Source organism: Cyprinus carpio, chromosome B18 (genome assembly GCF_018340385.1).
Source record: "Cyprinus carpio isolate SPL01 chromosome B18, ASM1834038v1, whole genome shotgun sequence".
Classification (NCBI taxonomy): domain Eukaryota; kingdom Metazoa; phylum Chordata; class Actinopteri; order Cypriniformes; family Cyprinidae; genus Cyprinus; species Cyprinus carpio.
Window position 1 is genome coordinate 9,689,791 of NC_056614.1, and position 144,179 is coordinate 9,833,969.

General features: G+C 36.9%; 1 protein-coding gene across 1 annotated transcript; it reads right to left on the reverse strand.

Annotated features, from left to right (window-relative positions):
- Positions 1-4,288: 4,288 nt before the first annotated feature.
- On the reverse strand, positions 4,289-119,086 carry LOC109109243 (transcription factor Maf-like). Its single transcript, XM_042743775.1, has 3 exons — positions 117,566-119,086; positions 111,968-112,034; positions 4,289-4,741 (listed from the first exon to the last, which is right to left on the reverse strand). The coding sequence occupies exons 1-2, from the start codon at positions 118,537-118,539 to the stop codon at positions 112,007-112,009; spliced, it is 1,002 nt and encodes a 333-aa protein (XP_042599709.1). The 5' UTR covers positions 118,540-119,086; the 3' UTR covers positions 4,289-4,741; positions 111,968-112,006.
- Positions 119,087-144,179: the final 25,093 nt, after the last annotated feature.

Here is a 144,179-nt window from a genome sequence, read left to right on the forward strand (position 1 = left end):
ATTAATGAGCTCCTCTGGCCTGACAGCTTGAATGTCTGTGAAGGAGAGAGGAGTGGCCCAATGCTTGATTAAATCGAGGGGCGTGCATGTTTTTGTATGAGTGGGCAATGGAGTGATCTGGACTCGTGCAGTGATAGAGAGAGTATACAAAAATGGAAAGGTAAATCTGAATTTGGACAATGCATCTAGAATTCATTCCCTGCCATCAGGATATCCATCATTTTAATCTACTTCAGCTTGGGATATAAGGGTAATATTTCTTGACCTGTGATTACACTAACAGCCTATTGTTTCCACAGTGAACAATACCATTATGTAGTCTGTTTGTTTACGTGATGTTTAGCTACAGTGCCACACTATATATATATATATATATATATATATATATATATATATATATATATATATATATATATATATATATTTAAGAGCACGTTTAATTTTTGTTCTACTTGGTATTTTACCGAAAAGCCTGGTAAAAATATATTTTTCAATTCAAGAGCATTCCTTAAACATTACTGATGATGCCATGAAGTTACAGGTCATTTAGCTAATAAAGATAATAATAATAAAACATAAGATAAAATACATATAGAATAAAAAATAAATCTGTATAAATTTAGTAAAATTCCATAATAACAGAATTTGAGTTGGATAGATTTTATAGTATTTTTTTTTTTTTTTTTATGTCACACAAACAGGAAAGATATGTTCTTCTAATGATGTGTTCTTTCATGCATTGTTGCAATCATCATAAGAATACGGATTTTGAATCTTTTGTAAATTAACAATTGGGCAGTATTAAATTCCCATCTGGATCATGTCCAGTATAGTAAGGTACAGGTCTGGATCATAGATGTTTTTGTGATATAGAATGGTCAAAGCTGTGAATTCGAACACCTCCAATATGTTGATTCCCTGCAGCCCAGTGTGGAGACTGAGCATTCACTCTCAAAGCGAACTAGCTGGCATTAGCAAGTGACTCATTGAGATGTATAAATCCCTTGTGACACCAGAAAAATAGATTGCTTTTGGCAAGCTGCCCCACACCATTTTGTGTGCTACTGGTTAATTGGAATGCCCCACTTCACATTTCCTATGTGCTGTTAGGAGAGGCTACATGAAATCTAGAATGCAGTTTTTGCCTTTGACCAATCTTTCAGTACTCTTTCAGCTATGCATCAGCATGCAGATAGCTATTGGTAATAGTTTACATTATGTACACAACCAAAACTCTTTGTTTCCAATCTCCTCTATCATTTAAGTAAGCTGTGGTTCCAGCCAAATCATTATCAGTTCAGTCGAAGTGTAAATTTGTGTGGTGTGTGTGGGCTCATGCTAGTGGATTGGCTGGGGTGGTCTTTGAAAGATATGTAATTCACAAAAAGGAAAGAGATGATGTTGGAGATGATGAAGGTCCTCGGAAAGTTGTCTACGTGTTTGCGTGCACTTCATGCATCTTCAAACACACCACGTCTGCAGAACAAGCCAAGTTTTTTGTTATGCTTGTGTATACTCCAATGTAATCCTTTACAGAATTGGGCTGTGTTGCTTAAACTCAGAAAGGATGATCATCCATTCCCCAGCATTGGCCACTGTCCCAGAGATGAGTGAATTCAGATTGTTTTTGAAGGATTTTCCTCCAGGAGGTCCAAAATCACCCACATCCTGCTAATGCAGGGTAATGGGTCAATCATAGAGTCATGGAGGGCCACACAAAAGCTCTCTAATTTTTTCACATGCAAAAGGATGAGAGTTTTATGAAGACAGGAGGAAAGAAAGAAAGAAAGAAAGAAAGAAAGAAAGAAAGAAAGAAAGAAAGCATACATGTATATAATTTCTACTTTTACAAATGCATAAAAAAATTAAATGTCTTGACCTGATGTGTAAGGAAAACAATTGATAGCAATAGTTTACGTTGAAAATAGATGCTAAAGAGGTATCCAGTGAATTGCAAAGTGACAATTGACCTTGTTTAAAGTTTGTGTTATATAAGTAACCCAATGGTTTAAGTGAATAAAATATGAAATCTGTATCTCTTTTTTATCTTTTTTTTCTTTCTTTTCTTAGCCTCTGTCATAACCCTAAAGGTTTAGCTCAACCCCCAGAACAACTTGAGGGTGAGTAAATGACAGCAGAATATTTGGGTAACTTAAATTAATTTTATTCATTGCAATGCCGTGAAAAGGTTTTTGGCCCCCTCCTGTTTTAATTTTTTTTTTCTTTTTTTTACATATTTGTCACACTTGAAAGATTCAGATCATCAAACAAATTTTAATATTACACAAATATAATGCAAGTAAATAAAAAATGCAGTGTTTAAATGATGATTTCATTTATTAAGAGAAAAAAGCAGTCCAAATCCAGGTTGGCCGTACGTGAAAAATTAAATGTGATGGTTAGAAAGCCATTTCTAAGGCTTTGGGACTCCAGCGAACCACGGTCAGAGCCATTATCCACAAATGGAGAAAACTTGGAACAGCAGTGAACCTTCCCAGGAGTGGCCGGCCAACCGAAATTGCTCCAAGAGTTCAATGGCGACTCATCCAGGAGGTCATAAAAGAACCCAGAACAATATCTAAATAACTGCAGGCCTCACTTGCCTCAATTAAGGTCAGTGTTCATGATTCAACAATAAGAAAGAGACTGGGAAAAAAAAAAAAATGGCATCCATGAGAGAGTTCCAAGGCTAAAGCCATTGCTGACCAAAAAGAACAAAAAGGCTTGTCTCACATTTGCCAAAAAAAAATATCTTGATTATCCCCAAGACTTTTGGGCAAATATTCTGTGGACTGATATGACAACAGTAACATTTTGGAAGGTGTGTGTCCCGTTGCATCTGGCGTAAAACTAACACAGCATTTCATAAAAAGAACATCAAACCAACAGTCAAACATGGTGGTGGTAGTGTGATGATCTGGGGCTGCTTTGCTGCTTCAGGACCTGGATGTCTTGCCATAATTGATGGAAACATGAATTCTGCACTCTATCAGAAAATCTGGCCATCAGTTTGTGACCTCAAGCTCAAGCGCACTTGGGCTATGCAACAGGACAATGATCCCAAACACACCAGCAAGTCCACCTCTGAATGGCTAAAGAAAAACAAAATTAAGGTTTTGGAGTAGCCAAATCAAAGTCCAGACTTAAATCCGATTGAGATGCTGTGGCATGACCTTAAACAGTCCATTCATTGTTAAACCCTCCAATGTAGCTGAATTAAAACAATTCTGCAAAGAAGAGTAGGCCAAAAATTCCTCCACAGCAATGTGAAAAACTCATTGCCAGTTATCGCAAATGCTAGATTGCAGTTGCTGCTGCAAAATGTGGCCCAACCAGTTATTAGATTTAGGGGAAATTACTTTTTTCACGTAGTGCCAGGTAGGTTTGGACAACTTGTTTCCCTTAATAAATGGCATTATTATTTCAAAACTGCATTTTGTAATTACTCAGGTTATCTTTGTGTAATATTAAAATTTGTTTGATGATCTGAATCATTCAAGAGTGACAAATATGCAAAAAATAAAAACAGGAAGGGGGCAAAAACTTTTGAACAGCACTGTATGTTCAATTATATTTAGTCACTTATTTCCAAACTTCCTGTGATTTCTACAGCTTATTTAGTAATTTAATCAGGTAGGATATCTATATTTTAGTATTAAGTTCGTCTTCCCATTCAGACCTGCTAGATAATGGTAAACAAACTTGGCTTGCTGTCCTCAAAGGAGGCTCAAACCCGAGGCTTGGCTACAATCCCCCCATGATTGTATGGTTTGGAGGAGAACTGAAGGAAATAGAGGAGGAGAAGGGGAAACAGAGGGATGCTGGAAGAATTGTCGCTGGTATGGCACAATGACTGCTACTTATATACACTCGTAGTGATGATTGACAGGACTGAATGTTTAAGCTCCTCCCAATCCTGCGTTTGAAACTTCATATAGTGGACATCAGGTGTGTACATGAAGCAATTATTTACTCTCAAAAATAAAACTACTTTGATTGACTGAGAACCAGTCCATTTTCAGTTCCAATTTTTGTTCAAATTTGCTATATCCCTATAGATTTACAAGCTTTAATTAAACTATCTACATAACATGATTGGGATAGGAAAAAGATTTGAAGGGGAACAAAAATAAAAAAAAATTATATATACATATATGTATATATATATATATATAGATATATATATATATATATATATATATATTAATTCTTACCAGTTTTGAAACATATATTTATTTATTTATTTTAACTCATTAATTTGCTTGAAATCATGGAACTCATGAAAAAATAATTTTCAGCCTATACCTACTTGCGATAATAACAATATTGGAAGAAAGTAATCTACAAAGATGCTGAGTGTGGCCCTAGTAAAGCAATGTCTGCTGATCACTTATCACAACATGCACTGATTTTTTTTTTCTTTCTTTCTCTTTTCACCTGAAAAGAAAAGTGTTTCCAACAGCAGAATAACATCCTTTCTACAAGGTTGGCCATTTTCAGATTTAAGGTTTGCTTTCACATTTCCATTTTTCTTCCATTTGATATGTTTAGTTGTAGAAAAAAAGAAGCTGCAGGTGCAGTCGAAGAAAAGGGATCTTATCAAAGGACTCAGCTCCTTAAGAACAGCGCCATGGAAAGAGAGGGAATTATGGTTTTGATTCTCGTTGCATCGTCTTCAGAGAGTTTGAGGTCTTGTGCTTTGTGGAAGGCCATGTCATCTCATCAACTGCCACCTTGATATCTGCAGCAAGAGAAAATAAGGAGTGTAAAAATAAGGAAGAAGAGAGGAAGAGACATACTGTAGATGAGTAATTCTTTGTGTGTGAGACACAGGAGACACTCTATGAAGTGAGATTGCCAGTGATGTAAAATGAGTCATGGCTGTTTAGGTTTTCGTTTGTTCAGAAGAAACCAAAATTAGGGTGACCACCCTGTGAGTGTGAGTGGGCCATCATCCATGCCAAGATTAGGAGCGACAGTGTTCACTGCTTGGGGTAACACCATTTTCAGATTAAATTAAATCCACACCACTGGAGAACACTCATCAGCATTGTGATTAATGGTCACTACCTAAAATCCTTCACAAACACTTCTCAAACAATCAATGCCAAAAGCAATTTATACATGCATGATAATATTATTTTCAACATTATGACCTACAAAACATCTTTGTATTCATCCATTTAATGTGGTAAAATATTTTCTGTCATTTCTTTTCTAATTTTAAGCGCTTTAACATATAGTATTTCTCCATTAGTAATGGCGGATATTTCTCTCTGACATTGAATCATGTTCAAAATAAATTATACTGATGGAAAGGATCCAAAATTAACACTAAAAATCAAACACATTGCCATTGGTGTCACTTAGTTTAAAAAAAAAAAAAAAAAAGAAGATGAGCAAAACATGTTTACAGTGTGTTTTGTCCATTCTTATTTTACCCTCCTTAGGCAGATTCAGACCCTTAATTGAATGAAATGTATATATTTAGTATAGTTTATCTTAACAATTTAAAGGTGACATATCATGAAAATCTGACTTTTTTAGGTTTTAAGTGCTATAATAAGGTCCCTAGTGCATCTACCAACCAAGAAAACGTGAAATAGGTTAACCCAGTAACTTTGTTTTGGTAAACCTTTTTTCTGCAAGGGTCTGATAAAACAAGTGTGTCTGATTTCGCTCCCTTGGTGATGTAGCAAAGGGATCTCATTATAATATTACCACCCCTTAACCTGTAAACTTCCACCCACGGTGCTGTCATTTTAATCTTGCCAGCGACAGCGGTGTACCAGCTCTACTGCCATGGCGAAAGTATGAGCAAAACATGCTAACTGTTCTGTCAATGGCTGCACAGACGAGCACAGAACACTGTTTAGAGTCCCAGCCTCAGAGGAGACAAGAGATCAGTGGAATTATTTATTTATTTACTGTATATATTAATGCTGCCACACAGATCTAAAACCTTCACAGACATAACCAACTGTTTTTTTTAACTCATGTGTTTTTAACATAAACTTGTGTGAATAAGAACTTAGTTTAGTACTTTCATGCTGTGACAGTTGCTTTCTGTCCATGTGCCTCAGATGTGTGCACTCAGAAAACCCTATATCAGAAGCTTAAACTAATATGGTTTAAAACGCATGATTTCAGTGTGATAAACATGATAATCAGAACCAAAACAGATGTTTTTAGCAGGTCCAAGCTGTAATGACTCAGCTCTATTCTGGAAAAGGGGGTGGGGAGCAGCAGCACATTTGCATTTAAAGAGACAGGCATGAAAAACCACGTGTTTCTGCTTCCACTCAAAATAGGCATCTTTACAGAGCCTGAGAAATCACCTGTAGGAGAAATAAATAAATCTATGCCGATGGTTTTGCAATCCATCCCCTCAGTTTATAAACCGTACTCACAAATTCTTAAACTGTTCCCTCGGTTTAACAAATGTAACCACAAATTCATCATCCGTGTGCATGCTTTCGCAGCCCGTTCCTTCGGGTTTGTAAACCGTACTCACAGATTCATGCAGCAAGCTCCTAGGTAGCCTATGTGTTAACAAATCATATTGTATATTGTTTTATTGAATATTATTATGTGGAATAGGCCTACAGCAAAGTGTCGTAAGTGATTCTCTATCAATTGTAGTACAAGGTGGAATATTTGATTTAATAAGAAAAAATGTGCATCAAAATTTTGTTTAATTTGTGATGATCTTCAGTGGCGGCTAGTGGGTTTAAAAAAAAAAAAAAGAGGAGGCATATTAATTGTATTGGTCTGGGATCCCTGCCGATTATTATTATTATTATTTGCTTAACCACTTTAAAATGGCTTTTTGGTTGCTTTTAGTCAGAAAACGTAAAGAAAACGACACACATACTACAATATAATATAATTTCACTTACCTGTCCTATCACCTGAAGCAAACATCCATCCCTTCTTAAAAGTTTGTGTTAATAGAGAGCTGCCTGTTGTGCTGTTTAATTAAGCCGACTGTTGTAGCCTATATCCAGCTTAGAGGTTTTTTTTTATTTAATTTGTATATACACTGTCTGAATGACAGCTTGGCAAATCTGTTGGCGATCAAATATTCAATATCGCTGCTCATCATAATTACTTGGTGCCTTATCAGTGCAGCGCGAGACATTCAAACCTCAAACTAATATCACGTAATTTTCGTCTCTATGATGATTGGTTGATATACCAGAAGGGAGGCTAGCCTCCTCTACGAGGTTTCTTTTCTCAACACTCATCAGCGCTGAAAGTGAACACTCAATGCTGATTGGCTAATTCAGTTTGTTTATTTATTTATGTATTGAACAGAGTGCTAGTTTTGAAGCATAACTGCCACTAGTAGTTCAGAACAGTATTACAGTCTAAACACTGTATGCTTTGAATTCAGTCATATTGCATCCAAAAAGGCATGTCTGGGAATGATGAAGGATACAGATGGATGATTCATGCTTCCCCACACTTTCCTGCATGTGGGTGGGCCATTAAGTAAAAACTATTAATTTTGCTTGGCATGTACAGTATGTGCTACTTTAAGAAAACAAGATTTCGGTGTACAAAAAAAAAAAAAAAGTCCCATATGAATCAATCAATTTGCAAGAGGGTTTGAATGCATGCAACACACACCGGTCTGTTAATCTCCTGTCTGGTTTGAACAGCACCAGAGTATAATAATCACCTTCTGCTATATAAAGTGGGGTGCAAGTTTTTCAGCCTGGTTCTCATAAGAGCACTTGGAGATTTGGTTGGTCATCACACCGCATATAGTGTAAACCAGGGTTCCTTAATTAGTTTTCACTGAGGGCCAAATTCTGCCAACAATACAAAGCCAAGGGCCACTGACCTATATATATATATATATATATATGCCACTATATATATATATATATATATATATATAAATTATTATTATTATTATTATTATTACAATTATTATATTATTGTTGCTTTTGGTAAAATAATAAAAAGATGGTCACAAGATAAATATTCAGATTTTTTCCACAAGTAGTTGGTTTTATTCAAAGAATTATGAACATTTTTGCATTTAGATACAGAACAACTTTGCCTGTTGAATATTAAAAACAAATGAACTAACAAAAAATCTGGACCTCAGTGTCTGCCATGCAAATCAACTGTTCCTGCTCATCTTAGACTAGATCTCTTCTCTCCACTTTCCCTAATTGCAGATTCAATTATTAGATCTGTCAGCATTAATATTTTTATACTTAAATTTTTTGAGACGTGATGCGACGTGATAAAAAGTATCTTTTCCATGTAGATTTTGTCCTAACACCCGCAACAGCAAAATGTGACAATAAGAAACACGGAATTCTATTTTAGAAATGTTTTTTATTTTCTGCGATGTCGTGGCAGGAACAGCATACAAAATATGACAGTGATAACCTCAGGTAATGATTATGTGCTTTATTCAATGTTAAAAGTGTCTAATGTGAGTTTGAATATTATTTTGCATGATCTTTATAGCCATAGTGAAAGCAACAACAGATATTTTATCTCAGATCTTGAAAACTAATTGGGCTAAATCAAACTTACGTTAAAACTGTGAACTCACTGCGAACCAACATCCATAACAAAGATGGTATCACTCACTCAGAACTGTTCAGTCCATTCACATTTGAATCATCTATTTTCAGTGTCCACTTTTCTATACTTCACACTTGCCATGTTTTTGCTGTCACATCGTATATCTACACTGGACGCGACAGAGCATTGCAAATAATTTGAACTTTGTGTCAGCACGTCATAAATAGAATGAGTCAGCAGTTTTCTGTCGGGGATTTGTCGCACTGCGCTGTGCCGCATCCAGTGTAGACAGCATCACTGATTATAATAAGTTATATTGTATTTTGTTGCATCGCGCTGCGCCGCTCGTGTCCGATGTAGACACAATGTAAGTTAATGTTGCTTTCTGATGGTGCGTTTGAATTTTCATGCCACATTATTTGAAATTACCAGTCACCTATTGAGGAACCCTGGTGTAAACCCATGCTGGGTTTAGCATTGCAGATTGAAGAGCATCAGTGAATGAAATGTCACAGTTCCCTAACTTTCGGTCACTGCGAGTTATGTTGTGACAACATTAGGGGATTCACTTGGGAGCCCCAGTCATCTCTGACTTCCAGAGAAAACGCCAATGAAATTTGGGTAGTGGATTTTGCATACCTGAGCCACCCCCATCTTGGTTGTGGTCTTTACCTGTCTTCTAAAGATGAACACGATCGTTGTCTTCAGTGTATGAGCATCCAACACGCTGAAGCTGCGTTCGTGGATGACTCATGTGCCTGTTGTGGGCGTATGAGCATGGCTTCGCTGCGATCTAGCCTCTCCTTTTTAAAACTGCTATGCCGCCACTTGGAGTAATTGTCCGCATCTCCTGTCCAAAGCCTTTAGGCTGACGGCTGCTTTTGAGACCAAAGATTACAGTGCTGCAGGCCAGGCCGCCCCTGCCAAGCATGCCATGACTCTCCTGCAGGTCCACCATGCCAAGGCAATGAAACAAATGCACAAGGGTAGCACCGACCCAAGGTTGATGCAAGAGCTGCACTCTCCGACTGACTTCACCTCCATGCGACAAAAGTCATGGCACGGTCCCTCAGGAAGGCGATGTCCACTCTGGTGGTCCACGAGTGCCATCTCTGGCTCAACCTGGCAGAGATGAAGGTAGTCAACAAAGCACGCTTTCTCGATGCTCCCATCTCCCAGGCTGTGCTGTTCGGGGACACTGTCGAGGGCTTTGCCCAGCAGTTCTCGCCATTGCCCGCATGATGCACCACCATCCACCTTTGCCCCGCAGGCCAGGCCTCAATCTGCTCGTCGCTGTGGGTGCCCTCTTGCATCCTCTAGAGCCACTCCGCCCTGTGCTGAATTGACACCTAGGCCGCTGCCCAGTCCATCTCGCAGGCTCAATCCCACAATTAGATGCAGCTATGTGATTCAGTTCACTAGGCAACCTCCCAAGTTCAGCGGCGTTACACACCTGTCTTGCACAAGGAGATTGCTGTCCTCCTGGAAAATGATACAATCGAGCCAGTCCCTCCAGCTGAGATGAGGCAGGGGTTTTACAGCCCCTACTTTATTGTATCCAAGAAAGGCGGTGGCCTTCGGACAATCCTGGATCTGCGAGTCTTGAATCAGGCCCTTTCCAAGCTCCCATTCAAGATGCTAATGCAGAAGCGCATTATCAGATGCATCCAACCCCAGGATTGGTTTGCAGCGGTCGACCTGAATGACACTTACTTTCATGTCTCGATTCTCCACTGACACAGACCGTTCCCACGGTTTGCGTTCGGGGGTCAGGCATGACTGTACAGGGTCCTCCCCTTCGGGCTTTCCTGTCCCCCCGTTCTGGCTACTGTTGCTAGGCACTGCTGCTGCTTGGTCTGCACGGACAACACTGCAGCTGTCTCATACATCAAACGACAAGGAGGTCTACCATCACGTCGCATGTCGCAGCTTGTCCATCATCTCCTCCTCAGGAGTAAGATACAGCTGAAGTCACTGCGGGCTGTCCACATCCCAGGGAGCTCAATCATGCAGCAGACGCACACTCATGACAGCTCACATTCCCTGGAGAATGGGGAATCCATCCCGAGATGATCCGGCTGATCTGGAGTCAATTCGGGGAAGCCTAGGTATACCTGAGTCCTTCCACTGCCAGCTGTATAACTCCCTGACTGAGGCCCCCCTTGGCACTGACGGGCTGGCACACAGCTGGCCTTAGGCTCTACGTAAGTATACATTTCCCCAAGTAAGTATACATTTCCCCACTTACTACGTAAGTATACATTTCCCCACTGTGCACGGTCAGGAAGGATGAGGAACAGGTCCTGCTGGTTGCGCCGTACTGGCCCACCCGGACCTGGTTTCCGGAACTCATGCTCCTTGTGACAGCCCCTCCCTGGCACATCCCTCTGAGGAAGGACCTCTTTTCTCAGGGGCTTGGCACCATGTGGCACCCGTGTCCAGATCTGTGGACTTGAGTGGTCTCCCACAATCAGGCTAGAGTTCCCTCGACAAGGCAAGCCTATGCCCTGAAGTGGAGTATGTTCGCAGACTGGTGTTCTTCTCACAGAGAAGACCCTCGGAAATGCACAATTGGATTAGTACTTTCTTTCCTGCAAGAAAGGTTGGAGCATATGCTGTCACCCTCCACCTTGAAAGTGTATGTGACTGCTATCGCAGCACATCAAGATGCAGTGGACGGCCGGTCCCCCGGGAAAGCTCAATCTCATCGTCAGTCGGCTGGACTTCAGAGAGGTCCCTTTGAGCTTCTCGATTCAGTTGAATTTAAGTTCCTGTCTGCTAAGACAGAGCTCCTGACCGTGGTCACTTCCATCAAGAGGGTTAGGGACCTTTTGGTGCGCGAAGAGGGCTGTGTGTTTGGGCCAGCCTACTTTCACATTGTCATGAGACCCCAACCTGGTTACATGCCAAAGGGTCCCACCATTTTTTATTTCATAATCAGTTGGTGAACCTGCAAGCACTGCCCTTGGAGGAGGCAGATCAAGCCTTGGCGTTGCTGTGTCCCATAAGAGCCAGAGATAGGCACTCGAGTTAGTGACTCGGAGTCACACTCGAGTCACATTTTTTTGACTTCTGAGTTGACTCAGACTCGACCTGAAATTACTTCAGACTTGACTTGACTCTAGGAAAAGGACTAGTGAATATTTTAAAAGCAACTTGAGTCTTTTATCCTTAAATACTTGTATAACTGATATTAAAAAGTCAGACTGCATCCGAACCCGACATCGATCCGGGCCGCGAGCCGTAACACAGCACTATTTTGTGAGCAGCGCACATAACAAGTGCTCAGGGTCATTTATGGTAAATATCTTTCACCGCTAGCCTGTATCTTCTAGTATTTTTATCAAAAGCCATGTGCTTTCTCTCTATCCAGACGTGCACCAGCGCCAAGTTTAGAGCTGCGGATAACGCAGTTATTTTAACAAAAACAAAACACAGCAGAAAACAACAATGCTGCAAATATAGTTATTTTTCATACTATCTATTCATCTATCTATAACCTATGACTGTTCAAACCAGATGTGACAAGATGTTTCTGATCTACATTTAGCATTATTAATCTGTAGGCTTAGAACATTTCAGAAAAATCATATAATTGGTAAAATTGTTGTTAGGATAGACTCAATGTCACAACCTCGAACCATTGCTGGTGGCCAGGGACAAGTTCTCGGCTCCTTAGCATTTAGAGTGGATGCACCAGTTGCCCATTTATACCTGTATGCACAGGAGGTGGGTCAGGTATGCAAAATCCACTAGCCAAATTTCAGTGGCATTTTCTCTTAAAGTCAGCGATGACTGGGGGTCCCAAGTGAATTCCCTAACGTTGTCACAACATAACGTCTCCGTTCCCTCTATCAGGGAATGAGGGTTATGTATTAACAGCTGCCCTTACAAAAAAGATGTTTATTCAAGTGTGCTATTAGTATACTTCTTTTAAACTAATAATAGGAAAGTGTACTTTCAGTCTACTATTTATCTACTTCTCAGAAATATACTTAAAATGACATTTAACTCTTTCCCCGCCAGCATTTTTGAAAAAAGTTGCCAGCCACCATCAGCGATTTTGATGATTTTCATTCAAATTTGATGGCCTCCAGTATATTTGGCTGTATGAATATTTGTAGAGAGCCTCTACTTTTAAACAATCAAAACGAACAAAAAAAATCTGTTTTATTCTAGCTTAAAGGTTTTTATTTTTTATTTTTTTTTTTTATCAACACCTCAATATAAGTAGGTTTCATAAAAATATATAGTTTTGAGCAAAAAGGTGCGAAAATCACATTTTTATCAAAAACTACATCTGGATATTATTCAGTATGATTATCAACGCATAAATCCAGAAAATCACTTCCATCAACACCTCCAAAGCTTGCACAGACATATACCACTTCCTGGATCAACATTTTACTCCATAACATTATGCAGTTTTCATTTATATGCTGTCTATTGCTGATGATCAGGGTTTTTATATATATATATATATATATATATATATATATATATATATATATATATGCATCTGTATAAATGAGAGATCGCTCATTTCTCCGTGTGTTTTTGTTCGGGAGATTTTGTACAGGTCAGAAGATGTGTTATATCGCCCCCATGTGTATAACAGTGAAAACATAAAATGGCGTAAAAACACGTCTTTGGCGGGGAAGCGTTGCCTTCTAAAAGGCGAGATGGCGGGAAAAGAGTTAAGTATACTTGACTTATACTTAGAAACAGTATACATTTATTTGAGCTATAGCCTACTTGCGCTCCCATAATATTTACATTGATATACGGTAGGGGGCGCTATTACACATCTTCTGTACAGAAACCAAAAAACAACTGATGCTTTCAAATGTAATCTAACATGATCAGCAGACATAAAACAGCATCAAAATTGTGTAACATTGTGGAATATATTTTGACCCATGAAGAGGTAATAATGATTGTCAATCTTTTGGACTCCATGTACATTTTGTTTATATATATACGTAATATTGTTGTTAATAAATGTTGTTTATTTGTTTATTTATTATTTATTTAGTGTTCTTTCTTTGATGATTTGTGTGTTCAGATATTCATATAGCAAAATATATAAACATTCATAAATATAGGGACATAGTAGTATACTTAAGGTATGATGTAAAGTTCACTTAAAGAACTGACAAGTACACTGTACTTGCAGTATAAAACTAATAAACTATTAGTTTACTAAGACTATTCTTCAAAGTGCACTAAAGATGCTACAAGTATCTTATTAGTAAACTATCAGTATACCGTTAAGTTCACTTTTAGTATAGGTGCAGTACAAACTAAAAACATAGAGGTAAACTAGTTATACTTAAAGTATACTTAAAAGTATATTTTTGTATACTAGAATGTGGGCCAATTTAGTCTCAAGGAGGATTGAAATAGCACACTTACAAGTATACTACTAGTACACTGATATTTGTATACTTATAAGGTATACTTAAAATATACTTGAACTTTACTTAACATATACTTAATAAAATAAACTTAAAGTATACTTCTTTTTGGTAAGGTTGTCAACCATGTTGGTATACAAATGAGCTGTCTGAACTTATTTACACAGCACATTTTTAATTTTAGTCATGCATGTGCACTTGCAAACCACTTACAGTACATGCAACATGCATCTAATGCATCAGCATCAGCATCCGCTGAGAGCTGTGTGCTACTGCTGCCAGTCTCTCATTCTGAATGTGGGTGTGTATGCCAAGCAACACAATCAAAATGTTTATTATATTAATTTTGGTGTTGTTTGTGGTGTCTTAAGAGTCAATAAAATGGCAATAATGTGAAGTGTCTGCAAATCTGCAAAACAAAACATACCTTGAAATAAGTGTCAAATAACCAAATGTTAGTGTCTTGACTGTTTTCTTTGGCTCACTGTGACTTCAATAATTTATATAGAATATTTTATACTGACGTATGTTCCACGTGTGTGTTTTAGCCAGCGTTGGGGAAAGTTACTTTTAAAAGTAATGCCTTACAATATTGCGTTACTCCCTAAAAAAGTAACTAAATACGTTACTTAGTTACTTTTTATGGAAAGTAATGTGTTACATTACTTTTGCGTTACTTTCACGTTACTTTTTAAATATGAGCAGGGCTTGATTGTTTTTAATATAAGAAGTTCTATTTATAGCAAATGTAAAAGTCCTTTCACACCAAAAAGTGTAATGAATAAACCTCAGGCTGAAGGAAAAGTAAATTCACGTCTGTACAGTAGAACACAGGAGAAGAAGGTTCAACACTCTTCAGCAATAAAAAAAAAAACAATGAAGCACAACTGTTAGTTTATCTAAAGTAATTTTTGATTATTAGTATGGTTGAACTGGATCATTAAAGGTCAGCAGCAAAGACACTGTTAATAAAATGGGAATAGATACATTTGTGTTATTTAATATATTTAGTTATTGCAGGTTTGCGTCATATTCTAAGTTTGCATTTCACTGTTTTGATTAATTTTGATGAATACTAAATCTGTTTTGTTTTTTGTTTTTTTGTGAGTAGGATGAATTAATGCACATTCACATTTAGTCTAGAACTACAGTAACATCATGTTCACACAGCGCAAACAACGCCTCCATACTTCCGATTTCTCCCAATATGGGAACAGGAGGCTTGTCAGTCAAAAAATGGGAATACAAAGTAACTGGCGTTACTTTTTTGAAAAAGTAACTCAGATATTTTCTTGTAAATTAAAAAGTAATGCGTTACTTTACTAGTTACTTGAAAAAAGTAATCTGATTACGTAACTCGCGTTACTTGTAATGCGTTACCCCCAACACTGGTTTTAGCCTGTAGATTTTGTAACTTGCTAACTGTAACACCCACTAGCTGGAGTGCCCTCGGATGAAGGTCATAGGGCACTCCAGCTAGTGGGTGTAACACTAACATGTGACATGGGGTGCTTCTCAATATCCCTCCTCATTTCCTCACTCCTCCGTCCTCCATCCTATGACCCGGAAACCGATCGAGCTCAGGACATCTCAATTCTCTAATTGCATCACGAGGAGGCGAGGATTGAGGAGTGAGGAGGCTTCCTGAGGAGTCATGAGCGAGGATACACAGGTGTATCCTTTGCGGAAGTGTTTTTCATCGAAAAACCTGATGCACGTATAAATTATCCTCCCCCTTCACATCTTCTGTAATAATTTTAATATATATTTTAACTTTTCAGTTTAAATAAAGCATACATGTGTATATTTCAAACAGGGCATCTTGCTTTATTAATATTTATTATGAATGTCTTAAATAACAAACTTTAACAACATAAGGGCAGATCCTTTTAGCGCAGCTGATGATGCTTTGAAGTGACACTAAAAGGAGCGAGGAAATATCATTACACTTGATTCACCCCCTCCGTCCTTGCGTCTTTTCCTTGCATCCTTCCCTCACATCCTGAAGGGGCGGAGCTAAGACGCTAGGTAAGGAAGCAAGGAGAGGAAATGAGGATGCACAAATAAGAATTGAGAAGCACCCATGTTGTCTCTCTTGTGTGCTTGACTTTATGTCTGCTGCCTGTGTCATACATGAAACAACCGATTTAAAATGTTCTTTATTGACAGGAACTTTGTTAACAGAAACGCTAGATAAAGTACTTTCTTCTTCTTCTTCTTCTACTCCTCCTCCTTCTTCTTCTTCAAATGTGAAGTGGTGAAATGTGTATACCACAATGCAAATGTGTAGTTGGTGGTTGTCAGAATGTTGCAAAAGAGATCAGAATGGTTTCCAGCACCTCATTATGGTTGCTAATGCCCAGTGAAAAAGAACCCACAACCAAGTCTCTAGAAATGTTATTCTAGTATCTAAATATGTCTCGGGTCAATCTTTCAGCATATCTTTAGAGCTTATTTATTTATTTAACCTAGAAAAATAATAGCACACCTCTCCTCAGTAAGCCAAATGATTTGACAACTTGTTGCTCACGTTTCATTTAGTACTTCTTTGAACATATCCCATAAAACTATGCTTTAGCAAACATAATTAGATAATAAGTGAGATATTTATTTATTGCTTTTTTGCATGCATCCATTCACAACTATTTCTCTCAGCTTCATTTTCCACCTTTGATCGATTGATTGATTGAGTTTTCCCACAAAGCACTTGGGAATTTTTGCGGTTTCCCTAAAATTTAACCACCTACAATTGACAGCCTTTGCATACGAGTCTGTTTATGGTGCCTAAAAATGCAGATAGGCCACTCATTAGGATTTGAGACAAAGAACAGTATTATACCATTATTTTGTTCAGTGAAAGTAGACAATGAGTTTCAAATGCACTTAAGAACCACATAAGATTATGTCTGTTCTAACAGATGCACCATTATATCTGTGTAAAAGGTAACCAAAAATACTAATCACCCATGTTATCCACAGGGATCTGGTTAAATGTATCTCGTTTAGAGTTAGAAACGAGCTGAGCTTCTTTTAGCCCTAATGCTTTTATGACCATACATATCTCAGAGCAGCCCCAGATCTGAAATTGAATACGAGACATTCAGGACAGTTTCCATGTCCAGAATGTATTCATCTACAGAGGTATCTATGTAACGCTGAACTCAGTTAGTGTCCTCTGTGACTACAAATTCAAGCTTTTCAATGTGACCCATGGACAGGATACTGTATTACTATTAAAGTGGGAATTTTGTTTTTATCACTAGCAATGAAGAGTGCAATGTAATGGATGAGATAGCTCTCTGAGAAGCTTCTAACCCATGTGCTAGCATTTGAGCTTGCTGTCTCATCAATAATTGACAGCATAAAACCAATCAGAACAATTTGCTCACCACAAAGCGAAGTGCTAGAGCAGGCTGGATGTGCTTAATCATTAATGAGGCAATTAGCTGAAACTGTTACACCTGGCCTGAGTCGTTTGCCGAGTGTCCGCTTGTCTGACGCTACACCAGAGGACTCTGGGATATCAACTGACAGGAGTCCTAGCGGGGTCATCTACTGACAAGAAGAGTGGCGCCTAATATCTCTACAAAACATTTCCCTTAACTCACTTGTATGGTTTTTACTAGAATTGGGAAGAGAGACAGTCTTGCAGAGAAGATGATGCAGCTTGGTAGTGCCTTAAAATGAATCCAATGGAGGCATCATGTTTGTGGACAGACAAAACATTGATCTAAGACTGATGTAACTGCACTTTAAAAAAAAAAAAAAAACCTTAAAAGTCCTGCTGAAAAAGAAAACATCATATTGAGGGACAGTCCAAAAATCTTACCTTTATCGCCTACATTACTAAATTACTGAAAGAGTTGTTACCTGTAGCAGAAAAACCGCTTCTCAATATTATTAACTCGTCGTTATCTTTAGGTCACGTCCCAAAACCATTCAAGCTGGCGGTTATTAAGCCTCTTATTAAGAAACCACAACTAGATCCTAGTGAACTGGCAAATTACAGACCCATTTCAAATCTTTCATTTATGTATAAATTTAAGAAAAAGTTGTGTCTGCTCAATTGTGCTCCGATCGCTACCACTTTGTTTATCTAAATGGGGAGTCATCTCATTTATCACCAGTAAAATATGGAGTGCCACAAGGATCTGTCCTAGGTCATCTGCTATTTTCAATATACATGTTGCCCCTTGGTAATATGATTAGAAAATACAGGATTAGTTTCCACTGTAATGCTGATGATACTCAACTATATATCTCAACAAGACCAGGTGAAACTTCAAAATTATCTAAGCTAACAGAGTGTGTTAAAAATGTAAAAGATTGGATGACCAATAATTCTCCTATTAAATTCAGATAAGACAGAGATATTACTTATTGGACCCGAAAACATTAAACAGAATCTCGTACATTACAGTTTGCAACTAGACGGATGTACTGTTACTTCCTCTACTGTCAAAAATCTGGGTGTTATATTAGACGGTAACTTGTCTTTTGAAAATCATATTTCCCATGTTACAAAAACAGCATTCTTCCATCTTAGAAACATTGCCAAGCTACGAAACATGTTACCTGTTCCTGATGCAGAAAAGCTTGTTCATGCATTCATGACCTCTAGACTGGACTATTGTAATGCACTGCTAGGTGGTTGTCCTGCATCCTCAATAAACAAGCTACAAGTAGTCCAAAATGCAGCGGCTAGAGTCCTTACCAGGTCAAGAAAATATGATCATATTACCCCAATTATACAGTCTCTGCACTGGCTACCTATTAAGTTCCGTATGAGTTACAAAATATTATTACTTATAAGGCCCTTAATGGCTTAGCTCCTGCGTACCTAACTAGTCTTCTACCACGCTACAACCCATCACGCTCCCTAAGGTCAAAAAACGCTGGACTTTTGATAGTACCTAGGATAGCAAAGTCCACTAAAGGAGGTAGAGTTTTTTCGCATTTGGCTCCCAAACTCTGGAATAGCCTTCCTGATAATGTTCGGGGTTCAAACACACTTCCTCTGTTTAAATATAGATTAAAAACACACCTCTTTGGCCAAGCATTCAAATAATGCATCTCATAATTTTGGACTGCAGTTATATCTGATCATATGCGCATTATTATTCTTTAGCTTGGGTTAAACTAATTACATCCGTGGTAACTAGGATTTACACAAGCTCCAGTCTGGATCCAGAACACCTGAGAAGAGATGATGCCAACCCCTCAGAGGACCTCAGAGACAACATACAGAACTACCACATTTTGCTATAAGTTTGATTGCATAATTGCTGTTAATAGTGTTAATCGTGTTAATCGTCTGTTTGTTTAGGTCTTTTATTGATTTTTCTGAACATTTCTGCCATATGTACATGAACTGACAGTCTCCACTGATAAGCTACTACTAAATATTGTAGAAACTTAATTTTCTGTAAAGTTCCTTTGCAATGATTTGTATCGTAAAAAAGCGCTATACAAATAAACTTGAATTGAATTGAACTTGAATCGGCATAAATATTATTTAAATTATTTAAAATAATATTTAAATGATTTTTTTTGTTATGTAATATTGATGAAAGAATACATAGTATTGTTATGTTTTTAAATCATACATTTATTTGTTGTTATATTTGTATGTATAATTGTATATTTGATTATCTCTTAGGGAAGCAAAATGCACTGATTTTGTGGAATGACCCACTAAAGGTTTTTTTTTTTCACTTGTCCAGATGTGATATTTGCAGTTGTGACGACATTATGGACAGATACAGAGTGTTTAATGATCACTGCTCAGGTTTATAACTCTCTATGGAATGGATAGAAAATAAATATTTGCTCTGTAGAAATGTGGCACCCCACTTTACTCAGCGCTAAAATCAGTACCAATGTGAATTTTAAAAGGCAAATCAATATGTATTAAGTTCTACAGCAAAATCAATGAAAATGTGAGCTTTGAAAACAAATATACAAGAGTTAAGTGGGGGAAGTGTGAAATTTAAAACAGATGTTTTAGATTCCTATAGTATCTATGTGCTTAAATAAATGTTATTAGTCAGACTTCACTGCCAGTGTACATTTTATGAGAACTGTCTATTCGATATGGTATGCACAGTTATAATAGACTATTTCAAGGGCCCTCTGGCACACTGGGCCATCCTTAGGTTCTGGTCCAGATTGTTCTTATTGGCGTATTTGTGCACATTTTTGAATGTATAAACAAACATATAACAACATTTTAAAATTAAATTCCAAAACCTTTTAGGGAAAAAAGTCATTGGTCACTGTTGAAAGGGGTAGTCCCTGCATCACCATGAACGGATGCACCACACCTCCAATGCAAATAGACAGTTTCGAACATTCTGGTAGAGCACACGCCCGAAAAAAAAAAAAAAAAAAAAAAAAAAAAAAAAAAAAAAAAAAAAACCTTGAATAAAGTTTAATGTATGAAACAAGTTTATTTTGAATGTGCGACCAGAAGTACCTGCACATTGACTGTATTATTTTTTTTTTTTACACAAGCCCCAGGTGCTTGTTGCTCACTTTTAGCACCCCTAAAGAAACTATCGCCCACGTTATCACAGAGTTGCCACCTTTAAACAGACAAGTGCTGAAATGATCGCCAAGTTGGAGCTTTGCACCCAACAGGTAGGAAAGTAAAAGGAAATAGCTAAATGTTCAACGGAACAAAAGAATTGAGGTGTCTGGAAAATTGTAGATGACATTCTTTTAGAGTGACACTTTTGCTGCTTTCTCTGGGTGTAGTTTTAACTCCGCTCTGTTGGAGAATCAGATGTGTGGGTGAAAAGCACCTCATGCCCTTACAGCTTAAGACGTTCTTCTAATGCCTAAGTTTCAGTGAACTTCGACAGAATATCTACCCTTGAAGAAAAAAATAGTGCAGCACCAAGTTCACTTTAGCTTTGAAGGAATGAATGTTGGGTGTGTTTGCGTGTGTGTGTGCATTAATGTGCATTAATGTACAGTGACTTAAAATGTATTTGAACACTTAAAATGTATTTGAACACTGTTGTAGCCGTAATGCTGTATGGAGAGACAATGGCACGTTTCAAGAAAAGCTGTATGGGAAAGGAGGAACCCTGCACATATTTTCTTCCTGCTTTTGTGGTATTTTAAAAGTAATGCTCTTGAGATGTCTGCTTCTGTTCCTTATCCACACAGCCTGTGACTGTTGCTGTTAGAGACAGATTGCTCAATCAGAACCTGATATTAATAGAATTCTTCATATTCTCCAAGTGCTGGTTTGCCTGTGTAATCTGTCCATACAATGACTGAGTATATTATTTTGTTGGAAATTATTGTACTATGTAGTCATTCATTTTTGAAAATAAATTTACATGACCACATGAGTTCAAAGGTTTCTTGGTCACAGTTTATATATTTCATAATGAAACTATGTTAACTTCAATTTCCAATGTAGATTCGAGTAAATGTGTCAGTGGACACATTAGTCACATATGATTCAGCCACAATCCGACTGTCTGTATCTGTAAATGAAATGCAATTCTCATCAAGGAAACACTCAAATGTTAAAACAGTTACATAACCATGTGTATAACTGTGTGAACTACACAGAATTTTAGCTGAACATGCTGTAGCAAGTAAAAATGTGGCATTGATATCTTTAGGACTAAATTTTATATTTTATGTATTTATTTATTTGTTTATTTTTTAGAAATCTGTGATTATGAATATGCTAATTTAGAAAATAGCTTTTTTTATTATAAAAACATTTTATGATCATTATCATCATTATAGTATGGTTTGCCTTTGTACTCCAGGTAACTGTGGTCTGTACTTTCAGCACATTTTCATATTGGTTTGTGTTGTGAGCATTTTTAGCATGTTTCAATATTTGGTTGTGCATTTGCAGTATGTTTTTGTATTTGGTTGTGGTGCGAGAATTTGCAGCACGTGCTGTCAAACTGATGAAGATGTTTTCTTCTTGCTGGTGCTTTTTTCTCTCTGCATGTGTTTTCTTAAGTTGCAACGTGTTGAGCTCTCTCGGCCACTGTGGAATATGCTGCAAATATTCTGCAAACATTTTTACATTTTAAACATATTTAAATCATTTAGGTTGTAATTAGTTCGAGATCACACATCCAGAGATAAGAAAAAAAGAGAAAATGTTTAGAGGGATTTCTGCAGCTCAACTAGTAGAACATGACACTAACAAGACACTAACCAAGGCCATATTTTTTATTTCAATAAAACCAAATGAGTAAAAACAGATGTAATGAAAATTTGCAATAAGAAAGAAAGAAAGAAAGAAAGAAAACACTCTTGTTTAGGTGTGTTTGTTTATCATGCTTGAAACATACACGACCAAAGCAACAGCAACAATAAGAGAGAGAGAGAGAGAGAGAGAGAGAGAGAGAGAGAGAGAGAGAGAGAGAGAGAATACACTGCAGGGACTTTATAAAGACAAAAAAGACTCGACAGATAAAGAAGCAAAAGACAAAAAGTGTGTGTGTGTTATGGTAACCCTTGAAGAGGAGACAGCAGTGTGTGGCTGTAATGAAACTTTTATAATATGTCTTGCTCTGCTCTGCTGAGCTCACTGAGCACTCACTGTAATCGCACTGGCAGGGCAAGAGGCAAGGGCAGTGTGAACGCATGTTAGTGTTCGTTGGAGGGAAGAGACAGAGTGAGTCTCTCAGCAACAACCCATGTCAAGAAACACTGCTGCCCGACATGTAATCCTGACCTCAGCAGTCAAAGAGCTAAATCCATAAAATCTCTGCAGTCTACTGATGGTAAGAGGTAGAGTAAACACATCCAATAAATGACAATCAAACAAAATGAGACACATTCTATCTCAGCAGGAGAGTTTCTAAATAATAATAATAATAAGTATTATTATTGATACTGTCATAATGTGTAATGTGAGGCAGACAGGGAATCCGAAATAGTAATCCACAGACAGTTCTAAATCCAAAAGGCACAGGCAAGCAGAACAGATGGAAAAAAATCAACCAAGGTAGACAGGAACTAAAGAATACAAACTAAAAGTCCATGAAACTGAAACTAACTGAACATAGTGTATCTGTGACATTAAACCCCCACCCCCTCCCCCCCATGAAGGTGCAACATTGTGCCGCAACAACACCAAATAAACAAATAGATGAGAAGGGGCAGTGGGGACCTACAGTAGTAGGAGGGAAAGGAGATGTCAAAGTGATGGCAACAGGAGCAGGCGGAGGGATGGCGTTATCAAGTGGTGGAGCACTAGAACAGGGAGACTACAATGAAGCCCCAATGGCAGCATCAGTGATAATGAAAGATGCCCGCTGCACCGGACTTGAAGCAAAGCATGGATGATAGCCCAAGGCTGACGACACTAGGAGGCAAACTGATGGAGACAAAACCAACAGAGTAATAGCCTGGGGTGGAGACAAAGAGTTGAAGAGCCAAAGCAGAGTAACTAGCTCATGTGACTGAGGTAAAGGTGGGGACTCGGAGGACTGCGGTGGAGCCTGAACAACTAAGGACCAAGGAGGAACCGGAGGGAAGGAGGAGCCAGATGGATCCAGAGGGATGGAGGGATGAGGCAAAGCTAGAGGAGTGGAATGCCATAGTGGAGGATGGTCACAGACTGACGAAGGTGGAGCCGGAAGGGTAAGGGAGCCCAGTGGACCCAGTAGGATGAGAGGCCTTGGTAGAGATGAGGAAGCAAGGACCCAAAGAGGAGCAGATGGGTTAGAGGGCCAAGGTGAAGTCCAGGAGCAGGGGATCCTCATGCCAAAGCAGAATTGGAGACTGGAAGACCCGAGGTGAGACAAGGTGCCTGGATGATGCTGACTGAGGGTAGACTGAGAGGCTGACAGAAATCACCAGAGACAGAACTAAGCATTATTTTTGCATGTTGTATAAAGATAAACTGGAAAATTGTTTATTTTTGGTCACATAATGCATGTAAATAATTATTATTTTATAGTTAAACTGTCACTTTACTTTTTCAAACACGTATTGTGCAATATGTGTCACACTATGGTTAACCCATAAAAATAAAAATAAAGCCTGTTGCTATGATCCAGCCCACCATAACAGTAAATATATTCACAGTATTGTATTGCTCATTCTTTAGGGGCTGCTGTATTAAAAAAAAAAAAAGAAATAAAAAAAAAAAAAAAAGTTATGTAAACAAATGTAGGAGGTGGTACTTCTTGTGGTTTGATAGGGTTAAATCTTGAGTTCTATTTAGTTATTAAAGCACTAGGGGCTTTTCTCTGGATCTTTAGAAACTGAAAGGCTTTTCACATGAGTTGCTCATCAATGCTTTAGCATTTCTCCTCATTACTTGTTCCACAATCAACTCAGGAATAGTTTACCTGTGTAATTATATGGCATTATACCACACCAATCACACTGATAAGAATGCTGAATGAACAACCATTTGAATTCTGTTCATTTAATTCTAGTCAAAAGGATACATACACATACTGAAGCAGGAATATTCTGTGCTCTCTCTTGCTGACTGTGGCCATCTGGACTCAATAAAGTTTTTCTTTCTAAATTAGCAGCTGTCAGAATGACAAAAAACTAGGCTTTCTCTTTTCTCCTGAAACTTTCACTCTAATGGTCAGTTTGTTTTATATTTTTTTTTTTATTTTTTTTTTTCCCCCACTCTTTTATGGCAGGGCTTATACAATTTGACACAAAAGCTCAAAGAGGCCTTGAGTTATTTATTTATTGTCTGCCTTGTTTTCTCATGACCCAAATTTAATAATACTAGAATAATGCATTGCCTCTTAGGGGTTCCATAGTTTGGACCTTGTAAAACAAATAAATTGTGTTCTTTGACAATACAGATAAATTATGTCTTAGTTTGGTGTTAGTGAGCACATAACAGCAGCCAATGCAAAATTTGTTCATGTTAAGATGAATTTAGACCTGTGATAGTTATCAATGATGTTTTCTAAGACAAGCCTCACTCTAGTATACTCATACTTAGATTTATTTATTAATATATAATTAAATTTAATTGATTGTTTTAATAAAACTAAACTAAAATTCAATTATACAAATTATTTTTAAAGTTATTGTAAAGTTAGTTAAAGTGAACAGACAGCTTAAATAAAAGTTAAAGTTTCAGATAAGTATTATATATATATATATATATATATATATATATATATATATATATATCATATATATATATATATATATATATATATTTGTTTGTTGTTGTTGTTGTTCTTTTTCATTAGCTGCAGCACTTTCTTTTACTTGTTAAAAAACCTTTCCTTATACTTGTTCTTGTTCTCTTTCTGTTGACTGAGGAGTTGTTTCTCTCACTCAGTCTGTCTGTGGACTGATTTTCTGTGGATGGTTAACATCAGTCAACCTGTGAAAACCAGTGAAATAAGTGGAGAGAGTTGTGCTAACAGCCATCTGTTCCTCCATCAAATGCTCATCTTGAGCAGTTCTCCTTCTTTCAAGATCTTGCAGTTTGTTTTGTGTTATAAAGTGATTCTTAAAATAGTATTTAAAGGAACAACATTTTAAGGTTTTTGTGGCTTGAGATTAAACTATTTGAAAATACACTTTTAAAATTAATTAGTTATTTTCTACTAACATTGTCCAGTGGTGACTATACAGTACAGCACATGAGTTGTAAGAGAATACTGTATTTTTTTTTTTTTTTTACTTAATGTAATGTCCAGTGCACTGTATGCATTGAAAGTTATAAGAATTAAATATTTTATATTTTATGTTTGTGTGTGTGTGTGTGTGTGTTAAATGAGTCCTTTGTCTTGCTAAGATTAATTTAGCTAACATTTAATAATAATAATAATAATAATAAATTATTATTATTATTATTTAGTTAGTTAAATTATTATTATTATTATTATTATTATTATTTATTTTTATTTTTTTATAGCTTGACAGGAAATGTCACATCTAATAGGTAATTTAACATTAAGTTGGTTCTTCACTGCCATTACTGTCGGTACACTAATCTTTGTTAAAATGTCATTCATTTGAATAATTTAATCACAGTAATTTATGGATATAATAAATGAGTGAGTAATTAGTTAATAACCAGTTTTTCCTCAAGTAAAAAAAATAAATAAAACCAATAAATAAACTAACTAGGCCTATCAAAACTGAATGGAATGTAAAGAAAAACAGTAATATTGTAGACACCTGGAGATATCTGAACATTTAGATATGTTTAGTTAAATATTTAATTTTATTTCAGTTTAAACCAGGAGGTCTGTGTGGCCCACCCTTGTTGTTTTTCTCTGGTCCAAATCATTCTGCAGTGACCACAAAAGTTTTTTCTTCGAGAAAAGAACAGGTAATTTGTTTGTTCCAGGCTTGTTGTAGTGATGATTATTTGTTATTGTTTTTTGGAATTATTTTCTCTTTCTCCTTAAATAGTTCTTGACTGTGTTAAGTGTGTGAATAATATTTAAAAGTATTTCACAAAGCAAATAAAGTACTACCGATAGCATCTGGTTATTATCAGTGTGTGTCAATGATTTAACATGGTCATTTTTAACATTGTAAGAATCTCAAAGAAGGCCTGCCTTTTACAGTACATTGCATAAACACACACACACACACACACACACACACACACACACACACACACACAATGGAAGAAGCCAAACTGCCCCACCTCTCAAAGAAAACAGATCTTGAGTTTCTGAACCTGGATTTGGTATTTTAATATATAATAATAAAATCTTAATAAAAACAATATGCTTGGCCTCTCAGCACAGCGTTCAAGTGGGGCGTTTTGATACAAAGCCAAACGCTTCACTCACGGCCTCTCTGTTTCACCGTCAAGAGGTGATATCAGAACAGACGCTGCTTTGACACAGTAAAGTGTTCAGCAAACAAACATACATCCACGCTCTGCCAGGGCAGAACGGCGTGTTAAACTGCAGCTGTACCACGGGTGTGTGTGTGTGTGTGTGTGTGTGTCGTTTCGGGTGCATGTTATTGGTTTGTCAGTCACCTCCACTCTCTTTCTTTCTCACACCAGCTATCCAAATCTGGTGATTGGCGGGTGATTATCTCACTGTCGATGCACTCCTCTATCTCACACATCTACAGTCAACGCGTGACAGAGTCAGCCAAAACCAAGCGCATAAGGGGGCACCCAGGGGCACAGATGCATGGAAGCGTACGCACATGTGCAGCCACAGGTCATTTCGGCAACATAATACATCCTCCAAGGAAAATTTTCCATGAACTGCACGCTTGCACGCATGGTGTGAATGGTGGTCAACCTGACATAGCGATATAAAATAAACTGAATGTGCCTGTGGCCACAAGAGGGCTGAGATTATATTTCTGACAGCATGATTGTCTATAAGTGCTTATTTCTATCTGCGGTCATAATTAATGTCATTTCAGCATCAGTTGAGTGGTTGCCCTGCCTCTGCTAATGGACCAAAATACAGAGCAGAAGATGAATTTCAGCATGAAGAGTGTGAACAGATTCAAGTCTGTGTACAGAATGGAAGGCTTACTGCGTACAGAAGGTGATATACACTAATGTTTTAGTGTTTCAAACTGTAGTATACTACAGCTGACAGTCAAATGTTTAGGCAAACTGAATTTGTTTCTTACGATATAACGAATATATATATATATATATATATATATTATATATATATATTTTTTTTTTTTTATTTAAAGAGGGCTAGTGTATTGCAAACTTGATATTTATAGACAAAAATCAATTGTTACCATAAGCATTTCTGTGAAGACATCGCATTAATGTGTCCAGAGTGTCCAGAATACTGCATACATTTGTTTAAAAAAGGTATCACATCTCAAGATGGTTGAGAGAATCTACCTTTTCTTCCTATATGCCTTATACATTTATATACCTTTAAAGGCATATACCTTTCCATATAGCTTTTTCCCCCTCCATGCTTCCATTTGTGATATTTGCGTAATTTCATAGTTTTGTCTGGTTATGATAAAGAATGATTTGGTGACTTTTGTCTGATTGATTGACTGATTTATTGATTTCTAATAAACACTTTTAAAACAATAGTTTGTTTGATTACTTTTTTTAATGACTTTGCAGCAGCAAAGTTGAATAACTCAAGTGATAAATATTACTGTAATGGGACTAGTTTTTTACCCGTTATACTCACTACTGTACATATGAAACTTGTAACAACTACTCATTCCAGAAAAGCTCTAAACCTTTAAATTTAAAGCAGAATGTGTGAAATATGGAGAATAAAAAGGGAGAGAGACTAAAAGTTAAAGGTTGTCTCTAAACTGTTGCCAAACTGTCTCCCAGCAGAGAAATGCAAACGAGCCAATCTGTTTGTCTGTTTATGTGAGAGCAGAACAGAAGCCGTCTGGTGCAGAGAGAGAGCGGACCTGCCACCCGACTCTGTCATAGGAAGCTACTCTGCCACGACAATGGATACCTAATGACTCGATTTATACCAAACGATTCACCACTCCTCCTAATGATCCTTTCCATATGCACTTCAAACACACACACACACACACACACACACACGCACACGCACACACACACATACCCACTCACAGTCCTTATGTCCTCACTCAGGAAAGACTGTGTCTGAGCAAGCTTTTTTTTTTTTTTTTTTTGTCACCTATTTTATATATTTATATATTTTGTCATGGTTACTGTATAATGTCAAATGCAAGTTATTTCCCCGAAATACAATATATACTGTATTTTATGTGTTGCTTTTTTCTGTGGCTGTGGGGAGGAACACAGGAGAAGTCCATTAACAGTCTTTTATTATAATCCACAAAGCAAACACAAGGAATCAAGGAGCTGGGATAGCACAACATGTAGACCAAAATAATAGCAGACAAAGGACCAGGGGAGAATGCTGGACTTAAATGCTGGAGACAAATGAGATAAATCAGACACAGGTGGAAACGAATGAACTAATCAGGTAACACAGGAAAAATAGGTCATGGGGAACACAACAGAACACAACAGATACTTGACATTTTGCCCCCTCCCAGACCAGTGCATCTTTGCCAAGGGAGGGTGGGGGTTTAGGAGGTGGGCGTGGGGCAGGTGAGGGGCAGGCAATAGGAAGGGGGCATAGTTCATAGGGCCAGGGCGGAGTAGTTGGAGGGAGGAGCCCGGAGCAGGAGGAGCCAGGTGGAGATCCAGAGGCAAGCCAGGATAGCGGCCCACAGTGGAGTCGACGGCGGGAGGAGCCATGGTGGAGAAGGGGTCGACAAAACCATGGGGCCGACTGAAGGAGACTGAGCCGGTGGAGGTGGAGACCCAGATGGAGCTGAGCAGACAGAGAGCCAGGGCGACACAAAGGATCCGGAGGGCCAAGGCGGAGCTGAAGGCTCAGGCGACCAAGGCAGAGACAGAGACGGTGATCCAGAAGACCGCGGCGGAGCCAGAGCGACCGAGGACGAAGGGGGAACTGAAGGGAAGGAAGAGCCTGACAGAGCCGGAGGGACAGAGTGACGAACCATGTAGACCAAAATAATAGCAGACAAAGGACCAGGAGTCTCATTTATAAAACTCTCCGTAGATTTCATCCTAAAAGTGTACATAAGCACAAAAGGTAGATTTTGCATATGCACAAAAGTTTTCAGATTTATAAAACCATGCGTACGGCAGAACCTGCACAAAAATCCCTTTATAAATTCCAGTCAGGGGAAGATTGTGCGTACGTGCGTCTCCACCTCGTCTCCTCCCCAAAATAACCATATATGGAGCTTACAACGCCTTGTTTGACTATGCATAACCTCATCTGCATATCATTTCCATGCATAGTCCCATGCACATGACACAATGTTTAACACCGAGACATTAAGGAAATATGAGATGGGGACTATAATGCTATTTGTGCCATACACATTAATTTTTATTGCTAAAAATTATCCAGTATCCTTGTTATGTTTTATAATAAATATATGCAAATATCCATAAAAACAAAATGGTTTAAAGTTGTTCTCAGATATATTTTTGATTAGAGTTGATCTCATTCTTTTACACTGGCCAAATAGTATTTCAATTGTTTTAAACAATTCAAATCAATTAAATGTATGCAGTTTTGCTGATGAACATCTTTTAGTGGAAACAGATAGGCCCATATTTATTGCAGTGTAAATAAAATTGTTTGATTCGGCTCGTCACTGACAAAGTATTTTAAAAAGGGAACGTGCAAATCTTACCGTTTTCTCCTAGTTATATCCTTCAAATATAGTGGTATTTTTTTATTATGTTGTGGAGATGCCTTCACCTGACATCAACACCTCCGTGCAGCTGTGCTTGTACAGTAAATTATTATCATCGGTCCTATACCGTTCGACCACTGAATCCAGCAGTGTCCACTGTAATATCGAAATCAGTGCACATCATTGATCATTGTTCTTGCTAAAACATTTCTCATGACATGTGATCTGTAGCTTAGCTTAAAGATGAATTGTTGTGCACCTATAGCACTCCTCGCTGTCATTAAAACATAGCATACCACAGGAAAATTATTTAGCCTATTGTTAATAAAATTATGCAATTATGTTTTTTTGTAAAATTATGTAATTTCAGTGTTTATCTCCATTAATGAGTATTTAATGTAAATGTGTATATCGACATGAAAACAGAGTTTAAAATTGCTGTTTACTTAATTACTTTTCTCACTCCAGGAAAAAGAGTTTGCATGGTCTAGAATGTCCATACAGTGTGTACATATTTACGCAAGTTTAGTTTTATAAATCACGATATGTGCATGGAAAATTGCGTACGCATGTGTTTATGCCCATTTTGTGCATACGCAACGTTTAGAAATGAGACGCCAGGGCTTAACACAGGACTTAAATACTGAAGACAAACGAGATAACAAATCAGACACAGGTGGAAATGAATGAACTAATCAGGGAACACAGGAAAACTAGGTCATGGGGAGCAAAGCAAAAACAACAGAAACGTGACTATTTAATACACACAATTCAATTAATTTTAGATTTAGAATTGTTAAGTTGTTAAAGTGTTTGTCAGTTATTGTTAGGGAACTAAAAAAACCAAGTAGTATAATGTTTGGCTTGTCCAGAGCTTAGGTTTATAGGAAATAAAACGAGAAGTAAAGGATATAACATAAATAGATTTGAGGAAAGAAGTTATTCACAAGTTATGCAAATTTCCAGCATTCAAATCAGAAACTCACTTTCAACACAGATGAATTTGACACGTACATTAATTTTCCTTCTAGCCAAAAACCTGCTTTCAAAGACTTCATTACTATTATTGTCATGAGGGGTCCTGGAAGGATATGAGTGGAGTGGTAAATAATAAAAGTGATAAAAACACAACAAAATAAAAACAAAAAACAACAGAAATATTAAGAATTATAAAAATATAATGAATGTAGAAAACCATAGCTAGGAACAACTGAAATTTTCTCATAAACAAAGTCAAGCATGTAAGCATTTAGATTAAAAAGGTTTTAAAAGAGTGAGAAATATGTTTGTTCAGCTAAATGTTTGGGGGATTTAATGACTGTTTTTAAAACACACTGATAATATGAGGTGTCATCTTGGGCTGCTATCCATGTCATTTCCTTTAAGTGAATGAACTAAAGCTTCAGTATAGATCAGCTCAGCACTAGCACAGCACCTCCATGTATTCATAATTCACTTGGCAAACACAGTGCACAGTGGACCGTGCAAAAGCAGCTTACATTTAGATTTATGACGGAAGAAAAGAACTTAACTGGCAACATTATTCAGAGAAATTTTGACTTTGTAGATTTGTGATTATTATTTTGTTTTAGGATGCGTAATGAGTTTGAACAATGCTGGTAATGGGATTATTGGCAGGCCACCAGCATTTGCTTTCTTATTCGAGGCTGATAGCATTTTTTTTTTGACCAATAAATCACTCCAGTGCACACAGCAATATTCAGACGTATGTTATTAAAAGTGTTAGAACAACAATATCAGATTTATGTTTGGGTTTTTTGATGGATTCATCATAGTGCGTTGTGGTCTCTGAGTGGAGTGATTTAATCTGTTTTAATTATTAGCATGTGCATTGGAACAAGAATGATAGAGGGTGACTGACTAGATTTTAGAATTAGATTAGGCTACATATTAATCTGTTATGTCTCTTTCTTTCTAAGAAATAGAACATTCAGCAAATAGTACTTGCATGACGTGTGTGCAGATATATACTTAGTGGATATGCACTGCATGATTAAAATATTTTTAGCAGTGTGAAAATACATCTAATATGGTAAATGCACAAATACTTCACATGCAGTTCACACGCATTTACAAGATCTAAATACAGTAGCTCCAAAATGTATGTGGACATGTAGGCCCATCTTGAAAAAAGTATACTATAATTATCACTATTAGCCAAGAAAATATGAAAGCAAGTGTCATTTATTTTAAAGAATGCAAATTTTTCAAGCAAACATTTTTTTTCACAAAAAGTGTTTTGGTAGGTTTTTAATAATTAAACAGATATAGATAGAATGAATAGCTTAGCTATGTGTTTTTCACTTGTAGTTACTTTGCTCGGTCATCAACGTGAACTTGAGGAAAATACTTGAAGCCTCTAAATGCCATGTGAAATTTTCACTTTTAAAAAAAGAGTAGTTATCCAGATTTATACTTTAAAAGGATATTAATATATAATGTTTTTGGAAACCTAATTGCATGTTAATTGAAACTATATGAGAATGTATTATAGTAATCTGATCATTTTGACCCACTTAAATTTGACTTAAGTAAATTTTTCATATTTAATTTTTTAATTATTTCTATTGTATTTGAAATATGGTGTATTGCCAAATGTATTGACAAGCATTTATGGTAAACTAAATTATACTTTGTAATTTGTCATTTTTATTGAAACTTGTATGCCATGTGTTTACATATTTGTGATTACACATTTGTGTGTTGTTGTCATTTGGTACATTTGAATATATTAACCTTATATGTAATATGGACACGCTACAGTTAAAACTATAATTTTATTTACAAATAAATATAAAATGTAAATTATATAAATTCTTTACATTTACATGTTTTAGTATGTTAGACAACACATCAAAGTGTACTTCTTTAAATCACAAAAAAAAAAAAAAAAAATAATAATAATAATAATGATTTTGCATTCTCTCTGCACTGCTGGTAAAGCAGTCACCAGTGAGTGTCTCTGTGAGTGGCTGGTATGTTTTACCAGGGCATACCTGCAGTACGCTGTGAAAGCTCTACATTCCTCTGCAATAGTGATGGGGAATTATGCTCAGCTCACAGCCATGACACTATTGAAATTCCAATTGAGTTTTCCTGTGCCACACGTACGAGTGACTGTTCAATAACAGATGCAGTACCATGAGAGTTGTTACCAGATTGCCTTAGTGCTCATGTCAGCAAACATACACTCTGCAACGTGCAAATGGGTGGACGAAGAAGAAAAGATGAAAGTAAATGGAAGGGGGGTGTTTGAAAATGATGCCTACTGGGAGCCATCGCAAGTGATATTACACTGGTGCCTTTCTCTGAAAGTTGGCCTTCTTGGCCCCCAGCCTCGTGTACAGCCGTGGAGCCATATTGGACGTTTCTGCATGGAGGGGCCCCAGCAGCTGCGTTCAGCAGAAAAATAAATAAACAAACACATAACCACATAAAAAAAAACAACAACAAAAAAAAACCCTCTTTTTCTGTCCCTAACAAATGCTGCGATAAGAAGTTTTTTATTTTTTGTTTTTGCCATCTGCACAAAGCAGGCGCAGGTTGTGCCGTACTGGTATAAATGTGTCATAAAAGGCTTGTTCTCACATATCGCGCACAGATATGAAGGACAGAAGTGCAAAAATGATGCTCTTTAGGTCGTTAAGGTTTTGCGAAACACTCTACTTGTTAGACACTCAGCTGTTTGATGGATATTATGCAAATAGCAGTGAGACATGTTGTTAAAGGGCGATGCTTAAAGAGCAAACAGTTTCTGTACCATCAAAGGCTGCTTGTGTGCAAACAATTGCCACTTAGAGTTCCCCAGAAATGTGCCGCCGGTAACAGAGGTGTTTGATTACACAAATGTGTCATGATAAGGGATGCTTGATGCTTGAGTGAGTTAAGCAGCTGTTCATTTGAAGATATTCTGTCATGTTTGTTCTAAGCAGTTCTGAACTTAGCACGAAAATATCAGATGTCTGTGATGCAAATCATTGCTTAATTACAACATCTCATTTAGTTTGTAGTAGGCACTTTAGAAAAACTATTTTATGAAAATAAATGCAACTTACACTTGCACAGTAGCCGCAATATATTTGTACACCCAAGCCACATAACATATATATGGAATTCATTGCATTAGGGTACAATAACAATTGCATCTGGAAAAAAGGTGATGCTAGGGCTTTAAAGAAAGAAAAAAAGAAAACGTGTCAAATCTTTCTTTGCAAAATAAATAGGAAATATGTAAATTGTTCACAAACAAGCTGTACAACATTTTATTTATTTATTTTCTTTTGTTCTCAATTTGAAAAACAAAAAAAAAAACAAATCTAATGTTTGATTAGTAACAAAGCAGATACAAACACACACACACACACACTAGATAAAACACACACACACACACACACACACACACACACATACAAACACACACACACACACACTATTGCTATAAAACTATTTCATACTATTTATTTATTTCACATAAATAGTATTTATATAACAGCATCTGAGTCCTTATAGCCATCTTCAAGAATCGGCTCAAAACACATCTCTTCAATCTTTATTTAACGCTCTAATGCTAGCACTCTCTATTCTAATTTTATTCTTTAAAAAAGCCCCTTTTAGACTTGAACTCTATTAATCTACTATCCGCTTGTTTCTTTCTAACTAAATCTAACTAGCTTCTCTAATCTTTTTGTATTCTAGCATTTTTTTTTTTTAATTATACTAGTTTAAATTCTTTATTTATTATACTAGTTACAAAAATCAAATTAAGACCTCTAACACTATATATATATATATATATATATATATATATATATATATATATATATATATATATAAATATACACAGTACACGTGCATACATAATGTAAACAAAAACTTTTGTTTTGGATGTGATAATAGTTTGACAACACTAATATGTATGTACGTATGTATGTATGTATATATGTACATCCTAAAGGTGACCTGCTGGATTTCATTTCTGAAGTTTGATCTGTCCATGAAAAAGTATCCCAAATGGTCAGGTCCGATAACAAACACCTTTCAAGGGGCGATCAGCGGACGCGAGTGCTCGTCCTGTTTATCTATCCAACCTCGTTTGACTTGGTCTGTAACCTCTACTTCAGGACAATGAGAATTCACTAAATACATTTCTAATTCCAACTGTGCTAACACTTACAATAGTAATGACTTGTTTAACGACTTGCGATTAAATTTAATATGTTATAATATGCTTTTGTAATTTACATAGATAGATAGATAATAGACCTAATCTGAGCCATTTGCATTTCACTGCTGTGATTTAGTTTTACATTTTGTCATGCTCATGTTTTAGATAGTTGGTATTGTTATCTTAATAAAAACAAAAAAAAAGTCGCTCTTCATTTGCATAAAGGTGAAGGATTCTGAACTTTGTCGCTGGACATGCTCTGTCTGTCAGCAATGGCCGCTGTCGCTCATGTCACCAGAAATCAGCAGCTTTCCATTGAAATGAATGGGATCGTGTTGCTTTTGTTGTTGCGTGTCGCTTGTAGTGTGAACAGGGCTTAAGGTTCTTTTATAAATCTTTGCAAATCGCCTTTCCTACTTTGCTAGTTAGCAAGTTCTGCGGCTAAAGTAAACAGTCTCATAAGAATGGCTCATCACACCACGGAAGAGAGGGGTGAGGGCGGGGTGAACAGAGCTCATTAGCATTTATAGGAACATGAAACAGAGCTGATTTTGACAAGGTAAAAAAAAGGGTGTTGTTTTACACTACCAGTGCAAATTTTTAACCAAAGTATGTTATAGACTTTTCATTCAGGCCCTAAAAATTATATCGACTTGGAAATGGGCATCCGATGACCCCTTTAAATTTGGGTCTGTAGCTGTTATGGTTATTGTTTATATATACTTTATTATTATTATTATTATTATTATTATTATTATTATTATTATTATTATTATTATTATTATTGTTATTTTATTATTCTTTTTATTTTATTTTATTATTGTTTTTTAGAGAGAGAGCTTTAGGGTTTTGTTGCATGGAAAAGAGAACTTTAGACACTCTGCTACTGAGGTTTTGAGTGACATGAGGGTGAGTAAATGATGGCAGATTTTTCTACTCTCACAGTATTCTCACGGGGATGACAGCTGTAAAATTACTATGGAAAGTGCAGTTAACTGCCGTCATTTCCCCTCATTCATTTACATGCCTTCGCTAGCATCAGATACTGGATCACCAGAGCTCACATCATAAACATGCCAAGGTTGTTCTGCATGACAAAGACTGCTGGTGAAGTCTGCCACATCCTCAAAACCTAGAAAGAGCATGCATTCTGTTTTTTTTCATTCTGAGGACTAGAAGAATAAATTGACTGAACTAACTTCTAAAATTTAGCACACAACTTGTAGCCCTGTGGCATTTGACAAAAGACTTGCCGCATTTCCTTGACAGATGATAAAAAAAAGGAATAATAATAAAAAAAAGATACATATTTAGATACAGAATGTCAATGAGGCCATTTCTTTATTTTGCATGTTTTCATCAGTGAGTGACTACAAATACTTTTCTGTTTTGTGTTATAAGTGAGTAATTGAATTAATTTGTGCCAAAAATGCAACAGATTTTATTATACTAATGGCCTAATGGTTAGAGAGTTGGACTTGTAACCCGCAGGTCGCAGGTTCGAGTCTGGGTGCTGGCAGGAGTTGTAGGTGGGAGGGAGTGAATGAACAGCGCTCTCTTCCACCCTCAATACCCATGGCTGAAGTGCCCTTGAGCAAGGCACTGAACCCACAGTTGCTCCCCGGGCGCTGGATATAGCCCACTGCTCCGGGTGTGTGTTCACGGTGTGTTCACATCTCACTGCTGTGTGTGTGCACTTGGATGGGTTAAATGCAGAGCACCAATTCTGAGTATGGGTTACCATACTTGGCAAATGTCACGACTTTCACTTTTTTTTTTCACTTTTAACATTTGCATACAACAAAGACATTAATAATAAAAAAGTGTGATTCTATATCATTTTTGTTTGCTTGCAATGATTTGTCAATTTCATTAGTTACATTTACACATATATAATGCATTCATTGTGTGAAGGAGAATAACTCATGGTGAATTGTTTACACAAATATTAGTTAGTGGGTCTAAACCAGATATATGCTCCTTCAAAGTCCACACTCATGTTATGCCCAAACTCTCTTTGAGTCTCATTCACGTTGTTTGAGACATGCAAACTTGTAACAGAATACCCCCCTTTGATAGGTTTAAAAGTGTATCATGGTCATTTCAAAATGTGAAAAAAGGGGGAAAAATGCAGTTTCTTTTATTCAATATAACCTGTGGTACTTTTGGGGCCTGGAGAAGTTTTGTCATGCCCTGACATTTGTGCTTTTTTCAGTTTCTTATAAATATCTAAATGGCTAAAGTCTATCTCACTGTAATCAGCACAAACTAGGCTATAATAATATGTGAGCAGCATGTATGTACATTATTGTGTTTTTGGGAAAAAAAAAAAATGTTATGCGTGGTTAGTGAAAAACTAAAAATGTTAAATCACTTGAATAAGGCAATAAAACACATAAAGCACATTGGTTCCCAGGACTTTTGAGAACTGGAGCTTGTAGCCTAGAATTTTTCTTTCTAAATGATGTGAAAATCATCTTGTTTACTCACTTACAGAAAACAATATATTGATATAAATTTTCTAAGACACTTTTTGTTGGTAAAAGTCATATGCGAGTAGGCGTCAACTATCATGAATACCATTGTGATTTACACCTGAGAAGACAAAGACCCACATAATGAGCTGCATAATGAGCCATTCAGTCATCTGTGTCACTGAGAGGGGAAGAGTTACAAGAAAGAATGTGAGGACAAAATAAATGTATATAATTTTATGTTTGTACTTTATTTAGAATATATTTAATTATCCCACAACATAATTTAATATTCACTTGCGAGTGCAGATAAACAGTTTATTAGGAACAATCAAAGCTGACTTTCAAACTGATTTTTTTGCATCATTACTCCAGTCACACAATCCTTCAGAAATCCTTTTAACAATCTTATTTTCTACTAAAAAAAAAAAAAAAAAACATTTACTGTTATCATTATCATTATTATAATTAATGTTGAAAAGAGCTGAGAATATTTTTTTCAGGTTTTTTAGGGGGGATAAATTGAAAGAACAGCAATGTTTGTTACATTTGTTACAGTTACATTTATTTGTTACATTTATATTATTTACATCAAGCTTTTGAATGATAGTATTGTATATTGTTATTGAAACTTCATAATATTTCAAGCTTTAGTGAAACATTAGAATTTGAATAGCGCGCTCGGCGCGTGGGCGTGGTCGCATTAGAAGATAATAAAGGGAGACGTGAAAAACGGACATCGCGTTGTTTTCATATGGATTACTTTATCACAGGATATTTGTTTTCGGCAGCACTTGTTTAGTTTAAAAGTAGACATGTCAGGCTTTCTATAGATATCTTTCTCATGTCTCTGTGTTGAGTATTCACTGAGTTACAGTTCATTTTAATGACGCGTTTGTAAATGAACATCAGCGCAGACAAAGGCTGCAGACAGCACTCCTTGTTTGTTATCTTCATTTTATAAGTGCACAAAGTTTTGTTGTTATTATGTCTGTATACAAAAAAAAGTAGACCCTTTACAGTTGCGATTGATGTATTGCTCTTATCTGTACGATCAAAACTAAAAGTGTAATTTAAGTTCTTTTCGGGGTTATCAGGAGAAAATGCCTCATAACGCGTATACGCGTTAATCGACTTCAGAGGGTTAATTTACTGTTACTCTAGTGCAGGGTGCCACAAATCTTGTCCTGGAGGGCCAATGTATTGCAGAGTTTAGCTCCAACCCTAATCAAACTCACCTACCTGTGATTTTCTAGTGATCTTGAAGACATTGATAAGCATGCTCAGGTGTGTTTGATTAGGGTTAGAGCTAAATGTCTCAAGGTTACGTATGGGACCATGGTTCCCCAAAGGGAATGAGACGCTGCATTGAACACTTTGGGAATGCCCTGGATGCAGAGAGTATGGCAGGGAGACGCAGCATCTTGTTCCCTTCGGGGAACCATGGTTACATATGTAACCTCGAGACATTCCCCTTCAGGAACTCAAGCTGCGTTGAATGCTTTGGGAACAAAAATACCCACTGCGCCATTCGAGCAAGTCCCTGTGGGGACATTATGTACATACCCGGGTGTCATGTAAAGGAATGCCCTAGCCATGCCCGGGACAAACTCTAGGCACTCTTCAGCAAGGATATAGTGAGCAAGAAGATTGTCTTAAGCATGAGAGTGTCTTTAATGGGTTTGAAGTGAGCTTTGCACAGAGCCTCCAGAGCAACTGTCAGGTCCCATGAGGGCACCTTCCCATTCCTTCCCATTCCTTCCCATTCCTATCCGGAATGCTGAATCCCTGGCAATTTTCAAGAGACAGCTGAAAACTCATCTGTTACGATGCTACTTGACTTCATCCTTAATTAAAACTTACCTTAATTACTTCTCTTTCTAGCATGTATTTATTTGAACAATGCCTAAAACTTGGTATGATCCCTTGCTGTGTCTGTTTGCCTCTTTAAGAAGAATCACTTTATGTATTCCCCAATTTTCACTTTGAATAAAAGCATCTGCAAAATGACTAAATGTAAATGTAACTAACGGGTGTCTACTCAAAGACTGACCACCCTGAGGGGCGAGGTAAGCAGCTATGGCCACCACATAAACCTTCAGAGTGGAGGGAGATAACCCTGTGGAGAATTGCTCCTGCAGAAACTCCAGAACTGAATCAATGGGCAGTTGACTGGTTCTTGCAGTCGCTGTCCGCACCAAGAAGTTAAAAGTTTCAACTTCAAGGTGTACAGTGTTCTCGTGGCGGGAGCTCTGGACTGGAGTATGGTCTCAACAACCTTAGTTGAAAGACCGGATGCTATGAGCTGTGCCCCCTCAGGGGCCATGCCCACAGCTTCCATAACTCCGGTTGGGGGTGAAGGATGGTGCGGAGATTGTGTCATTTCCTGCGAAGCAAATAGATCCACTTCCGCCTGACCAAACTCTCTCCAGAGGAGCTCCACCACCTCTGGGTGGAGCCTCCTTTCCCCAGGCCTCAGCCCCTGTCTTGACAGGATATCTGCTCCCTGTTTGAGATGCCCGGGGATGTAGACTACTCGGAGTGAGAGACGCTTTCCCTGGGACCACAGGAGGATCTGATTGGCCAGCCTGTAAAGGGGGCGCGAGAGCAGACCCCCCTGCCGGTTGATGTAGGAGACCACCGATGTGTTGTCTGTGCAGACAAGCACACAATGTCCTCTTAGGTCTGAAATTTAGTGTTTTAGATCTCGAAACACGGGCAACATCTCTGATACAGTTTATGTGCCACATGAGATGATGGCCTTCCCACAGATTTTGGGCAGAGTGGCCATACATGACCGCTCCCCAACCCATGAGGGAGGCGTCCATTGTTAGCGTTACACAATGATAAGTACCCCCCCAGCGATGGGCCTCGAGACAGGAACAAAGGTTTCTTCCACTGTCTAATGCACGTAAGCATTGCTGCGTTACCTTGATAGTGCAAAGCGGGTTCCGCCTCAGGGAAAACCCCTTTGTCCTGAGCCACCACTGCAAGGGTGTCAAAGCAGCTTTACAGTATCAAATAGGAAATTAGTGTCAATAAAATAAATAAATAAATAAAATTATCTCTTTGTTGATCTCGGATGGTATAAAAAGCTCCATAGTAATCTACTTCTTTAATTCAAGGGTGTCATTGTGTTGTACATTCACATTGCTTAATTGTGGTCAGTGTGAAATGCCTTTGCTCACAAGACATTCACAATAAAAGGAAACGTGCAGTGTGCCTTCATGACTTGAGTTTCAGATTACATTGTGTTTCATTCATAGAGTTTATTCATGGTGGCTACACAGACTCACCACTGCTCTGTAGTAGTTTCAAATAGGTTGATTAAAATGACACTCTTCCTTGTGCATATCTAGAATCTCATGAATCAGTCTATTATTTGGTAAAATTCCTTATTATTTTCTTATTATTTTAATCACTATTCATTCATTTCCAAATAATGTTTTTAGCTTCAGGCACATCCCAATGTTCATCAGTGTTGGGAAGCAGAGCTTGAGTTAAGGTTATGTATATTTAGTGGCAGTTTTCACAATTGTTGGGCATTGTTTCAATGGTCCTGATTCCAGGATCAAAATTTCTGGCATTCTGATTCCTGTTCACACAGATTGCTTCCAGGTGTTTTTTTTTTTTTTTTTTTTTTTTTAAGGCCTTTCTGTAGATGTGAATTACAAAATTGGTAAAGGTGATACCACACCTACCAGATCCCCAAAGAACATATTCAGAAAAAAAAGGGACTAACCTGCGGCAAGTCTGAGCTCATTCCATGCTTCATTGTGACATTCTGTGACATTTAGCATAGTTAAAGGTTTAAGCACCAGAGCCACTGTAAGATTTATCTTGCTCCTTAGCCATATGAACAAGGAGTTAAAAAAAAATGGAATTACAATTAAATTAAATTAAATTAAATTGAATTAAATTAACCACCAATATAAGTGTGCCAGAAATATGTGCATTTATGCATTTAGCAGACACTTTTATCCAAAGCAACTTGCATTCAGTGTACTGGATTAACTAAAATGCAATAGCATTTGTATTGCACAGGATTAGGAATGGTAGGAGGCTTGCATTTAGAATGTGCAATATCCCAAAATATTATTAACATATTAATATCCTAAAGAAAATATCAGTGTTTTCACTGTAGCAACATGGCTTTTCTAAAATATTATGCTAAACACCACATTTTAAAAATAAGAGCACCTGCTATTAAGAAATCGTCCTCTTGGAGTGACATACAGCTAAGCAACTAAAGTACAGGCTGTTATGGCTCCTTTGGACAGTCCAAACAGCTAATATTCCTATATATATATATATATATATATATATATATATATATATATATATATATATATATATATATATATATATATATATATATATATATATATAATTTTTTTTTTTTTTTTTTATAATTTAATAAACCTTGTTTGATTTTTATCATCTTTGTCTTCCTTGGGTTAATTTGTGATGGCAACATTCCTTTCCTACTTTAATGTGAGCACAACTGTCCCTTTTGAACATGTACAAAATGATGAGAACCAATGGGGAGCTGACACATCAGTGAGAATGTACAGAGAAGGCGGACAAATTGCATGTTTGCAAAAAAACAAACAAAAAAAAAAACAACAACAACAACAACAAAAAAAAAATTCCTACAAATGTTTACAGCTTTATATATTCATGACAGCTGTAATTGTAGTCACAATTATTTTTCCAGTTAATTGTTCAGTTCAAATGGCATGCTTGCCACAACACTGGGATGTCAGAAACTGGGTTGTTTTAAAAGGCTGATGATACACATCTCTACGCGTCTGTCCTCCCATTCATACCCACTGCATGCACATCGCAGGCATGAGTGCAGTCAAAGACAGAGCCACCACAGGTCTTTGTGCTGATGGGCAAATCGATAGCCGCCACTAGCTCTACTCTGTCCTACCACCAGTACCCTCCCCCTGGGACTGAGTAATTGGATTCTGGCAATGGCAGTGTAACATCTGGATCACAGTTATGTGTTAATATTGGCTTTTAATATTGGATGAAGCTGCTTTTTATTTTATTATGTGTTGTCCCTTGTGCATTGTTGCATGTGTTCCCTTGGCTATATAATGTATGCCTATGATGCATTAATTGTTAAACACACAATTATCAACATTAAATTGCAAGATTAACTTTAGATTTTTTCATAGCATATGCCTAGACATTAAGAAATAAATATTATGTTACACACATTTATTTGTATTATTTATAATGTATAAATGTGTAAGTTGATAAATTATTCATATTAAGGTCATACTAAATACTTAATGCATGTAAATAATACTTGCCCTATGTGTGCTCAAACAAGAACAAGCTGCAGTGGAAACTGCTGGGATGAATTTATCACGCTGCAGGTGCTAAACTGTGTTTTTGTATGTTTTGACAAGGCAAGAGTATGAATTTGACAAAGGCACATATATATGAGGATGCCACTCAATGGTCAGGATCTGTAGCGAGGGGTCTTTAGGTCTGACCTGGACTTGTCATAGCAAAGTAGGACATCTGTTCCCCAAAGAGGTTTATTCTGACAAAGGTCAAGGAAGGGCCAAAGTCCATCCTGTAACAGGCTGGAAGACTGGCTGAGACAGGGTCAACATCTGAGCATGAAAGTCAGTGTGTTTGTGCATATGGGTTTCCAACTTTCCTTTTGTCCTCAAAACATTTAACACTTTGATCTGACACCAGTTTTTGTTTTTTTAAAAAGGTGTTACAGTAAGTAAAGACTGTGATTCTTAATACATGAATGAATGAATGAATGAATGAATGAACAAACAAACAAAAAAATGTAAGTCTCACCTCCCTCGCACCAGATCGATGCTTTATATTTCCTGTTTCCTGTGTTTCTATTAACATATTTTCAGAACTCATAATGTAACATTAAATCTATGAAAAAAAAAAACAAAAAAAAAAAAACATTGGTTTAAAATCACAATGTCACAGTGACATCTTTCTCCAGTGACTCACTTGTCAAAGTTTAATGAGTGGCTAGATGACATGAAGCGGCCCAATATTATCTGTGTTGCAAACACATGCTTAAAAGCAGTTTAGCTTTAATTCAGTGTGGTGTTAGTCCAATTATGAAGGAAACTGTCACATGTAGGACCCCTGTAGACCTTCAACTATTTGCCAGGGTAAGTACTTAATAATACCAGATACTTTGAACTTTTTTGTGGCAAAGCAAAGGTTAGATCAGTTCAGTTTTGTCATTTCAAATTAGTAGTCAAGATGTGTACACTGTATTGAACAAGGAAGATATTTAATCACTTTTTATATACAACACCATTTGACTTTCACACTGTAAATGACCCAAGCAATGCTTATTCATTCCCCTGTTTATCAGAGTTCCCAACTTTTAAAGGATTGTCCAGGCACTTTCCAAATGAAAGTCATATGCAACTATTAAAGCACTCTCAAGGAATCTGAGAGTGCATAAAGGTTTGCTTAGCAATTTACAGAGCATGGTTTGATACTGATGTTATCATTTAATGGCCATTTACAGCTGGTTTGGTTATCTGTGAGCAAAACCATGCAAGGCGACTGCAAACCGTAATTGTAGACTAAATATGAACACTATAGAATCAAACTGCCTTTAGTTCTCACTCTCTTGGTCTCAGTCCCTTGTTTCTCTTTTTGTCGTTCTCTCTCTCTCTTTTGCTCTCGCTTGCGCTCGCTCTGTATTCATTCACATTTAATTTTTCTTTCCCCTAGTAATGGGCTGTAATGAGATAGTCTTTACAGTATGTCCATTAGGCAGCTGAATAGCCGGATATTGGCAGGTACTGTATGGAGAAAGCATTTCAGAAGTGAAATACTGACCAGTTAAAATGATGGCATCCTTGACAGTAAGTGGCTGTTGTATGCTGCTGCCTAACGACATGTAGCATAGTACAGTACTTTACTATAATTTAGCACTTCAATTTACAAGGGCTTGTCAAAACAAAGGAAACACCTTGCAATATATTCATATGAAGATGCAAGGGCCACCTTTTGCCAGGAGAACTTGAGTTATTCTTCTAATATTGTCAAAAAATACTTGAGACAGTACATTAGACATTATAGTTAAATGAGTTGTGAAGCTGTTTAATTTTGGTGACTGGTGTGATTTGAGTTCATCTTGGTACTGAACCGACCACTTGAAATTGTTTTGCAGAGTATTTAGGGTCATCACTGCATAAGGGAACATCACAAGGGCACAGTGTTTGTTGGTGTTTATAGTCTTTTAAAATATATTTATTTGTCATGGCCATCATACAAGGACATCGTTTATTTGGACATAATGACTGCAGTTTTCTCCATTTTTTATTTTATATTATTTTATTTTATTTTATTTTATTTTATTTTATTTTATTTTATTTTGAATTGTAGGCTCATTTTGAGCACAGAGTATGCACTTTCTCTGTTTATAATAATGTTTAGGTATGCTACAATAACAGACTGGTGTGCTGTATCAGACCATCAATACTTTTGTGTTACCTACACATATTAGCTGCCACAGATATTCCCTTCTAAGTAGTAGTAGAAGTACTTCACCTGATCTTCCATTATAGATGTGAGAGGACACAAAACTAATACTATTAAATCACTCAAGAATCCAAAGAGTTGGGCAAGCTTGTTAAATACTTTTCCTGTATCTCATGGGTATTGAGGTGAACACATCTGAGACACACAAGTGTATCAAACAAAGCACTTTTTTATTTTTTTTTTTATTCAGTGTTTAGTTGCTCCTCAGAAGCACTTATTGCTGCAGTCCCGGAACTTGTAAACACAACTTTTGCTGCCTGGCAGACGGTTAAAGATTGCAGCACACTAGGCTCACTGAAAACATGTAGAAGTCAGCCAATGAGATTTTGAGTCTTTGTCTTTGCAAAAGTGTTTCCACTTTAGTGTGCATCTGGGTGCAGATATTCAACGAACGACGTGTGAGCATAATGTCTGAGGTAGAGAATAAAGTTGTGTCCCAAATGACATACTTTATACACTATGCACTTATACTATACACTATGTACTTAATCAGACATTATGTACTTAACTATTGATTTCCAGGGCATATTTTGCTTTTATAAAGAGCAACATTTTCTAACCTTATTAAATGTTAGTGTCGTCTTTCTTTAATTCATTAATTAATATCATTAAGTTACTATATAAATAAGTTTACTTTTTATGTTTTTACATTTTTACATTTAATTTAATTTAATTTAATTTAATTTATTATTATTATTATTATTATTATTATTATTTTTACAAGTATGAATGCAATTAAAAATACAATGAGACCTTTACATATGAAATTAAACTGCCATTAGGTGGCGGCAAGTGTTTTAATGTGTGAGTCATTGAGTCATTCATTTAACCGAATCATATAAATGGCTGTTTATTCAAGCGATGAAGCAAATTAGTCTTTATGAATGGGTCATTGAAGTATTTACTCACTCATTTCAAAAATGCTGGATCGTTCAGTGATGAAACAATAGGTGCGTTTACATGGACACTTTTTGCTTCCATCGGAATGAATTCATTCTGATTGACGAATCCAAACGTAGTGTTTACATGAATGCTAAATAAAGTGATCGGGTTGATATGCGCGTTTATATGTCACAAGCTTCTGATCGGATTTACTCTTTTGACATGTGCACACTGCATGGATATACAGAGTTTACCGCTGCTGTCGCATACTGTTTTAAAAGCACATGTGATATTTATCTACTTCGGGTCCTAATTAGGCGACGACCAGCACATGAACTGTTGCGCTGCTTAACGTTACTTTGAAAAACTAAAAAAGTAGTACAAGTGCCCCTTCCCGCACCCAAAACTAGTCGTCTGTTGATGAGAGTCTTAAACAAGGACTGGTGGGGCGTGGTCCTGTTCCACTTCACATACGCTGAGTGAAAGGGGAGGTTTATAATGACAGGACACTTATTTATGACACTTTATTCGCCTGGAAGAACAGCTCGTTCTGTGCGTCATACGTCATTACGCTATTTCTACTTTCCAGTTTCGGTTTTCAGTCCGATGAAGTGTTTACATGTCCTCTCGTTCGGATTACAAAAGGAATAAACCACCCCTTACAATCCGATAGAAATTTTAGTCGGATCTGGCCAATTCAATCCAATTGACGTGTTTACATGTGACTTTTTTATTCTGATTGTGTCTCTAGTCCTATTACGATCGTATTAGTAGGGTCCATGTAAATGCAGTTAATGTGTTGCTTGGAGATACATATTGTGACCTTTGTTTGGAACTATTCCCGGCAGTCAATGTTGTTTCTAAAATGTTAGTCACTAAATATTAATTGCTTGTTTATTGGACTGTTGTAGGCCAAAAAAAAAAAAAAAAAAAAAAACCACCTACAAAAAAAAAAAAAAAAAACAATGTCACATTTGCTTTGTCTTTCTGATGTTCGGGAAAACAGCACTCTTGGTCTTGTGGTGTTGCTTGTATGTTATAAATACAAACTCAACATTTTACATTTTTACTGCATTATGTTTGTTCATATTTGCTTCTTCATGTGTGCTGTTGCACTGATTTGTATTGATTTCTCCATGAGTCTCTCTCACACACAGACAGGCTGCATGAGCCTCAAGTGGTGCAACTTTGTTACTGTCAACATAATCCGTTATCATTCACCATTTACACTGAATGTAATAAAATCAGATTATTTCTTCCCAATGTTTCTGTGCATCACAAGTTATTTTTAATATTGTTGCTTTAATACTTGTCTAGTCGACATGTGAAATTCACATTTAAATTTGATTGTCCTGGACAAGTGTTAATGTCGAGCCTTGTTTAAAAAGTTATTTTGTCATCCAAAATCAGAGTCTGATGGCTCCCTTCTCTGGATGCATAAGGACAGCTGCGACAATTAAGTTCGACATTCCAAACTTTTGGTTTTTGGGGGATAAATAAAGTAGCGGCATGCGACAAAATAATCTGTGTAGCTCACAGCTCCCTCTGTTGGTGAGAATAATCACTACATGATTGGTCTGGTAACCAGCAGACTATGTTGGTCAGGCTCATTTGAAGGTGTTTAAACCTGAGGGCTATTGTCAGGTTAAAATTACATTTATAAAATAAATAAATAGTGTCAGTTCTTGAAGTATTTACCTGAAAATCATATATATGTGAATATGTGACCCCAATGGCAAAAAAACAAAAACGAAAACAAAAACAAAACAAGATGGCACATGTAGAGTCACTGTGGGAAAATTGTGTACAGGAAACACAAAAACTAGGGGTGCAAGGATTGTTTAGAAAGTACACCAAAAAAGAAGATGAAAAATAAATGATGAGAATTATGAGAAATACAGCATTAAGAGTGATTAGAGGATTTACAAATGTAAAGTTAGGCCTGAACAGTACTTTTACAGGCCCTGTACTGATTGCTCAATCTGTGTCCACTCTCATCTTAGTCTGTGTCTCATAGATTCTAATTTATTATAGTGCTCCATCATGTTAACGATTCTTTCCTCCTGGGTGCGATTTTCAGCTTTGGCAAACTATCAACAGATATCTTGCCTTTCTTCACCAGACTGCCAAGCAAGAGCAATAAAGGCTTTCTGAGAGGAATGGCTCTGTACAATGATGTGGAGACTAAATAGTTTCCTGAGCTGTTCTGAGAGTAAGACAGAGATAGACTAAAGAAGAACAAGCTGCAAGCAAATAGATAAGAGAGATTAACAGAAAAAGAGAGCGAAAAAGACATCTGATTTATGGTTATCTTCCTGTAAACTGCTGTTTTAGTTTATGTGGAGCAGTACATGAAACACTTTGCCCTTTTGAAAACCATAGTAATTTACTATGCTATTTTTTTTTTTTTTTTTTTTTTTTTTTTTAGCTAGACAAGTACCTAACTGTCATAAAACAGGTTGAACATTTACATGGTAGACTTCACAACTTTATTTTAATACAGTAAGCAAAATTCTCCTTTCGGTTGTACTTTATTTTACAGTACATGCACTTATGTGTATTTTCACTGTACTTACCTAAGAAAGTACTGCATAGTATAAGGTAACTACATGAGTTGAGGTTAGATTTAGGGCTAGATCCCGGGTTAGTACCTAGTAATTACCCAGTTATTAGTGTGTACATGCAGAACAGTACTGTAAAATAATTTGCTACCGTTTTCTATAGGTGGCTATTTTTTTAACCATGTTTGCAAACACTACACTAAAGTGCTTCTCAGCTCATGAAAGGATATAGATATGCCACAAAACCAAATTAATAAGTCTTTGTTTGAAAGTAATGCTCAAATGAAGTAAATTACTGATACGATGTACTTACGAATAACCTATACCTCATATTACTATATACACTGTAAGTGCATGTACTATGATATAAAGTGCACCTGAAGGTTTTCATCAAGATGTTTCTCTCTCTCTCACTCTCTCTCTCTCTCGCTCTCTCTCTCTCTCTTTTTTTCCTTACAGGGAGTTTTAAAATGCTCCAATATACTCAAAGTATTAAGGAACTTGATGCCCTTTGATAAATTTGAAGTTCAAGATCAGTTTTTTTTTTCTATCCTTCCCTCACCACTGCTATCTGTTCTATGTACTTTTTAAATAGTAATTTGACATTCATATGAACATTCTTTTTTTCCCCATACATTTACATTTGTACAGATTTGCAAGTGTACCGCAGCAGCCCCTTTCAAGTGTAAATGCAGTGGGATGAACTAAAAGGGATTAAAGACAGCGGAGGTTTTCGTCTACTCCCTAACCCAATGAGGCTGCAGCCCTAGCTTTGGCCTTCTTCATCAGCCATGCCAGAGGCCGTGTCCCCACCGGCAGAAAACAGCTTAATGCAAAGCATTATGGATGCGGAATACGTTTTTGTTGTGCTTAAATGGGTGTTCCACTGGGAATCAGTCATAAGAGTCAGATAGAAACGATAGCACCACATCAGAGGAGATGGAGATGGAGGGTAACCCTATACCAGATCAGGAAACAGGCGGGAAGTCTGAAGCCACTGTGCCAAGCAGAAACGCCTAGCTAAGGAGAAGCTGGTCAGGCCGTGTTAAAGGAAACTATAAAATATTAAGGGTCACTGGATACCTTGTCTCTTCTGACTGTAGGCTGGAAAACATAGGGAGATAACTCTGGCCACGTGCATCTGGGACATGTGTGTGTGTGTGTGTGTGTGTGTTGGGACTAGGGGGGGGGGGGGGTGACAGAGAGGTCAGTATAGATGATCTGAGAGTACAGGGTCTGTTGATGCCATCAAACTGTGTAGAAATCTGGCTCTATTCAGCTGAACAGTATAACCTAAAGCCTGCTTCTCTGATCACTTCAACACTTCAAGTCAAAATCATCAGACTTTACTTTCTTATTACATTTTCCTTAACTTATTGTGCCCTGTTAATTGGCCAGTCACAAAGACCCTTCCTCCTTAGTTACTGTTGCCATCCCCGACAAACAATGCCGCTCTCACACTACACACATTCTCATGCAGTGAGAAAAATACATTGCAGAGCAAAGAGGAGACTAACAATGCGCCGACAGACAAGACAGAGTAGGTTACTTCTGGTATGAAACAAGGTCCCAGGACTCTCAGCTTTCAAAATTTGTCATTTTTAACAAAATTCTAACAATAAATACCATTTTGTGGCTCTTTAATGTGTCGTGACAGATCACTGCATTTTCTCAGTTCAAACACGTGAACCAGTAGTCATATTATATTATGGTAAAGCATGAAATGATCATGAATAAACTTCAGAGAGTATTTTATTTCAACCGCGAAACACACAATTTTTCAAGTTTACACTCTTAAAAATAAAGTTGCTTTAAAAGGTTCTTCAAGCAATGCCACAGAACAACCATTTTTGGTTCCACAAAGAACCATTCAGTCAAAGGTTCTTTAAAGAACTATCTCTTTCTGACCTTTTTATAGTCTGAAGACCCCTCTTTTGACAGAAATAACCTTTTGTGAAACAGAAAGGTTCTTCATATGTTAAAGGTTCTTTACGGAACAATTTAGACAAAAAGGTTCTTCTATGGAATCAAGAAGCACCTTTATTTTTAAGAGTTTAAGTCCACCGAAGTTAATCTACTCTCCTGTCTGAGTTGTGGTTAAGGCTAGAAGGGATACAGCTGCGGCTACTGGACATGCACATTTACATATTTTCCAAGCCAACAATATAACGCAAAACCTATGAAAATGGTTTTAAAAAGCACATGGCCCTTTTATCACTTTAGAGTGTTGCAGTGACCATCTTTTTGCAGTAAAGGACCTGTCATAGTTTAATGAGCGGGAAGATGACATGAAGCGAGGTTAGCTGCATTGAAAACAGATGAGCACACATGTGCATATACAGCTCTCGATCGGGGTGTAGTTCACAGGATTTTGTCCACAGAACGATAAGAGGCCACGTTTTAACATAATATTTTATTATTTAACACTCAGTATTTATCTTTAGCTCTGCAAGCCATTCATACAGCTCCGGACATGAACAAATCTGGTATGAAAAACAAGTACTTTAAAGGAATTTCTTAGCTTATTGTCGTTACTGTGGCAACCAACAACAGCACAGCTTAACCCTCTGCATATTTTTAGATTTAGTTATATTGAAAAAGTTTCAATTCAGTCTATCTTTTTTACCCCATTTTAACATGGATTTCTATGGAGACCGGCAGTAGATGTTGGGCAAGATGGCGGATAGCAGCGGCAACACATAAAATCTGTGTTCTGATTGGTCAGATTGCCTGTCAATCAAGCTTGCTTTGAATGGTCAATTGTGGTACTTAATTACAAAGAAATTATGTTTGTCTTTCATCAAGCCCTTATATTATATATTTTAACCCTTCCTTTCCAGTCATCTGTCTTATAGAGACTATGATCTAATAAATTCTCAAAAGATAAAATTAAGTGTGACCTTTAAAAATAATTTGAAGGAGACCATTGCAATTAAATGTCAGACCTGAACTGCAAATTTGAGTTTTAACTGAGTGTTAAATCCCACCTTAAATCTTACTGTAAGCACATGTATTTCAAAACCACCATAAATTATGTGGGATGCTAAAAAAGTTTAATGGTTAATAATCATGTTTGCTAACAGAAAGATTGCAAGTGCAATTCTAATTAAGGTTTATTCTTTCTAACAATCTTCCTCCATCACCGGTCTCGGACATGGCACTAATAATTTTAGCCCAGGGATGCTGCATGCCTGTAATTAGTGTTAAAAGATGCTTCGGATGAAAAGTGTCTGCTGAATAGCAAGTAGCATGTAGTTCCAACTGAAAATGTATCTACAGTATCCTCAAGGTATTAGAGGTAACTACCCTTTATCTTTTCATGCCATCATCTCCTTTTGCCATCCTTTCCTTGCAGCAATGTCTAGTGTTTGAGATGCCAAACCAGATGGTTGGTTTCTAGCTTAAGCATAGAGGTCCTATTTGTGTCATTGCTTGTTCCAGATGGCTTGCGTTGTGAGACACTTTTGGCCATAGGGGACTGCATATGTGTCTTTGTTATTGGGGCTTGGACACCAAGGACTGAAGGGGCTTGGCACAGTAATTTTCAAACAAAACCTGAAGCAACACTTGTGTGTATGAGGTGATCAAAAAAGAAAGGTAAAGATAGTGGAAAGAATAAATATTATTGTAGAGGTTGGACCATTTCTTGTCTCCAAGGCCAAAGTTCAAAGTTCAGTGATGTTTAGGGATATAATGTTGGTAAGGAGACCTTATGTGGTCTGACTTAAATAGAGATCTTTATATCACAGCCAGCCCTTTTCGAAGAAGAAAGAAAGAGAGAAAGAAAGAAAGAAAGAAAGAAAGAAAGAAAGAAAGAAAGAAAGAAAGAAACTATGGTGCAAATTCTAAAGGTTAGGTCAACGTTGAGACACAAAGCCAAATGCACAAAATAAAACAAAATGTAATTTCAATGACATAACCTCACAGGCAAGGACATTAGTTAAAGCTCTCAAACATGGATACACAAAAAATGCCACAATTACCCTCTTTCTTGAGTTCAATGAAAAATGCAGTTATAAATAAAACCTAGCTGAAATCCCACTTTAATTAATGTCTCAATTAGATTGGGAACATTAAAGGTAGTAATGATTTCACTCTTTGTTCTTATCATTAACAGCATGCTCACTCTTGCCTGAGATATTTGCACGCTTCTGTGAATGTATTAGACTAGATTAATGAGGACTGTATCAAAAGGTAATTCACTCTGCCAATTTATCCACTTAAGACTTGTATTATAGGCTACATTCTTTCTTTTCCATACAGAAGTATAGTTATGAATCTCTGGGTTCAGTACATTATCTTTTGAAGTCTTCATTTGCATTTGCATTTCCTTTTCTTCCTCTTTTTATTTTTTTTTGGTAAGGAGTTTAATATAGTACAGTTTCAGGGGACAGATGACAGAGTCTATAAAAGGTATGGGAAAAATCAATACAGGCATTTCTGTGAGTTCCTCTGATAACCCAAATAGACGGTATTTGTCGAAAGTGCCGCTGAGAGCAGGTGAACTTTCCTGAGAGTGTATCACACAAGTGAATCACATTGTATGCTGTAATCCCAGATGAAATCAAAATGATACATAGGAGGTTTTATTATTGCAATTTAGTCTGTTACAGTCATAAAGGCCTTTGGGCCTAATAATCCTTTACAGAGTAATCAATATTTACCGTGGGCCTTATAGTGCTTGCCAGTGACTGCTGATATTGAACCACAAGATGTATTTGAACTCTTTTGAGACAACTGACTGATCTAACTTGAGAAACAACCAACATTTCCCTGCCTTGCCAAAGTAAATTGCCTCTGGTTCATCAAACAATCTATGGTTAATGCTTAAACGGTGACTGACTGAACATGTTCAGGGATGTCAACAAATTGCATTGAATTGAAACAAGACATTGATTAAAGGAGGCTACCAAACAAAAGGGTGAACAGATAAAGGGAAGTGTTGCACCAATGAATTCGTAGTAAATCTGTGTTTTGTGTTTTCTGTTGACTCGTTTCAATCGCTCACCTTCTTGATAATACTACTGCCAGCAGTGCATTGGCCACAGCGATTTATGTGGTAAATGATCTGGCCAAAATCGATTTAAACTGTCAGCACTAACTGGACATCAACCTTGGTATCATATCATGTGTGGGTTTTGTAATTCAAGTGACTGCAGTCTCGTCTTGCTGGTCACCTCTAATCAGACCAGAAGGACATGACCCTGATGCCCTGTACAGCTATTACTTGTGAAAATCGTATTTCGCACTGAACAAGTAGTAGTATTGCATGTAGCAGTAAGAAGCAATGTGAACTTCAGTTGAAAATAAAACCCCTGCGCACATATATATATATATATATATATATATATATATATATATATATATATATATATATATATATATATATATAATTTGTTATTAGTTTTATTATTATTATTATTATTATTAAAATATGCCAAATGTATCCTTCAAAAAAAAAATAATAATAATGATGATAAAAATAAATAAATAAAATAGGGTTTCACACAACTGCTTGACAACTGCTAGATTAATTGGATGTTATTTTTCATTGTTGATTTATTCATAGCATAATTTTATTGTGACAGCCCCCCCATGAGTAAAATAAAACATGTTCATAACATTGAATAAAACATGGTCAGAGATTTATTCTACTCTACTCTTGCTAATGCAATAACCACTGAATGAATGCAGTAACTAATCAGTGTTTCATTACTTTTTAAGATACATACTGCAGTTTGCAGCAAACGAATAAGCACCACGTAAATAGTGGAGACAAACATATTACCATCAACTGAATATATAAATGGTAATGTTAATTTGACAGTATTTGAGATTTGTGGAAGGAAATAATATTATACATTGGACAATCAGACAGCTAAACATTTATCTCCAGCTGCAGGGTCCTGGTTGGGGCCTGATTATTTTGGTCATGGGTGGCCATTTGATTTCTGACTGCCTGCCTATTTGCCTATTTAGAGGTAGAAATGGGTGAAACTTCTCATGCAGAACATATTAAGAAAGGGCATGTTTGTGCATTGCTCCATGTTTGCAAAGTACATACATAAAACCTCTCTACCTGGGGCACGATAAAGGAGACCATTTGAAATCCAGACAAGCAAGACCTCTGCGCTTGTAGGACCAGATGTAGAAGCAGGTGGGGGAGTGCAAACAGTTCACGGCAGCAGACGTACGTCTATTCTGTGGTCATGCCACTTCCTGATAAGGAGACCCTGGAACTTGTTTATATGCGGCGATTTGAAAACTAATTGAAAATTCCTGCCTGGAAGCCGATGCATATCAAAACATGATTATTTTAGAAATAATCATCTGCCACCGTCGGTCAACAGCTAATCTTCACTTTGTTGGAATTTAAATTACCCAGCCATGTTTACATTGCCACAACAGTGGGGCCAGAGACCAAGGCTATGAAGGACCTATTTAAAGAGTAAATGCATTCCAAATAAAAATAATAGCTGCAGATAAATGTTCCACAAACCTCCCACAAACTTGCCATATTGGCCAAAAACCTGTGGACATTTTTAAGTGTAATATGGGCTACTTCAGTAGACTTGCGAAAAGACTTGCACGGTGAGTTTAGATAAAGTGGTGCTGTTAATATTTGATGGTGCATGTGTTTTGAAGCAGGGTGTGCATTCTAAGGGCTTTTGGCCCTGCTGTCAGCCTTGCTCTGGTTCAAATTGCTGGTGTTTATCACTTATGCCTGTGCTGGCAACAAAAGATGACACACTATCCCAGTTCAAGAGCTGTCAGTCAGCACGGCCGGGTGCTAACACTTAGCACAGGATGCAAGGATATTGTTCTAAGTAGCAGAGACACACAGACACTGATACACAGTGTTCTTTCTTCTGTTAAGGGCTTCCTCTGTGGTAATCAAAGTAAGTGTAAAACGAGTCACAGGATCACATTAAAAAATTGCAATTTACCACAGTCAGAATCTACTTTGTTTTGAATAAAGGCTTGCTTGAGTAGCGCAGGCAAGTTAGTGTTTATGTTAGCCATTGACATGCTTACACATTTAAATCTCTCAATATCTGAATATACACTGCTCAAAAAACAATTAAAGGAACACTTTGAAAACACATCAGATCTCAATGGGGAAAAATATCATGCAGGATATCTATACTGATATGGACTGGGTAATTTGTTAGTAATGAATGAAGATGCCACATTGTTTAATGTAAATGAAAATTATCAACCTACAGAGGGCTGAATTCAAAGACACTTTAAATTAAAGTGAAAAAAGAATGCAGCAGGCTAGTCCATTAAGCTGAAATTTCATTGCAACAACTCAAAATGGTACTCAGTAGTTTGTATAGCCCCCACATGCTTGTATGCATGCCTGACAACGTCAGGGCACGCTCCTAATGAGACGAAGGATGGTGTCCTGGGGTATTCCCTCCCAGATCTGGACCAGGGCATCACTGAGCTCCTGGACAGTCTGAGGTGCAACCTGGCGACGTCAGATGGACAGAAACATAATGTCCCAGAGGTGTTCTATTGGATTTAGGTCAGGTGAGCGTGGGGGACATTCAGTGGTATCAATTCCTTCATCCTCCTGGAACTGACTGCATACTCTCGCCACATGAGGCCTGGCAGTATCGTGCACCAGGAGGAACAAGGACCCAATGCACCAGTGTAGGGTCTGACAACGGGTCTAAGGATTCCATCCCGATACCTAATGGCAGTAAGTGTGCCATTGTCTAGCCTGTAGAGGTCTCTGTTTTCCTCCATGGATATTCCTTCCCAGACCATCACTGACCCACCACCAAACCGGTCATGCTGAACAATGTTACAGGCAGCATAACATTCTCCATAGCTTTTCCAGACCCTTTTACATCTGTCACACATGCTCAGGGTGAACCTGCTCTCATCTGTGAAAAGCACAGAGCACCAGAGGCAGACCTGCCAATTCTGATGTTTAATGGCAAATGCCAATCAAGCTACACGGTGCCAGGCAGTGAGCACACAGCCCATTAGAGGACGTAAGGCCCTCAGGCCACCCTCATGAAGTCTGTTTCTAATTGTTTTCTCAGAGGCATTCACACCAGTGGCCTGCTGGAGGTCATTTTGTAGGGCTCTGGCAGTGCTCATCCTGTTCCTCATTGCACACAAAGGAGCAGATACAGGTCCTGCTGATGGGTTAAGGACCTTCTACTGCCCTGTCCAGCTCTCCTAGAGTAACTGCCTGTCTCCTGGAATCTCCTACATGCTCTTGAGACTGTGCTGGGAGACACAGCAAACCTTCTGGCAATGGCACATATTGATGCACCATCCAGGAGGAGTTGGAGTGCCTGTGCAACCTTTGTAGGGCCCAGGTATTGCCTCATGCTATCAGTAGTGACACTGACCCTAGCCAAATGCAAAACTAGTGAAAAACAATCAGAAAAGATGAGTAGGGAAAAAATGTCAGTGGCCTCCCCCTGTAAAACCATTCCTGTTTTGGGGGTTTTCTAATGGTTGCCCATCTAGTGCACCTGTTGTTAATTTTATTTACACCAAAGCAACTGAAATGAATCAACAACCCCCTCTGCTACGAAACTGACCAGATCAATATCCCAGAAGTTTAATTTACTTGATGCTATACTCTGATTAAAAAGTGTTCCTTTAATTTTTTTGAGCAGTGTAAATCTATGAGTTATCTATGATTATGCAAAGTTTTTTTCTGAACATGGCATACAATATTTTCCTGTTTCCTTCCTATTTGGGTTCAGGAGTGGACCTGTATGAATTTTTTTTTTTATTTTTTTTTTGCTCCAGTATCAATTGGAGTGAAGCTTCTCTTACCAGTTAGTGTGGTGCAGGGAATGGGAAACCCAGAGAGTAACTGGGGCAGTCTGATAATGTTTTCTTTTGGAACTATTTTCATTGCTGAAGAGAAAATAATACAAACTGCTCAATAATAATAATAATAATAATAATAATAATAATAATAATACAGTAAATAAAGTAAATACACAAACAAAAATCAAACCTTCTTCATCTGTATGACTGTCAGCACATATAAGATGGCACACAAAACAGTGTATGAACAGGATATAGGATGATGTATCAAACCATAACAAAAGCAACATAAAACGACAACTAGAACACATGAGTACTTCAAAACCCTTGCTCATGAAAGAATATTTGACAGTGGTCATTTCAGTTGTGTATGTTATAGTTTAGTTTTCAATTTGCTGTATTTTAAATCATAGATTTGCAGACATAGTATTTTGGTTCATTGCAATACTTCAATACTCAACATGGTTCCTGACACAACACATACCCCTCCACATGTCATCTTATGACGTAACCTACGCTCACCCTCATCCTCCCCCTAAACAGTTAGCATCTCATGATGCTAACAATGCTACTGATACTTTTTGCTCCACTCTTACATCTTGTTTAGACAGTGTCTGCACCTTGTCTTCCAGGCCAGCTTGTACCACCCCTTCTGCCCTTTGGTTATCTGATGTTCTCTGCGAGCCTTGTTCTAAGCTCAGGGCTAAAATTGTTTGGTGCAAATCAAAAAATCCTACTGACATTAATGTTTATCAGTCACTCCTCATCTCCTTCAAGCCATTTCTCCTGCAGTTGTACTTGCACTCACTCACATCATTAACACATCCCTTCATACTGGTGTTTTTCCTTCAGCATTTAGACAGGCTCGTATAACCCCGCTATTTAAGAAACCCACCCTTAACCCATCTATTTTTAAGAACTACAGACCGGTTTCCATTCTTCCTTTTATTGCAAAAACACTTGAACAAGCTGTGTTCAACAAAGTCTCTGCCTTTCTCACACAGAACAACCTCCTCGACAACAACCAGTCTGCTTTCAGAAGTGGACATTCATCCAAGACTGCCTTGCTCTCAGTTGTTGAATCCCTAAGACTGGCAAGAGCAGATTCCAAATCTTTAACACTTATCTTGCTGGATCTGCTGCTTTTGACACCAGATCCTCCATTCAACCCTATTGGCAAAGGGCATCTCAGGAACATCACTCCAGTGATTTCAGTCTTACCTCTCAGATAGGTCCTTCAAGGTATCTTGAAGAGGTGAGGTGTCCAGGTCGCAACATCTACTGGGGTGCCTCAGGGCTCAGTTCTTGGACCACTTCTCTTCTTTATCTACATGGCATCACTAGGTTCTTTCATTCAGAAACATGGCTTTTCATATCACTGCTATGCTGATGACACTCAAATCTACCTCTCACATACACACAGATGTATGCAAGACATGGGTTTCAGCTGTCGCATTCCTTGTGTCAAGCCACTCTTGAACAACAGACAGCGTCAGAAGCATCTCGTCTGGGCTAAAGACAAAAAGGACTGGACTGCTGCTGAGTGGTCCAAAGGTATGTTCTCTTATGAAAGTAAATTTTGCATTTCCTTTTGAAATCAGGGTCCCAGAGTCTGGAGGAAGAGAGAAGAGGCACACAATCCACGTTGCTTGAGGTCCAGTGTAAAGTTTCCAGAGTCAGTGATGGTTTGGAGTGCCATGTCATCTGCTGGTGTTGGTTCACTGTGTTTTCTGAGGTCCAAGGTCAACGCAACCGTATACTAGGAAGTTTTAGAGCACTCCATGCTTCCTGCTGCTGACCAACTTTATGGAGATGCAGATTTCGTTTTTCCAACAGGACTTGGCACCTGCACACATTGCCAAAGCTACTAGTACCTGGTTTAAGGACCATGGTATCCCTGTTCTTAATTGGCCAGCAAACTTACCTGACCTTAACCCCATAGAAAATCTTTTGGTTATTGTGAAGAGGAAGATGCGATATGCCAGACCCAAGAATGCAAAAGAGCTGAAGGCCACTATCAGAGCAACCTGGGCTCTCATAACACCTGAGCAGTGCCACAGACTGATCAGTGCCACGCCGCATTGCTGCAGTAATTCAGGCAAAAGGAGCCCCAACTAAGTATTGAGTGCTGTACATGGTCATACTTTTCAGTTGGCCAAGATTTCTTAAAATCCTTTCTTTGTATTGGTCTTAAGTAATATTCAAATTTTCTGAGATACTGAATTTGGGATTTTCCTTAGTTTTCAGTTATAATCATCAAAATTAAAAGAAATAAACATTTGAAATATGTCAGTCTGTGTGTAATGAATGAATATAATATACATGTTTCACTTTTTGAATGGACTTAGTTAAATAAATCAACTTTTTGATGATATTCTAATTATATGACCAGCACCTGTAAATAAATACTGTGCTGGATTGACACTTCATGTTTACTGTAAAATATGCGTCCTGAAGCAAACCTAGTAGAGAACCAGCAGATTAATAAATTGTTTCATCCAAATGAGCGCCCTGACCTCTATCCCACTGATTTTGGTAGAGCTAAAGTGCAAACCCTGATAAATGCTCTTGATGCGTGCTGCATGTCTCATCAATTCACTGCGGCTATAACCACACGGAAGAGATCTGCTAGGAGCTGAGGCCATAGTTGCATCATTTCCTCTGACTGTGGGTGGCAGAAGGTCACTGCACTGATACCAGTCATGCTCCCGAGAGCACTCGTACATCTCAGAATGACTGAAACCTGGAAACGGTCTGTTCCTGTACATTCGATGCATGAATTGACTGCATCAGAATTAGTTTTTCTTTCTTTCTGTCTTTCTTTCTTTCTTTCTTTCTTTCTTTGTTTTGTTTGTGTGTGTGTGTATGTGCGTGGAAAAAAAAGAACTATATATACTCTATCAAAGACAGTAAAAGACAAAGACAATAAATATGGGTTCATTTAAAATCCATTTATGGTTTCAGAGTAATTGTTCAAAGCTGTTTGATGTTGGCAGCAGTAATTCAGATCAATTATCGAATTGAATGCATTTTAGTAGGAGTATAAGTGGATGACGCATGATGTACTGTAAAAGGAGTTCAGATTTCAGCATGTGTGAATAAGTCACTGGGTGGGAACTCGCAGAATGACACCATCCTACACACTTGCGGTTAAACAGGTACAGCTTTACAGGAATTTTAGCCACTTTATGTTACAAGGCGGAAAAGACTAGTCTGTTGCTTTGGTGTTTCGACTTCATCTTTGGCTGGACTTCCAAAATTTCTGGCACACACAGCACACTGCCAATCTTGTGCTGTTGAGGTGTTTGAAACAAGATGTTTGTTGCTAATTAGTACACTGAACATATTGTCATAATTACATAATCTCATGTATCACCATTGTGCATGTTGTTTCAGATTCATTTATATTTGATCTCAATAGTAAACATGCTGCCTAGCTAAAACATGCATTGTACATAAAATGCAAAATGCCTTGTGAATTTGATGACAACTATATTCACAGTGCAAGCCACTTTAAAAACTCACAAACATTTGTCACAAAGAAGCATAAGAAAACATAAATCAAACAACAACAAATTGCAAAGTAAATATACTGTGGTTTGTGAGTAATTTGTTTATTACTAAAATCACTCACATCTGTGTAAAAATAAATTTGTCTGTGATGTGTAGACATAAAAAGTATTTGGAAAGTTTAGCCTAACTGCTGTGCTTAATTTAGTTTACAGAGTAAGTGAGCACACATACCTATGTCTACTGTGAGTTCCATGTGGATTTACTTGTTAGGAAAATATGAATTCTGAAATATATATGCATGGCTTTGCATTTACAAAATTTATAGAAAAGAATATAGCAGTATATATGAGGAGAAGATACACATACACCAGTATATATATGAGGAGGAGAAGAAGAAGAAGAAGAAGAAGAAGAAGAAGAAGAAGAAGAAGAAGAAGAAGAAGAAACACCTCTAAAGCACACTGTCAAAGTCCATATGAAGATACATGACAACACCAGATCTTCTCGCCTTGATCACCATGCAGGTTGACTCATTTTGTGAAATTTAATATATCACGCAATCCTACTTTGTATGTATGAACGAGTAAATGCTAAATAATGTGCATAAAAAAAAGTTTTAGCAACCCTGGTAATATAATTCAAAGCAACCTAACAAACAAGCTTAATTATTTTAGCAACAGAGACATAGCAAGACTGAAACTATGCAAAAACATAGCGATCAAAACAAAAATCAGCCCCTCTCTGTTATGTTTTGATCATTTGTGAGTAATCTCTTCCCTGACATTTGAAAGTAACTTACATCACAGATATTTCACACTTTTACTGCTCATCATATGAGAGTACAGCAGCGATATACATGTTGAGTATATCTGAAGCTTGCAGGCCATCCTAGTTATTTCATAGGCTAAGCTCTCAGTGTGTTGTTGTTGTGTTTCCCACAACAGATGCACCATTCTTCTCTCCCTGTCTCAGTGTGTTCTCATTGTGTCGAGAGTTGTCGCTTCTGCTTAACCCAATCCTTTAACCTGCTCCAATTAATTCATTACACTCCCAGGGAAACCAAAATATAATGTAGCGTTCTAACTAGTCCATGGAGTCTGAAAAATCGTAACTTATATTGTATGGCAAGAAATGAAAAATAATAATAATAATAATAATAATAATAATAATAATAATAATAATAACAACAACAACAACAACAACAACAATAATAATAATAATAATAATAATATATTATTTATGTATTTATTTATTTTTCAAAAAAGTAATAAAGAAATAGTCTACCCAAGGTTGTGCTGAATTAAGAAGTTGCACTTTTTTAAAGTATATACTGGAGCATATGCAGCATCCGTGTCACCTTTGAGGTCAAGTAAATAAATAAATAAATAAATTCTCTGTCATCATTCATAAGAAATTATGGTCCAAGTAAGTTGGGTTTCTGGGTCACATTCCTTTAATGGGTGACCTCTGAACTAATCCTTTAGGGTGTGATGTACTTAATCCACTAAACAATATCACACCTCTATACAAAGGTTACATTTGTTGAGCTATCAGTTATTGGAATTAGATTTGTACAAACCGACTTCATGTTGCTCAAGAACTATTCATCTACTGAGCATAAATACTCTCAGAGGGAGTAAACTGTTCTCCTATTTGTGCCCTCTGAAGGTGCCTGGTATCTGTCCAAACAATGATAGCTCTTTTCAAAGGTTTCCTCTGCAAGGCCAAATAGCTTGTTGGACTAAACAAACACTGTAGCCAATATATCTGCCAAGGATTGAGACAGAGACAAACAACTGAAAGCAGGAAGAAATCTCCATCCTGTGGAAGAAATGTGCACCTTTCACTGAGGAAGAAGGAAGCTGTGGAGGAAGGTAGATGGTATTTAGAATGAGGAGGTCAGTTTTGTATAAGAAGGCTCTTCTATAAAAACATGGAATAATGACCATAACACCAGTTTGGGAAGTAGTCACATTCACTTAGGCCATCTGACTGGACAAACATTACTCAAGATGAATACAGAGTCTTGGTTTTATGTGTTTCCTGTCCTTGTGACCTGTTAAATGCCATAAGAAAGCTGCTGAATCTTTACAACATTCACTTTTTTTCTTTTCTTGTTTTTACAGTCTCGGCTGTTGCAGGATGCAGGCGTGCAGCCCTGGAGAACACGTGTCAGCCCTATGGCAGCAAGGCTTGTAAAAATGTTTAGGTGCTGAGCCTTTGATGCTCTCTTTATGGAACATGACCCGTTGCTCAAGGAGATATCCAGGATGGCCATTTCCTAACCTCCAGGCCTGTTCACCACCAACAGGAAGTCATTTATTCTCCATGTCCCTTTTGTATGCAGACAGAGAAGTCTGCTGATGGACTGATTAAGAATCAAGGAACAATGCATGGACATGTGTTTATCCAGTTCCTACATAACATGAAACATTTACAACCCTACATAACACATACACATGCGACTTACAGCCCAGCTCATGGCGCTGGACTTGGAATGGGTTCTATTCCATGTAGCCTCTAATTCAGGCTTCTGCACAACAAATCTAAATCATTATTATTAAAATTAATCTTTCTATAATGGAAGCACCTAATGTTGCAAAATATTTTTCACACTGCATTGGGAACAACCGGACTAAAGGTGTGATGGGGTAAAAGGTTTATTAGAATATTTTTCCCCTCCAAACCACTAGATGGCACAACAATTTGCTATTAGCATTTGCGTTTTACTGTGCACATGGAAATTTGACTGATCCTTGATGCGATCATGGCCAGCAATGCAAACTAATGCAAACTATTTATGTAAAATTGTTGTTTTAAATGTTTAAATGTTCTAGATTTATTCAGCAGTTGAAAATCTTATCTTTAAAAATATCAGATTTGTTGTTACTATACTGTAAAACCATATTACATTATTATGGGATCTCTGACATAATCTCTGATTATGACAAGCTATAGCCTTAAAGAGACTCCATCATAATTAAATAAAGGTGTCTAATTCATGCCGTGGAGAATTTCAGACTGTCCCTCGGCTGTTCCTCTTTCCTCAACCAAATGTGAAAAAAATAAAAATAGCTGCAAGCAGTGATTACTGGGGGTTCAAGGGCATTAAGGCATTCTTGAGGTAAAGCAAAAAACCTATGACTAGATCACAAAGTACGTTTTTAAATAATCTTGAATAATTTGACAGCAAACAATTTGATTGAGAGCAGTGGTTCTTGAGGCAAAGTTGTTCAGAATGAGGTGATCTATCATATGATAGGAATACCGTGTGCCCATTTCTTTTAAATTTCTCACAGACCTCTAGAGCCTTAAAGGGTTAGTTCAGCCAAAAATGAAAATTATGTCATTAATGACTCACCCTCATGTCATTCCAAACCCGTAAGACCTCCGTTCATCTTCGGAACACAGTTTAAGATATTTTAGATTTAGTCCGAGAGCTTTCTGTCCCTCCACTGAAAATGTATGTACGGTATACTGTCCATGTCCAGAAAGGTAATAAAAGCATCTTCAAAGTAGTCCATGTGACATCAGAGGGTCTGTTAGAATTTATTGAAGCATCGAAAATACATTTTGCTCCAAAAAGAATGAAAATTATGACTTTATTAAGCATTTTCTTCTCTTCCGTGTCTGTTGTGAACGCGACTGCTGTGACTGTTGACATACGACGCTGCTGACGTGTTCTCTGGTGCGCCCAATAACAAAGAAAACACGTCAGCAGTGTCGTACGTCAGCGGCATCACTGCAGTGTTGTGAACGAAATGCTAAATAAAGTCGTAATTTTTGTTATTTTTGGAGCAAAATGTATTTTCGATGCTTCAATAAATTCTAACTGACCCTCTGATGTCACATGGACTACTTTGATGATGTTTTTATTACCTTTCTGGACGTGGACAGTATACCGTACATACATTTTCAATGGAGGGACAGAAAGCTCTCGGACTAAATCTAAAATATCTTATACTGTGTTCCGAAGATGAACAGAGGTCTTACGGGTTTGGAACGACATGAGGGTGAGTCATTAATGACATAATTTTCATTTTTGGCTGAACTAACCCTTCAAGTGAAACATGCCCATTAAATTTCATTCCGATAGGCCTCTATTAACCACGTCTAATAGTTGCTCAAACTTCATTTGCTGATGGGGCCATGTTTTTCGAGATACATTAATGTGCTCATAGACAGCTGTGGCAATTTGAACACTGATACTGACTGATTTTGTTTGCCTTTACCCAAGGATTCTGTGGCTATTTGAACACTGATAAGAGTTATGAGCGATGCTGATCTTTGAGAATCATATTACAATAGGGTTTCAGCGCTATGCACTTGAAGCACCCCCCCCCCCAAAAATAAAAATAAAAAAAATAAAAAAATAAAAATAAAAAAATAAAAACAGTTTGTGCCAAAAGCAGGCCCAGACTAGCCATCGGGAGCACCAGGCGAATTCCCTGTGGTCTGGGGGCCACAATCAACAACCTGATCAACTCTATGCGAAGGAGATGTGTTGCACTGTGTGAGGCAAATGGTGATCACACCAGATACTGACTGGTTTTCGGGCCCCCCGGACCCCCCAATACAGTAAAACTGCACATTTTAGAGTGGCCTTTTATTGTGGCCAGCCTAATAACCTGTACAATAATCATGCTGTCTTATCAGCATCTGGATATGCCACACCTGTGAGGTGGACGGATTATCTCGGAGAAGTGCTCACTTTATTAAAGATTTTTTAGGATTTTTTGTAAATATTTTTTGGGAGTTGTATTTTTGTTTTGTTTGAATAGGTATTGTATTTTTTATTTGAGTTAATGTAATATGGGGGCAAAAACAAAAGTGTAGCGTTTATAATTTTGTTCAGTGTATTTGTATGAAATATAGGTTTGTTAAATCTCGGGTATTTAAGTCATTTTAAGATAAGTAACATTCTGTAATAACAAATTGCAATGAGGTGGTCGTTTTGTGACAAGGTGGACACAGTTCTAATCTCAACAGTAGACCTGCTGGTGAAGAAGTGACAGGTACAAGAAAAAAGGGAGAGACAACCTTTAATTATTTCCCAAGGCCCCAAACCAAGGATTTAGACCTTTTCATATGATGGCCTTTTAAATAATAGGGTTATCTTTGGTTTCAGAATTTGTAGTGGGTGTATGGGCTATATACAGAAATAAAGGGGACAAAATTGAACCTTTTGGTGTACAACAGCTTGTCACTGGAGCAGTAAATATTAGTACCTTGCGTACAAATTTCTAGAAGGTACTAATATTTAACTATTAGGGGAAAAAAAAGGTACAAAGAAGTTCTTTCTCCAGTGACAAGGTGTTGTACCCCAAAAGGTACCATTTTGGCTTCTTTTTTCGGTGTGGCCTGGAGATTTCCCGGCCTGAAATTGCATCCCAGTCCGGCCCTGGCCATTAAATCACATGTACTTGCTGTTAATTAATAAGAACAATTGGTAATATTTGGTACATTTGTTAATGTTAAGGGATGCATCATAAACTAACAATAAACAATAATTTTCCTGTATTTAATATAGCTTAATTTGTTTCATTGAATTATGTGCTAAATTCTGTATTATAAATAATGAACAGTTGAAACTGGATAGTGACAGTCCTAACATAAATGATCTAAATGTTATAAAACTGATACACCTATATACTACCAAAGCATCCATATAGAAGTTCAGAAGGAGGGATAGATAAATAAATTTGAATGTCCTAACATAACGTAGAGCTTAATATATATGTATGCAACTTTGCTGCCACAGCAGACTTCTGAAGCCACCCGTACAAAAGCATGTGATGCTTATGACATATGGCTTTTTCCAATGATTAATGAGGCTTTGATAAATCAGCAGTCTTTCATTAGGAACAAAAGAATAAAAGGCTGATTGTGGGACTTTGAGTGCAGGTGGATTGTTGTGTATGTTTGTGTGTATGTGTGTGTGCCATGTGTCTGAAAAGCAAATATGCTTATAAGTCACAATGATTTGTGCTGGGCAGCTGAAACAGGCGGTAGAGAGAAAACTGGACAATGAACAAAGATTTTTGTCTTTATTATCTTTAGTGTACTTACTTTCATTTTCTGTTGAATACTTGCATACTATTCATACTACATGCAGCATTTTGCACTTTGAATGCTTTCATGTTTTTGTAAAGTACTTATTGATATTGTGTTTCATGTTTTGTTAATCAAATTATGTCTGTCAACTTGAGAGCAGAATGAGGCTCTTTGTGTTGTCAGGCCCATTTCAGGTGAAACATAGTAAAGGCTGCTATGTTTAGATACAATTATTTGGTGGGCATGACATAGGCTATAACTCAGACACATAAATAATAATAATAATAATAATAATAATAATAATAATAATAATAATAATAATAATAATAAAATCTGTAAAAATGTCTTTAAATATATATTAACTTGCTTCTTGTATGTTTTGTGACACTTTTACTGCAAAATGTCAAGCAAGTATGCTGAAGGTGTGTGTTGTTTATTTGAAACTGATGCACATGAATCTAGTAATTTTATTACACTGGTGGTTGTACATATCACAGCAATTCAGAAATGAAATGTCAGGTGAGTAGTGCTTAAATGTTAATGCTTTATCTTGTTTAAAAATAATGTACTACCTAAACCCTAGTCTAAACATAACTGATAGCATTAAGAAAAGGAATATACGAAGTCAACTATGCCATTTAGCTTGCTTCTGCAGGGCTTTTTGATCTGTTTTATTATGACTTATATTTCACTAGTGTTACAACCAAGTGCCATGATCACAAGTGCAATGCTGTACCAGGTGAGCCACTGAGCAAGTTTACTACATAAGAAAAGTCATACATATGGGGCTGGTTATGTGATGCAACTATCGAAATGTTTTAGTTTGCACTATGGAACAATGTAAAGAGCATTGCAATAATATGTGTTGTTGGTGTTTCCTTGCCAGTGTTCATTTCAGCTAGAAATTGCAGTGAATTGTATGAAAAAGTAGGTAAAGGCACATTTTCCCAAAATGTTGATAAAACATTTACCTTGCTTTTTCCTCATGTTTTCTCACTATTCATAATTAACTATTAATAACATCTGATGGGGGTGATGATACATGTAACGTACACAACGGTGAACCATTGTAATTCACAGCCTCTGTTGACATATTGTTTTATTTTACGCTATGTAAAAAATAATTATAAATTACAAAAACCACCATAACGCATGGGAGAAAAAAGATGATTTTGCTGTATGGGAGTTTCACAGCATCACACAGCATATATAATGTCACCACACGCAGGTTAAACACACAGGAAGGAACCTCCTGAGGATATGATACAACTTTCATAAAACCCCCTTATCTTGCTCCCCACCCCCTCTCTCTCTATCCCCTTAATAGAATTAGCATTCTTCACTTCACTTCACTCACATTCTTCATTCTCCCCATCCCAAGCTTTCTGTAGAATAGCACTCTCACTGTCTATTGAAGGACACAAGAAAAAAAAAACATGCATCTTTGACTGAATAACTTCAATGATGATAGCCAGAACACAGAGAAACAACTGCTGTGGCAGACTATCCACAATATTTATTTCATTATCCTGAAGTCAGTGTGATGCATGCACAGCCATAGTTCTAGTTAATAATAATATATATATATATAATATATATATATATATATATATATATATATATATATATATATATATATATATATATATATATATATATAAAAATAAAAACGCTTGGACCCCGCTTGATTTGTTGATGTTCATGCTTGCTGGTCACCTACATGGAAATCAAACTAAATAAGTGCATCATAAATTTATGTATAAATTGGTGATATGATGTAAATATGGATGCTTAATATTATAGATAGTGGGCAGAGAGCAGAACTAATTGTTTGAGGGTTTTTTTTTTTTTTAGCATGTTAGGTGGTTACAAGGGTATTGCTAGGTTGATGATCTAGTCCCTAGATATGGTCAAGGTTCCTCCTTCAGCGTAATTCTATAGAATATTTACACTAATTTATCATCTGGTAGGCAAATGCTGTTAGTCTGATTGTTTAGAAAAGCATATGATTTAAGGTATAATTATGAGCAACAGTAATATTCATGATTGATTTAATAAGCACCATTAAATAACAAAAAATTCAGATCAGTTCAGGCAGAAGCCATGTCAACCACAGCCTGAATATTCTATGAATGTCTTAGGATGTGGTTGGCCAAGTAGGCTGTTGTTGATGGTATGTGTGCACCATACGTGTGTGAGTTTACTGTGTTTAAAGACAATGTGAAAGGTCTCAAAAGAAAAGAAAAATAATTAAATGAAGCAATCACAGCAGATGAATCATTGCACAAGTACCATATTCAGATTGTTTACCTTTATTTCGCCATATGTTACATGTAGTGAGCTCTGAACATTATCTCTACATGCCTCAGCTGCTGTATGACTTTCCGTGTTTGAGGGTGAGAACAACAGAGGAAAGAGAGAGACAGAGACAGAAGAGTTCTCCATCTTAACCCTCAACCACATCCTCTAACACATCTGTCAGTAGCAACTATGCTACCGAACTAAACGCTCACACACACACACACACACACACACACACACACACACACACACACACACCTCTCTTTCTGTTTTTTCACATACACATTAAAACTTTGAGTTCCGGGAAAATACATTAACATAAGTGTGACTGTTAACCAGCAGCCGCTAATCACTCACCATCTCAATATATTCAAGCCTGGAAGGAGTTGATGCAAGGCATCACTGCATGTCAAACATGTCAAAACATGTGAATAGATTCCATACACAACCATAACCATAAAAAAGTTAAGTAATACATTTTCTGATATATACCGATAATATTCACATAACTGAGCCTAATTCTCTCCTTTTCGGCAACTATTCCACCTATGCAATTTATATATATATTTTTCCTGTCTTTTTTGTCCATCATGTGCAAGTCCTATTACTTAGCGTAACAATAGGTCAGACAATCTGGAATAATTCATATTATGTATATAATTGCATAGATTGGATAGTTGCTAAAAACATGAAAATTAGGCTCAATCCTGTGAATTTTTTTTTAAAGTATTTATCTCACTGTAATGTCTAGTATTATTCCAAACCTGGTTCACTTTCTACCTTCTATAAATCACAAAAGAAGAATGTTTTTTTCTTTTTCAAGATTTAACCGTACACCATGAAGTGGACAATGATTTTACTAATATATAATAATAGTAATATATTAGTTAGTAAATATATATATATAATTTTTTTTTATTTTTTATTTTTTTAATGTTATAATCACTAGAAATAAATATGTGACCCTGGCCCACAAAACCACTTACCTGTAAGTCTTAAGTCTTAAGTCTGGGGTATATTTGTAGCAATAGCCAAAAATACACTGTATGGGTCAAAATTATAGATTTTTCTTTTTTGCCAAAAATCATTAGGATATTAAATAAAGATCATGTTCTATGAAGATATTTTGCAAATTTCCTACCGTACATATTTCAAAGCTTCATTTTTGATTAGTAACATGCTTTGCTAAGGACTTAATTTGGACAACTTTAAAGGTGATTTTCTCAATATTTTCTCAATATTTAATCTTTTTTGCACCCTCAGATTCCAGATTTTCAAATAGTTGTATCTCAGCCAAATATTATCCTATCCTAACAAACCATACATCAGTGGAAACTTTCTTTCTTTCTTTCTTTCTTTCTTTCTTTGTTTAATACTGTATAAATGTTTAATAGCAGAGGATCTGTAAAGGAACACAGTGGACTGGGACTGAATCTGGTGGGCTGACAGCAGAGGTCAAGGCTGGGGCTAAAAGGAGAAGAGCTAAAAGATAATTGGAGAGTTTGAATACAGCACATCAAAAGAGAAAAGATGCTCACCAGATACCATCTCTAAGAGCTGTGTCTCTTTACAGACAACATTTATTCTTTCTTTCTTTCTTTCTTTCTTTCTTTCTTTCTTTCTTTCTTTCTTTCTTTCTTTCTTTCTTTCTTTCTTTCTTTCTCAGGTGCAAGTCCTATTGCTTAGAAATATAGCAATAGGCTGAACAATACAGAATTATTCATATTCATTCCACAAGCTGCAAGGAGATGGATTACGCACAGAAGTATAATATTTGGGGTTAAGAGATTTTTCAATTCTCTTCCCCTACATGATCAATGGTAACTGCATTGGTAGTTTTTATTTTACAATAAATTAACAGGTCAAACAGGCTATTTTTTTCTGCTTCAGTTTACAGAAACAACTCAGAAACTGAACACACATGTGACTATTTCATTGTTTAACATTTTGAACATTTTGAGTGACATAAAGAAAAAAGCTAGGCAGTCTTTTAGTAGTGTTTAGGAGAAAAAAGCTCTTCAAAAGACTTTGAAATGCATGTGCAGTGTAAAAGACAACAGGTGGCATGGATATTATGATGCTGTGAAGGTTCTTGTCTGCAACAAGTTTTAAACTCTGAGCATCCATTGATGCATATCTCATTATACACTCACAATTCAAAAAGCTAGACCAACCTCTTTAGATGAACTTTCCATAAGCCAAAGCTAGTTTCTCATTGTTGTTCTTACTTGCAAACAATATTTTACTTCAAAGACTGAGAGTAAAGAGTGTCATGACTTTAGCTTTGTAGACCTGTTCCAAAACCCAGTAAGCTGTCTGCCTAAACATCTCTTTGCAGACTTGTGTCTGAGTTTGAAAACTTATGTAAACTGTTCAGTTCCAACACTAAGAGGCACTGTTTCAGTTTAGTTTATACCTTACAAAGTGGTTGCCTTTGTCGGCAGAAGATAGCAAGCTTACCAGGTTTTGGAACAGTGTCAGTCTGGTTTGGCTGTGTTGTAACTGTACAGTACTTGCTATGTAAAATAGCACAAAATGTACATTAAGTTTCAGGATCTTGTATAACAATCTTGATTGGTGAAACCACAATCTCCTCCTCCACTTCACGTCCACAATCATGACTTATAGTGTCAGTGTCGCTTCCTGTTGGACTGGTCCATTATTTCAATCGGGGGTGTCAGGTGCCCAAAGTATTATAATAATAAGCAGACATGCTATTGTTTCTCATTTTTTGCTGCTGACTGCGGGCTAGTGGTAAATATAGTGATAACTGACTTCTAAATGCCATGTTTAAGAGTGGAAATCAGGTTGAGGCAGTGTTAATATCGCAGATCTACTTTGCAGCTTATTCTGGTCTGGAAAATATGAAGATATTTTTTGACCCCCAGTTTTTTTATGTATCACTTACAGTAGGTACTGTTTTGTCTGTACTAGTTTATTCAATGAATGAATGAATGAATAAACATGTGCAGCTTGTCAGTGGGGCAGCTCCCTCACAGAAATAATTTCACACCTTATTTACACTGAGCTTTATAGTAGTACATTAAGGGTACATCTAAGGTAGTGATATGCACCTTTTAGGGCTAGATAGAGTATAATGTACATAAATACATAGAGGACATGTGTGCAGACTTTGAATTTCTATTTTTCATTTTATTATTTTTTTTCCATGTATGCAGCTGATCTTTTAAGCCAAGCTAACAGCTACCTAACAATTTGCATGACATACAATTATGTCCAGGTCAAACTGGTTGTTGTCTAGCCTGAAACCTGTTGCCAATGTGTCCCAGTTCTTCAACTAATTTAAATTCAGCAAGAGCAAATGTGTCCAATCCTGCTACCAGAGGGCCAAATATATCTGCATGGAAGTATCCAGTGATCCTTGAAGACCTTGATTAGTTGGTTCAGGTGTTTATCTAGGGCTACAACCCGTGGCATCACTAGGAATTCTGGGGGTCCCTCAAAATAATATTAATTTTGAACTGTTCTGGTGGGTTTGTCGCAGAAATCATGTTTGGTATCACAAAATCACATTCAGCAAAAAAATTTGCTGGAAGTTAGATCTCCAGGAGCAGAATTTTTTTTCAGAAACACTTTGTTTTAAATAATGTTGCATCAAAGTAATCAGCAGGACGATTTTCTGCCCATGATTTCACTGTTCACTGTGTGCACTTCCCATTTTTTTTTTTTTTGCTTTTTGGCAAGTTTGCAAAATCGTCATTCTATGATGCTTTCTGCTGAGCTTTTTATGTGGAGGTCAAAGTGGTATGTCACATGTGTGTTCAGACAGGGACTTTGGTCTAATGCTAGTCGGTTCTAATCATTCGCGATAAAAACAAACAGCACTGCATTTTGTTCTGTGATTATCATATACATGTTATTCACATTGAATGTCTCCGTTATTGACGTAACCCTCGTTCCCTGATGTCGAACGACATATGGGGTCTCACTTGGGAGGCCAATCATCTCTGAGTTTAAGAGAAAATGCCAGTGAAAACTTGCTAATGGATTTTGCATGCTGAGACACTCCCCATGCCTACGGGTATATAAGGTGACAGCGTGCATTCACTCATTAGATTTTATGCTGAGGAGCCGAGAGAGTATCCAGGCAACAGCTATTAGTTCAAGGTTGTGGCATGGGGACATACAGGGAACGAGGGTTATGTACAGTACGTAACCGAGACGTTCCCTATCTGTCGGTCACTACAAGGAAGGGATTTCAACCTTCAGTTAAAGATGGCTTCAAATCTTTCCTATTTATTCTTTCAGCGTGGCAGAACAATGGGGTAGCGAGCCATAAGGTCTCTAAGGAGTCCACATCCTACCCATAGGGAGGTGACATGTGGAGATATTGATATGGACTGACCCAGGGGACAGTACTACATATGGAATGGGTCTCTGAGGCAGGTCCTACCTTAGAGTAGGGATAGAATATCTGCCATAAGAGAGGGACAGAGTGGGTCTGTCAAGGGAAGACATGAGTTTACAGAGAAGGAAATCTTACCATGAAAATACACATATGGGATTACCCGTAGGGAATCAAGCCACATGGACACCTGGCCCAGTCCAGGGGCTGACTGGGACTCCAGGCACGCTAACACCAGTACTGGACCTGCCGTCAGACTTTTCCGCCAAGTCTGACTGCCGGGGGTGATGGAGGATGCTCAACCAGGGTTCACCAACGTATATGGGTCCAGTCCAGGTATATGTGTAGTGCTCTTTTACAGGACACAGCAACGCCAAGGCTGGATCTGCCTCCTCTGGGGGCAGTGCTTGCAGGTTCATCACCTGGTCTCAGAAGGGAGTGGTAGGAACCTTGTGCATGTATCAAGGCCGTGGCCTCAGGACAATGTGAGAGTAGGCTGGCCTGAACACAAGGCACTCTTCACTTACCGAAAATGCTTGAGGGTCCCCAACTTAAGAGACAGGAACTTCAGATCAACTGAATCAAGCGGCTCAAAGGGACCCCTCTGGAGTCCAGCCAGGACAACAGAGAGATCTCAGGAGGGTATAATGGGTTTCCTAGGAGGATTCAACCTTCTAGCACCCCCCTGGAACCTAGCGATCAGGTCATGCCTTCCCAGGGACCGGCCAACTGCTGCATCGTGATATGCTGTGAAAGCAGCAACATACACTTTCAAGGTGGAGGGTGACAGCCTTCACTCCAGCCTTTCTTGCAGGAAAAGAAAGCACAATTCTACTCGAGCATCTTCGGGGGTCTTATCAGTGAGAAGAACACTGATTTGTGAACAGACTCCACTTTAAAGCATAGGTATCCATCACAGAGGGAGCTCTAGCCTGTGAGTGATAGTGTCTACCACTGCTGGTGGTAGTTCACTTAGGTCTGCTGCATCCCATCCAGAAGCCATACATGGAGGTTCCAGAGAACTGGACACAGGTGCCATATGGTGCCCAGCCCCTGAGAAAGGAGGTCCCTCCTCAGGGGGATTCACCAGGGAGGGGCTGTCACGAGAAGCATGAGTTCTGAAAACCGGTTCCAGTTGGGTCAGCAAGGCACAACCAACAGGACCTGTTTCTCGTCCTCCCTGACCTTGCACAGTCTCTGTGCGAGCAGGCTCACTGTGGGAAACGCATACTTGCATAGAGCCCGAGGCCAGCTGTGTGCCAGTGTGTCCGTGCCCCCGGGGGGCCTGGGTCAGGGAATAGTACAACTGGCCATGGGAGGACTCTATTGGGAAGCAAACAGAACCACCTGAGCTTTCCTGAATTGACTCCAGATCAGCTGAACCCTCTGGGATGCCATTCTCCGGGGAAAGTGAGCTGTCGTGAGAGCGCGTAGGCCGCACAGTTGAGCTCCCCTGAATGTGGATGGCGTGCAGCGATTTGAGCCGTGTCTGACTCCAGAGGAGATGATGGGCCAGTTGAGACATGCGACGTGATCGTAGACAGCCCTGATGGTTAATGTTTGAAACAGCCACAGTGTTGTCCGTTCGGACCAACAAGTGTTTATCCAGCAGCAGTGACCGGAACTGCTGCAAGGCTAGATGCACTGCCAACAACTCCAGACAGCTGATGTGCCAAAGCAGTCGAGGTCCTGTCCAGGACCCTGAAGCTGCCTGCCCATTGCACGTAGTGCCACAGCCCGAATTGGAAGCATCTGTCATAACAATGACAGGGGCCATCCAGGACTGCACCATTTTCTCATGCACATCCGGGAAGAAAAGAATCCAGAGCAGAACACAGTTGTGAGCCGCACTCCACACTGAGAAACCAATCATCCAGCCACGAGCGCTCAGGGCTGGGCGTTATATTCACCTCCAACCTGATGCTCACAGCTGCCTGGGCAAGCATGGCCATCAACTCTGAGCCTGTTTTGGCAGTTGCGACAATACCTGAGGGGGCTAGCCCTGCCAAATCTTCACCCTCAGAGGTGAACAGCCCATCCCCGATGCTGCAATCTACATCTGATACCCTGGTGGCACACCGAATTACATGCTGGGAACACCGTAAGACAACCCAGCAGAATAACTCAGCAGCCGCACAGGACAAGCACTGCGGAAGGGGTGAGAGGTCTGTGGGGCGTGGCCCGGTGGAGAAGCTCTCACCGTCACCCTCAATGGTTTGGGCAGCTGTGGCCTAATGGTTAGAGAGTTGGACTTGTAACCCGAAGGTCGCAGGTTTGAATCTCTGTGCTGGCAGGAGTTGTAGGTGGGAGGGAGTGAACGAACAGCGCTCTCTTCCACCCTCAATACCCATGGCTGAAGTGCCCTTGAGCAAGGCACTGAACCCCCAGTTGCTCCCCGGGAGCTGGATATATAGCTGCCCACTGCTCCGGGTGTGTGTTCACTGTGTGTTCACTTCTCACTGCTGTGTGTGTGCACTTGGATGGGTTAAATGCAGAGCACCAGTTCCGAGTATGGGTTACCATACTTGCCAAATGTCATGACTTTCACTTTCACTTTCAAATCTCCCAGAGCACTAGCCAGCGGTTTTCTGCTTGTGGCAGAGAAACTGGGATGGGTAGTGACAGAGGGATCTGCTCCTTTCCCTTTAAGAATGGAGAGACGTGATCGCAGCATTGCCATGGTCACGCACTCACAGTGCGGGCAGGAACCATCCACGAATGCATCCCAGACACGGAAGACAATGCTTGTGGCCATTGTCAGAGGACAGGAAACAACCGCATCCAGAAGGACAAGGACGAAACGGCGTCTTTAAAAAGATGCAAATCATAAGTGAAAAGCTTCCCGACACACAGCAGATGAATGGCTTTGTGGAGTATAACAGCTTTTCATAGAACCACTCGGTTTTGAAGCAAAAATCTAATGAGTGGATGCGCGCTGTCACCTTATATACCAGTAGGCACGGGAAGTGGCTCAGCATTCAAAATCCGCTAGACAATTTTCATTGGCGTTTTCTCTTAAACTCAGAGATGACTGGCCTCCCAAGCGAGAACTCATATGTCATTCGACATAACTCGTAGTGACCAACAGATAGGGAACTCAGATGATTCCACTCATCATGCATATTTTAACATTAACATACACACACAAAAAGAAGACAGAAAATCTAATAGTTCTATGTAAACATGACATTTTGGAATTACAGTAGCATATCCTCAGCTGTGCAAGCATCAGACACTAACACATAACTTGTGAAATGTTTGAACTGTATCTAATTTAAGACGCCCCAGCACCGACTAGCACATACTTCCAGCAGTCCCCTGGGGCACAGAGGGCAAAGCTGGACAACTCAGCCGAGGCTTTTTATGACAAATATTGATCCTCTTGCCAGGGTGCACCACAAAAACTCTGCCCAGACAGACAACAAAAATAACTGTAACTATATCACAACTTCCTGCCAGAGGGAATGAATCTCTAGATATGAGCCAGTGTGGAGGCTATTTCTGTCCACAGTGGGGGGCTGTATGCAGGAGACCCAAGCGCAGGACCCTTCCCTGGAGATGTGTGAGTGTGGGAATGTGTCAGGATGCTGCAGATTACCGTAATAAGAGTGTGTAAAGGTTTAGGGGTGTAAGGCCAAGTGCTAGTACATGTGTAATGGACTGCCAGCAAGAGTGTATGTGTCAAAAAACAGCAGCATTGATTGATTACAAGAAGAAAACTGGAGGGAGGGTGGGCATGTGAAAAGGAGAGAAAATTACAGCGAGGAAACTCAGGGGTGAAAGGTCATGTTGTCTGCAGACAGATATAAAATATCCCTCCACCTTTTCTGTTGTATTTCAGATCTTCCCAAAGCAGATGAACTGCTCGCAAACTCCAGTGGGTAAAGCATAGTCTCTATACCAGTTTAAAAAAGGTGCCTTTATACGCACATACAGCCCACACACAATCAAAACACCTCGTGGTCAGGGTTCAAGAATACAGTGTTACGGATAACTTAGGCCCTATTCACACAGAGATGCTTTTAGCTGTATATGCATACATTTTGAATCGTATAGGCGTTTCATCCACATGGATCCGGCGTTTTGGGAGAATGAAACCGATATTTTTTTAAACTGGGTCCCAGAGTGGATAAATCTGAAAACGTCACCCTTGCGTTTTGGTGTGGACAGTGAAACCATATATTTTCTGAAACACTGCCCACGTCTCGCCCCTAGTCAGATACTGCTATGTCATGTAACAGCAACACAAACATAAACAAACACTGAACGATTGTCTTTTTTAACTAACATTAACACAAATTAATAAATGTATTGTTCCATGTTCGTTTGTATACCGCACGCAAGGTTTATGTACATAGTCCAAGTCTTCTTCTCCATTTTTAGTGTATCTCTGTGGCAGAATTACAGCGTCACATACTGGTCTGGCATGTACACTACATCGTTTTGTGTCGGTTTTGTGGTTTCGTGTGGACGCAGATAATTTTTGAGATGAGGGGAAAAAAAGATCAGATAGGGAAAGCTCTGGCTTCGTGTGGACGTAGTCTTAGTGTACTTGTGTGCACCTAAAACCTTTCACGCAGATTATTTACAAGTGTGCCCTCTACCCTGCCATATGCTTCGGATTTGGTTTAATTATGATAATACTGGAGTCTTTGTCAAACAAACTCCATTTAAGTAATAACTATATTTCTATAATGTTCAGAGCATCTTTTAAAGCCCAGACCCATTAAATTAAGTCAAATGTCAGCTGTTTGAAATATTATGTGCGTCACAGAGAGGTGAAATGTGTATATTTGGTAGTTGTGCTGGTTGTGCAGAAGGATCATTTACAATGGCAGAGGCTTCATTTCTGGTATAACAAATAGACTTTAATTTTGCAAGTAATGGTTGTGGTCTCAGTAGGGAGTTGTTTAATTTACATTTGAGTTACAGGAATTACAGTTAGGTTGACAATCATACTACAATGTGTAGGCTTAGGCCTATTCTAAATAAACAAACAAATAAATAAATATCAAACTATTAACATGTGAGCAAAGAAAAAATACAAATTATAAAATGTGAAAGTGTTCACATCAAAGGTGAGAAAAAAGGCAGTGTGAAGTGAATCACCGTTATTCACATCAGGAGAAAAACTACCTATCATATTTAAACATTTCACTAAACTAGCTAAAAATCTGAATGGCGTGACAGCCCTACTATATATTTTCGCTGTAAATTTTTAAATCTGATGTATATGTAATATGAAATTATTTTTTTAAATACATTTTTAAAATTTTGTTGATAATGAATTTTATTGGTGGTTTGTGGATGTCTTAATGACTGAGTCACTCAATCATTCATTCACTGATTTGTTTGTTTGCAATTGTGCAATTATTCAGAAAAAAAAAAAAAAAAAAAAAACACTGTAATAGCTACTGCTAAACTATATAATATGATATCATGTTCGTCAGCAACTGCATGTAATGTAAGATGACCTACATATCTGGACTGGGGTGAGTGTGTTAAATGCATTAATAATTATAGTTTGCCATTTTTGTGTGGACACATGACCCAAAAGCTAAGTTATTGGTCAGAGACACAAATAGGAATAAATAAATAAATAAATAAATAAAGAGAAAAGAAAGAAAGAACACAATTTGATGTATTTTTATTTTGTACAACAGATTTCATCCTAGATATAAATAGGTCCATAAGAATGAGTTATTTAAAAGAGAGTGGTAGAGAGAAAATGGGAGATGGTAAAGGTTCAACCTGACCTCGTAAGCAAAACTGAAAGAAGCGTAAAAAAAGGCACAAAGGAATAGTAAAATCTTTGAAGTGTGTGTTAACTGTTCTTGTTATTGAATGGCTGAAAAATCCCTTCTGCCCCCTCATACCTGATTTGCTTTCAACATCACAGACACATTTGAATTGACACATCCAGTTCAAAACAAGAGAAAAAGGAACCCACAGAAAATGTTTATTGGTAAAGCTTTCACGACCCCCATGCTTTCTTGAACTAAAGTGTTTTGTGTATTTGGAGGGCATTATTAAAGCGAAGCACGCTCTTAAAAAAAAAATAAAAAAAATTGCATCCTGTTATAAAACTTACAGCGGCCCCACAAAACAAGACCCATTTTCTACTGAAGACACAGACTCACAGATTTGCTTTTTAAGTACAAAGGCACATACTTCAAAATGATAATTCTGTTCTGAAATTATATTTTAGGTGCTTTAGACTATGGTACTGAACAAATACTGTGTAGTTAGATTCCTTGTCATACACAGTGTTGGATAGTTTACATGGAATTTGTAGTGTATTAATTAATACAAACTTTATGACAAAAAAAATAAATAAAATAAAATAAAATAAGAATAAATAAATAAATGTAATATAATAAAATACATTTTTGATTACATGTAATTACTTTTGACCTAACTTGTTTAGTACATGGATAATCTTGTTCCATATTGATATAAAATATAAAGAATATTCATTACATTCTTTGTAATCAACAATGTGAACTACATTAAACATTGCATTACATCACATATAAACATTGCATTCTGAAACTGTTTGTGAGGAATATAAGTCTGAAGTGCTTGTCCTACATAGGGTCGTGGTGATGTTGGAGCCTATCCCAGCATCTAGGGACATAGGTAGGAAACAATTTGTGGGCAGATTGCCAGTCAGTCACATGGCTACACACATACTCACACATTCACAAACTAACTCAGACCTAAGGACATTTTATTGTGTCTAATTCACATGTCCTACATGTATTTTTTGGGGGGGCAAACCGGAGCACCCAGAGGAAACCCACTTCAACACAGGGAAAACAACTCCACACAGCCTCTTGGCTCATCTTGCTGTCAGTGCTAATGTACTGCAATCAAATATGTGATATTACCATCTGTTAACAGACGAAAAGTAAGGCCTTTTTTTTTTTTTTTGCGGAACCAGCTCAAATATGATTTAATAAGGCATAATGTGGTACTTGTACAGGGGTGGCCAAAATTATTAGAAAACTAGTATTTTCAACTGTTAAAAATGGTTTTAAATCAGTTATTTCTATCTTTGGCTGTAATGTGTCAGTAGGTAAAATCAGTTTACATTTTTTACCTGTCTCTTGAAGCATCTTGGAGATGTTGCACAGTTCTTCTGGTTTTAGTCTGTCTCACTGTTCTGTATCTTCATGTCATTTCAGACAGACTGGATGATGATGAGATCAGATCTCTGTGTGGAGCACTGGCTGTTGTAAGACTCCTTATGCAAACAAAAATCTCACTGGATTATTACAATTAATGGCAAAATTAATGTTTGAAAATGTAAACTGATATTACCTACTGACACACTACAGCAAAATATAGAAATAACTGACTTAAAACATTTTTAGCTGGTGAAAATACTAGTGTTCTAATAATGGCCTCTACTGTATATCATTCTGATTATATGTATTTTTTTTATTATTATTATTTTTATTTTTTAATCTCTCTGCTCTGACAGACCTTGAAGACAAACACTGAGGCAGCTCTTTACTGTGATGTCTCAAAGGTGGTTGGTTTATCTGTTTATTATGAATGTGCCACTGTGTTAATCAGCCATTATCAGTTTGATCTATGGTCTGCAGGACATAATCTCTTAACCATAATCAAAGACCCGTGACCCCTTCTCAGAAAAAAAAGTGTGCCAGTATCATGAATAGAAAAACAGCTTTTTTTTATCGAGGTTTCCTTTTGAATTCAAGTGTGAAAACCAAGATTTCACAGACAGAAAGGTTTACATATATTTTAGATTTTGTTCTATTTTTATATCAGCATATGCCTTCTCAGCAAATGGAACATGACCTTGGCCTTGCTAGAATTATGCTCTACCAGTTGAGTTAGTATGATTTATAATAATAATAATAATAATAACAATAATAATTCTTATTATTATTATTATATTTTCCTTTTTTAAAAGAATAATCGCTTTAATAATCTAGACTTAAGAATTCACAAATGAACCTATGCTATATGAAGACACATCATATAGTCTTCCTGCTTTGAGCACGATTGGAGTCGAGGGGGTTGGGGGGAATGGAATATTAATTTTCTCTTCGAAAAGAAGATCCCCACAGGGGAGTGGGATTTTCTGCACAGTTTGCATTGCACTGGTTCATATCTGGAGGCGTTTCTCTGGGCTGGGGGTTCTTATTAGACTCTTAGAAAAACTTCTAGATTGGACTTATGGTATAGGTAGATGCTAGCATGGTATTTGTTTTAATAAAGTCCTGTATAACACTCGGTAATTGTGATTTATCTTTCAATGCATTGATGTTTATTAAATTAAATTAAAATATGATTATGAGATTCAGAGGTCTTGAAGATATATAAATACATACAATACAAATATATATATATATATATATATATTTAAAAAATAAACTGTATACTTAGTACTACATACTTATTTTATTTTTTTTCATTCCATTTAATTTTCCATGTTATTGTGTAAAATGGATAACATGTCCTGCCTGTTTTAATCAAACACTGTTACATTAAAGGAATACAATTCGTGGTGAACACTGTATAATGCTTAATGTTTTTAGATGAGAATAAGATGAAAGAGAGTGAAAACGCACAAGTACATTAGCACTTTCATTTCACACATACATTTCACAGTATATAAAGTACATTTCTTGGCAGTCAGATAGATGAAACAACTTGAAAATCATTACTAGATCTCTAAAAGCAAGTAAAAGTAAAGAGTGGTGAAAATGTTTGGTCTTGGACAAAGCTCATCATTCGGAGCAGTCTGGAAAATGTCTTGAACAGTGACGCACACCGGTGGGGGTTTTCACCCAATGCATCGCAGGTTATTGAGTACTCTTGGATTTCCTCTTCCACCCACTCTGACCGCTTGAGGCCCAGGTCCAATTCAGTGATGAGCACTACACGTTCCACACATGCGTATGAAAACGTCTCCTTGAAATGGTAAAAACATCACTTGCTTATTCATGCACTGACCTATGAAAAGACACACTTCTAAACTCTGTTATATCTATTCTGGGTCAACAACATTCATAACGGTAAAACAATGATTCATACCAGAATTGTATTAAATGTCAAACTACACCATCTTAAATAACTCCTCTGAAAATAGAAATTCACTAAAGACTTCCTGAAGTTGCCTGATGAGTGCAGGTTTCTTTCTTGTGTTGACGTATTTCCTCTTAAAACAGAAAGCTGATTGGGACATATCTTAAGAGCCATAGGGCCTCAGGGGAATATTTTCTCATTCTACAATGTTACTGGACAAAAAATAATTTTCCAAAGATGAGTGACCAATATTTTGGTCTTGCTTTATAATAAATTGTTAATTTTAGCCCTAAACTACCATAAAGATTGCCTCAAAGCTAAAAGACATGGACTAAAAGCCATAAAACTCCAATTTTGATTTTATGACATTAAATTGACATCACAATTTTTGTTTAATAGCAGGGATAGGCCATGGTTTTTCCCTTTCTGTTTTTGTACATGCATTTTATTACTTTCACATTACTTTCAAGTATGAGAGTTTGCAGTCCACAACAGATGCTATTTTCTGTGGGAAGTAAATGATTATCTGTTGTGGTTTAACTGCTGGTGTTTGTCTTAACAGGCGATTATAACCCAGAATGTGGACACAAAGATTTAATGTGCTTCAAATGCCTGAAAAAGACGATGAAATCAAAAGGCAACGTGACCATTCAGAAGCGCTTTGGTGGTTTCCTTTTTAATGGCACCCATGAAATCAATATGCCACACGGGTGTAAAGCTGTCTAGCCTCTAACAATTTGTGTCAAAACATTTCCTGTAAGAAAATATATTTTTTTCTAAATAAAATTCACAAAAATGTTGGAACAGATCCGTGTTGTAGCAATCAACCTCTGCAGTGAATACAGGAGACGTGCTTAAGGCTGCAGCTCTAAATTAACATCAAGAGCTGCAAGTACTAAAAAGCCTTTTAGACTCTGCAGTTCACTGTCTATAAACTGCAAAAAAAGTGAAAGTTTATCCTTCCAGCTGTCAAACTCAAATGGTGCTAATGCTGTAACACTTGAGTTGTGTGACACACCATTTCTTTTCTAATAATAAGATTGTTAGTGCTCACTAATAGAAGAGCCAGTGCCTGCCAAAAGCCTGTTTTGCTTGAGAAACTTCACAAATCTATGTTGGCTCAGTGGGATCAAATTGCACAGCTTATTCTAATGTAGAACAAAAGAGATTAATATATATATATATATCATTCAAAATGCATTTGTAAATCTTTCAAAGGTTTCTCTCTGTAGCGTACTATTTAAAAAAAAAAAAAAAAAAAGACCCTGAAGAAACATGCTGAATCTGTGATCTGAAATTTGTCCACCAAAAAATAGTGTGTACAGGTAGTAGATATAAACATATCTTAACTCTTTCCCCACCAGCATTTTTGAAAAAAGTTGCCAGCCACCGCCAGTGATTTTGATGATTTTCACTGAAATTTGATGGCCTACAGTATATTTTTTCTGTATGAATATTTGAATATGCAATACAAAATAGAGATCAAAGTCTGTAAAAAAAACAAACAAACAAACAAACAAAAAAAAAAAATCTGTTTTATTCTAGCTTAAAGCATTCTTGTTTTTTTTTTTTTATCAACACCTAAATATAGGTAGATTTCATAAAAATGTATAATTTTGAGAAAAAAGGTGAGAAAATCAATTTTTTTAAAAAAATCAAAAACTACATCTGGATAATATTCAGAATGATTATCAAAGTATAAGTCCAGTAAATCGCTTCCATCAACACCTTCAGAGCTTGCACAGCCATATACAACTTCCTGGATCATAATTTTACTCCATAACATTATGCAGTTTTCATTTATATGCTGTCTATTGCTGATGATCGCATTATTTATCAAACGCATAAGTTTACATAACAGATCGCTAGTTTTTCCATCCTGTTCACGTGTGTTTTTGTTCAGGAGGTTTTGTACTCATTCAGAAGATGTGTAATAGCGTCCCCGAGTGTATAACAGTGAAAACACGAAAAGCCGTAAAAACTTCTAAATGACGCGATAACTCGTCAATGATGGGGAAAGAGTTAAAAGTCTTTTGATGCCACTAACCTGGAAAAGTAGCAAATTCAGTTTTTAGTTCTACCTCAAAAGTACACTTTGTATCTATGCCGGTACCTTGTAAAAATGACTTTGTTTCCTGATGGACTGATTTACGGGATTGAGTAAAGCCCATCCAATTTGACTGAAAGTGACGATTGTCAGTTCTTGCCATTTTTGTATGCAGCATACTTTAGACAGTCAGTGACTCGATTGTGGGCAGGTCATCTGTTGCCGAGACTATATTGTAATTACAACTAGATGTAGATCCCTGACACACATATATAGCAATCTTTATCTCTGGGTAAAATGAATGAGCCACTTAGAGTGACTCAGTGAGGCGTGCACTTTCCCTAATCTTCTCTCTTATATTTCAAGAAGGGGCAATTTTCTGCTAAATGTCATTACAATGTTTTTGCACAAGAATACCAGCAAAGTGGCTCCATTAATTGTGGTTGGTTTTGAGGAGATAATTTCCCTATGTTAAGCAGGCTGTAAAAACACATGGCTTAGAGTGTAATTACAGGCACAGATGCATGCAAATTTATCTGCTGCTTACATATACTATGAAGCCGGGAGTCATGTAAAAAATTATTTTTCTTTGAAGAGCCGTTAAGCGCATGCCACACGTCAGCTCACCCAAAAGAGTAAGCAATTCAGCAAGTCCTACCAGATATGGGTGACAGAGTTTACTCTCAAATGAACTGAGGGCATGACGTGCGTTATTAAGCTGAATTTTACAGACAACAAATGAATAACACAGAGGATGAAAGGAGAGGATGAAGAGCAGGAAATGACACGGTGCCAAATTTCAAGCAAATTTCATGGGTAAATGTGCCTTTCAAATACAAATTTATGCGTTAATAGCTAGGAAAATCCATATATATTGGGAAATATGGTAAAACACTCACTATAACATAATGAAACATTGTTGCTTGTGATAGTTTATTTTGTCAGAAACCAGGCTTATTGCCAGCAAAACTTTAATCAAATCCATTGTTATAAAACAAACATTATCTAAAAAGTTAAACTTTTTTTTTTTTTTTTTAGAACTTGGAAAGTTTTCTAGAAAACTGAAGCAAAATCAATCAGAATTTTCCAGAATGACTTTGTATATAATTAGTTGCTATGAAGTTCTGGTACAATGCACTCACAGAACAAGACAAGGCAGGCTGCTAGATTCCCAGCAGGAGGCCACATAGACAGCTCCAGGAACAACATTCTGCAAATTAATCAGCAACTGCAAGAAAACATTTATAGCTGAAGTTATGAATTTTACCTGTCATGGGTAAAGTGACATCACAGAGGAGATACTAGAAATATCTCAGTTGAACCAGTACTGTCATACAGTAGCATGTGTGTGAGTGTGTGTGTGTTTGTTTAGACATGTGGGTGCGTCTGCATGAACAGTGAATTAATATAGTTTATTTATTTGGCATGAGGGTGTGCAGCTTAGACTGCTGAGACGGCCAGTGGCCTGTTTTCCTACGTGCAGCTAAAACAGACTCTAACAGTGGACAGCCACTCAGTCTTGGCTATTTACAGAACACACACACTGCGTATGTATACTGTTGCCAAGGCTATTTGTGCACACACATTCAAACTAAAATATATGAAAATGCACCATTTAATGTAAAGTTGTAATAAATCTTATTCTCATATATTTAAACTATTAGCAAAAAAAAATGTTTACTAAGTTCTCTAGATATACAGTATGGCTGGATTTGACATGATTGTACAGAAGATGTAGAGAAGCAAGGAATCCTCCTGTGTTTTGCTTCTCTACATTTTGCGACCCAATAGTTACAGTGTATAAAGACGTGATAATAATAATAATAATAATAATAATAATAATAATAATAATAATAATAATAATAAAATGTAATTTAATTAGTAAAATGTTCACCTGCAGTATGTAACTAGTAAAACGTAAACGTCATCAATTTCACAATAGTCTACCTTCAGATGTATCTAAATCTTTGAACAGTTTTTTTTACAATTATTTTGTAATTTATCATCTATAATCTTGTTTTCATAAACAACTAAATTAACTTCTAAGATCTAAGTAAAATGTACAATTCATACAAAGAGCAAAAATCTTATTTGCAAAAACATAGAAGGAAAACTCTACAAAGACTTAAATAAATAAAAACACAGGATTAACCTTCATTTACTGTACTGTGTGGTACTGTGAAGTGTAAACTAGACATGAGAATTTGACAAACAACCCAGAAGAGACAGTGTTGACCACAAATACATAAGTCACTGACAGAAGCACTTTCAGCGCTAACCGTTAATAACACTTACGACTGCAGATTGTCACATTAATGTAGCAGCGGATACCAGCAGCAGTCACTTACAGTGCTGACAAACATAAGCGCACATTGCTACAGACATGAGAGGAACCGCTACATAACACCTTCATCCATGACAAACATAAGCGCACATTGCTACAGACATGAGAGGAACCGCTATTCATTCATTCATTTAGCATTTTGATTGTTATTGTTTCTCTATTTCCACTACTTGAGAAATTCTGTGTGTGTGTATGTGTGTGTGTGTGTGTGTGTGTTGAGTATGCATTTGGATTGACCTTGATATGTTTCCTTCTACATATGGAACTTTACTTCTTTTACTGATTTTTACAATTTAAGTGCATTTGGCAAATTACTTTAGAATCATTGTGCATTTAGTCACTTAATTAATATGTTCTGCATGTAATGTTTAACAATTTAATTTATAATCTATAATTTTCTAAGATCTCTAATCTTCTAAGCAATTATTATGCATTTGAGATGCATGTATTGTTTAAAACTTTTAACACAATGACTTATTTATATAAGACATGCTCATGTCAGACATGCTTCTAGGTGCAGAATTTTTTTTTTGTTTTTGTTTTTTTTTTAGCACACAGCTGTGAAGTAGTTTCAGATCTTGTCTGCATTATAGTTCCATATCATTTCACAACATTATTTTACTTATTTTAAACAGCCACAAAACCTTCCTAAAATTATTTTTAGACATGAAAAGCATACTTCCTTACAAACACATACAGAGCATTATTTTTGGGCAACACTGCTAGGTGCAAGACAGATGCAAGTCATATTACACAGATAATTTCTCTCTCTCACCTTAAAAGAAGTGCATTATTTTTCAATAATTCATTGGTCTGTTGACAATTATTTATTTTGTATTTAATATATCAATCATTTGCAGCAAACTGGTACTGCAAATAATGTTTTATATTGATAATACACATTATATCTGGTTAAACTTTAAAAGATCAAAGTGCATTGGTCATATTTTATTATTGTTGTTTGTGAATTTTGTGGTTGCATTTCAGTGGAACTAACTTTTGTGACATTTACTTGTACATTAAGTTATTGTTTATGTATAGTAAATTATTTGTTATGCTTTAATACCTCAAATAAATTTACACTATATGAGTACCTACAGATACTAATGAGAATACACTGTTCTTAGAGAAATAAAGAAAAAAAAAAACACCTAGAGGATTTGTGTGTTTGTCTGTATGTGTTTTCAGAGAGGAAGGTTTCCCTTGAAGAAGAAAAATGCCATGAGATCAATTTTAAATTAATGTAAAATTCGAATTACCCCACATTCTCTCTCCACATTATTATTATTATTATTATTATTATTATTATTATTATTGTTGTTGTTGTTATTTGAATATAGTTTTTAAATAAAGGGGAATAGAATTACTTACAGACCAATCCTATTCAAAACCTTAATCACCGAAGGAAAACACACACACACACACACATTGCCAGAATGTTTTTCGCTTCACTCCATCTCTTGATTTAGATTATTCTAAAAAATATATTTGGTGTGTCTGTCTCTCTCTTGCTCTCTTCTCTTGTTGTTTTCCTTTTCCCTGCTGAACTGCGGAAACATAAGCGCACATTGCTACAGACATGAGAGGAACCGCTACATAACACCTTCAACTGCTGGAATTAGGAGGGATTTGTAAACATTAGCCAAAGAACAACACTGAAGTGTTTCAGAGCCTTAAGAGCACTACACTGCAGAGTGAGTCTGGGTTTTTCCTGCGCAAGAGCATAAGTGAATATGGAGTGTGAGGTTGATGGGAGGTTCTCATGGAAGAGTCAGTCTGAGGAGAGACAGACTGACAAATACCAGAGGTGGAAAGTAACGAATTACATTTACTTGTGTTACTGCAATTGAGTAGCTTTTGTGTACTTCTACTTTTTAAAGTAATTTAAAAAGTCTGTAATTATATTTTGTTTTAAGTATTGTACTTAATTATTTTTTAAAACACATTAATTACTGAGTAAATAATAATAAAAAAAATAATAATAAATTCACTCCCTGGAAACTACTGCAGTAAATAATGGGCAGGAGAGCTAAAATCACAAGAAAGATGCAGATGGACAAGAAAGCCGTTATGGTGCAGACCCAGCTGAAAACGAAACCCTGTCATATTCTGCTGAAGTTGAACTCCAAGGAAATGAAGTGATCCCCTGGCCATATTTAAGCTCTATTATGCAGTGTAAGCTGTGTTTGCCTAGGGAGACCAAATTAGCAGCTTATAAAATCTTGACATCAACCCTTCGCAAGTATGTATAGGTAAGGTAAATACTTGCATTGTTGTATTGTTGTTTTAACGATGTGCAATTTGACATTATCAGTATTTTGCCAAAAACCAAACCAAACACTCCTACAAAGTGCAGTGAAGTTAGTAGATTAGACTAGTACGCGCGCATTTAGAGTGCGTTCTTTCACTGCGTGATTCAGTCTGTTAAAATGCATTTAGAATGATCACAAAATTGAAGATTTATATAAAAATTTATATAAAATTTCAGTCTGTTAAAATGCATTTAGAATGATCACAAAATTGAAGATTTATATAAAAATTTATATAAAATTTATATAATTTAATATAGTAAATCAATATCACACGAAGAGTGTGGTTTTCTCCAAAAATCAGCATGATTATATATAGATTTTTTTCTTTAAACAGTTCAATAAACAAGAAGTTAATTAAGAGACTTGCGTTTTGGACACAATTTTGCCTGTTTTTGCTCTATTTCAACAACAAAAATAATTCTAATCACAGCCACCATAGCACAGTGTTGTGTCTCTGAGCAACATGATGGTGTTTCGTTCCTGAATTAATCAACCTTTTAAATTATTTGGTTCAATCGCAATGACTCACTTATTAACAGTGTCTTGCTGACACCTACTGGCCCTAATATCACATGTAAAGCATTTTTTTTTCAAATGAGTATTCAACATCTTATGTCTCATAACATAACATTAACAAATATTATTTCAGCAGTTGTAACTGCAGGTTAAATGCATCCATGTCCTGCATTAAACAGTGTGTAATCTAAATTGTTGATGAAGCTTCTGTGTTTCCTCTGCATTGCAAAGGTGAATTTTGTTGATACTGATTTAATTTGCCTGGTAACAGTCCAAATGTCTTATTATTCTAAATAACTGATTCCTTTAATTAAAAACAACTAATTTGAGATTTATAGGCCTATCCCAGGGGTGTCAAACTCAATTCCTGGAGGGCCGCAGCCCTACAGAGTTTAGTTCTAACCCTGCTCCAACACCCATACCATGTAGTTTTCAAATAAGCCTAAATGATTAGATTAGCTGGATCAGATGTGTTTAATTAGGGTTACATCTATACTGTGCAGGGCTGTGGCCCTCCAGGAAATGAGTTTGCCACCCTTGGCCTATCACATTTTTTGCCTCCCTCCCACTGTTAAAATGTAACTTTACACTAAAATGTAAAGTAATTTTTACTCTGAGTACATTTTAAATGAGCTACTTTTTACTTATACTTGAGTAGATTTTTAGACTGGTACTTTTACTTGTACTTAAGTAAAGTTTCATTAATGTAATGGTACTTTTACTTGAGTAAAATATTTTCGTACTCTTTCCACCTCTGGTTAACATGTCCCGAGGTCAAGGTGATCCTGTGGAAAATAGTGTTCTATGACATTAATTTCACAGGTTTTTGTGTCTATTTGATTTTAGATTTGTGGAGTAAAAAATCGACCCTTGGGGAAAGATTTGAACAAGTGAGTATACATATGTGATTATTATATCTGAAAATAAATATAGGAGTTGAATAAAATAGCTTGGTCTCTGTTGTCTGATTTTAATGTTATAGTAATATACCATATGAGAGGTTTCTATGTATAGTTTACAGTATTTAGTTGGGAGATATCAGACCAAGCTATTGGCACTGGCAATTTTGAATAACTGGAGAAGAAATGTAGTATTGGTGCATAGCTAGTATAAAATGTTTTATGTGACTATATGTAAGAGGATAAAAGCATAATAGTCATGATGTAAGTTAGTATGGAGATCCCTTTCAGTCAGTCATCTTAGATGTTACGTCCACACTGACGTTAGGGGTCTTACTTGGGAGCCCCATTCACCTCTGAGCATTACAAGAAAAGGCTAATGACAATTGGCGAATGGAATTTGCATGCAAAGCCACTCCCCATACATACGGGTATATAAGATGGCTCCATGCATCCACTCATTTAGATTTTTGTTTCAGATCTTTCTCTGTGCAAAAGAAGAGAAGTCAACAAGAAGAAGGAGTTTCTAAGCTGTGCTTCTCCTCACTGTGCATTCAGCGTTGAGATCGCCCTGCAAAGCACAGGTAAGTGATGTGGTCCTCCCCTGCACACTCCAGCTAAAAGAGTGAATTCCTACACCTGGCATGGTCGAAAGTAGGGTTGGGCTGATAGACGATGCCATCTATATCGATCGTCTATTGCCGATGGCTGACAGATACCACAATGTTAAGCTGATGCTGTGAGTGAACTTTCATGTACTGTAATGCAACTGCTAGCAAGTGGCTAAACTTTTAATGGCTCCATAGAACGCATTATTTGTTTCATGCTTCGGGCACACCCCTAACCCTGCCCCCAATCGGCACGCTTACTACCTCACGCTCCTCTTGCTATTTCTCCACAGGATTGGGAGGATCAGGTAAGAGCTGTTCCAAACACCTTACCTTTACTTCAGGATGTGGCACTTCCCAGGTTGAGGCCCACTTCCTCTCTAAGCGGATCAGGACAATCTGACTCGGCTATGTGATTCAGATCACCATGGGTCCGCCCAAGTTCAGGGGAGTCCTCTTTAAGCCTGATACGGACAAGGATGCTCCTGTCTAGTGTGCGACCGACCGAGTTGCGCATTTACGGCAGCTCACTCTCCCCAGAAAATGGACATCCTACCTCCAGGTGGTTCAGCTGATTTGGAGTCTATTCGGGGAAGTTCAGGTAGACCTGTTCGCTTCCCGGGAGTCCTCCCATTCCTGGCTGTTTTATTCCCTGACTGAGGCCCCCCTTGGCATGGACGCACTGGCAACATAACTGGCCACAGGGTCTATGCAAGTACGCCTTTCCCCCAATGAGCGTCCTTGCACAGACACTGTGAAAAATCAGGAAGGACAAGAAGCAGGTCCTGTTGGTTGCCCGTTTTGGCCCACTTGGACCTGGTTTGCCGACCTCATGCTTCTCATGACATCCCCTCCCTGGAGAATTCCCCTAAGGAGGTGACCTTCTCTCTCAGTGGATGGGCACCATTTGACACCCGTGCCCCGAACTATGGAACCTGCATGTGTGGCTTCTGGATGGAAAAGCTGGAGTGGAGGCTGTCCCCCTCCACTTAAAAAGTGTATATTGCTGCCATAATGGCACATCACAACGCAGTGAATGGTACATCCCTGGGAAAACATAACCTGATCATCAGGTTCCTGAGAGGTGCGAGGAGACTAAATCCCTCCAGGCCGCACCTCATCTCTCATTGGGATCTTTCTGTGGTCCTGGCAGGACTGCGGAGAGCCCCATTTGAGCCACTTCACTCTGAACAGCTAAAGTTCCTGTCTCTCAAGACGTCGCTCCTGGTTGTGCTTACCTCAATCAAGAGGGTAGAGGACTTGCAGGCATTCTCTGTCAATGAATCGTGCCTTGAGTTTGGTCTGGCTGATTCTCACATTATATTGGGACCCAGTCCCAGTTATATGCCAAGGTTCGCACCACTCCCTTTCAGGACCAGGTGGTGAAGTTGCAAGCACTACCCTCAGAGAAGGCAGACCTAACCCTTGTATTACTGTGTCCCATCCGCGTTTTCCGCATTTACTTGGAACATACCCAGAGCCTGAGAAGCTCAGAGCAGCTCTTTGTCTGCTTTGGAAGACAGCAGAAGGGGATATCTCCAAGTAGAGGTTTGGCTCATTGGTTGGTGGATGCCATCACCTTGTTGTATCAAGTGCTAGGTGAGCCTTGCCCCCTGGGAGTGAGAGCTTATTCCACTTGGAGTGTCACCTCCTCCTGGCCGCTAGCACACGGTGCCTCTCTTGCAGACATATGCAGAGCTACGGGCTGGGTGACACCAAACACTTTTTCAAGACTTTATAATCTTCGAGTAGAGTCAGTTTCCTTCCATGTTTTGGGTACATTCAGGTAATTGTCGGGAGTACTGGCTCTGTGTGTATTGCTTGTGGTGCGACACTGCCACAGTAAAGCCCTGCACTACGCTCACTTAAGATAAAGAAAAAAGAGGGGTCATTGTTTAGGTACACGTGCCATGCCTGTATATATATAGTTTCATTTTTCTTTTGAGTGTATGTTGATTTTGAGCATTTGCACATGCATTTTTCTTTGAGGGGGACTTTTGTTGGCCTCTAAGGACTCTTTTTATGGTGGGCCTGCCCATTTTAAAGAGAAGGTTTTTTATTTATTTATTTATTTATTTATTTAATTTTTTTGGTGAGGTGGTTTTTTTGGGCTAACCTAGCTCTGTGTAGTTTTCATTCATTCATTCAGCAGACGCTTTTACCCAAAGTGACTTACAATTCATCATAAAGAGGCATCTAAACATAAGAAGTGCTTGAAAGATTTTAATTTAAGGAATTCAAGTTTTCTGTAACTAACACATGTACTTTATCTGAATCTCACATTATTTAATTAACACACAGGATCTCACAGTGCCACAGAATAATGCATATATAGGTAAAATGTGGCCACAACACTCATATTTCATCGACTTTTCTACATACATTTTTATTCTTCAATGCCACCTATTTCTTTGCCAGTTGCAGCGTTTTGTTCTTCTTTGTGTTGTTTTGCGCCATTCTCAATTTTAATTGCATGCAGAAACAACGCAATTACTTTAGGGATTTGAATGTATACATATTCGTCATGTGTACAAAGCACCTGAAAACGAACTAACTGGATGGACTTGGTGGAAAATGCTTTTTCATATGATTCACTAAAGAGTTTGAATGTCTAAAACGCTCTCCACACTGAGTACAGCTGTCCGGCTTCTCTCCGGTATGAATCCATTCCTGTGATTTCTGTTGTGAAGACAGAGTGAAACTCCTGTTGCAATACGAGCACTTGTACGGTTTTTCTCCTGTATTAATTTTTTGGTGGCATTTCAGTTGGCCGAGTGTAGTAAAGCCCTTCCCACACTCACAACACACGTAATCTTTCTCACCAGTGTGGATTTTCTGGTGCCAATTACAACTGACCAACACTGAAAAAAACTCTTCCCACAGTAAGGACACACATAAGGCCTCTCATTTGTATGGACTTTCAGGTGTTTTTTTCAGATTTGATGATGAATTAAACTCTTTACCACACTGATCTCAGATAAACGACTCATCTCCAGAGTGAACGCGCATGTGATCATTGAGAATATTTGAATATTTGAAACTCTCGCCACACTGAGTACAGCGGTACGGCTTCTCTCCAGTGTGAACTCGCTCGTGAGATTTCAGGTTTCCAGGCTGAGTTTTATTTAAATCCTCTGTATCCATGTGATGCTTGGTATGTGGAACAGATCCAAATTCAAACCATTCATCGGCAATATGTATCTCCTTCCTCTGTAGCTATAGTAACAATTTAAAAATTTGCCATTAAGAAGTTTTACAACAAGTTTTACGGCAGTGATATCAAATGCTCATTGCAACATGCCATGTTTCTGGTGTTAAATGTTTTGAATAAGAATAAACAGAATAAACAGGCGCCTTGACGGAGTGGATCGGGGTAGTATTTTCAGCGAATAACAACTTTAGTTATGTCCTGTTCCTCACACTCAACTATTATATTCTGCCAGAGAGGACTGCAACTGCAATGCATCGTCATTTGGACTACTGTGGTACTGCTCTTTGACACATCTGAAATAAATTGTTATGATTAAGTTACACGTGTCTATCTGTTATGTTTCTTTTATAGATGGTATACTTTATACACTCACTCTTTATTGGTTGATTTGTTCTTTATATATAAAAAAAAATTCAGATACATGATTTGTGGGTTTTAAGTCTGATTTTCTATTCAGTTTAATGTACTTTATTGGCATAGTTTGTGTGTACATTACCAAAGCATGTCACAAAATGAATAATGGTAATTATAGTAATACACAATGCAATAATATGAAATATTAAGATTCTGTATTGGGTCTGGGCTATGTAAGGCTCAGGTGTGGCTCAGATTCTGGTTTACTTAAGGCTGAGAATTGGTACCAATAATAAAACCTGTTTTGGCCCAGTTCAGGGCCAGTTAAGGGTGATTAACTAGCTGAGATTTGGGCTGATTATGGCCCATGTGTGGCCCTTGTCTTTAATCCAGTTCTGGGCCACTTCAGGGCCATCATTCTTAGTGGCACTTGGGCCGAGGGAAAAGTGATTGTGTGGCGAGGATCTGAGCCAGAAAACATTTGGTATGTGGGTTCTAGTGTGACATTTATGTCCCAATGTTCTGTATGAATCCGATATCTTCATGTCACAGCTAAAAATAAGGCAGAGAGAGTTGGTCCTTTTTCCACCTGAAGTTGATTACTAGTTCTTTGGTTTTTGCAGCATAAATTTGCAGGTGATTTGCTTCACACCACTCGACAAACATGCTGACCAGTTTCCTATTTTCCTGTCACAGAATGTCCTAGAAATCAATCCTGTTAAAGAACTTAACCCTCCTCTCTGTTATTCCTCCCAGGTGTTTGAAGCAAATTATCTATCTTCTATTACTCTATACATCTCCATTACTGTCAAATAGTCCAAATGTAAACATGTACAAGCTATCTGTAAACATAACTGTGCTGTTGTTGTAAAGCTGTATGATCACATAAAATGATAATGGCAATGAATGTTAGCTTTCAAGCTTTAAAGACAATGCAAATGTGTTGTATTTTCGAAGTGATCTAAAGGCACATGATAGAGTTTGAAAATACACACACTCAAATGCAATTTACATAAGGCTTTGTCAAGACTAAATTTAACTTCAAAAGTTCCCTTTCATAGATTCATAAAGCCTAAGAACGTTTATCAAGCGAAATATCAAGCTCTATTTAGTTCTTTCTGAGTGTCAGAGGCAGTGCTTCAAACTGAATGTTTCTCATCACAAATGCACAGGTTGAGTCTTATACAAACAAAGTCCCTGGTGACCAGGATGACTCAGAGTCCTCCCATATTTAACCTCAAGACTTTCTGCAGACTGTCCCTATAATGTTCTCGCGTGCATGTATTACAGGTCAGAGAAAATTAAAGATCAGCTGTTGGTGTTTTGCGACTGCGTGTCCTCCAGAGGCTGCATCGGAATCAGTTGAATTCATCAGAATACAGTGTGGTGAGTTTGGAACATTTTTGCTCAGGGTTCGTTTTCATTTTCTCCGCCATTGTTTGGTGGCTAGATAGAGTGTTTTCTCTCTGTTGTGCTGCCGGATAGTATTTTAGTATCTCACAGCTGTACGAGAATGCATTAAGAATTGGTGTGCTCTATTCGGTATCTGTGTGTATTTATCGTCAATTCTACTTAATGCTCTGCTGAATGCATGTAGGCTTAGTTTGCATTCATTCATGTATTAGGTGTGTATATTGGATACATTATTAAATTAAATTAAATTAAATTTATGCATTTAGCAGACACTTTTATCCAAAGCGACTTACAGTGCATTCAGGCTATCAATTTTTACCTATCATGTGTTCCCGGGGAATCGACCGCCCAACATTGTACTCGTTAACGCAATGCTCTACCACTTGAGCTACAGGAGCACTATACATTATATATAATGTATATATATATTATAATTATATACATTATATATAATATATATACTATACACTATACATACACATTATACATTAAGGATACATATATATTTATTTACACACAGATTTTTATTCACATCGTGTGCATAGCATATAGGCTATTATATTTATAGTCTTTGGAAGGTCCACAGTCAGAGCAGGAAGTGGTGAAGTGGGCATTGGCTCACCTAGGTCTTGATACAGTCCCGGCAGCAGCAGCCTCTACTAGTGCTTTTTTCAGAGGTTTGGCTCAACCATCTCTTCTTACCATTCCAGCATCAATTTTTTTTATTAATGAGTTGCAGGAGTGTTGGGCTAACCCCAAATCACTTATGCTACACACTAGTGCAAGCAGAGCTTTGGTTGTAATGCAAGATGAAGACACTTTTGGCCTGGGTCAGATGCCTAAGGTTGATCCAATTATTGCCTCTTTGTTCTCTCCTCAGAAGAGGTTTTGAGGCCTAAAGTCTGTTACCCTCTGCCTCAATGTCGGATTATGGATGATCTTCTTATACAGGCATATAACACTGCAGCATGTATGGGTCGCATTGGTAATTCTCTCTCCCATCTTGTTGGCATTGTCCCAGTCTCTTCAGTCTTCTGGGAGTGATGCTATAATTCAGGACTTAAGTGATGCTATGTTACAGTCAATAGCATTCTTGACAAGAGAATTGGGTAGGCTTATGTCAACACACAGGCACGCTGACAAGTCTGGCTTGCACAATCACCCCTGTCTGAGACCTGTAGGAGAACATTGAATGACCTTCCAGTAGACCCTGACAACACTTTGGCCCAGCTACACAACAGACACTAGAGAGCAGTGTCCAGGCGAATCAGACCAGTCAGCAGTGTGCAGACCTGAGGAGAGTTCCACCATCTCACTTACAGTACAAACAGCACCTTAAGGGCCATGAATTGCCGTGTTCTGAGTTTTCAACAGGCCCAACTGATATTCCTAAGAGCCAGTCGTAGCATTTGGAGTGATCGCTTAGAGTAGAACAATGTGTTCTACTCTATCAGCAATATGATCACCAATCATTTCATGCCTCAAAGGGCAGAGCGCCTGCCCAGCATTCCCACAGGAATACTAAACTGACAGTGACCTCCCTCTTTAAAGGAGGTCAATATGACCACAGTTTCAGACCCCAACAATGCAAATTCCTTAAAGCATGAAATAAAACAACTCCTAGAGAAGGGTTCTACTCAATATACTTCATAACCCCCCCCCCCCAAAAAAAAAAAAAAAAAAAAAAAAACATGGAGGTATAAGGCCTATACTTGACCTTTGCTCCCTCAGCAAGTTTCTGAAGATACTTCCATTTCATATGTTGCACATGACTGATGTACACCACACAGTCAGGCAACAGCTCTAGTTCACCACAATGGACTTAAAGGATGCTTACTTCCATGTTCAGGCCATTCCTCTGATTTGCATTCCAGGATCAAGTCTATCAGTTCAGAGTACTTCCATTCGGTCTTTCTCTATCCCCATGAGTCTTCACCAGGTGTATGGCAGCAGCATTGGCTCCAATACAGGCCAAAGGGCTTCAGGTACTTCCGTACCTTGAAGACTCTCACTCTCAGGAGCAGGAAATCGTGGAAATCACACAGCTGCTCTTCCATATTGCATGGCTGGGTCTGGCTGTGAATTTCGGCAAGAACCAGTTAACTCCGACTCAGTCAGTGAAGTTCATTGGTGTTATCCTGGTCTCACAATTAATGATAGCTTCACTATCAGAACAGCGGGTGAACAATATTCTGCAGCTCCTCCAGCAGTTTCAAACGCAGGCCAGGCTACCATTCAGGTATTTCCTCAGACTCATGGGTATGCTGGCAGCAGTGGCTACAGTAATACTGTTGGGTCTTCTTTCGCTTTGTCCCTCCCAGAGATGGGTGAACAATCTTCATCTGAAATCCAGTGGGCACAGGAACAAGTTGATCAAGGTTACTCAGCAATGCCTTCTCACGTTGAAACCATGGAGAAGGAGGTCATATCTGACCAAAGGGGTTGCTCTGTGCAGGATTCCCTTTCGGCGGGAGGTAGTACAGATCGATGCTTCTTTTACTGCCTGGGGAACAGTCTGGCAACAGAGCGGTCAGAGAGCAATGTGATTCCCATCAAAGGGAAAAACATAAATACCCTGGAACTATGAGCAGTGCTACTGGCACTGAAGCACTTTGCACCTTCCATCAGGAGTGCTTATGCTTATAGGTGGAAGTTCCTCTCTGATTGGTGTAGGGAGCAGAGAGTGTCCCCCAAGGTATGTCCTGTCCCCTTGGTGTTATGCTCTTTTTTTTTTTTTTTTTTTTTGCATTATCTGGTGGAAGATAATCGGGCAGCTTCTACGTTAAGGGTTTATGTGGCTGCAATTTTTAGCACATCATGTATGAATAGATGGGCAGCCATTGGGATTTCATGCCTTGGTTTCTCAATTCCTCAGAGGTTGCGCAGCGACTGCACCCCCCTCAGATATCTGTGTACCCTCATGGGACCTGAGCCTTGTCTTGAAGTCACTTACATTATCTCCATTTGAACCTTTGGAGCACAGTAACTCATTGAATACAGCTGTTCTCTTGACCATCACTTCAGCTAAATCCTCCAAGGTTGGATGCACAAGAAGGAAGTGAATACAGACTCTTGTGCCTGTTATGGGCTCTCCGTGACTACCTCAGCGTCACAGAAGATTTTCGGCAATCAGACCAGCTTTTTTTCTCTGCTTTGGGGGTCAGAGAAAAGGTCTGCCCCTCTCAAAGTAGATATTGCCACATTGGGTAGTGGAGGTTATCACCCATGCTAATTCTAGTGGTTGTTCATTGCCATCGGGAGTGAGATGTCATTCAACAAAAAGCATTTCAATGTCTTGGGCAGCACTAAAAGGTGTCACCCTAAGTGACATCTGTGTGGCAGCTACATGATAATCTAAGAACACATTTTCCCAATATTACAGGATTAATGTGGTTGCATCGGATACTTTTGACACAGCTGTCCTGTTGGGACCCTCAATTTCTTAGAGGTAAACAGGACCTCCTCATGACCTTGTGGTTAGAAGTCATCCAGTGTGAAGCACTGCCTCTGATGGTCAGAAAGAATAAAACAGAATGAGAGTTACGAATGTAACTGCAGTTCTATGAGTTCTGGATGACCGGCAGATCTTTCTGTCACTCGGGGTCAGGGCGAGAAGATTCCGTGGGGATAGTCTGCAGAAAGTCACAAGGTTAAATAGGTGAGGACCCTGAGTCATCCTGGTCACGAGGGACTTTGTTTGTATTAGACTCGACCTGTGCATCTGCGATGAGATAACATTCAGTGTGAAACACTGCCTCTGATGGTCAGAAAGAACAAAACAGAATGAGAGTTACGAATGTAACTGCAGTTCTATGAGTTCTGGATGACCGCCAGATCTTTCTGTCACTCGGAGTCAGGACGAAAAGATTCCATGGGGATAGTCTGCAGAAAGTCACAAGGTTAAATAGGTGAGGACCCTGAGTCATCCTGGTCACGAGGGACTTTGTTTGTATAAGACTCGACCTGTGCATCTGCGATGAGATAACATTCAGTGTGAAGCACTGCCTCTGACGGTCATCCAGAACTCATAGAAACGCAGTTACATTCGTAACTCTCGCTTACTATTCTGAGTCAAAGAGAAATATGTAATGCATATTTAATATTAAGTAATGTAATATTAATGTTATTAATTATTAATTAATATTACATAATGTAATATTAAGTAGTAGATTAGTGGTCATTCTGACTTAATGTTTTTTTTTGAGAATATCTGTTCTCAGTGGTCAACAAGACAAAGGGAAGGGAGTTGTTTTGCAATTCCGAGGGCATGCAAACAGTTGCATTTTTCATACTGCATACCATATTTGGTTTTTACCATGCACTATTGTGCTCCCAGTAAAGCCTGCCTCCTCTATGACCCCATCTGAGTTTGTTACCCAAACTGAGCACATAAGAGCCAGTAAAGAGCAGAGACAGTATCAGAACTTACACTGGTTGCATGACTCCAAAGCCACACTCCATAGTGAGGCTAACCAACATACACAGAGAACAAGCCATTAAAAGTCTAGAGTGAAGGACTCTGTCTTTCTTTGCAAACATAAGCCCTGTCCTGCTCATGGGGAATAACTTTTGATAGGTCTTTATAACCAAATCCCTCCAGTAATGGGTTTTGAGAAGGGTGACAGCAAGGCTAACCTATAATTAAACACAGAAATTGCATTCTTTTGGCTAGTAAACCATTACTATGAAAATGAGAGAGAGCGAGACAGAGAGAGAGAGAGAGACAGAGAGAGTAAAGACATTATATATTCCCCCTCCATCTTTTTCCAACACATACACACATACACATACCAATCATTTAACAGCAAAGAGCCACTGAGCCTTGTAAACACTAGTTATGTCTGGCCTAAAAAAACTTGAGGCAGACACACTGACTCCAACCACCCCGCTGTTCACTTTTCTTCTTTTTGAAAAAAATAAATATAATAATAATAATAATAATAATAATAATAATAATAATACACACAATTTGTGATGTATAGATGCAAAATGCACAATGGCCCTACATGAAAACACAGTACAAGGACAAGCAATGTTACAGAATGTAACTTACATGTGTGGATATCATCCACCAAAGCCAGTGCAGGACTGAAGAGCGGTGTCTCAAGTAATGAATATGGGGGCGATATTGTAACACAAAATATCTCCAGCAATACTTGAAGTGGCTCATTCACATATTTGTGGGGTGTAAACAAACTGACGTTACTACAACTATGAAACTTAAAGATAAGCAACTTAAAGATTCAAAACTGAATAATATTTATACTGCATAAAAAAAAGAAAAAAAAGAAAAAAAAAGAAAATAAAGTTGCCTTTGTCAAACTTCCACTCATAATTCATGATATAAACACAGTTTACACAACTAGAACAATTTCAGCGAGTTAACCATGAATACAGACAAATTACTGTTATACCACCATCAAATCTAATTGTGACTGCTTTAGGCTACTAAAAAAGAACACATATTAATTTCAATCAAAACTGGTACTTTGTGAATCAGACTGTCCGTAACGGTACATTCACACAGGGCATAGGTTTCAACACTTCATGGAGGGCATGTCTGAAGTTTGGTGCTGACGTGACCGTCATAGTGACAACAGCCAATCACATTATTTCTCCGGTGCTGGATTGGCTAGTGTCTTGGCTAAGATATTTCATAAGGAGATCTGATTGGCTGACACCTGTGTTGGTACTTGAAAAGCAATGCATGATGCCATCCATTCAAAGTAAATGAGAAACATTAATGCCGCCCCGTGTGTTTTTTTTTTTTTATTTTATATATATATATAGATATATATATATATATATATATATATATATATATATATATATATAATATATATATATATATATCATTAAAATCCTTTTTCACATTCATCTTGACTGTGAGGACAGGTGTAGTTTGGCTGTTTTTTTTAGTTTTTTTTAGTTTTTTTAGTTTCTTAAAAAAATATCTTCAGTTAAATTGTAATATATGTAATAATACCTCACACTGGTAAGTTGTCCAATTGGAGGCACATACAAAATGGGACCATTTATGTATCACACTTTAATACATAGGGGTAGGGACTTTGTTCTATCTGATACAATCAAAGCCTGCTGAACGCTTAATGTTGTGAAAGGTGTTTCCTGTTGTATTTAACCTTCTACAATGGGCTAATGACGTTCGCTAGACAGAACCATGCAGCATCACACATACTGTAGAAGGATTTGTTATACATTACATTATCTGGTTCTGAGTGGAGGTCACCCTTTCCTAGCTGCAACAGCTGCTGCTATAGTAGACAGTAGAAAGGACACAAATGACTGATTAAGACCTTTGATTTAAGCAATTATAGTGGCGCTGCAGGGCTTAACCTACCACACACACACACACGCGAACACACACACACACACACACACACACACACACACACACACACACACACACACACACACACACACACACACACACACATACACACAGAGGGAGAGAGGGAGGGAAAGGATGCAGGGCCACACTCATACTGCTCTGGATGATAAAACCCGTGGGTGGAAAGGATTGAGAAATTTTGCTGAGAGACTGAACAAACCATGTAATGAATCAAACCACAGGACTCCTTGGAGAGGAATTGCTCACTTGCAACACAGAATTAAATTTAACTGAAATTTTAGGCAAACTGACTTTTAAAAAAATTAAGCAAATACAATAGCTACCTTCCTTTTTATTGTGTCTCAAATATTTTGTGGTTATGGTTATTGTCTTAAGTATTATGTGGTTGCTGTATTATGGAAGACACTGTAAGATTTATAAATAAATAAGATTTATTTATTTTTATTTTTATTTTTATTTATATTTTTGCTGTACAATTAATAAAAAATTTAAATCGAAAGTTAGACAAACCTAGAATGAAAGAGAAGCCATCAATACTACAAAAGTACAAAAGGACATATGGGAATTATGCAATGACCAAAATTCTTCAAAGTAGCTCTCACTAATTTACAGTTCTCTCAACCAATATGCATTATGCATTGATGAATATGCAAACCATTTTTTTTTAAAAGCAGTTTTTCTTTCACAATTTATCCCAGCTGATTCACAAACAAACAAACAAACAAACAATCAAACATATTTTTAAAGAATTTTTAAATATATATTTATATAAATAAATAAATTTATATTCTGTTTTTAGAAAGTTATAAAAACTTTTTTTTATATTTATTGATTTATTTGTCATTTTAAATCAATCAGTCAATAAATAAATAAATGAATAAATAAATAAATAACAATCACTTGTGTTTATGGCTGCTTAAAATAAACCTATGTAACCTTACCTTTTGCTAAGTTTTAAATGGCCAGTCTTAGCAAAATAACTCTAGGAAAAAGAGGTGAACCATTATGTTATTACAGTATTAACAATTAACTATATAACTTTTCCTATGAATTGTATAAATTACTACATGGCATGAAAATTCTTTGTTACTATGTTTGTACACTAATCCAGTTACTGCCCTTCAAAACACAAAGCCTAAGTATGTTATATGCTTACATACAGTATGAATTACTGAACAATAGAGACTGTGATCTGAGGGGCCATTACCTGGTGGTAGTTATTAAAAATAAATATGATTGTGCTGGAAACAGTAAATGTGGGCTGTAACTAAGGTGCACTTAGGCAAAAGACAGTAGATGAAAGCCATTTATGAGGTCTGATGCATTACCACAAGGCTGTATGAATGAATGGGTGATACCGTTTTTTTTTTTTTTTTTTTTTTTTTTTGACAATAGATACAAATGAACAGAAAACCGAGTGTTTAAATCTCTCTCTCTCTCTCTCTCTCTCTCTCTCTCTCTCTCTCGCTCTCTCGCTCTCTCTCTCCATTCACCTCTGTCTTTGCCTGCCTCCCTCGTTAGATAAAACAGATGGTGCTAAATTCAATAACAACACACTCCTGTATGCTATCTTTAGTCACATTTTCTTAAAATGTAATTTACATATTGTTAATCATAGTGTAAACAAGCTTGTGTCAAAACGAATGAATTCATTTCGAAAAATGTGCAGGTTTCCTAAGCTGCAGACCACACTTTAACCATGGAAAGTTATGAAATGACATTTTCAACAGAAAAATCTCACTCTTTGCGTTGCTGGCTCACCATATACAGCATATTTTTCACAGCATTTCTGAGCCGTCTTTTCTTTTCTTTTCTTTTCTTTTCTTTTCTTTTCTTTTCTTTTCTTTTCTTTATTATTTTATTTTTGTTGCTGTCATTGATATCACAAAAGCAGTTAGTACATTTTCACAAGCCCCTGAAATGAGGAAAATTAGACAGTATTAGACAGATGAAATAAACTGTTGTATAGTCTTTTCTGCCAGCCATGTTAATCAAGCTAAGGCAGAGGAGATCATTTCATTTCATGTTCACTTTTTAAAATAAAATTTCCCAGCATTATTACCTCTCAGAAGGTACCTAGAATTTAAAGCACTTGTAACTGAATAATAGTAGTTGTTAATATTACCTTACTGTTTTTTTTTTTTTTGTGTGTGTGTACTAAAATAAGGACCACACATTGAGTTTTATTTGAGCTGAGGCTTCAATTTTATCATTTACATTAATCATTTAAAACTGATATTTCAATTGATTTAAAATATTAGATTATTAGTCAAATAATAAATTAAAGACACACATTCAGCTAATTACTTTTCCAGGTTTTCCAGGAAATTTTAAAGTTACAACTAAAGTTTTAGTTTGTTCCTTTCCACAGAATCTAAAACATTGTGTACTTCTGCTGAGTTCTAAAATATTCATGGCCGTGGGAACTAGGGGTGCAGCACCCCCCGCCGCAGGGCCGGGTCTGACATTGTCATTGTGCCCCTCAATCATCCCCAAGATACTTAATTTTTGTGATAGTTTTGTGATAAATTATTTATTAAACTGACCAGAAATATAGCCTAGTGCGGTTGTATTTTACTACTTTACTACTGTCCCTACTGTTATGTATCCTAGTGTTGTTCATTTGACGTGACATACAGCCAAGTATGGGGACCCATACTCGGAATCTTAGCACTGCTTTTAACCCATCCAAAGTGCACACACACAGCAGTGAATACACACACACCGTGAACACACACCCGGAGCAGTGGGCAGCCATTTATGCTGCGGCGCCTGGGGAGCAGTTGGGGGTTTGGTGCCTTGCTCAAGGGCACCTCAGTCGTGGTATTGAGGGTGGAGAGAGCACTGGACATGCACTCCCCCCACCTACAATTCCTGCCGGCCCGGGACTCGAACTCACAACCCTTCGATTGCGAGTCCGACTCTCTAACCATTAGGCCACGACTTCCCCATAGCCTAGTGCGGTTGTATTTTACTACTTTACTACTGTCCCTACTGTTCCACCTCACACTCACAGAATTTAATGTGAAACAATTCAAGTCCTCGTCCTTTTTATGAGCCATTTTCTCAATTCTCAAGACAGCCCCTGGCAATCACATAAGCACAGCTCTTTAATTGCACTCTAGTCACTGGTCAAACGCGCTCAAACCACTGTAGCCTAATGCAATCTATTAACTATGCACATCTGACGTTTTAGGCAAGTAGGCTACCATATTATGACAAAAAAATATTTCAATAAGACTGAATTTGCACTTAACTTGATCATGTTTTAAAAAAAGACATTTTAAGTTTAACTATAATGCAGCATGTCCTCAATTATTCAAACTATGAACAAATTATACAGCGAGCAAAGAACATTTACATTATCAAAGAATATCACTGAATTCAGTCTAGCGTGAGTATAAGCACTCTTAAAAAGCTATAGGTTATAATCAGTGATGTTGTCTGCAGTGTATGATGAATTAGTCTCTTATTTACATCGCATATACATCTGCACTTTGTTGTTTCTGAGAGAATTCGCCAAAGTGCGCTGACCAAAACTTTTGCTTATCAGCGTTGATAATATTTAGTAAAATCCCCTTAAATAATAGAAATATTAAAGGAAAAATTATTGAATCATAAAAGCACAAAAATATATTGGTTCACATATAACTCTGTCTTCATTTGTATGTTAATTTTTGTTTTGAGTTTGGGCTGTTTAATAATAGGATTTTTTCACCCACCATTGCCCTGTCCCCACCACCCCCCAGATAAAATATGTTACAAGGGCTATGAAAATATTTAGTGGTCTAGAAAGGTATCATTGTGAGTGCAGTCTCTATGATATCATTTCCACAATGGAAAATGATTATTCACTTCATTCTAAAAATGATTTGCTGATTTTGATGTAACATTTAGTAACATGTTGGGTCCCATTTTTGTCAAACGATATCAAGATTTATTTGTTCCTTTACATAAAATGATTGTTGCAACTGTTGTGTTTCCGCTATCAAGTGTTGAGGTCTGTGTGTGGCATTTTAAAGTTTTTTTATTATTATTTATTTATTTTCTGTCTCATCAACTGTTGACTTATATAGTGCAGTGGTGACAAACAGTTGGACATTATGTACAGTATATTAAAAAGTCATGGAAAGTCTCTGTTAAAAAAGTGAATACTGTATTAATGGCAGAAACTATTAAAAGGACATTCAAATTAATTAACTTAATGCTTAAGATCATTTGCATGTTTTGTAATTAACCAAATATCAAGCAATAAACAAACACATAAACAAAGATTAATTGAACATTTAATTTAATTTTAATTAAAATGACTGATTATGGCAAGAAAAAAAAAAGAAAGAAAAAAAAGAGAGATTTCCCTAAAATTATAATTTGCAAACTTTTTGGAGAGTATTATTTTCTGTACAGCTGTCCGGGTGTACCTCAGTAAAATGAGTTTGTGAAATGAATTAAACTTTCTAAAAGGTGGTAGACCACAGCTTTATAACACATGCCACTGAGCACCTGTCTTACCCACTGCTGAAGGTTCATGACTACATCCCTCTAATTGCGTACCATTACCCTGCAGGAAGACGGGTTCTGGAAAACTCTATAATGACCTTAAATTTCAACTTTTGGCAGCAAATAGTCATGACCTTAAAAAAAGAGCACAATAATTACCCAAACAAAAGGCACGTGAGGATACTGTACAGAAAATAGCAGATACTATGCTAGATGCCTTCGGTAAAAGCACTTACGAAGAGCTAGTTTAATTAGACACACAGAATAATACTAACAAGCAAATGATCGAAGTAGAGAGGCAGAGGAAGAGGGTCGACCGCGGGCAGTGCTGGGGGAAACGGAGATGAAACTTCTCCTTGAATACATTTGACTAAATTCAGCTATTCAGCAAGTTTAGCTGATCCCAAATGCATATTAAGTTACAAAGTTCCTTTCTTTCTTTCTTTCTTTCTTTCTAATAATAATAATAATAATAATAATAATAATAATAATAATAATAATAATAATAATAAAACATTAAAAAATAATTGATTATTTGTACATAATTGTATTCTGATTTCTGTATGTATTTTTAATCATAGCCATTTAAAAAGCAAAAAAAAAGCAAAAGTTCATTCAAATAGGCATACATTTTTTCTTTTCATTTTACATAATTCATGTCTATACTACCTTCATATTACACATTCATGTACATTTAATCTAAAACACTGATGCTGCTAAAAACTAGTCAGTAACGTAATAATACATAGTGACATATAGTACTGCACATATTTGGCACACTGCATCAACCACACACACACACACACACACACACACACACACACACACACACACACAGGTTTCCATGTTTTACTTTACTGTATACAGTGTGTGTGTGTGTGTGTGTGTGTGTGTGTGTGTGTGTGTATTATAAAATAATTCATCAGACCAAAAAAAAAAAAAAAATCAATAAATAAATAAATAAATAATTAAATAAATAACTTCAGTGTAATGATATCCAGTGCATAGTACTGTACTCTGGCCTGACTGTACATAGATATCCATATTTTAACCTTAAAGCCCAAATACAGTGTCTGCTGCCTGCACAGCTAAATATAGACCGTCAGCCTCCGTATCTAGTTTCTCTTGCCTGGAGCAGGTGGCTGGAAGATCAGGTGGACACAGCAAGTCTGGGTGCATAAGTCTCAAAATCTTGCTTTGCCATTTCAGATTTTGTATTGATTGCGTGTGTGTGTGCGTGCGTGTGTGTGTGTGTGTGTGTGTGTGTGTGTGCACATCCATATTATTTCATACAGTCCAATTTATTAAACAGCAGACTGTAAAAATATGCAGAAACTACCAAACTGGCATTTCTGACTGAGCCTTTTTTCATTAGCAATGAAAGTAAAGCAAAATGTGCAAGAGAAACTGACTACAGCACATTTCTAGATTTAGTTTCAGTCACAATATAATATTGAATTAAATTAGCATGTATTAAATATGAAATATTTTGGCATGGATATCATATTGAGAGGTAGTTGGTGAAACCCAGCCCTTTCATCAGATACAGTAACAGGTTAAATTCTTATGTACACAAGTGCCCCAAATATAGAAATTATCAAAGCAGTTATGCTGGATGTCAGGGGTGTTGCAAAAATACAGAAGTGTGGCGGGTGTGATATATAGTGTTTTTGGCACCACCGCTGGTAGATGACACTCCATCAGCGATACTGACCAGTCTCAACTGCCAGTCACGCCTCACTTGGCCCTCCCTATGGCCGATGTTCTGCTCACAACACCTCGACACGAGAACGTGTGTGTGTGTGCTAACACTCTCCTCTCAGGGATTTGGTCGTTTTCTCCTAACTCAGCAGTTACTGTGTCCTTTTGTCTCCCCACTGGTGTCTGAACTATTGCCACGTGCAGTGAAGGAGTCAGGGCAGCCCATGGGGCATACTTTCTTCAGCACGCACCAAAGTGTGCGTCTGTTTATGTATGTTAACCGAAGATTTATTATTAATTTTTTCCTACCTAAAAACAGCTTGGCGTGTCACAATCACCTTGATGCAGACAATCACCTTGATGCTTTAGCTCCAACCTCAGTTAAACACACCTGAACCAGCCAATTAATGTCTTACTAGACATTCTAGAAACTTTTAGGCAGGTGTACTGAGGCAAGTTAGAGATACATTTTTCAAGACAGTGGCCCTCTAGGACCGAGTTAGGACAAACAGTCATACACTTATGGCAACCCTGTTGAAAAATCCAGCATATGCTGGTTAGATACTGTATGTTTTGAAGAATGGCTGATGGTTTAAGCTAGTATGAGCTGGTTTAAACTGGTCCTAAGATGGTTTAAACTGGTTATATGCTGGTCCTAAGCTGGTCCTGAGCGGAAGCTAGTTGCTTAGGACCAGCACATGACCAGCAAAGAACCAGCTTAAACCAGCTCATGAGCAGCTAAGGTCCAGCTTAAACCAGCCCAAACCAGCAGCCATGCTTCAAAACATAATTTTTTTTTCAACAGGGAAAACCGCACCACTCATTGAATAACACCCACAATTACACTGGAAGCTGAGTCATGTGAAAAAAAATAAAAAAAGGTTTTCCTGCTAAAGACAAGCATCATTCTCCTTTCACACTCAGCTTATATGAAAAGGCTACTCCTTGTTCACTTGTGTTTTCTCATATACTGTACATGCATAAAGTCACAAATACCGTTTACTAGAACAGCATTCACTATGCTGGTCTCAGTCCTAGTGTCCAAATCCTCTAAAACGCTGTATACTCAAGTCAGTATAATGAGATAGAAAGACAGGTCCAAAATCAATGTTTGTGTAACATCCTATCTAAAATGCCTTCATTGTGTCAGTTTCTGAAGACACGATAACCCACAATTCCATGTGTGCGATAACAGAGCAGGTTTATGGAAGATACCTATCATCATGTTTTTCATTCCTGTGTTCTCTGTGTCCTGTCATTCCTAAGTGTTTACCCAGCACATTTCCTCGGCAGCCTTTAAAGGGCAACTAATTCACAGCCGCTCCGATGGCGGTTGGATACAACAGCACTTAAAGCACTTCATTGAACGCTGATTTGTCCTTGTCATCTCCGACAGCTCCGTCTCATTTTTCCCTGGCGAAGTTAAGTGAGGCTGGAGCCTGGCCAGCCCTGATCCTGTGCTCTACTTAAAGACAATGGGGACGGGAACACAGAGCATTATGGGAAGGGCAGCATGACATTAACATCTCATCCTCATTATGCAGATTAGTATGAGGGAGACAGAGGAAAGGGAACATGCTAAATGGACATTGGATATAAAGAGAAACTAAAGGGTAAACCTTCATCAGACCTCATGACAAAGATTCAAGAACAACTAGGTGAAAGCCTTTACTTTGTTAATCATATAAATGTGAAGAGTGGAAGTTTTTGTACTAGTCAAATAATTTATCATATTCCACCTTAATATGCAGAGACAACTAACTAAATCATTCCTAGGTGGAAACATAAGTAGAAACAATGCTACTTTGTGGCACTGTGTCATTTATTTGATCATTCCAAAATTGTTTGTTTGTTGGCGAATTTATTAGTTTATTAGACTTTTTTTGACATTTTTAATAGAATGTATTAGTAAATGAACAGACAGGAAATGCTGCATAGACACCCGCATACATAAGAACCGCTGCACATCACTATGTGGGCATGTATAGTCTGTTCTAGAGCAGCTTCGAATATGACCCATCCAGTCGGACTAAGCCTAAAACTATCCATTTTCTTTCTTTCTTTCTTTTTTTTTTATCTGCATTTTAACCTGACAATGAGGACACAAGATCTTTGACTTTTAGTCTTGTTCAAGAAGGCACCGTGTCTTTGAATCAATCATGGTTGCTCAGGCCACAGTGAATATGAACAACTTTGGTAACTAAAAGCACTTTTATTATTCAGCAATGTACCACACAAACACCTTAATCCCTGACAGCTCAGAGAGCACCCTCTACCCAAGAGCGAGGTGCATGAGGTGCTCCAGAGAGATGTCATTGGTGTAGTCCTACAAGAGTACATACTGAGCCTGGAGAAAGATGGATTGTGCTTCAGTTGGGCTTTCAGAAATCCATCACCCCAGCACTGAGAGTTCGGCCTATGGGAAGGTGAATTTACACTTGCTTTTTGTTGGGTGTAAAGTGAGAAAAAATATTTCGTACAGCACTTCAGGAAGCATTAGCCTCACTGTGAGGTAGAAGTGAGATACAGTGTAAAGTACTTAGTCAATGTTATAAATAATAATAATAATAATAATAATAAAAAAAAAAAAAAAAAAAAAAAAAACTTATTGTACTAAGAAATATCAATGCACTTTATATTAAGACACTATGGGATTCCTATAAAAGATCACTGCATTTTATTATTTGATAAACCCTTTTTTTTTCTCCACACTATTTTGTTATTGTGTGCGTTTACATTACCTTTGATTTGTTGTATGTCAGAGATACAAGTGAAATTGTTTTACCTCATCAAGGCCAGGCGCAGAAGCTCAGCGAGCTCACGGTCACAGATGAAGGAACTTTCTGGAAGACCTGACAGAGAAAGAGAAAGAAAATTATGATGATACTCCACAAACTAAATGGAAATTGTGACTTCATCATGATGTAACACATTTTTATAATAATCTATGTGGAGAGATTGCACTATAAAATGAAATTATATTATTAAACACTATTATATTATGTAATATTTCTGTCAAAGATAAACAGTCAAAGACATTAGAAAACTGCAAGTTGTTCATACTTGATTAATCTCCACTTAAAAAAAAAAAGCTTCATCTGACAGTATTATTTTTCTGATGAATAGGTTCCACTGAGGTTTGCATCTATAATGAAATCACAGAAGACACAACAATCTATTTTTCAATATCTATTTTTCAATCTAGTTTTACAGTAATTAAATAACACTGTTACTGTTTCCATGAAGCATTTTTTTTTTTTATTGATGGAAACTGACATCCAATTTTTTTTGTTTGTTTGGGGGGTGGGGGTATATATGTGTGTGTGTGTGTGTGTGTGTGTGTGTGTGTGTGTGTGTGTGTGTGTGTGTGTGTGTGTGTGTGTGTGTGTGTGTGTGTGTGTGTGTGTGTGTGTGTGTGTGTGTTTGCAGGTTTATATAACCTGGTGGAGACTTAAACCTGAATACACACAGACTCATGGGGACTCGTGTCACGGTGGGGACCTAAACTGATGTCCCCATGGGTACAAAAGGTTATGAATCATACAGAATGTTTCTTTCTTTCTTTTTTTTTTTTTTTTGAGAAAGTAAAAATGTAGAAAGTTTCCTGTAAGGTGTAGGTTTATGTGTAGGGCGATAGAAAATATGGTTTGTACAGTATAAAAACTATTACACCTACTTAGCTTATTAGACTGTGGTGGGGGGGCGGTTGGGGGGGGGGGAAATATGAACTCCAAATTCATATTTTAATCTCATTTTGATTTTAATTCTAACTGACATACAGTCATGATAAATGATCGCTTCAAAACAGAGTTCAGGATGTCGTTCATCACAGAAACAGAATATTCTGTCTGGAAGGAAACGTAAAAAAGTTAGATAATCTAAAATTGTAAGGCTATGTCAAACCTAAATTTACCTCACACATAGGATCAGTTCAGTGTAATACTCTAAATGCTCAAGACACACACACACTGCACCCTTTACCCATAAACAGGATGAGGAAAAGAAAAAGTGTGTGAAAGAAAATTTTGTATTTCACAGAAACGAAAGAACCACATGTAAGAGCCATACATTATGAAGAGGAACTGAATTTCCCAGTTTTTCTTTTTATTCTCAGTTGTCTAAACGTCTAAATTACCAATATAAGATAAACTTGTAAAAAAATATAAGAGGTAATAAGTTAAATTTTTGTCTGTAGATAAAATAAAACAATTAAGCAAATTAACCCCTATTAAATTAATTTAATGAATACTGACAAACAAATATTACAGCATTCATAATAAAGGCTCAATATTACGTCTGTTAGGTACACTGCAAATGTAAATGTAAATTATGTTGAAATGTTCATTGTCAGCTGGTGAAATTAGATTACAAATTTTACATATTACCAAGAAAATGCCTAGACTAAACTAAATTATTCTTCATTTAAATCCGCATGTCATTGCCAAAATAAAAGACTAAGTATATAATTTTACTCCAAAGATGTCTCACTTCATCGTTACTGAGTCTGTGCATCGCTGGAAAACCCCAATACTCTGACACACAGTTTCAAAGTGTGTGCACATCTTTCCGAAAGCTCTCTCAAGTTTACCCGCATCACTCACAAGCCGAAAGACTTCCAAAACTGAACTGTTCATCTGTCTTTTTCTCTGTCTATCTATCGTGACGTCATGTATATTTAGCGTACATGATGTAACATGTACACCAAGTTCTAATAAAGCTTCAATACAGGCTGCAGTGTACATGGATATTGATGACCGTGTAATTGCATTAAATCAACTAATCAAAATAATGCAAAATCGGTGGGCAAATTTAAGAGCAAAGCTGTTAGTTGTTAGCTGATTAAAAGTGAAAATGGATGAAAGCTAGCTGCAGATCCATAGGAAGAGTGTCATGCTTATGTGCGTATGCGCTTGACTTAAGGACTGGCACAGGAAATTAATAAGGTCTCCCCTGAGGTTAAAGATCTTTGTAATGACTGTGCACGTTTCTACATCTCGCTCACTGACCTCGTCTGTACACACATACACTCAAACACTGAAATACACCTTCACAAAAGCCTGAACTTGCTCTTGCAGTGACTGAATAAGAGTAGAACATTTATTGATTCAGTTAACAGATTTTTACTTTTTTTTTTTTTTTCACAATAACGAAAATAATAAGAATAAATAAACATATTTCCAAAAATGAGGATCATAACAGCCCAGCTGTAACAGCAAGATTTCAAGTAACTTACAGCACAATGTTTTAGGACAACATTTATAATTTTCAAATTTAAGAGAGATAAAATCATAAGAATGTCAAGTTACAGTTTGTGCTCTCCTTTATGTCTACAGTGCACTCTAAGTTTAAGGAGATGTCTAGGGTTTTGCCAACTCAAAAATGGCTGAAATGTGTGCACATAAGAGAGAGATTTGTAACAAACTGCAGTTTTCGCATGGATGCTAAAAGCCCAGTTTGGACACAGCTGCAGCTATACAAATTCATGATTTATAATTTTTACATGGCTCAAGTCAGCCCCTTTCTAAGCGATTAATCATTGGGAAAATCATTTCAACTCTCCAGCTATACTCTCTCGCCCGATCTCCTGTTCCCTCCTCCACAGCTCTTGTTTCAAGAGAGGTGGACGACAAAGCCGTCTCCTTCACATGGAGGGAAAGTACAAAATTAGTAATTAAAGAACAAATCTCAGTAAAAACCGAGCACTGTTAATCTTGATGAAGATTAAATGTATCTGTAATTTGACATTTCTTTGTGTGGAACTATTTTGTATGCCTCAAGAGTTTCAAAGTGTTATTTTACTGTTTTTATAGACATTATTATTATTATTATTATTTTTTTATTTTTTTTTATTTTTTATTTTTCTATTTGCATTTATCGCAGACGTTTCCTATCTGCGGCACTATCAGAACAGGCCTACGACTCACCAGTTGAGAACCCCTAGTAGACATACTCATGTTCCTGCGCTCATGCAACTCGGCCCTCTTATGAACATGTATGTCTCAGGCGACTGCGTAAAACTGCTGTTCTTTCAAAACTACAACAATTTACATTTGCAGTTAAATGACTCTCTTATTTTCTTTAACTCAAGACCTATCCAAACAGCTGTTTCAGGAGTTTCAAGGCACTGGTTTCAAGGTTTCTGTGCACTGAGACATCTGTGAAACACAGCACGCACAACCTGCACCCAGTTAAAAGGGATTGCTTTTATCAATTAATCCACAATTTCTCTTGTGAGTTACTAAAGAAAGATAGAAAGGTGACACCTACAGTGGCGCTATAACGTCATTCTAAACATAAAGCAAAGTCCATTGTATTGAGATGGTGTTGAACTTTGGAATGTTCCAGTGTTGTCTGCCATAAAATTCATTATTTAAACTCTATCAAACATTATGTGTTAAGGGCTCTGTAAATTGTAGTCTTTTCCAGAGAATACTTGTGAATTTATGAGATGCCATAAATTTTGAGAAAATTTTGTGGTGTTAACAAATAGTTGTCTTTTGAGCCAAACAACTATATGATAAGAGCAAATGCTGTTTACATAGTTTCAGTCTAAATTTTGCACTAGACAGTCTATTTTTAAGATGACAAACATGTTTTGCACAATGCATGCACTGGATAAGACTAATAAAAACAAGCTACTAACAAGAATTATGAAAATAATTAAATAAATAAATAAATAAAAACTTTAACAAACAACATCCAGAGAAAGCAGACTTTAAGTGGCCCAAATAGCATTTTATTGCATATCATTATAATTGTATTAAATGAAAATAAGCATATATGAACATCACATATGGTTAGTGGATAAAATAATTTTGCACAGCAAAATATATATGAAAAAAAAAAATAATAATAATAATAATAATTAACAGCTTTAAGAATTTATTGATGAATGGTATATCCTGATTTTATACAAGCAGGGTATCAATCCCTGACCATAAAACAATGTCCAGACATTTTAATATTGATTACTACATTATTGTCATGTAAATAATGAATGTATTAACAACAAGAAAGAAAAAAAAAGAAAGTAAGAATCGAGTCCTGCTTGACAATATATAAGATATATAAGCCATGACGGGTGCCTTTTAAATTAGCGTTCTAGATAGATTCCAATGTGATATATAATTTGCTACAAGCTACATTTAGTGCAACTCATTCCAAATAGGTCAGATTTTATATCAGATTATTATTTTATTTTTTTCTGAATGCATGATTTTCCACGTTGACTTAAAATTCTACTTTAATACTTTGGTTTTAAAATACAGTAAATGGCAGGCTACAATAAGAACTACAACTGTCAAACTGTTGTTTCATTGTAAGTACATGCTGCAAAAAGCTCAAGTTACGCATGATAAAAATCCAGCTGTATGCAAACTTGGAGCCTTCCCAAACTTCTAACAAAAAGAATCAGGCAACATCTAAACTCTAAGTTACCTTCTCTGTGTCAACCTGTGGCATGAACTACCTCTAATTGTTCTTATATGATGCAAAAAAGTAGTTCAATCCAGAGTTATCCAAATGCAAAGGTTTGACATTAAATACACAAATCGCTTTTAGCAACAACACTGTTTAAGTCCCAGAGGGAGAATTCCTTTTAGAAACAAGGTCCTTGTTCTCTCCCTCACAACACTGCTTCCAGTTGGCTCTCAACAGAGAATTAACTGTATGGATCGACTTTTTCATGGGGAGGATGATGGCATGATGCTCCTTTCACTTTTTTAGTCCGTATTCCAAAAAAGTGATTGGGAAATGAAAGAAATGTATGAATGCCATGCTGAGCAAAAGTTCTTTTCCAAGTAGAAGTTCATTTACAAGCACATAAAAACAGAGGGGGAATAAAGAACAAACAAAAAGACCATACATGTCCAGCATGCAGGCACTTCAAAGACATGTCTCTTTATATAGTCAATAGATTCTCATGTAAAAATCACAAAACAGCAAGCAGAAGGCATGAGATGAAAATGGAGGGGGAAAAAAATCCTTGGACTTCGGCAAAAGAGCAAAAAATATATATGTACAAATAAAAATAGCAAACTTTCATATTTGGCAAAAAAAAAAAAAATGCAAAAGGTGAATGAGGGTCGACATCATGAGTGTATATGCATACACATCAAAATATTAACTAATTTAGAGAATAATATAAATGAGTATATATTCAATTTGGTTGTACAACAAACCTCCAAAACTCAAGAAGAACTGATTTGAGTTATTAAAAAGAAAAAAAAAAAGTCAGGCTTGATCTAACAACCCTCAAAACTGAGAAAAAAAAAAAAAAAAAAAAAAAAAAAAAAAAAGCTAAACTTTTAAAAACTTTATTGATTTCTTTTTTTTCTGTCTTTTTTTTTTTTTTTTTTTTTTTAGGCTTTTTTAGGGAACTCACATGAAAAACTCCGGGGATGAGGGGTTGTTGTCGCTGCTCGATGAGTTTTCTCGGAAGCCGCTGCTCACGAGCTTCTCGTACTTCTCTTTGTACGCGTCTCTCTCACGCACCAGTCTGGAGATCTCTTGTTTTAGGTGGTCCACCTGCTGCATGAGCTGTGTCTTCTCGCCCTCCAATACGTGCCTCTGCTGGACCCTCTTGTAGCGGCACGACTGGGCATAGCCTCTGTTTTTGAGGGTTCTCCTTTTCTGTTTGAGTCGGATCACCTCCTCTTTGCTGACGCCGCGCAGCTGCCGGTTGAGCTCCCGCACGGACATGGTAACGAGTTGCTCGTCCGAGAAGCGGTCATCCAGGTGGGAGTGATGGTGGTGGGTGGCAGAGGAGTTGTTGCTGGACTGGACCCCTGGGGTTTGGTGCTGCTGGTGGTGGCTGTGGTGATGATGGTGGTGATGGTGGTGAGGTGCCCCGTTCTGCGCTGCAGCGGCGGCAATGACTGCGGACACCACCGCGGCGGCGGATCCCATCTCCTCCCCGGCCATGGTGCCTCCCGTGCCGCCTGCGTTACTGAATTGCTGCCCTCTAGCATAGCCGTCGAAGCTCTGGAGCTGATGTGTGCTGCTGATCAGCGCTTCAACCGCGTCCTCGGGACTGAAGCCCAACGCCTCCGGGTTGAGCTGCTGTTGATAGCCGGTCATCCAGTAGAAATCCTCCAGGTGCGCCTTCTGCTCGCTTCCGGAGCCAGGGCTAGGCGCCGAGAAGCTTGGGGAAGGGGGAACCGAGCTGCAGGGCGTGCTCATCGGGGTGGAAGACAGGGAGCCCCCGGCAATCAGGCGGCTGCACTGGCTGATGCTGCGATCGGGCTCCAGTGGCTCTTTCTTCACCTCAAACTTCATCAGATCGAAGTCATTAACATATTCCATGGCCAGGGGACTGGTGGGCAGGTCGGAGCTGCTCAGTGCCAGCTCTGATGCCATCCTCTTGCTGCTGACTGTCCTCCAGAGCGGGTGAAAAGCAGCTGTCAAAGCGGGCTGGGTCGGGAGAGAGTGAGCCAGCTTGATGATGTTTAAATGCTTTACTCTTAGCAGGAAAACGGAGACCTCACAGGACTTTGCACTGCTCTCTTAACTCCAGATTATGAGTTCTCGTTGGCACAGTCTATTGCAAAAATGCATCGGATCTCTTTCTCCTCTCTTTACACGTGAATTTCGGAGGCCTTGGATTTTAAACATTTAACACTTTGGTGACTCCTCATGAGCAGACATCATCGTGGTCAAATGGGTGACTGGAAAGTAGCTAAAAGAAGTGCGCTTGCTGACACGGATTAAGCTGAGCGGGTTTTTGAACTCGACACACTACATGCAGTTTAAAAGCATTGCTGAGTTTTATAGCTGCCGTGACGTATAAAGTTCGGAGAGAGCCAATGGGGTCGCTGAATCTCAGAGCTCGTTAACATATGAGTTCGGAAACCAAAACTTTTCTCGTCAGCTGACTGTCATTTTGGAAATGCTGGAGGAAAGAGCTGAATGGACTTCGAACGTTTAACTCTTTCGTCCTTCCCTTTTTCATATTTTTTTTTTTAACCTAATATTATGCAATTAGTAGGATCGTAGGATAAGTCAGGATAACAAATGATTTTCGACATAATCATTATAAAATAATTACTTAATGTCTAACTTAAATTATTGTCGTGCCTGAATAAACATGTAAAAAGTAATACACAACACATAAACCCGAAGTTATAATACAACATTATTGTTGTTATAATGGAAATTAAATAGTTTTCAATTATTACAATTATTTGCAAATAATTTAAGTTAGGGATGTTCTTGGATAAATGGGCCTTCTGAAAACTCAACAGTGCCACCTCTTGGATAAAAAGAGAATTGTTTGAGCGTGCGTGTGTGTAGGTACCTACTTAACCAGTACGTAGTTCTGGGACAACTTTGTACAAAAGTGAGCTAAATCTGACCCCCTTAAACGACATCCACATTTGTTAACGCTGTATAAAATAAAGTGAATAAAGTTATGCATTAGTAGTTATCTTATAGTACTTATAACTCACTCACTATTATACAATATAATTCAACAGAAGTGTGTGTGTGTGTGTGTGTGTGTGTGTGTGTGTTGGGGGAGGTGGGGGATATACCAAGCCTTTGTGTAAAGTAATCAGACCTACTGGAAAGTGAAACTTTATATACATGTTTATGTAGATATGAATGAATGGGATAGATGTCATTACAGTTTCAACAATACAGAGAGAAAGGAATCAATTGTACTGTAGTTGTACTGCACTGAACACAACAGCATTTGCATGATAGTATGTACTATAAGAGAATATCTGTTTTTTTTTTTTTTGTTTTTTTTTTTTCGGGACGGACAATCAGAGGGTGAAAAAAAAAAAAGGTTGTAGTTCAGTGATCAACCAAATGATTCAAGCATAGATCAAGAGAACAGCTATAAAAACTTGTTTATCAGTTCTGTGAGATCTGCCTTGTCTGGTCATATATTAAACTACTCTTCTGTTCATTGCTCTTTTACTGGAGGTCAGGGGTTGATTCTGGCAGTATTTCTTAGTAATTTTCTTTCCCTTTTATTATTTAAGTATTCAGTTAGCAGGAGCACAGTATAAAGTGTTTTTTTTTTTTTTTTTTTTTTTTTTTGCTTTGCATAATTTACCTGTCTAGTTAATTAATGACCCTGTCTTGATCTTCAATTGTATGATTCTTACATTCTCGTTTTTCCAGAATTTCATTTAACAGCTCAGTCCCATGCTCTAAAAATCCATGAGTATATGTCCATGAAATGATAAGTTGGCCATTTAGGAAAACACTTTTGTGACTTATTTTAGGCTTGACTCTGCACCAACCATTTCATACACTGCACAAAAGCCTATAATCATTTACTCAGTATCTTTTCTGGCAAAGTCTATAATCTCATGCTTTGGATCCTTGGTATTTTTAGAGGATGGACTAAGACGAGTGTAATGATCTCTCTGACCGCTGTCTATGAATGATTACATCAATAGCTGTTACTGTAAGTGTATGTGGACTGTATTCACATTAGCCTAACTCTGCATTTGTTTTTTTATATGCTCTGTCAAAGCAGGGCAGTTGCAAAGTTTTTTTGAACTTTATTTACATTAGTTTATAAAATAATAATAATAACAATAATAATAACAAGGAATCCATATATATATATATATATATATATATATATATATATATATATATATATATATATATACATGGTTTATTATTTCACAAAATTAAATAGATAAAAAAAAAATAATAATAAAAATAAAAAATTGTAATACAGTCCCACAGAAGATTATGCATTGACACATAGCGCAGTTTGGCAAATATTGTGCCTCATAACAGCAAAGAATCATAGGAGTGTTACATTTTGCTTTGCTTAAATTTGTTTGAGTGTTATATGAATGAATAACTAAATTTTACATTGTGTTCTAACTAGTGATTTCCCAGGTGTCAAGCAAAACAATGAAAGTGAAAATGCTTACTGAAACCACACAATCAAATGTGTTAATTCAGTCTAATATATTAATATAATATAGCTGTGTGGAGTAGGATTTCAGACCAGTGATATTTCAATAATTGTGTCCAATGATTCCATTCAGTAACACATAGCATTTGAATATTCGATTGCAATCTGAATAATATTACTTAATTCTTATTTACATTATTATTACAAAATTAACACTCCGCAAATCTCTAAATAAATAAATAAATAAATATTGAATGTATTTTAAATTGCTTGAAAATACAACTTCCTAAAGTACATGGATGAATGGTGTAACCTTAAATAATTTGATTTCAGATTCTGGGTTGCTTGCATTTACAGTACATAGTATATTTTGTACTTCTTTTCAAACCAAACAAACACCCACACTGTATGCTTACCCCACAGTTCAACCACAGATGCAACAAAATGCCTTGGCAAATTACTGTAATCTCAATTATGTCATATGGTGAGAAAATTAAAAATAATAAGCATCAAGGACTTCAAGGAGAGGATATGACTTCATGACCCCAAGGCCATTCCACTGCAGTCTACAAAAGCCCAAACCATTAAATCCCTCATTCTTAATTTAAAAACAGGATGGAACAGTTACATGTGAAATTGAGGAAAAGGAGTCTTTCCACATATAGATTGAAGTCACTCGTAAGAGGAAAGAATAAAGTATAGTTCATATGATGAAATTTGAATGTGATATGGGCAAGACTTAAACCTGTGTGACACAGCTGCTGTGTGCAGTGAGCATGTGCATCAGTTCTCTGAGTACAGATAACTGATATAGAGTATCCTGATGGGCTGATTTATTGTATTTTATGGTCACTGCTCACACATGCTATTCCCTGGTTGTACATTGTAGAACAGTGTTGTAGTCAGTACCAGCACATTTGAGTCTGAGTAGATCTGAGTCCAAGTCAAGACCGAGTCTAAATGCCCCGAACTCATTACAAGACCAAGAAATATAGTCTCTGGCTTGCCCTGAGACAGATAGTCTAGTCTCCCCTGCTTCTAATGCAATGGGAGGCTTCACCCTACACCCAGCTTTAGACATGGTTAATGACCAGTCACAGATTGACACATGTCTAGTGAACTGCACAAATGCAAAACTCAACATTGATAGACTTGAAGGTTTCAAGGATGTTTGCTGTCAATCATGAAGTAAAAAAAAAAAAAAAAAAGATTGATTGATTGATTGAAACAAACTGAAACTTTTTCAACACTGCCATATTGAGTAATGAAACTTGCTGTTAATCAATTCATTTTTATTTACCATTGCATTTTTACACCATATTATTGTTAAAAATAAGTATTATTATTATTATTATTATTATTATTATTATTATTATTATTATTATTATTATTATTTTACTTTGTATTTCTCCAGTTACTACACTAGCATATTCCTACAATTATAAATCAGTTCAGTAGAATCAGAACAGAGCAGTAAAGTCATCATTGATTATGAGCATGCAGAGCTGCTATATGTCTTAATTTGTCCCAGAGAACTACAAACTGTCAAAAATACTGTAAGCTTAATGACTTCAGATAGTTAAAGGGTTCACCTAGTGGACCTTTTAATATTTTTACAATTACTGTATAGCTCACCAGTTGAAAACCAAATGACATGAAGCTATACTGCAGTATAGTTTGTGGACATAATTGTCCTCCTGCTGTCACCTACACACATTTTAAGGGATCACAGGCATATTTGCAATAAGAGTATTGTTTTAAATTGTATGCAGTGAAGATATGCTGTTATGCTTTGCTGTAAACTCAGCAAAGATTCTACATCTACACAGATTATTTATTTATTTATTTATTTATTTATTTTTGTGGACGGCGGTAGCAATGCTCAGCTGCTTATATGATCAGCCAATAATTTCATATGACTAGTCACTTTCACATGCATTAAATCACATTTTTGAGATGCAACAGATGCAGGCATAATTAAAAAGAAAAGAAAAGAGAAGTGTGCTCCAAAAGAATACATTAGGGTGCATCGGCCAAAGGTTGTACACCGACAAACCTGATTCAGCAGTTATGACAGACTGTGAGAAGTTTGAATATGAAAAGCTTTTGTAACCTTTTTTAGTGTCCACGGCAGTGGGGCACTTCAGTCTCTGTCTGCTGTGAGTATAATAATAATGATAATAATAATGTGGGTTACAAGGTGGAATATATTTTAAACTTTATTTAAAAAACTCCTGAACAAACGGCACCTGTTCGGTTCACATGTATGCTCTCTCTCCCATTTTTTTTTTTTTTTTTTTTTTTTCTCACATAAGAATGATTTGCTCTCATTAAAGCATCAAACTAATATCATTAGCCAAATAATAATAAAATAATAATAATAATTATACATAAATGCGCAATACACAATATTTAAATATTAGTATCATAATATATAAATATTAAATATTGGCAAATTTCCTCAGGTGTCATATGGCATGCTACTTGTGTGCCAGTGAAGAGTGTTTCCAATCAGTTCCGTGTTCAGTTAGGACTGAATTAGCCACCTATGTAGTTACTAGCATGCACATATTGTCATGCAATGAGTTGCTTAAGGACAACAGGTTTTTCACATAATTATTTGAGCATGTGTAGCTGCCAAACTTTTGGAGAACAGTATGGTGTTCCTGTAACATGTTGTCTTGTAGATAATGAACTGTTGTACAAATGTGAAAATACTGCTCTACAGCTCCACAGTGAGTATTGTACATGACGATGACATTACATAACTTACATGCTGTGTGCATTTCTGTCTGTGAGACATTCTGTAACATTATGAGGTTGTACGTGTGATTCATTACAGGCACATGGATAAGGTAACTGACCTCTAATATTCAGACTGTAGTTGGGTCGGTAGCTAAATTGACTTACAGTAAAATTTTCACCAGCAACAACTAATATTGATCGAAAGGTTTACTTTGAACCTTAACCTCACTTCTCATCATAAATAAACAGAGCTCAGATCTCAGATCTTCAGACGAAGATTGATTTCCTTCACAATAACTGTTCAGTAGACGGATAAATCTATATGTGTTATTTGGCTAACTGCATTGCTCAATCTGATAAATCTGTAAGTAAACGCATGGTGTTTGGTTGTTTTCTGGCTCCACTCACTGATTTTGAAAACAAAGATAACAAAACCATAAAAAAACAAAACAAATAAATAAATAAAGACTTTGAGATTGGTGCATTGTAAGATTTTTTTTCTTATAATTACAATCCTCACTCAACCTCATAAAAAAGGTTTACATCATCATTTGTAGTATATCATTTGTAACACACACACACACACACACATACATATATATATATATATATATATATATATATATATATATATATATATATATATATATATACATATATATGGGCAAATGCGGCTGTGAAAATAAATCTGCATTGTTTATCCTTTTAATCTTTCATTCAGAAAAATTCACTAAATTCTAACCTATCACTGAAGTAAAACAATTGAAATTGTGTGTGTTGATCTTATTGTGAAATAAATGCTTTCTCTAGTTAATGTTGGCCACAATTATTGGCACCCAATTATTGCAATGTCCTTTTTTTCAAGACAACAGCTCTGAGTTTTGTCCGATAATGCCTGAAGTGTTCGGAGAACACCTGATCAGAGATCAGAGACCATTACTTCATACAGAATCTCTCCAGATCCTTCAGATTCAGAGCTTCATGTTAGTGCTTCTTCTCTTCAGTTCACCAAACTCATTTTCTATAGGGTTCAGGTCTAGGAACTGGGATGACCATGACAAAAGCCTCATTTTGTGCTCAGTGAACCATTTTTGTGTTGATTTTGTTGTTTGTTGTGGTCTTATTGTCCAGATGGAAGATCCAGCCACGGCCCATTATGAGATTTTCAACAGAGGCAGTCAGGTTTAGATTTTTTATCTGTTGATATTTGATAGAATCTATGATCCCATGCATCTGATCAAGATGTCCAGGACCTCCGGCAGAAAAACAGGCCCACAACATTAAAGATCCAGCAGTATATTTAACTGTGGGCATGGGGTACTTTTTATCCCTGTTTGTACTAAACACATCTAGTTGGTTTGCTGCCAAAAAGACCTTTGTGTTCCTTTGTGTTTCTCATATTTATAATCCTGTGGAACAGGAAGTCATGGCTGAACAATTTTATGCTCCTAGTCACCTTGGTGTGCTTAAAAAAAAAAAAAAAAAAAATATTAATGAGAATATACTACAGAAATATTCTACTCATAAGAATTTCTAGGGTGCCAATAATTGTGGCCAACATGCATTGGAGAAAAAATAAAAAATAAAAAAAATATAATATATATATATATATATATATATATATATATATATATATATATATATATATATAATATATATATATATATATATATAAAATTTCATCAAGCGATTTTCTCCCCACTTTCCGTTATTTTACTTCAATGAAAGGTTAGAATTTTTGTGAATTTTTTGAATGAAAGATAAAAAAAGGTCAACAATGCAGATTTATTCTCACAGCCGCCTTTGCTCATATTTACCAAGGGTGCCAATATTAAATGGAGGGCACTGTGTATATTCCAAAACATTACAATTTCTACGAAAATGGAATTTATGAAATAAATTTTATATTCAACTGTGAATCACTGTTGAGCATAATGAGAATAATCAAAATGAAAAGCAAAAATAGATGGCTATGAATGACACAATTTCTGATGATTTATGAATTATGTGATCTAAATCTGCAAAGCTTCTGTTCTGACCTATATTCACAGTGTGAGTTGTGGGTTGACCTGTGTGAACATATATGTGATCATTTCAACTGAGACAGAAAATCTAGTAAAGGAAGTTGGAAAACAAGTACGTGAGCGAGGACATGACACTCGTGACAGAGCCTGAAACCATTCTTGCATGCACAGTGAAGAGGATGTGATGTTCAAACGGACTATCTTCATGATCATATATGACAGAAACAGAGAAAAAATCCGCTCAGTTGCGGTCGCATGAACTGCTCTGGTTTTGTAAAAAACATGTTTTGCAGCATATGATATGATGATGTGAAGTACCATGTCAAGTCATCCATTTTTTTTTTTTTTTTTTTTTTTTTGAAAAGTCAAAAGGGGTTTGGAGCAACATGATGGAGTGAAAATGATGGGTGATTTATTATCATTGTTACTTTGAGAACTTCATGAAATAGGGTTTAATGACTTAACTGGAGTCAGTTAAAGAAACTGGAAAAGCAGGGAGCAAAAAGAGAGCACAATATATAATTTCATCCTTCCAACAAATAAAACTCTTTGCTCAGAAGAGTAGTTTTCATTCCAAATGATTATTCACAAAATTAACATATCTCCTCAGCATTTAGGAATAAAAAGCATTTTGCCAATATTTGCTCATTATATGATTTATATCAATGTAGTCTTCATGCAGCTTAAGAAGCACAAAGTGAATCAAATAGATCCCATAATTTAATACTCTAACCAGAATATTCCCCAAACTGAACAGAGCAACATAGCTATTTGTCTTTAATGAGTTTATTTATTTATTTATCTCCCATTATTTCAAGTTTCGGAAATCTTTGAATTACCTTAGAGTCTTTATGCTTATATTCATAGCTTATATTCTTGCTCAGTGATATCTGTCTATGAAACCCACAGCAGCAATCTAATTAGAATCTGGAAATAAGCCTGAATATTTAGACATACATATCCTCTTACACTACGAATCTTGTTTTACAACCAAGTCAACCATAAATTGTTATAATGTTCCAAGTGAAAAGGTTTAAAACAGTTTCATTTATTGAGTTATCCCCAAAGGTGCCCTAAAGTTCTTCCAGACCCTCAGTTCTTCTCTAAACATCTACTATAATTCACTTGACACCAGTTAAAATTGGAAATGTAAGACCACCCTGTGACAAAAAACATGCCATTATGAATCAAAGATCTTCCCTTAGAGTTTACAGAGGAGCTAAGTCGGATGTTCCTACACTCAGATAAGCAAAAGGGCCCTTGTGGAATCTCAATTTTCACCCGGCTTCCAGAATGTGGGCAGTGCTGTGAGTAATTACATTAATCCATTTATCATCCACTGCCTGGGCAACCTGGGAGACTACAGCAGGGCCAAAACCAGAGGGCCGGCACTATGCTGGGTATTTTCTGCTATTACTGACATCCATTTTGGGAGGTTTTGGTTATTCACCCATATTTAAAGGTCACTGACTAGATATAACAGCAGTTTGGCCCATGATTCAAAGCTGTGACCATGACCTTGTGCTCTTTTAACACATCTGAAAACAAGCAGCAGTACGCCATCAATATGACACAACCATGAGAAAACCATCAACAGACACAAAACATTTGAGGCCACAAAGGAGTCAAAAGGTTTTTGCTCAGAAGAGGTTACAGACCACAATTAGAATTCACCATTAACTGTTTTAATTGCACTTTTGATTGTTTCAAGATTTATTACATTTAAAGAAAATATTCTGATACATCAAATTTCTTCTGTTTGAAACACTAATGCAGAAGAAATTTCAGTATAAATTATTAATGAATCCATTCTTAAGTAAATGGCCACATTGGACTAAATACAGCAATTTAGATCAATGTTTTACAACCAATTTACACAGATTTATATTAAATTATTATTATTTATTTTTTTTTGTTTCATAAATTAAGCTATTAATTATACAAAAAATGCAAGTTTGAAAATGTGCAAGGGAGAATTATAATTTGATGAATTTTCCAGCAAGTAACAAATGATTTCTCTTCTTCACAAAAACCTCTAGGATGTTCCAGCAGTCTTGGAATATAGCAAGTAAGTAGGGAAGGAAGTATGTATGTATTTATTAATATTGGGCAACAATTAATCACATACAAAATAAAAGTTTTTGTTTATATAATATATGTGTGTGTACTGTGTGTGTATATATATATATATATATATATATATATATATATATATATATATATATATATATATATATATATACACATACAGGTGCTGGTCTTATAATTAATATCCACAAAAAGTTGATTTATTTCACTAATTCCATTCAAAAAGTGAAACTTGTATATTATATTCATTCATTACACACAGACTGATATATTTCAAATGTTTATTTCTTTTAATTTTGATGATTATAACTGACAACTAAGGAAAATCCCAAATTCAGTATCTCAGAAAATTAGAATATTGTGAAAAGGTTTAATATTGAAGACACCTGGTGCCACACTCTAATCAGCTAATTAACTCAAAACACCTGTAAAGGCCTTTAAATGGTCTCTCAGTCTAGTTCTGTAGGCTACACAATCATGGGGAAGACTACTGACTTGACAGTTGTCCAAAAGACGACCATTGACACCTTGCACAAGGAGGGCAAGACACAAAAGTTCATTGCAAAAGAGGCTGGCTGTTCACAGAGCTCTGTCTCCAAGCACATTAATAAAGAGGCGAAGGGAAGGAAAAGATGTGGTAGAAAAAAAGTGTACAAGCAATAGGGATAACCGCACCCTGGAGAGGATTATGAAACAAAACCCATTCAAAAATATGGGGGAGATTCACAAAGAGTGGACTGCGGCTGGAGTCAGTGCTTCACGAACCACTATGAACAGACGTATGCAAGACATGGGTTTCAGCTGTCGCATTCCTTGTGTCAAGCCACTCTTGAACAACAGATAGCGTCAGAAGCGTCTCGCTTCAAAAACGGACTGGACTGCTGCTGAGTGGTCCAAAGTTATGTTCTCTGATGAAAGTACATTTTGCATTTCCTTTGGAAATCAGGGTCCCAGAGTCTGGAGGAAGAGAGGAGAGGCACACAATCCACGTTGCTTGAGGTCCAGTGTAAAGTTTCCACAGTCAGTGATGGTTTGGGGTGCCATGTCATCTGCTGGTGTTGGTCCACTGTGTTTTCTTGCTGCTGACCAACTTTATGGAGATGCAGATTTAATTTTCCAACAGGGCTTGGCCCCAGCACACAGTGCCAAAGCTACCAGTACCTGGTTTAAGGACCATGGTATCCCTGTTCTTAATTGGCCAGCAAACTCGGCTGACCTTAACCCCATAGAAAATCTATGGGGTATTGTGAAAAGAAAGATGCGATATGCCAGACCCAATAATGCAGAAGAGCTGAAGGCCACTATCAGAGCAATCTGGGCTCTCATAACACCTGAGCAGTGCCACAGACTGATCGACTCCATGCCACGCCGCATTGCTGCATTAATTTAGGCAAAAGGAGCCCCAACTAAGTATTGAGTGTTTTATATGCTCATACTTTTCATGTTCATACTTTTCAGTTGTCCAAGATTTCTAAAAATCCTTTTTTTTGTATTGGTCTTAAGTAATATTCTAATTTTCTGAGATACTGAATTTGGGATTTTCCTTAGTTGTCAGTTATAATCATCAAAAGAAATTAAAAAGAAATAAACATTTTGAAATATATCAGTCTGTCTGTAATGAATAAATATAATATACAAGTTTCACTTTTTGAATGGAATTAGTTAAATAAATCAACTTTTTGATGATATTCTAATTATATGACCAGCTCCTGTATATATAAAGAAAAAAGTAATCTGGGTTTGAATAATATAGTAATTTGGATAGTTTTAAATAAATTTATAAATTAAAAAGTAAGATGGACTATGTATGTAACACAATAATGTTTTGGACATATTCTGCTTTACTATTCTCTTCTTACTAATCTGTTTCTTGTGTTGTTGTTTTTTTTTTTCCTCCATCAGTGGCTTGTAAATCAACATCTTGGTAGCCCTGCATTAATTTATTTTGCATTAATCTTCAAAATCAGTTTCATCAGTTTGACAAAAAAAAAAAAAAAAGACTATGCAGCTATCTGAAATGTAGATGAAGCCATGCTAGATGAAAATATATTTAGGGAGAACCAAAGTAGAGCAGTTTTAATTTACCACAAGAAAGCGTAGGCTACCATTGATTCGGTCATGGCATGCCTACACAAGTGGATCTGTAATGTCAGCAATTCAGATATGTTTCACTGATAAACTTATAGTGGTTTTGTGTGCAGGAATTGTGTGTATTTGAATGCTATCTGTTTGCTACTCAGCAATGACTGCAGTTTGTAATCATCTGCTTTCTCATTTGCTTTCCAGGAGATTCTTGCCACAGTGCCTATTTAGTAAGTTGTGCATCTCTAGTCAAGGTAAACATCTGTGTTAATTCTCGATCAAACCAGATATGTTAAACCATTCTGAAAGTCATTATGTATCATTGTATTTTTGGATTGTTTGCCCTGTTTTTCTGGATAATATCAGCCATTTAATCTGTTTTACAGAAAATAACTTGACATGTTATTTTACACTTGACAAGTGAAAATCTGGAATTTATGGAATGAATGAATGAATGAAAATGTTGTCATGAAAACAAGGTCAATTTGGGCTCATAAATGTATTACAACATTTATAACATTATGTATTATAACATTAAAATGTATTAATTGAAATTTGATGTTTATGTTTATATTTAGGTTTATTTGTACAATAACAAATTTAAGAGCACACGTGACATGCCTAATCATACATGCACACCCCACATAATGAGACATCCTCTGACCTTTCCTCACACACCCCAAGAGAACAGTAATGAATCATCCTTTAAAAATAACCTTCTGTGTTGGGTCATTTAATGATTTACAGTTTTCATCCACATGTAATTATTACATTCATTATTTGGCCTGAGAGTGCCTACTAATAACAGTGACTGAGAGAGCCTTCTTTTGTATGCTAGCCAAAGATTTACAGTTCAAGGGTTGTGTTGTATTATAACATCTCCTATTTTTATTAAATAAATGAATTAAAAAATTCTCTGGTCTTTGCTCATATTAATGATTTCAATAAGCAATTTACACAAGTTAATAAATGGTTTTCAATTTAAAAATAATAAATTAGTTAATTTATAGTTGTGATTACATGTGATAGATATAGATGGGTGAAACGCATTTTTTTTTTTTTTAGGTGGATTTCCAAAATAAAAATAATATCTAAAAGTGACACCTAAATAAAACATAACTGAGGTATGCTGCATATCCGAGCAAATTATAAACTATAAAAATGATAGATTATGCTGCTAACAGTGCTACAGCCATGGGTTATTTTCCTATGAGACACATACTGATAAAATCTATATTTTAAATGCACTGTAAGACATTTCTAAATGCCAGAATGAAACAATGCAATGTAAACTCTGATTAACAGTTGTTAAAATGAGCATGAACTCAGTATGTTACACATTTCCTTTTGTATCAGAAGCACACACCCAAGATGTAGAATCTGGCGAATTCAAGTGGACTCCAACTGAATTCTTGTGGTTTGCTGTGGAAATTCCCATTTTAAAAATTCAGGACACCTGCACCATACATTATGAGGAATCTCCCTCCCCCATTTCTCTACGAAGAACCAGAGAACAGCTGCTTTCCCCAAGGGCCTTCTCCAGACATTCCAGCAGATTAGTGCAGTGGGCATTCGTGCAGTGCACTCGAACCCTTTCCCTCTGAGTTCATTCTCTATCAATCTGTCCATCTTGGTTGGGATGAGTGAATGTATTTTTGCATCTGCCAATCCTGTTCATGTAATCTGGGGCCCCATAAAGGCCACAGAAGGGCAGCGATATAAGGGCCTCTATCTGGTTAAGTCTAGTACAGACAGGGCTTTTTCAAACATTCACTGCTTGAGCATCCATTAGACCGTGTAAACAGACCAAAAACAAAAGCATTGGAAGCTTGCTGAAGAGTAAAACCTTTTGCTCAGAATTTGCTCTTTTATTGTTCAAAGACAGCATTCTCAGTTATACATTTAATAAAACATACAAATTCCCATGTTCTAAAAAAATAATAAAAGAAAAGGGGAAAAAAGAAAAGAAGAAGAAGAAGAAGAAAGAAGAAGAAGAAGAAGAAAAAAAAAACATTACACACATATTTTAACAATGTCATGAGTGTCCTATGCTCTTCTAAAGGAAACTTGGTAAAAAATTACCAAATATTAACCTTAGGTAACTTTATTTACTACTTGTATTATCATGAACTGGGGAAGAAAAAAAGAAAGAAAGAAAGAAAGAAAGAAAGAAAGAAAGAAAGAAAAACACTTTTGCAGTATTTATAAATGCAGTTATTGTTAAATTTAACAGTTACTTACAAAGCAACCAATTGCTTTCCATTTAATCTCAACCATATTAAACATTGTATTTGTGATATTTCTTTTCAACAGTTTAGCATATGACAAGCTATTTTTGGTGGTTTTAGTCTTTTGTTAGAAGATGTAGTAGTGAAAATGAAAAAAAAAAAAAAAACTAGAAATTTAGTAGGTTAGAAAGATTAAAAAGAGACTTATCTGAGTGATCAGTTAGTGGAGGATGTGTTTATGATCAGATAAGAAGGAAAATGTGCCTTGTGCCTGGGCGGGTGGGCGGATGTCCGTTAAAATGGTCAAAATTTCTCAGAAACCCGGTGTCAACTGTGGCCATTGTCAGTGTATGCCACATTATTTGAATGTGTTGTTTGTTCATATCTTCATATAATTTTGGGGTGAACACAAGGTGTTTATGGTTAGGTATATATTCTAAAAGTTTTATTTTAGGTTTAAAGCTTGGGTGAGACCAGGGAGCAGGTCAGGTATATTTATTTAAATACATACATACATACATACATACATACATACAGTACATAATTAAATAAATACATGAGTATTATATAGAGTGCCCTCATTTACATTATCTATCTAAGTGTCTAAGACTTTGCAAGAATCGTTTTGCCTCATTCAAAATCTAGTCACTTCACAAGCCTTGTTACAGCATGGATAATCTACAGCCTGTTGGAGATAAGCAAACATACACCATCAAGAAAAAAAAAAATGCTGACTTTCTTTGTTTTCTAAGAAAGAAAATGATTTTAATAAGTGTGATGCATTTCTGAGTAAGATTTCAGAACTGAAACAAGGTTACAAATCGATTTGCTTCAAGAATGTTTCATCACAGTTTTCACCCATTATGATATGAACCTTTTAAAGGGAGGAAGTTTTTCTTTTATCACATAGGAGACTGAATTAATTAATTTCTCAGTTAAGTTTTAAAACATCAGTTCTGTCTCAGATGTTTCTCCTAAAATTCCTAATAAAAAAATTAAAATAAAATAAATAAATAAATAAATAAAAAGATAAACTTGTTCCATGTCACATTTTTGTCACATTGATATCAATCCTCTGAGCACGGTTTGAGTTTGAAATGGTTTGAAAACTGAAGACAGGTGCATTTTATGGTTTTATATACTGTATATTCTCCCATTTACAAGTAGGACCCTACTCTTTCTTTAAAAAAACATGCTTTCCATTTAATCTCTTTGTTTCTGTCCTCAACCAGCTAACTCTGATAACTGAAATGGAAAGTGTCTGTGTGTGTTTTCTTGTGTGGTTAAGGAAATTAAGACACCAAGATTCAGTGTCACAATGCCAGGCATGTCTTCGGAGCAGCCAAGGAGCCTGAATCCTCCGGCTAACTTGAACAATGATCTCCAGTGGTCTGAGATATGCACCGTAAACCAGCCAGCATTCCTGGCCACAATTACAGAACCAAGCCATATGGGCCTGTCCAAAACACCTACACATAACAAACAAAAGCCCTGACTGTTCGAAAACAAGGGAACTCTGATTGCTGGCCTTGTCACCCCTGCAATCTCCTCGCAGAGTAGCGTTCAAATCATATTATCATAGTTAACTCAATAAATTGTGAAGACATTTCCACTTGTTCTTCGATAATGAAATGTGCCATGATGTCAGAGAGGAAGGGAAGGTTATTGCTGTGTCAACTGTGATTGACCCTGAGATAATTAAATAAGCAAATAAATAAAATTCAGTGTAGCTAACTACATTCTTTTTTGCGTTTCTTTCTGCTCAGTCTGTTTAAAAGTTTAAAAACTACAACAAAGGCATCACGTCATTTGACATTAAGTATACTGTACTGTTGTACTACATTGGGTAGCTCTAAACATGTCAAAATGAGCACCACTGTCAGTCAACTACAGCTGCAGTTTCAGTTTGTTAGTTGCTCTAAAGTAAAAGAAAGAAAAAAAAAAAAGGTTTTGAATGTTCAACCACTGGCCAAAAGCTTGTATTAGGTACATGCAGTCATATTTACACATCATAATTATGTGTTAATGGCCTGCACTATAACATTCTGTGGGGGAAAACACTGGATGTAATTCAGTTTACTGTGAATTATTCCAGATGTAATGTAGAAATACATCTGCAAAAGGTTAGATTTGACTGTATACACATGGCCTGGTAACACACTTATCAATGTAGTATTGGCAAAATTATTTTATTTTAATTTTAGAATCTGTCTTTTCTCAAAAACTGAAGAACCACAGTGGAAACGTGTGCACAATTCTATGCAAATAACTAAAAGCCAGACACATATGCAGGTATGCAAACAGACACAATTTATTGCTAATGTTTTCTTATTGTGAATGCACCATGATTGCAGTATTTGCTCTGAAAGTGAAACTGACTACAGAAGAAGACAGAAAAAGAGTTTAACCAGCTGACTACTACTGCATCCCAACCATCTAAAGCCATATGCTTTGTTGAGAATTCTATAAATAACTCAAAAAAAAAAAAAAAAAAAAAAAACTAAGAACAAATATAAATCTATAAATAAAACATTTCCAGTGAGTTTGGAATGTGCAGTGATGGTTTGTTGGTCTGCTCTCCCGTCCTGACCAAAACTCCTCTAAAACAATAAACAGAGAGCATCTTAACCAAAGAAAGAGCTAACCACCTTAGGCTGGTTTATGATTCTTTTAACAAATGTACTTGCCTCTATAAAATGCTGGAGTGATGACAAATATTTTGTAAGCTAAACCGGAATGTAAAAGCCAAATAGGTTTTTTTTTTTTTTTTTTTTTTCAGTAACACTTTAGTATAAGGAGCAATTCCCACTATTTATTAGTTGCTTATTAGCATGCCTATTATTAGCGTATGTGTTGTTTATTAGTACTTATAAAGTACATATTCTGCATCGCCATATTCTACATCCCTAATCCTGTCCAATACCTAAACTTCACAACTACCTTACTAACTAGTAATAAGCAGCAAATTAGTAGTTTATTGAGACTGGGTGATTGTTTTTTTTTTTTTTTTTTTTTTTCTTTCCATTGGCTTTTGGATTAGCCTATTACAGAAAATGAGCTCTGCAAACAACATGTTTGTTTTTTGCGAGTTTTGTTCATCCTGATAATCTGCACAAATGAACAAAACTGATATAAACTTTGTACACGAAATACTTTTACCAAAAATATAAAACTAAACGCAGGATAAGCACAAACTACACAACAGTCGTATGACTTACTATAAATGCCCCATCACAAAGATTCTGACAACAATTTCCCTGAAAGTTTGAGTTAGAATAGTTTGCAAGAGTCTGAATTTAAACAAAATGAGTCTGTAAAAGCAGAATACTGAGTAGATGAGTTTACCTGTTAGGACTGATGATGTTTAATGTCTCAAACAACCTATGTAGTCCCATTTAGTTGTTAGCAACTGCTTAATAATAATAATAATAATAATAATAATAATAATAATAATAATAATAATAATAAAAAGAACTTCAGGAGAGTGGAACCAGAAGTGCTACTGTAAATGCTAACTCATTCCTACAAAATATGTCATCCCTGCAGCACTCTAAATTGGCTTTTTTATATTTATGTTCCTATATACTGTAGAAAAAAAAAAAGAACTCTATAAGTATGCACATGCCTGCCATGTTTTGGATTTCCTTGGCCCACCCCATCCCCCCACCCCCAAAGAGGCAACAGAGAGTTGCAGTACTTCTGAGGACCATGAAAAGTAATCGCTACATGAATTTATTTCCTTTTTGCTCTTGCCAGAGAAGGCAGTGGTGGTGACAGCCAGGGTTTTTCCTGTTGTGTCCTGGTCTCACTCCAGAAAGCTGTTAGACTCATTAACAGACTGAAAATGCATCCCGGCCGTGTGCCATACCACCACTGACACGCTATGGGCTGGAGACACATGGTAAGATGGAAAATAAGGCAAAAGATGTTTAAAAAGAATACAATTTAAAAACTGTGAAATGCACCCACTTTCTTGTTGGTTCTGGAACAATGCTCCTATCAACCAATCAGATCTTAGGGATAGGCCTATGGGCTTGAACAACATTCTTACAACATCTATAATTTCCCTTCTGATTTTAGGTAAAGTTAATAGTTACGGTTGGGGTTAGGATTATGTTCATTTGACAAGACTGACCAAACATGTCCTACTTGCCAAAATCACAGTTTATAATAAGCATCTATAGTTTTGGTCCAAATGAAAAAATATTTCAGAGAGAAAAATATGAGCTGGAAAAATGAATTTGGACTGTAGGCATGCAGTAATGTTTCATTGCTTGTTGTGCACATAGAAACAGATGGAGTTTGTTTGATAGAGTCAGGTGAGTGCAAATAATCAGCTATTGGAAGAATGCTGGTATTTTCTTTAAGGATCTAGTAAGCACAAAAATTAATTGTAGCGTGTTCTTTCCCCACTATCATGCCACAGACAAGACTATCCAGGGGAATTAATCCTCTTAAATTTAAAACAATGTTCAGGTGGTATTCAGTTAGTTGGCAAACACCTGCATTTGACACCCCATTTGTAAAAAAAAAAAAAAAAAAAAAAAACTTGATTATACCTTTAGGTGTCCTTACTCAGGTGTGCATGTTGACAGCAAAGCCTCGAGCTTACAGAGGGAGATCTCTAACTACTATCTTTGTCCTGTTTAAGCCAATGAAATCAAAAGCAAATGTTCTTCTAAGTCTGATGCTCAGTATATATCAATGCATATAATCAAATATTATAAAAATGCAGTGACTATTACTCATATAAAACTGTGAATGAAGTCTCATTACATCACATTGTTCATTTTCTCGTTTTGATACAGAAACTGCTTACACCAAGTCGACAATTTTTAAACTTATTTGTTTTAACAATATTCCACAATATAGAGAGAGAGGGTCAGTATACAAAGTACAGTGAGACTGGCACATGACACTCCCATAACACATGTGAGAGTGAGAAACACATTTTTATAGGTTGTTATATTAACCAAGCACAAGCTATTTGTCACTTTTGGGCCTCTACAGCCTTGATTCATTACATGAAATGAAAGTGTTTCTCCACTCCCCAGGTCGGCTTGCAAAAAGATCAGCAGGAAAACTGAAGCTGTGTCATATACCAAGAGGTCAGAGACCATGCAGGGTCAGGCCTCCACCCACAGGATAACACATAAATTCATTCCCTTAAGACTGAGAGAGTCAAGCTTGTACATGTAAACCCTGCCGGACATGTCTTAATTATAGTGAACTTGAACATAAGACTTACTAGATAACACCCTAGAGCACTGAAGCCTATTACTTTAACCAAAGCAATAACAAAAAGAACTGTAAACTGAAGCCAGTTTTAGACTCTATCCTCTTTGTTAGATGGATACAGTGGAAAATGTTTGGATATTATCAGGGAAGAAGAGGGAAGAATAAGACAAAGTCGAGTCTTGAAATTGTATTGCCGTCACAAGCTTGTCAGAACATGTCCACTAACCACTGTGTCATGTACTGTGGGCTACTTTTATAGGGCTTTGTGTCATATTTGGAGCTTGGGACAACATGACAAAACGTGAATATATGGTGGCAGAATTTTTACTTTTGGGTAAACAATTAATAGGAAATGTCAAAAAAAAAAATTGTGGCCTTTGGAATAATCAGGGTCAGGATAGGCCTTCAATTAGTCTCCCACCAAATGATGAGCTTTAGACATGTTTAATTAAACTATCCAGTCTCTCGCATCTTGTTCACTCTCCTCACCACTTATTGCTTTGCCCTCCCCCACCTATGGGGAAGAGGGCTTTGTCTGTAGGCAGACGTCACTGCTAATAATTTGTTACAGAGCTTTCGCAAGGTTCTTCTGTTAAAGCACAGATTAAAATGGAGGTGGTCACTGGGGGATGTTCTTGTGTGATTGTAGAGTTATTAACAGGATTTGCTTCAGCTCAGTATATCAAAGTCTCCCCCTGCGATAAACAGTCAGCACATCAGCAAATTAAAAAGTTGCCCACAGGTGTGTCATCTCTCCATCTACTGACCAAGGAATAAAGCACTAATTGCTTTTAAATTCTGTTAAAGGGCCATCAAATTAAAGGTAGGGGAGAGAAGGGTTTTACTGAGGGTTGAGGTGCTGTGTAAGGCGCTAGTGTTATTATCCCAGAGTGGTCAATAACAGCAAGCAAGATCCATGCAGCTACAAGAACAGGATGCAATATGAGTCTTTGAGCTTTCTTATAACTCATATGAAAAACATAACAAAACAAAAAATAAATAAATAAAATCAATCAATCAATCAATACAAAGGGTGAAAAAAGGTTAAGAAATGTACAAATTAAATGGAAATATAAAAAAGTACATTCCTAAAGCTTGTTAGAAAATAGTTGCAGGTTTTTTTTGTTTTTTTTTTAAGCAATCTTAGTAGTTTAAGTGCCACATTTCAGCATGGGTTGTTCTATGAATCAGCGTAATGCAGACTAGCTAAGAGGCTAGTTCTAAACTATATTGGACCTGACAAAATCCATAAGCAGGCACAGGTAGAATCTGCAGGAACTGGGGAGATTGTGAAGTCATTATGCAGTTGAGACCATGCTTTAGAATTAATATGGTTAACATGGTTTGCAAAGCTTGTACTGCAGTTGTGACAATTAATAATGCCTTGCTGACACAATCAGGCACTTCACAAATGTTAGAATCCTTCTGAAGGAATGTGGACAATGTTTCTTTTTTCCACAACTGATGAAAAGGCATTGATCTGTGTCTGTGTAGGCAGTCTTGCACTGGTATATTTATTAGAAGAAAAAAATCTTCTTTTAGAAAAAAGGAACACAAAATGTAAGTAAAATTTAATTACAAAATGTACTTTAAAAGTACATTTTGTGTACATAAAAGTACAAAATGCACTTTTTTAAATATAGATTTTAGAAGATAGGACTTGTTTTTCCATACTGTATGTAACAGTTTTCTCATTCTTAATATATACAAGTGGATTGACTCCGTTTATACAGTCTTTGATTTGCAATAAATGTAAATTGTGTAGTTATTGGTGTAAAATCATCTGGTGTAACATTATAAATGGACTTATACTTTGGAGGGAAATGTAAATGCATATTGGGATTCCTTTAATGTGGTCTATAGGACAGTTGTACATCATTTCTAGAATATGAATGAGGTTAAGCCAAAGCAAGAGAAAACACTGAACATAGAATACATTGAAACCATGAGATATCTTTCAAAGCAACTGGGAGGAAGTGAGTTACACAGAGAAAACACCTCTGTACATTCCTAACGAATAAACCAGAGTGCACATCCTCTGTGATCCACTGCACACTCTTTTTGTATGTGGCGGCTGAACCTTAAAATATATCTGTGGTAAAGAGAGCCCATGATATATACAGAGTAGATGTTTAGTGCTAGATGACAGGATGTCTAACATGAAGTGCATCATTTCTCGGATCCTGTCTGGTTACTGAAATCCAGTGAGTGACATTCGGTTAACAGTGTATGGATTTTTTTTTTTTTGCAAGTCAAAATGCGGTCCAGATATATGGCAATATGTCAAATTCATCCCTTTTGAGCTCGATTTACCACATCATCACTTTCAGACCAGAAACTTTTCTGATGTTGAGTGACGGTGGCCTGTTTTGTCTCTGTGTGTGTGTATGTGTGTGTGTTTATGTCTGTAACACCTATACTCTTCTGTTCTCAGGAGTAAAATAGCAGTTTTGATGGGATGTGCCGGTAATACACACCTTCTTGGCTGACTCACTGAGAAAGAAGTGGAGGGGAGGCAGGAGAAACAAAGAGATCATTCTATGTGTGGAGGAGGTCTAGTAAGAGTACACCTGCTCTCAAGACTGCTGTACAACTGCCGCTCAACAACCACCCTACTAACTTGCACCTAAACCCCGCAGGTTACTGCAGTTATACACTCTGCCCTATAATCAGAGACACTTTGATGGGGCAAGAAAAGAGGGCAATTTATTACATTGCATTTTTTATTTATTTATTTTTCTTTTTTGCATTTTTGTTTTCCAAATAGGTTCTTAATTTATTGTATGTGTTTGGTTCATTTAATGTGTATGCCCTAGAATATTTAAAGCGTAAACAGTAACACTTTATTTTAGGGTCTCTTAACTAGTTGCTAATTAGCATGCATATTACTAGAATATTAGCCGTTTATAAGTACTAATTAAGCACATATTAATGCCTTATTCTCCATGACTTTATTCTACATCCATAATCCTACCCAATACCTAAACTTAACAATTACCTTACTAACTACTGTATTAATAAGCAGCAAATTAGAAAAGTATTGATGGAAAAGTCGTAGTTAATAGTGAATAAGTGTTCCCTATTCTAAAGTGTTACCACATAAACAATGTTTTTGGTAGTTAAAGCTGTCACTTGAAAATCTATTTCACATAGTAACATCTAAATCAACTTTCTGTTCAAGTAAAACTGATAAATACATTTATTTAAAAAATAAATAAATAAAAATAATAATAATAATAATAATTATAATTGTTATTTTAATTTTTTTAAAAAAAAGAAATAATAATAATATTATTGATTTTATTTTTTTTTATTTTGTTGTTGTGATAATTAATATAGAGAAAAGTGAATAATGCAACATGCTTAATTTATCAGCCTAATACTTCATATACATAACATCGTTTCTAGGCCATGCAAAGAAAAACAGAGGCCTTCTGAACATATAATTAGATTTGATCCTACATTTTATGGATTTCAGCCAATATTCATTCATTCAATCATTCATCCATTCATTCATCCATCCATCCATTTTTTTTATAGTGGTTGCACATTATTTTGATAGTCAAGTTTAAATAGTCTACTAACTGTAAGTAACTTTGCAACTACGCCAACTAATTAATTTTCAACTACACGCCAACTAATTCACATTAGACTATTAGTAGACTGCTTAGGGTTAATGTTGGCAAATAAGTATTTTGACATACTTGCAAACTAAGTTACTTAACAGTTAGAAGAATGTCTGTTGTAGGACCATCAAAATGAAGTGTTATTATTTATTTATTTATTTATTTACTTATTTATTTGTTTGTTTGTACATATGGATAGTTTATGTGGATTTGTATCACTCATAGGAACATTTTTGAAATTGTCATATGCTCACATTTTGGATGATTCTACAAACATTCACTTCATTTCTTATTGTTCAGACAAGACAGTTAGTCCCACCCCAAACATTGTAGGACACTGATTAATCAACAAGCATTTATTGTGACAAGTCATGTGTCTAAGCCAGCTCTTAAACATACAAAAAAAAAAAGTGCCTGCTGTACATGATGCAACACATTATTTATACTGAAAAGAAAACAGGGAAGAAAAAAGGATGAAAAAATCCTTTTTACCATATGAAAGGCTGTAAACATTTTACTAGCACTAACCATTTAATTTAAGTCATATAGTCTGTGGCTTCTATCCAAAGCGGTACAGCGTATTAATCGTTTATAGCATCTGGAGAGCACAAACTGCACTTCTGGAAGCTTCCATTCTCTCATTACCGCTCAACAGCACCGCAATAATTACATGCAGTTTGTTGCATGGAGACATGAAGTTCCATTTGTCTGTGCATAATATCCAAATAATATACTGTATCTAAAGCATTTGCAGTAAACCAAATTTGTTAAAAAGAATATTACAAATGTATAGGATATTGTGATAAAGTGAATCAACATTGCATTCACACTGCAGTGTCTGTGTTTGTAGTTACAATGTGCCTTTAATTCATTTATTTTGTTTGAACACAAAATGTGGGCATGTTCAACATAAAAATTGTAAATTATGGAAGTGATGAGCTATCTGATAGGGCCACTATAAATGAAAGTGAAGTCTGCAGAGCACAACTGATCTATCTTCTAGTTACGGTAAGCTATTTCATTGTTGTATATCATTTTCTCTGCTCACATACAGTGATATAATAACCAGTGACTTTGAGGGAGAATGAGCCACCTTATAACCAAGATCAATCAAACTTTTTGAGAATGAAAACATATTTAAATAAATGTTCCATTAAAATAAAGAATTACACTCATTATATTAATTCATTATACTGAAGTGCTACGAAACTTAAAGTGTATCGATTTATTAAACTTTTTGTTTGTATGTAGAATTCTGTGAAAACACCCTCAGCACATGGACTTTCTGCATCCCTGAGCCACACAATGACTCTCTCATCGTAAGACAGTCTTGAAAGCAGCTGCAGCAATCTTCCATATAAGGTACACAACATTATTGTGTCTGATTCCTTCAAGCCATATCTGGAAGTTCCCCTGGTAAGTTTGAAAGGGTCTTGTTTTTGTTGGTTTGACTATCATTCAGACTTTTGATAGCTCAGTTTTGTACTTTTTTTCATTTAGCATTGCTGTGGTCTGGCAGATACAGTCAGTGGGCAGTTTTCTGGACTGAACACTACTAGTGGCCCATTGTCTTTGTGCACACATTGTTAAAACATAAGAAAATCTGTGGCCCTTAAATGACTTTTAATCAGGTCATCTCAGTTAAATCACATTATATAGGTCTCATATATCAGATTTGGTTAATGAACTGAAATCAAATTAAACATAATTAAATTTTTTCATCAATTTATGAATAAGTGAATTATGTATACTGACATGTACAGATGCACTACTGTGTTAACTATAGTAACTTTGCAACTACATATCAACTACCAGTCATTAGAGTATTAGCTGACTGTCTGTTTAATATCTGCTAACACTTTCTTTGGTGGTCCCATTCTACTAACAATAGGTAAGTACTTGTCAACTTGTTCTACTAACCATAGCTCTATATTTTGCCAATATTCTAATGAGAGCTAGCTGTCATGTAGATTCAAATGAATAAGAGCTAGCTGGAATATACTTGCACAGTTACTATAGTTAGTCCAATGCTTAAAGTGGCAAATTTAAATTAAGTGTAACCATATTATTTAACTATATTGTGCTATTCAACATTAATTTACACACCAGACACATGTTAGATCAGAAGGAAATATGCTTGTAAGAGGGAGCACTGTGTATTTTGAGCCCATCAAAGCAGTGTTCCTACATAGACCATGTTTTCGGGTTAATAAAGCATTTTAATGGGCTTTGAGACTGCTGGGTCATGCTTGTATCACACACTGCCTTTAATATACAGCCAACTGCTGTTACCCTAAAATATGTCCAGACTGCATGCATGTGGGTCTCCACAGGAGAGAGTCTTTTATAGACGATAACATAAAGTGCAACAACTTTGGAGACCAAATCATGGCAAACACTCTCAATCCAAAGTATTAGCACACTAACACAGCCAAGAGCTGGGCGATGGACAGTCTAATGTCTGTGACAATGTCTGGATGGACATTATAGAGGATCATTTTCCATGTCCAAGAAAAACATGAAGCAGAAATAAAATGTAATGCTTAGTTCACATTCAAGATTTCTAGTGCTAAATATTTTAATCAGTTCATCGATTACTTACAAATTAAACCAATGACCTTGGTGACCTTTTGAAATTTTATTATTGTATTAAACACAAAACCATTGTCATTTTAACATAACCATCCTTGAATATCCAGTATGTATCATTACAACTCATATTTGCTGTGGTATTTGAAAAATTCAATATATTACACCAGAGTAATGAATAAGACAGCAATGCAGGGTGCTTTGACTAAATGCAGTGTCTGTACTGCCGTGTCTGATCACATCAGAATGAGACTGTGGCCTCTCTGGCAACTTCCTGTGGAAGGAAATGATTGATCTGAAGAGTTGCAAACATCAACCCAGTTCCTTCTCCGAACTCATATGATCCATTAATGATTTTAAAACCTTGCTTTAATATATTTGGAAATTTAACTGATTTAAATTTCCAGATGTTATGACGTTATGATTTAAATAACGTCTAAGACCACTAGTGATTTTAACTGATTAAACTGATGTTCCTGGATAGGTGTGTACA

Excerpts from the sequence above, each read along its gene's own strand:
- LOC109109243 (XM_042743775.1), bottom strand. The coding sequence starts at position 118,539 with ATGGCATCAGAGCTGGCACTGAGCAGCTCCGACCTGCCCACCAGTCCC. Across the intron at positions 112,035-117,565 it reads TCATCCCCGGAGTTTTTCAT|GTCTTCCAGAAAGTTCCTTC; the intron begins GTGAGTTCCCTA and ends TTTCTCTGTCAG.